The 110,545-nt window shown below is 42.4% G+C and overlaps 2 protein-coding genes and 1 pseudogene across 2 annotated transcripts; 1 reads left to right on the top strand and 2 right to left on the bottom strand.

Annotated features, from left to right (window-relative positions):
• Positions 1–19,467: 19,467 nt before the first annotated feature.
• On the bottom strand, positions 19,468–70,322 carry LOC147900027 (Phox (PX) domain-containing protein). The gene is made up of 6 exons (XM_087376834.1): positions 69,803–70,322; positions 62,973–65,214; positions 60,227–61,318; positions 44,804–45,029; positions 20,160–20,302; positions 19,468–19,920 (listed from the first exon to the last, which is right to left on the bottom strand). The coding sequence occupies exons 2-6, from the start codon at positions 65,016–65,018 to the stop codon at positions 19,594–19,596; spliced, it is 3,834 nt and encodes a 1,277-aa protein (XP_087232960.1). The 5' UTR covers positions 65,019–65,214; positions 69,803–70,322; the 3' UTR covers positions 19,468–19,593.
• Positions 70,323–86,944: 16,622 nt separating this feature from the next.
• Positions 86,945–88,121, top strand: LOC147900026 (histone H2B.11-like). Its single transcript, XM_087376718.1, has one exon. It carries the CDS (start codon positions 86,988–86,990, stop codon positions 87,411–87,413), a length of 426 nt encoding a protein of 141 aa, XP_087232844.1. The 5' UTR covers positions 86,945–86,987; the 3' UTR covers positions 87,414–88,121.
• An 18,732-nt stretch (positions 88,122–106,853) lies between these two features.
• Positions 106,854–110,545, bottom strand: part of LOC147900025 (putative pentatricopeptide repeat-containing protein At3g15130) — a 4,318-nt pseudogene continuing 626 nt past the window's right edge.

The raw sequence follows: 110,545 nt of genomic DNA, 5'->3' as shown, positions 1-110,545 counted from the left end.
TGACACCATCCGGTAGACACCTCCAACCCTGGTTGAGGTGGAATGGTAAAGATTTGCGAAAATTCATCTGGCTTGGCACCCTTGCCCAAACCTTTCTTGTTCCATATTCACATTGTTCTCCCCGTGGAGCATATTGATCCAATCAACTTTCCATTTAGTTTGATGCCGAAACAATTACTTACTCACTGTCCTCTTAGTTTTACATTGTTTCCTCTTTCTTTTCAATACCAACATCCATAGATAGTCACGCAAGATTGAGTTCGCATATCGACTTGATGCAGGTAACAAATTCTTAATTTTTCGTTGGACACAACTCAAGGAACAAGCCACTTAACAAACTCGCCAAAGAGAAAGCAAAGAAGTTATAGAAAGAGCACATTTACAAAGAGGCCACACAAGTCTCTCTCTCTCTCTCTCTCTCTCTCTTTGTAGAAGCCATCCTCACCCACCAAGTTTGTAAACCCCTGTGGTCACTTGTTAGTTGAGGCTCTAGTTCATGTTGTTGTTGTTGGTCTGTGTGTGTGTGTGTGTGTGTGTGGTAGACAAGACAACAACCACTTTTGCATAGTTAAAAGACAAAGGAGTCAGGGAAAAGGATAGAAAGAGAGCATTATAGAGTAAAGGAAGTGCTTGAGTGAGTAGGTAAAACACCTACGAAATTGTATTAAAATGTATGTAAGAGTTTAATTGATAAGGAGTGCCAATAATGTTTTAGGAAAAAATATTTGCAAAAAATTTTGAAGCTGGTGAAGTCCAGACAAGCATCTCTTTTATTGAAGAGGAGAATTTGCATACCTGCCACCATCCAACAAGAAACATAATAAGAACTAGCTTAAGCTTTAGTTGGGAAGACAGGTGTCATAAACACTCCTCCCTTGTTATCGGGGTCACAATAAATTAGAAGCTTAGCCACAAACTTTAACAACACGATGTAAAATATTGAGTGTACCGAGGATAGGTTAATTGAGTGTGGGTAGAAAGGAAAAGTTTTGAAATTAGATTGGGGGGGAAAGGGGTTTGGGGTGCTTTAAGAGTAATAGAAGTTGGGAAGTAATGAAACAAAATAACATAGAAGGTGGGAAGGGTAGATGAGTGCTAGAAGGGTAAAAATGTAAAGAATTAGAAAGGAGGAACAGGGTAGGGTGAGTAAAATAAAAAATTAAGAGAAAAAAGGAAAACCTAGGTGGAAAACATTATTGCTAAAAAAAATTAATTAAGATGCAAATTAGGACTAGGAGTACTAGGGTAAGGTAGAAATTTTAAAAATATCAATTAGGAAGGGATTAATTATCCGGGAGTAATGAGCGCAAATGCAAAGGATTTTTTTTTCTAATTTTTTGCTTAGAGGAGGGGAGATGATGTATATGCAGAGAAGAGGATGTAGTTATGAATAGGGAAGGATAGGGGTTAAAAGATGGTTTTATTAAAAAAATAAGAAATAGAGGATAATAAATAATGAAAAGAAAAAAGGAAGGGGGCGGAGAGGGGGGGGGGGGGGGGGGAGGCCTAAAAGAAGGCTTAAAGTTAAATGTGTTAGAAAAATAATGAAAGAAGGCTTAAAGTTAACTGTCAGAAAAATAATGAAAATTTTAAATAACCTCAAAGTAAATTAAGAATAGAGCAAAGAAGGCCTAATAAAAGGGAAGGGATTAAAATAAGGGAAGGAAAGAGAGTAACTAAAGGGGGACTATATATGGAGAGAGAAGGAAATCCTGGCACTAGAAAACAACTCAAACGCTGTCAAGGAATACCACACAATGCTTAGGGGAGCAACCGGTGGGGGTAGAAATGATTTGGAGTGACAAGGTTTTTGCGAATGTGGAGGCTCAGATGATATAAGAAGGAAGATGTTCAAATCACAACCTCGCAAAGATTTTGACGTGTAGAGGAGATCAATGAATTACATGAGGGTTGTCTACCAACCACTTGAACTTACATCAAACACGTCGTGATTGCAAGACGGCATCAAACCTTGCCTTCAGACCATCTACATTCCACAACCCTAAACCCTAAATCGTCTCCGCAACTCAAGTCCCACAACCATTCTTTTATGGACTCTCTCCAAGCTCTCTTGCATTGGAAGAATCGTGCTCCCTCGCCACCAGTTGGGAACTATCAAGCTAAGGTATTTCTCAAACTCCGGCTTTCATACCCTTTCAAAATGTTCCATTCGTTGATCTGCAGGGCACTTGAATATGGACATGAAAAAGATTGGTGTTCGCCTTGGCGCATGGCAGAAGCCACTGAAAAAGTGACATTTCAAGGCCCTTTGTCTACTGTGCCCTTTTTCCTATTGCATGTATTTGATGATGACCACTCAACGCTGTGATTGCCAGTTGAGAGCACACCCCATAGAAATCTCAAAAATGGATATTTTGGAGGCCCTATTTCATCTCCGTTAGTGTAAATGAAAAACAGCCCTCTGAAATGCCCACATAGAGACTAGACATGCTCCCATTTGAGTTGCCCTAATGACCCTTTCAGAATAGTAGGCATGATGCAATTCCGTTACTAATTTGAAGGTTGTCAAGGACATGGCAAAGTCCTGGAATGAGCACTTTTCAAGGCTTGTTTTCGTCTACGCTAGGGTAGATGAAAATGAGCCTTTAGAAGTACCTTCAAGAATGCCCTACTCACCCTTTCTTGTAGTTGGACATGATGCAATGCAGCTCTTGGTGAAGGTTGTTGGACATGGCAACATCCCGGAGTGAGCACACTCCAAGGCCCGTTTTCATCTGCGCTAGTGCAGACGAAAACAAGCCTCTGCAAATGCCTTCAAGAATGCCCTACTGACCCTTTATTGAATAGTTGGATATGATGCAATGCATCTCTGGGTGAAGGTTGTTGGACATGGCAAAGTCCCAGAATGAGCACTTTCCAAGGCCCGTTTTCATCTGTGTAGCATAGACAAAAACGAGCCTCTGGAAGTGCCTTCAAGAATGCCCCTAATGACCTAGTAATGTCTATCGATGTCATACTTAACCAAATATGTCCCCCCAACTTGAATATAGTGCTCAATTCATTAATTAGTTGAGACTAATAAAGTGTTGTGGGAAATGTCTCAATTTGATTTATGGCCCTTTAATGGGATGAATGTCTATCCACCAACTAGTATTTTTTGGCTCTAGCCATTAGTGTCATAGGCAATTTGCTTCTAATCAATGCAAACAAAAACCATCTACCATCATCTCTTTCCTACTTTTATCTCCTCATACCATCATTTGTATATGGGTTGTCTATCATTTTCTAGCTCCATAACTTCTGTCTCCATAGCTCGTCATCTATTTCATGCTTGGCTGAACTACCAATTTCAAAGGATCCTACAAATCACAAGGTTTTCCAGTAGCTTGCATTCTTTAATACATTGATTTTATTAAATTTTCTCGTTTTTCTACAATAGTTTCATATGCTGTCAAACAACTTTTATTATTAAACATGCTATTTCTTTGGAATTTATGTATCTATAGTGACAAATCACACTCCATTCTAGCTTCTTGACATTGAGTTATTGCACCTATTATTTCAATACACAAACTCTAATAGTAACATTAAACAAATAATGCAGAGTTCCTATATGGAAGAAGGAAAATCTCACCATTGTATTATGAGGGAAATGTTTGGGGATCCTTTTATCTGATAAGCGAGGGTTTTCTACAATGTGATCATCTGTTGCCATGATCATGTGGCTACATAAGACAATAACAATTCAAGTGCATGCGACTAGCAACTATTACTAGGAGTACTTTCACATCAATAAAATAGTGTGTATTCATTAACTTTAATATTTACTATCAGTATAATATTGTGTATAATGTCAAAAACGTTTTTAAAAAGTTATAAAACATTGAAAATAACATATTGACAATATGATATCCTTTATTGGTAGTATATCTTTATTAGTTGTATAAGGTCATTGATTGATGGTTCATATTTTTTTATTGCTAATGTAATGTTGCATACTAGTGCTATATGTTGAGTGATAATAAACATCCATATACCAACCGTAAATTTACCATTTACTATAGGTAACCTTTGATCATACAATGAATAGGTCATAAACATGTTCGCATAATAACTCCAGACATTATATAAGAGAAAATTGTGATTACATAAATTTGAGACTAGCATTATCATAAGCTTTTTGGTTCTTTAAAGAGGAGAATCTGAGCTCCAAGATTGTTTCCCTAGTGTTTTGATGAAATTTTTGACTTTTAATGTCCATGGTGCTGTATTGTTTATGCTAAGGTTCACTTGTGCTCTTCTTTTAGAAACTTCATGGAGGATGAGATGGGAACAATGGGCACATATGATATTAACTCTTCATACCCAAAGACACAAATTTGTGCATGTGCAAGTTGTTGGAGAGGTGATGCAGGACTTCAAGGGCATAGTAGTGCAAGGGAGATGCATGGACCTTAAGATGATGTAATGTAAGTCATGAAGCTCACACATCTATGTTTAAAAATTTCAAGTTTGCTATTATGGAAAGTATTAAAAATCTGTAGTGCCACTGCCAACACCTAGCATCCTTTTCATGCTTATAATTTGATTCAAGAAGGAAAATGCACACGATGCATTATACAAGATCAGAAGTTACTATTAAAGTTAGGGTACATGTGAAACTTAAGGAGGCAACTACTACACATGTGACTTTACATGATAATTGTATCACCATTATAATATTTATCTACAATTTGCTTCTAAAATTATGTTTCTTCATGTGTGGCATCATATTCTCTATGACATGGACCTATAAAGAAACATGAGAATCTATCCATTTGGTACAAGATGGCATGGAGAAGTCTCGGTATTGACCCAAGGCAACCTATGTGATCTATTCCAATGTGTTGTACATGAGATTGCATAAAATTACAAGTTTTATGTGAGATTCAACATAGCAAAGCCTTTGTGTAGTGGTGCTTTTAAGGACTTACTTTTAAGAATTCAAAGAGCCCTATTCTTGATGTATTGGAGTAGTGGTGTTTTAAAGGACTTACTTAAGAATTCAAAGAGCCCTATTCTTGATGTATTGGAGTTAGAACAAAGGAGAGACAGGCTATGAAGCCTCTTTGTAATACAATTTGAAATAAAAAGTCTACTTTTGATAGTGTTTCATCTATTTGTGGCCAAAATTTCTCATTTATCTATGGCTAAATGGTGCTAAACCTAGTGCAAATTTTGTCTATTTTAATTATTTATTATTGTTGATATTGCATCTATTGTTATATCATATTTCACACAAAATTTATGAAATTAATTATGGTTGGAAATGCATATACTATTTAAATTTCAACTTAGGGAGTTTTAATGTAAATTACAAGCTAATAAAATGTTTTCTTCTAAGTTTGGCCATTTCTAGCAAATCTAGAAGAAATTTGATTGTGACACAGAAGGCAAAGGTGATCGAGATAGCATGGAGTGTACAAAAACATGAAAACCCTCTATTGAATGAATTTGTCCCTTTGTAGGGTGTCCGAATGGCCAAATTCATCAAATGGATGGTTTGGGTGTTTTTGGACACCACATGCCATCCCCAGCAAATTTGCCTTTTTCGCCACGATGAAATTCCTTCTAGATTTGCTAAAAATGGTCATGAGAATGGCCAAAGTTGCTAAATTCCTTCATTTACCCCTTTAAAATCTATATTTCTTCATGGAAAATAATAAATTCATCAACATGGCCATGCCTTATTGTTGTGAGACTTGCTCCTCCCCGGTATGATCTTGACTTGCAGACATTTCCAATGTCCGAGTATGAGAGCTTGCCTCTATGCTCATGGTTCTGCCACCAATAATCCCAGATCGCAATGTGTAGCTCTTTGGAGTACCTATCCAAACAACCAATACAGAATAGAAACATGATGATTACAAGAAAATAGTCCATAGAGCTTTCGAATAAACAAGGTGTACACACCTTTAGAAGATCCACGGTTCTTTCCAGGTCTTCCCATCTCTTCTTAAATCGCTTGCAAAGAAAGCACCTACACAATGCACACACAGAGGGATATTTTATGCAAAGAACTTCAGGGTTCGCCTATAGGGCGCCATTGCATTTATATTCTGACTCCTTTTCGCACCGTCAGGGGGCTTCTGGACACATAGTACATGCAAAATTGCAGACTTCCAAACTAAACTAAGATCTTATTGCATGCAGAATATCCTTTGATACTAATCCCTCCTATTCCATGCATGCCATGCATCACATGGTTGGTTGTTGGCTCCCTCATGCATCAACCCAACTAACCTAGACCAAACCTAGAACACTAACTAGAGGCTGGCCAATCCCTCCTTGCCATCAGCATAAACACCTTCTTTTTCCTTCCATCCTGCTCCTCACTCTTTGTCATTTTTCCCCCATCCGAGTCCCTATTCCGCAAACTCTTGTCATCTTCCATCTCTCTTTCTTTATCATCTCCCCGTAATGGATGTATACAAAATCGTAGGAAATGTGGAGTCCGGAATTAGTAATATAAAGGAATGGATTGCTGACCAAGCAGCAAGGAGAGATGCAAGAATTCAAGAAGGCTCTCCATTGACACAGATGGAGAGAGAAGAGTTTGATTCACAGAGGTGCGTAGAAAGGGAGGAAGCTGCAAAGACAAGAGAGAGCGAAATAATTTTAAGGAAGATGATAAATGCACGGCATGATATGGTAAACTTCCTGAATAACCTTCATCATCACTCCAATCGGCATAGGCGATTTGGTGCGGATGCCAAAGAAAGAATAAGGTCCCAAAAAAAAGATTATCAAGAAACAATCTTCTAGTGCTTGGGTTTCTTCCATCAATGTAATTATATTGACGATTCAGAAGTAGAGTTGGTAGAATAGTGGGTTGCTGAGCAGATAATAGATACCAATGATGATATCTTCTAGTGATATGTTTTTGGTTTTTACTAATGTTGTAACCAAGGCAACAAGCCCAGTAGGGATGAGCCTTATTTTGTACTATCTGCAACAAGCCTGGTTGGGCTGAGCAAACCATATTAGAATGCAAAGATAGTTTTCTTTTGAGTCATTGTTGTTAGCTTGCATGTCTTCTCTTTCTCTTACACATCGTACACGCAGAGGGAGAATTATGGGAACAACTGAGGGGTCGCCTATGGTCCGCATTACATTCATAGAACTTGCAGGGTCATCCACAGTCTGCATTGCAGATGAGTAAGGGTCACCAAAACTATCCCTTTTGAGATTTTTCAAAGTCCTTAGATTCATTGCAAAGTTTCTAGATGGGCACTTTCCAAGTCCCATTTTCATCTACGCTAGCACAGACGAAAAGATGCCATGGAAATTGCCCACTTTGGGAGTTTGCTATGTCCAGTAACATTCGTTAGGAGCTAGGTTACATCATGCCTACTCTTCAAGAAGGGGCATTTTCCAAGGCCCATTTTCATATGCACTAGCACAAATGAAAATGGGTCTTGGAAAGTGCCCATCTCTAGACTTTGCCATGTCCAACAACTATCACTAGGAGTTGCATTGCAAGCCTGGTATTGAAGAAAGGGGCATTTTCCAAGGCCCATTTTTGATTGCGCTAGCATAGATGAAAATGGAACTTGGAAAGTTCCCATCTCTAGACTTTACCATGTCCAATAACATTCATTAGGAGCTAGGTTATGTCATGCCTGCTCTTTAAGAAAGGGGCATTTTCCAAGGCTCATTTTTGTGTGCACTAGTGCAGATGAAAATGTGCCTTGGAAAGTGCCCATCTCCAAACATGTCTAGCTATTCAAGAAAGCTACAAGTCACTAGAGATTGCAAGAAAATCTCGGGCACTGTACGAGATGAGCTATTGCTAGCGAGTGAAAAAGAGAGAGAGAGAGAGAGAGAGAGAGAGAGAGAGAGAGAGAGAGAGAGAGAGAGAGAGAGAGAGAGAGGGAGGGAGAGAGGGAGAGAGGGAGCAAGGGAAGGGAGGGAGGGAAGGAGGGAAGGAGGGAGGGAGGGAGGGAGGTAGGGAGGGAGGGAGGGAGAGAGAGAGAGAGAGAGAGAGAGAGAGAGAGAGAGAGAGAGAGGGAGAGAGAGAGAGAGAGAGCATTTCGACTTGCATTTGACAAATCTCCTTAAGGTTCTAACAACCTACACTACCAAATGCTCTATGAAACACCTTAATCAAACCGTTGATGGATCTATTATGAGTTTGTAGCCTATTCCATTCCATAGAATATCGCCGATGTACATCTATGTTTAGCTATCCACTCTTTGATAGCCATTTCGTAAATTGCCAAGGCTCCACAACCTTTTGGTGCATGGTTCATCTTTGCTCCTAGCATTTTCAATCCAAATTCTACATTGCATGCAAGATTCTTTCTCCCTTCACTAAAAACAAACCCTTTCAAGGGGCCTTTCCTTCTTTTGAGAAGAGAAAAATATTTTTGCATTATTTTTCCTGTAAATTAATCATTGGCCCATATGGTAGGCCAAAAAACCACAATGGTTGATTGTAAGTTCTGATTGGTGACTATTCTTGGTGAATAGCTATGATTTGGCTATGTTTAGGGCATATATCACCCCCATAAATGCATGCATTTTCACTAACCAAAAGTTGAAGAATAATCATCAGAGTTCTTGCTCCTGGAAAGTACGATGGGGGGGGAGATTTGGGGAGACATCCTCCCAGTAATAAATACAAGGAGTATTCAAATATCAATTCATTTTCATCTATTGAATACCAATACCTACATCTGAGTGCATCTATTGACTCATTGACAAAGGATTCCTTGGGAAAAGAGACTTTGTTGCTTGATACAGAGTTAATAGGCCCAATTTTTTGTTCCCCTTCCACTCATACAAAGTTTTTCTATACTCTTTTTGGTCCCATGGTATCTCTCCAAAGAGACCTAGCATTAGAATCTGAGTGGGGATCAAATGGCTGCACTTAATAAAAGCTAGCGAGTTCAAAAAGGAAAAGGGATGGATGCACCTTCTTCTTTACCTCTTGAAAGATCACTAACACTTATGTAAAGGGCTAGCTGAGCTCTGCAATCGAAGCATTTTAAGAAAGAGAATGTGACTCGTCCATTTTTTAAGCAATTAGATTCTTTAATTAGATACTTCTTACTAAGAGGAACACCTAGAATTCCTTGAACCATTTTTTAATAGAGAAAAACTCCATCAAGGGATTATCAAACAAGACATGAATGAAAGGATTATGGTTATCCCTATTACATTTCAGTGTCAATCTTCCACGTGGCACATATCAGTGAGAGAGAGCTACACTAGGTGTACAGTATCTAAATCTGAACAGAGGGAGTGACACAGCTTTATTTGCGTTCGCGATTTTGTTGAAAATTAAAACCTTGCACACACACTCGCACGCATGTGTGCGCGAATGCGTACACACATGCATGCACGCACATAGAGAGATGTTTTTTATGCTCAAGCATAAGGTTTGAATACTACCCACATCACCATATTCATGTGTAATGGTTAGAGCTTGTGTAGTTGGCAAGACTTGTATGCTACTCTCTCACACCAATAGCATAGTCCCAGCCTTCATCATCTCGCATACTGTGTTCTTAAGCCTTGGTTGGGAAGATAGGTGTCGTAAACACCCCTCCCTTGTTATGGAGGTCACCATAAGAATAGGTAATTAACCACAAACTTATCAAGCTTGAAGTAGTGATAAATTGGGATGATTTTATAGTAAGTATAGACACAAAATGTTTGTGAATTGAGAGAAGGAAAAAAATAATGAAAGGGTTTTAAGAGAGAATTAAGATCAGATAAAAGGAAGGAAAGGTACCAAAATAATAAAGAAAAGTAAAGAAAAATAATAAGAAATAGTTTTTAAAAAGTGGGAGGGAAATGGAGCGGGAAATTGTAGTAAAACTAAACCATTAAGGGATTAGTAAATAAAGAAGGGGGAGGGCTTTTTCAAGGTAGAAAAAGGAGGTAAAGATAGAAATAAAGGGAGTTAGGATTCATTAGTTAGATAACTTAGAAATAAAGATTTAGAATATAAAAAATGAGAGGGGGAAACATAGATTAAATCTAAAAGTGATAATAGATAATAGAATAAGGTAGTAGGAAAGGAGAGGGGGGTAATAAAGGTACAATACAAAAAGAAAAGAAAATTTTAAATGAAAATAACAGAGGGGTGGGAGAGTATTACATGTAATATCACATGCGAGTCAATGATGATGTGACTGGTGAGGAAGTGGTCGAAGAAGGCGAGAGAGCTATAGGCGAAGCAAGTCATGACAAAGGCCACAAAAACCAGCGAGGGTAGAAAAGGACAGTGTGGTCGAGAGGGCTATGATAAGAGAATTGAAGTTGAGTGAGGCAAAAAAAGATCATAGCAAATGGTTTGTAGTAGGAGGCACAATAGTAGAATGAGTCATGGAGTAGATGGAGTTCGAAGGTGTCATGAAGGAGGTTTTAAATAGGGACAAGGATGGTGAGTCACGAGGAAGAGATGAGCAGTCTCGCAACAAGAAAGAGGGGGTTAGTTAAGAACACTAATTAGCAGTGTAGTTAGGGTGTAAATAGGGAGTAATTAGAGAGCCGTTAGGGTGTAGTTAGGGGGGATATTATAGAGATCTGAGACTAGTAGGTTATACATATACATATACATATACATGCATGTGTGTGTGTGTGTGTAAACACACACACACACACACACACACACACACACACATACATACACACATACATACATCCATGCATGCATATATTTATTTATTTATATAAATATATATTTATATGCATGCATGCATGCATGCATGTGTGTATGTATGTAATTACATACATACACAATGCATGCATATAAATATATTAATATAAATAAATATATGCGTGCATGCATTTGTGTGTGTGTATGTGTGTGTGTGTGTGTGTGTGTGTGTGTGTGTGTGTGTCCTCTCTCTCTCTCTCTCTCTCACACACACACACACACACACACACACTATATTAGAGAATTTGGGAATTTCTCAAGTCCCACTTTTAATTAGGGTTTACGATTTGACCATGTGGCTAAATCTTAACACTTTTTTTGAAAGTGGGACTTGGGAGGGTTCCCTATTATAGTGTTTAGGGCAGATTTCACTTTCAAGTAAGGGGTTAAGATTTGACCATGCGGCCAAATCTTTACCATGTTGGGAATTCCCAAACTATCTGAAAATTCCCAATTTCCCTAATATGGTGTGAGTGAGAGAGAGAGGACACACACACACACACACACACACACACACACACACACACATATACATAGAGAGAGAGAGAGATAGAGAGGATACACACACACACATATACATGCATGCATATATATATATATATATATATATTTATATTAATATATTTATATGCATGCATGCATGCATGTGTGTATGTAATTATGTATGTATGTATGTGTGTGTGTGTGTGTTGATAAAGTGCGGATCGTACTAGCCTAATGCACACAAGATCAGTGGAAGAACTAAGGAGGCTCAAAACACACTAAATAAGACATGAAAGGGAGATAGCAAATTTATATCTCTTGTAATGTGTATGTTCTCAACAATACATGATAGGCCTCTTATATAGAGAGAGCCTTTAGAATAGTCAACACATGTGGGATCCTTTGATCCACATCTCTCCTTGTGGATATCCTCAATCCACATCTTCACATCACGAAGTCCACATCCTACGGTGGCTACTTTGATTCTTTCATATACCATACCTTAGCCTCTAATTATGTGCTCATGGCATCACAACTCTCAACACCTTCCCTTGGTGCCATGATCCTTTGGCTACTGCAAGGTGGTCAGATGTGAGTTACAAGATCAGATCCTCCCCTGGGTGCTTCCATAGCTACTCTCAGGTGGCCAAGCTTGATTTACAAATATATGGGCTGAAGGTGGGGGCTGAAGGTGGTCAGGATGGGCTTCTGAATGCTTCATGTTGATGGCGTTCACTTCTTTGCCTGATGTAGCTTGATGCATGATGCTTTGTTCTTCCATATGCCTTAATGCTTTATGTGTGGATACCATGTTCTGTGCTATGGTCATCTCATGCACTTGTGCTTTTGGCATGCTTTTTGTATTCATGCGTCGCTTTTTCATTTGTTGCAAAGGTCTTACCATGAGCTTCATTTTGCTTCAATGGCAGAGTCTAATTGCATATAATGATTCTAATCTGATTGGTGCATAGAACTCAAAAAGAGGATCACTTTTCCTTTTTGGAGCGTGTGCAAATTTCTCCTGGATTGCAGGTTACGGCTTGTCGAAGATTCTATGAAGAAGAGGCCTTTGATGATGATGAGGCATAGGGATTCACATGCAGAATTCAAACTGTGCTTAACAAGAGGCTGTGTGCTTAGAAGGCAGTGTGCATGCTGCTGTGGCATAACTAACCTTAACTATAACCATGGTGGGTTCAGTTAACTAGACCAGAGTCTAATCTGCCATGTGTCACATCCGTTAATTAACCCTATCCAAAAGGGCAACCTTACCCTGGTCAGTTTGACCCAACCTTATCTGCCATGTGGCAGAGGGAGGTTTAGAGAGAGAAGCTGGCTGGCTTCTTCATGGTGGAGGCGACGACTTGCAAAGGAGAAGGATGGCGCATGATCTACGATGGCATGGAAGAGTCGACAATCCGTCAATGGCTGTCTATTCATGCAGGTTGAGTCGCTGGAGAAGCTTGGCGTGGCTCACCATCCATTGGCAGTTTGTGGAGAGCTCCTACCTCTAGAGCGTGGTTCATCCATCTGTAGAGCCGTGAGCAGCGTCGCTTGTGGATCTGTAGGCTCAAAGATGAGAATGCGTACTACTTGCTGGAGACCATTGGAGAAGGCTTTAGAGCATGTGCCCATCGGTGTTGAGGAAGCTAGGGCTATGGAGCGCTGGGCATGGAGCGGTTGGCCAAGTGCTTTGAGAAGCTTTGCTTCAAGTCTATTGCTTGAGAGGTCGCTTGAATAGTACCTTGCTTGTGTTTACCATGAGGCTCATTAGAGCTTTGGAGGAGGTGACTATGGAGGAGTCCTAGAGGTCATTGCTATTGTTGGTAGAGAGCCGGTTATTGCAAGGTGTTGGCATTTCGTGAAGCAGCTTAGTTGTTGGATGTGCTTCAGCGCTGGGAGTTGTTTCCTTGGAATCTCGAGAGCGTGGAGGCAGATGTTTTGCAGCAAACTGGTTAATAGAGCAAGTAAACTAGTCGTAGCCTTAGTCCTATGAGGTCGTCTCTGTGCATTAGCTACCGGACTGTAGAAGGCATGCGAGTTTCTACTAGAATGAGTCATTGTAGATCAGAGTTGCCTCACTTGGAGCTTAGCTTGAGTAGTTGTTAGAGAATAGGCTGCCTTTGTTGAGTGCTTGTTGATGAAGCGGAAGGTCGGCTGTTCGAGGGTGGAGGCTGACAATTGACCAAGATGTTTGCAGTTCTAGATGCAAAGCTGCTGCCAAGAGCTGCTGCCAGGATCTAGAGCTTTAGAGCTTCTAGTTCATAGAAGTGTATGGAGGCTGGGTCGTTCCTAGCATAGAGGAGACTTGGAGCCTTGGTTGTCGGGTCCTTGGGTGCTGTACAAAAGCCTTGGAGGTCGTTGTCCTTGAGCTTTAAGGTGCGGATTCAAGAGTAGAGCTATGGAAGCCCGAGAAGTAATCTACTCTCACACAAATGAGGTCTAAAAGCCTACCTTTCTCTCAAAATTAGATTTTTGATCCTCTCTCCCTATCTTTTGAAGCAAGGAGCGCTCAAGCTCACAATGAGTTGAACTCTCTAAATGAAGAACTCTCGAGATCTAAAACTAATCTTACATTCTAAAACTAATCTAGGAATGGGAGCAATCCTAGTGAACTACTAATGAGCTAAACTAGGAGAGCTAAACCTATGCTCTGATACCATGACAAAGTGCGGATCGTACTATCAGAACGGGGTTTTTGGCCATAGAAAGGGCGAGAATTAGGTAGAAAGAAACTTAATAATAACCAAATAAAATGTTTGACACATCTAGCAAAAAGAACAAAAAACTGTAGAAAAGAGTGTTACTAAAAACATGTATACATTAAAAATGAAAGAACTTACTGGTAAAAAGTGTCTAAAAGAAACTAAAGACTATATATATATATATATATATTAGAAGGATAGATAAAAGTACTTAAAGATAGATGTAAAAATAATAATAATTACACGTGGACATAAAGTGAAAAAGTCTATCTTGAGATCTGTGTGAAAAACTTAACGTTACGTAACGCTTGAGAGGAGAATCCGTGTTCCCAGTAATCAAAAAGGGATGGGAAGTAAACAGTCGTTGAATCCTTCTTAGGCATTGAAAGAGGTTCAGATAAGAGTGTGTTGAGAGTTCATGCTCAACATCATGTGATCACATGCGCATAGCACCATCATGTGATCATAAGTGCATATCACTAACCTTATAGAGTGCTATAAAGGAAAGGGTTAGATCCCCTAACCCTAACCCTAAATGGGTTTGTATATATTCTATTTTTTCAACTAAATCTAGTGTACAGTTAGTCATTTGTGGTGTGCTCTCTAGCTGTGGCCTCTCTCCTCATCTCCACTCTTCTCCTCTCCCCTCTTCATATTTTGTCATGGTATCAGAGCTCCCTTGCTTTCCGTTGAGGCATTGTGATTCTTGAGAGTGTGAGAGAGATTGTGAGATTGAGAGTTCTTGAGTGTTCTCCGTTAGAGTCCACTTCCGGTGGTGAGAGATCTTCATCCATTCTTTGAAAGAAAATTTCCATCCATTCAACTCCATTTTGAGAGTTCTTCACTCAGAGAGATTCAATGATAGTACTAGTGGTAGTATGGCATAAATGGTGGTAATATCTCCTACTTTCTCGCCAGTTTTTGTTTACAAACAGGCTACCATTTTTTTCCTTACAAAAGGTTTGCAAGAGACAGAAGCACTCCTCATTCAACAAGATTGCAATCCATAGCTCTTGCACCTAGCACGTTGGGGTTGGATTACAATTGAGTGGTGAGGGAGAGAGTGTTCATTGTAGTTGTAGAAGTGGTCGACTATTCCAATATCTAAGTATTGAGGTTAGGATTTACCAAAATTGCAAGCTAGCAATTGAGGTAATGAAATTTTGAAGAGGTTATTTTGATCTTTTTTTTAAAACTAAATCCCGGTGCAACTTGCACATACCACACTTTGTATTCGTGTGAGACGCTAGTTGTCTTTGGAGAGATCGGACTAATACATGTATGTTTCTAGGATTTTGGCTTGGAAAGCTATAAGTATGGAGACAAGCAGTAGATGTGTAGGTACTAAAAGTATACCAAAGAACGATCTTCAACTAGGAGGCAAGTTACAAATGTAGTTGTAAACATAGAGGCCTCCCTCATTCATTCTAAGCACAAGGTAGTTGATGAGCCAAAAGTAACCTACCAAGTCGGCCTTTCCATGCAGCTTTCATTGCCTTAACCTTGTCCTCTAGGATTGGTAGAAACTACTTTGGAAGAGGATGACGGGCGAAAATTCATTCTCTATTTTTCTTAACAAAAAATGGTTCTTGGGAACATTTAGATCCAAACAACCTGCATCAAAAGTTTTAGAGTTTCTCAAGGCTTGTGATACATGATGTAGAAAAACTATGTCATGGGCCCGCCAAAGTTACAGCCAGTTGTCCCTATTTCAATATTTTTCCCAATACTTTACCATGTGATATATGAAGTTATCTCTCAGTAATTACATATGCCACATGGTGAATAATATTTCACCACTCGATAAATTCTAGCTATGCAAAAAGAGAAGAGAAATAGGTATGAAAAATAAGTAATATAGATACAAAATATGCTGTGAAGCAACACTTGCCGCTGCTCCCAAGATGAGAGGGTCCAATCTTTTGTCATTTCCACTCCCAAGGTGAGAAGGTGAGAGCTCCTCCTTTGCCAAGCACCAATCCTCCAAGCAAGTGGTCTAGTATCACATTGCTTGTTTTCCATGCTTTTGAGATTGGTGTATCATCCTGCTGCTATGATTATGATTTGTGAATGGTATGAATGATGCTCCATCCCAAACATATGCAAAGGGTGTAGCTCATAGTGACTGAAGTCCTTAGGATGAAAATTTTCCTCAGGTCTTTAAGGTCATGAATGGCAATCATACATCCCAACTCCTCTTCCTATCCTACATACTCAGCAATCCCTACCTCCAACAGATTCAATGCTATTGTCTTTTCTTTATCAAGAAGCCTAGTAATTCTTTCCTTCATCCAAGGCCTGGCCTAGAGAGTGGTTCATGGTCCCTGGGCTTGTGACACAAGGGGTTGGATGGGACTACTTCCGAGATGCAGGTGCCTAGACTCTCTCTAGAAAGAATTACCCTGCATCTTGATAAAGAAAAGTTGATATCCCTCAACATTTGGGGGGTAGGGATTGTTGAGTTATAGGACCCGAAGATAACTTGGTATGTATGATTGTAGTACATGACCTTAAAGACTTGAGGAGAAACTTTTCGGCTGAACACTTCAATCATTGTGAGCTACACCCTTTGCATATGTTTGGGACTGGAGGCGCATTTATACCAATTTTCAATCATTATCATAGCACTATGGTAATGAACCAATCTCAAAAGCATAAGAAACAAGCCATAGGACTTGCTTGGAAAGCAACATTCGATAAATTTGGCCAGAATTCATTCTACTCCCAAAAGCCTTTAGTAAGTATGAGGATTGCATGCTTACAATGCAACATGATGATGTAATATGATGTGATGCATGATGATGCAACATAATGTGATGCATGGTGATGCTACATGATAGGATGCATGACAATGCTAGATGACAATCTACATCAATTTCAAGCAAATTCTAGGAAAGTAGACTCAAGAGGCTCAAAAATGAGACTCAAATTTTGATTTTATTACATCATCCTAACAAAATGTATGTACAAGGAATTTATTTATGCCTACCATATGGACATGGAGGAGCTTCCTATGAACATGCTAAGGTGACATATTTAGCACTGAAGTTGACGACATTGAATGTTGATCGTGCTTTCTCATCCCAATCATTTTGCTATTTAGCAACTTCTTGAAGTTGATCTAGTGTCAGTTGTGTTGTAGAGGTTGTTGTAGAAACCTTATACCTTGCAAAAAGTTCATAAAATAACTCTCTTTGAAGAAGAGCAGATGAAGCTTCAAATGAACATAACTCAATCTCTTTCTACACCTTAGAATGATGAGTTTTTTGTAGCAAAATGAAGATGACAACCCAAACTACATGAACAACTTGAATATTGTGGAAGATGCCTCAGGGAGAGGAGCTAGCACCTTGACAGAAGCAAGGGCTTCACACTCATGAAGAGAGTGTCGGCTCTAATACCATGTTGAAGGATCGAGGGAGAGAGAGGGGGGGGTGCACAAGAGATGACTAACTCTACACTATACCTGAATGAAAGTAGTTAAACACTCATCAAAGATTTCTTAAACCATATGCTAAAAAATGGCAAGAGCAAATTCAATAACACGCGACATTTGAAACATATGCATCCCAATTGGTGACAGAGATATTCTTCTATTTATCAACAGGGGCATCTGCACATCGTAATAGCCACAAATACATCTAGAAAAGAATATATTTCATCTTGGGAAACAATGTCTAGTACAACATCCGCATCACCTAGTCTCACATCCACTGCAGCATTCTCTTTTACTTCATTTCTACTTCATGAGTAACCTCAACTATGATACTCTATCAATGTCCACTATCGTCAAACCGAAACAACTCTACACACATATTTCTCAAATGTAATCATCGAATTAGCAAATGAAGTTACAAAGGCATTGTGAATCTAATCGAGATATCATCATCATCATTGATCCCTCGAAGCCAATTAGTTTTTCTAGATATAGGGGCCATGCAACCCTATTAGTTTCCCCAATTGCCTCTTATGACAATTTGATTAGCCTCCAATTTAACATTTTCCACATTGCAATGCTTCAAACTTGAGAGCCAACATTCTTCCGAGTGCTCTTCAAGCTGCGAGGCTACCCAAAAGCCACCGCTGCAAACTCTTACTCTTCATCCAAACTCGAATCAGACTGCAAGTGTGCACCAGGAACCCCAACTTTGCTCGGTCCCGCATCACTTCGTTCACTCAACCCCGGTCGCAACTGCTTTGCAAGATCAACTCCACTCCAACTTGCATCAGTCATCTCTTGTTGCCTCTTCCATAACCATATCTTCAACCGCCAATCCTTTTTAATATCCATCAGCCACTATAATGGATGCGTTTTAGACTAATCCACTGGCTGATGCGCAGGCCAGTACTCAAGAGGAAGTACCTCTTCAATTCACGCACCCTATGGCACTTGTTGTTAGCGCTCTTCTTGTGTAGCTGGGCGCTCTATTACAATCAGTTCGTAAGGAGGGGGATCACGCAAACCAGGGAAACCACCTTGTCATCCACAACAAAACCTCTCTATAACACAATCGCTCTTTGCTAACAAGACCACCAAAGAAATGTTCAATATAAAACACCACCCAAATTCTAGTTCTAATAGTAAAAAACTACATGCACCTAGAATGTTGAAAGAACAAAGTGAAACATCTTTGTTGTGTTTGCAATTGAAATGGCTCCAAATTGCAAGATAAACAATTACTGAGCAATTGATTCCATGAAATACATCTTTATTAATCGGAACATAGAACTCTCAAAAAATAAACACTACTATGGCAACCTTTTCCACAAAGCACACTGAAAGTATCTCCTCTTATAGAAATGGATACCAAAATAGCCTCACAAGAACAATCTCTGACACAATCCACATGCATTGTGTACTGATCTAATACTCACATGGGTTTGATAGTTGGGAGGTTTTTTGAGGCACATCCCCATCCATTAAATTGCAATAAAGTCACTACAATTCTCCCTCCTAGATGGCATGTAATTGTGCTTCAAATCTGCAACTTCCACATCTCAATTGACCCTTATCGTCAATCGCATGGATCATTACCCATTGGCTCCTCCGAATTAAGAATTGTATTCTGAGAAACCTAAATGGAGATTATCTTGGTTTGTAAATCTTTTTTTCCTTTACCAATTAAAATTACCTTGGAATATTCAACATCTCACTTGTTTTCAACCACAAAATGAAAATCTTCAATGAATGTAAAGAGCATTGTACTGCTCAACAAGACGAGTGTAGAATTTAATGTTCTTAAGGTAACGGATTCTCCAAGCTTGCAACTATTAAACCTCTAATGTGTTCCCTTGGACGCAGTATGGTTTCATATGTTTTTCAATCAAAAATCTGTCAGAAATTTGTATATATATGTTTGATTTGAACTTGTGGTAAGGTCTCAAACAGCAACCTGTGCAGTTTCACACTTGATTTCAGCAAAACTGCATAGAGCACATGCATCCTTGCAAAGAGCCCACAAAGGTGGAAACGTTCTGAACATCTAAAAGGAATATAGCAGACTCACTTTTATGCTACTCCCAACTTCAGAAGCTCATTATATTGTAAATGATCATTTATGTAAGCTCGAAGCATATGGTATACTGTACAACACCAGCTAGCAGAATAAGTGTCAATGAATTGGGTTGTCATGGGATATGACAATGTATTTACAATCAATGCCATACATTACAAGTCTCAACAATGATGTGGCCCAAACATGCCATTCATCTGTGCACCCTCGGATTCTCGTTCACCTACCATAACCGCCTTTTGGACAAGAAGTTATGGAAATCCCAGCTTCTTTTATTGTGAGACTCTTTCTCCAGTTCAGAAGACGAACTTTGAAACTGAGGCTCCACTGATGAAGAGGACGCATTTTTGGCAATTGATTGACCATCTGTAACTGCTGTTAGATCTCCATGGTCACGAAGCTCTTCATCTTGACAAGCAACCAAACTTTTTCCAGCATCTAAGGATTTGTTGCTCCAATCCTTAGAGCATGAAAGGCAAGAGTTGCACTTTTGAAAGCATTTCTTGTGAAAAGATGCATGGCATATCTTACAGTTTGTTACATCATCTTCCTGTTTCATTTGACATCACAAATTAGTAGAAAATGACATGTAACTGGTCGTCTAGAAACTGATACAATGAGATCAAAGATGTGAATCCTAATCAATGAAACTCAAGTCAAGATTGCTAAGTACTGTGAGCTAAACTTATGCCATACATTCTCAGATTAAAAAAAGATCAGAATGGCAAAATTAAACATATCTCTAAAGAACAAACAGATATTCCAGCATCAGAGTCACACAAAACCAACCTGAAAAGGAAAGATCGGACTGAATGGATCTTCACATAAGATTCCAGCACCACACCATTCTCCTGTATCTTGGCAAACAGAACACTGTTTTGTAATGTGCGCTTTCAAGTTTTCTGATATAGCTGTAAGCAACCCTGGCAAGACTGCAAAACCAAAAACCAAGCCATATATGCCTTAGTTGGCCATCCTTGGTAACCAAAAGATTACTTGTAAGTGCCCATTTTATGATTAATTTGTGACAGAATCTGATTCGTTAATGAAGAAACTTGGGTTGAGGCTGGGACTTGATTTTCGTTACTGATCAGAGTCCTAACGCAGAAGTAAACCAAACAACTGTTGATGAGTTACCCATGGTAATGACGTTCAAATGCATGGAGGTGAAGAGTATTTTTATGTTTGACTGGAGAATTAACATTTAGCATGTGCAGAACCATTTATACAAACATTACATGTAGAGAATGCCCTGGGATTGCCAGATGAGTTTTAATGAAGAATTTCTAATTCCTCAGATGTTGCTTTCAAAGCCTTCTAGATGGTCATAAATACCACAAGCTTAGGGCAGTGATTGAGCAATATATATCCATCAAGCGTTCATTGACAGCCTACATCTCAAAGTTACAATGGAACGGGAAGGGAACGAGAAACTGAAACATTGGGAACAACAATGCCACATCATCCACTTCCATGGCAATAGGAATGAGGAATGGGAATATCAAGAAGACATGAGAATGGCAACACTATTATCGTAGATCTATATGATACCAAAAGTTAAAAGAATTCTGAAATAGAGAATCCTAGGTTTTGAAAGCAAATATCAACACAACCAATTTGATTCGGAGCTGCTACAAAAATAGATTTCCATGTTTTCAATTGTAACCAATTTTAACTAATAGATCAATTACCAATTATCAATTATAATGACCATATTACATACTACATGGACTTTACATCAAACTCAGGAGTCACTAATCCAACTACGTTACAGTCCCCATAAAAACAAAAACAGTAGAGTCAAAGATTAAAGGCCTTTCAATTTCCAGAATCAAGGACCCAATGCCCAAAGCGACCAAACACCAAGACACAAAACTATGACTATTAGAAATTTGGGAAAGCCCATGCAAACGTTCAGCAACACATTCCATATTTTTGGGGACGTTTGGTATGTGTCCCAATCGTCATAACTACGATGTTCTGGCGGTGTGTGCATGAGCGTGTATATCCAAGTATACATTCATACATATACCTACCTACCTACCTACCTCTCTCTCTCCCCCCCCTCTCTCTCTCTCTCTCTCTGGACAGCAAGGGGGTCATAGCGTCAGTGGCATGGCGACAGCCACGGCATGTGGCAGATGTGCGACTGGAGTACGGCTAGACTTTCTTTGGCCGGAAGAGTGCTGGTACTCAACCAGCTTCTACTAGCGACTATGTGGTACGTTGCATCATGTTGGTGCTTTCATGCTGACTCGATCCTCAGGTGAGGAGATTGCTCCGAAACTACTTGTGGAGTGGTGGCAACGGTTCTGAGGACACTAGGGCTAGGGTTTCATGGGATACTATCACTTTACCCTCCTTGCAGGGAGGACTTGGGGTTCTTGATCTTGAGATGCAGAGCAGAGCCCTTTTAGTCAAACTTCTTGTTAGAGATTTGACTCCAGGAGATCAGCTTTTGCTCCTTACTCCAAGGATATTCCCTGGGTGTGTGGTCTTCGTCTTGGATGTAGCTCACAACATACACTCAATAGAATCCTCCAAGATTTTGGAATTGGTCTTGTCCTAGTCGGAATAATCCTTGGCTGTGGTGTGTGTGGAGGGACCCCAGGGAGCAATAGTACATCTACCTCCCCATCCTTTATATTGTAATACTGACGGTACAGCTCCTCCAAGTATGCTATCATCTCTCTCTCCACACACACACACACACACACATAACTACCTACATGTATGCATACGTGTGAGTCTCTGTGCAAACGTGCATGTGAGACAAGCACACACATGCATAACATGTGTGTGTGTGTGTGTGTGTGTGTGTGGGGAGGGAGAGGGAGAGAGAGAGAGAGAGAGAGAGATGCTATGATAGCCCCGACAGGATTTATGGGACCGATCCAAAAATCCACAAGTATCTCTGCCACGTAAGAGACTTGTCAAGATGCCAAAATTGATTTCCATGCTCTTGAATCCATGGCTGTGGAAGCAATATATTGTAGGCTTTCTTGGTAGAAAGATCTGCAAATGAGAAAGAAGGATAACCTAGAGGTCCCCCAATCCTACAAAGGAAGAGTAGTAAACAGGCAGGAGCTGGGCTGAAAAGGCTGCAGCATTGTACTGAAAATGTGTCAAACAGGCCTGTGATCTCCCTCAGGAAATTGTGAAGCCATGGTCATCCAGCACATGTTTCACTGTAGAAATACCCAAACAATGCAGAAAATACGCCTTTATAGGCTGGAAGTGTGCTAAAGGAGAAGCCAACACACGGATCCATTGGATGCTCTGCAGATGGAGAGTGCTCTCAGGATCCGGAGGACGGTCTAGGAGCTGCTACCAATCCTAGTGGGAATCAGATGGCCAAAATCATCTGTATGAAGAGAGCCAATCAAACAAGGAAAGCATAACTGTCCATGGCTGGCGTTGCTCCAAAACGGTGAGTAAAAACGTGGGTCTTATGAGGTAACACATGATTCAAACCCCCACGCATCTTGGGTGAACATTCAACAAACATAATTGTATTTGAGGAGACACAATGCCTTACGATCAGTTTTAGTGCGCCAAAGACATTTCATAACCTTGAACACAAATTTCTCAATGTCCGAGGAATAAGTGGCAAATGGAACTGGATATATGCCAAGAGAATGGACTGCACTATTCGGAGATGAGCATGCAGTGTCCAATTAGACAGTTTCCAATAGTCTATCTTTTGAAAGAGCTTCTACAGTAACCCAAATTGTATTTGAGGAGACACAATGCCTTACGATCAGTTTTAGTGCGCCAAAGACATTTCATAACCTTGAACACAAATTTCTCAATGTCCGAGGAATAAGTGGCAAATGGAACTGCACATATGCCAAGAGAATGGACCGCACTATTCGGAGATGAGCATGCAGTGTCCAATTAGACAGTTTCCAATAGTCTATCTTTTGAAAGAGCTTCTACAGTAACCCAAATTCTCTCTAGTGGCAAAGAAACATGCCACCCAATGGGGTATCCCAAATGACACACTATCTGACAAGGAGGCAACAAGATGCCAGGCCACAAAGACAATCCAGCCACACTCACGCAAGGGCAGGAATTCAATTTCAGCCGAGCTGCAAGACCAAACAGATGAAGTGCCTGCATACGGTGCCGAACATCTGATTTTGAATTCCGTAGAAAGAAGAGTCATCTACATAGGCTTGGGTAACAAGAGGTACACCTACAAGAAAATCAATCCCATTCAACAGTGATACGAAACATGTGTGTGTTACATAAACATATACACACACGTACACAGATATTACATCTGTGTGTGCGCGCACGCGTTGGAATACTAGAAACTGGCAACTTGGCCATTATATGTCTGTTATCGCATTGCTCAATCCATACCGGTTGCCTATATCCAATTCTATTCGCCATTGATAATGTTTACCAAGCATGACATTGCTTCTCTTATGTCTAATATCATGGAGCTGCGACAAAAGTAAGAAATCACCGGACTTTGGTCAATGTTAGAACAAGTGGGGCATAGACTTCTGTAAGGACAAACATCGTTGAGAAGTGCCATGAGTCAAGGACAACAAGCCAAGATCTGTCCAAAAGGAAGAACCACAATCAAAACTTGCCACATGAATAACTTTTGCCAAAGAGGGAGTTTGGAAGCCCAAATGTGCTGCAATCTTTACAAGGGATAGGTCTCATAGACGAGATATGGTTGGCATGAAGGGAAACTCAAGGAGCAAGCATTAAGACCCTATACAAAGATGCAACCATGATGTCAGCTAGGGGTAGTTCATGGCAAACATGATCAACAAATTGGAGAACCCAATCTTTGAGACGATCAACAATCTCAAAATCAAACATGTGACAAGCTAATAGAAAGCCCTACTGTGTAGGGTGCCAGTGACCAAAAGTAGTGGAAGATAACTGCATAATCAAGTGTCGTATCATATAAATCCACGTGCGTGAATTATAGCATCACTTTCCCTTTGTATGCAAGAATATGCATGTAAATATTTAGGATATTCAGTCCCCCATGCATTTTAGGTGAGCAAAGATGATCCACTCAAAGCACCTAGAGGACTTTGCAGCGATGCTATAGGCCTTGAGAACCTTCATTGATCGAAGGTGTTCTCGCCTCCCTTGGCTTTGCAAGAACCTCGCTGCTCTTATTTTCTTCGGACCAAAGGAATTTCTTATGTGGATGATGTGATTGATGCGGCTGTAGTGGGATTAAGATCCCAATTTCCTAGTCAAGATTATCCATATTCTCATCGGCCATACTAGTGTGCTGGTCAACAACGCTCAACCATGCTAACATGCCTTTTACCTTCATGGCACTCCTTCTGAGAAAAACGGAGAGCAAGAATGAGCAAGAGAGAGTGAGCTGAACGTAGGTCACTCAAAAGGTAGACTGAATGAAGTGAAGTACAAACAAGAGATGAGGGGTTTTGTCTAAGTGACAAAACCCTATCTAATCACTAACCGTAGTTAGGGATTAGACTGTGGTTAGGGGGAAAAACCTCTAAAAGGGAAAAGTGCCCCTAACCCACTTATTACATTACATTGGCCACTACCTAGAATATAATAATAATTCTAACACCCCCCTACAGTGCCAATGTGGTGTACAAGGTAGTGATCAATCACCAAAAGGAGATAAGTTTAGGGCATTGCGAAATGCCTCAAACTTCTCACGTGAAAGTGCTTTGGTGAAGATGTCTGCAACATTGTCATGTGTTGACACATAGATCATACTGATCTCCCCTGCATGTAGCTTCTCTCTGACATAATGATAATGAACCTCAATGTGCAAACACAAGATTCTTAGCCACTGCTATAGCACTCTGACTATCAGTGAGAATTGGAGAAGGACCCTCCAATAAGAGACGAAGATCAGCGAACAAACATCGCAGCCAAACACATTCAACTGTCGCTCTGAAAGCTGCCATGTACTCAGCTTCACATGAGGAAGTAGCCACTGTAGATTGCTCGTGTTCAGCCAAGAAATGCAAGCTTTGCCCAGAAAGAAACAATTACCACTAGTGGACTGCCTGGTATCATAGTCTCCAGCCCAATCTAAATCACTGTAAGCATGCATCTACAAGTCACCCCCCCTAGGAAACATCAAGCCATAAGACTTTGTGCCTTGCAAATAACGGAAGATGAGCTTTACAGCCTGCCAATGTGTTGTCTTTGAGCTATGCATATATCTGCTCACCTGAGATACTACATACTGAATATCGAGCAGTGTATTGCACAAGTAGATGAGGCATCCAACAGCCTGGCTGTAAAGTGTGACATCCACTGATTCACCTTCAGCCCCGGCTCCATGGGAGTGGCTATAGGCTTACAATCATGCATGTTAAACCTATCTAAGAGTTTCTGCACATACTTGGATTGGGACATAACAATGCCATGCTTGTCTTTTATAAACTGGATCCCCAAATAAAAATTTAACATGCCCAAATCTGTCACGTCAACTTCAGCTTTGAAATCTGCAATTATATCCTCATTTGACCCTGTGAGCAACATATCATCTACATAAAGAATGATGACCAAAATATCCCTCCCATCATTCTTGATGTAGAGGGTGCTTTCCGTGGGACTATAGTATAACCCCTTACTTGCCAGGAATCTTGGCATACCAAGCACATGGGGCTTGTTTCAGCCCATATAATGCTTTGTTAAGCTTGCAAACCTGAAGTGCATTGCCAGAAAGTTCAAATCCAGGAGGTTGTTTGACATAAACCTCTTCTTGCAAGTCCCCATTAAGGAAAGCTGTTTTTATGTCTAACTGATGGACATTCCAAACAAAATTTGCAGCCATGGCAATAACTGACCGTATGGTGGTCATTTGGGATGTAGGAGCAAAAGTCTCCTCATAATCTATGTCTTTCTTTTGTGCATAACCTTTGGCAACCAGCCTTGCCTTGTGTACCTGTCTGGCTTCCTTTTCACCTTGAAAACCCACTTGGTACCAATGGCATGCTTACCTGGTGGCAAATCCACATCCCAAGTCTGATTTTTCTCTATGGACTGCAATTCATTGTGCATGGCATGCATCCAATGCACATTATCCTTTGCTTCTTCAAAAGAGTCAGGTTCCAAGAAGAGTCCCTGCATAAGCTGTCTCAACTGAAAGAGCCCCCCTTGCGTGCCTTACTGCACTACAAGTCCTACCAAGCAATGAGGCCTCAAGCCTACTCTCCCTGAGAGTCTATAGCAACCAATTCGGGACTGTTTTGGCTGCATGTATCTCTTGAATCTCTTGCCTGACAACTTCATCCACATCAGAGCAATTGTTGCAAGGAACGACGAAAAAAGACAAAAGTAGAAAATACTGGATCACCAAAGACTTTGTGATTCCTAGCTCTCCGGAGAGTCCAGAGTGCCCAGTAGCGAATCCAAGTAAAGAACAAATCAAAATCTGGCCATTTGGGATATATCCCAAACAACCAGAAATGCTTGCCAAAAACATCCCGAGAGAATCTCGATCTCAATCTATCACGAAGAATACCCAAGAAATTATGTGTCTCAGGGCCACACACACACACGCACACATATGTATATATACATACATATACCCACATATATATACATGTGCGTGCGTGCGTGCGTGTAGATATATGTATATGTGTGTGTAGATATATGTATATATCTATATATGTGTATATGTATAGATATCTGTGTACACACACTTGCCAAACATGATCAAAGATAGGTAAAATCGAATGTACGCCACCAAAATGGATTGAACTATCCTGTGGCGAACATGCAACGGCCAAGTTGCTAATTTCAGCTTTTTCTTCAATTTTGCAAGCACCCAATCAATTTGTTGGCGACGAGTAATCATCCAGCCCAAAGATAACTAAGATGGCGGACCAACTGAGTAGGCCGGACGATTTCCCCCCGCCATAAAAGATTATGCCAATATTTAGCATGCAATGGTAATAGCTTAGACTTTTGAAAATTCACATGTAGAGAACTAGTTGGGCCATATAATGATAGAGCTTGCATGAGGGATGAAAGATCCTTCTTGGGCCTAAGGGGTATACACTAAAATTTGGCATGGCATCTTGTGTGATTTTATGACTCCTATTTCTCCAAAAAGAAGAATCATCATTGAGCAACCATAGACTTCCATGAATTGGAATCCATGCAACATGTATGTATTCACAAGATCATCCATGTATTGAAGCATTGGATGCGTGGCTATCGCATACAACAGCACACTAAGTGGATATCCCTAGCGAACCGAACAACGGAAAGTCCAATTTTCAGAAATATCCCTAAACAATATACATGTACCAAATCCCAAAGCATGCATGGTATGCAAGATGAAATCCCATTGAACTGTGTCAAAGACCTTTGCAATGTCAACTTACAACAATGGCACATCCTACTCCATGTATTTTGCATATTCTATCCCAACATAGGCATTTGCAATATTATCAGTGATGTGCCTGCGAGGAATAAACCCATAGTGAGCAAGATGGAGGCCATCATGTAAGTATCCTTTGATGCAATCAACCACCATTTTGGTTATGATCTTATAAATAACTCGCATGAGAGTGATAGGTCTCCAATCAGCCAATGATTCACATATTTGCTTCTTTGGAAGAAGCTTGACAAGCCCTTTCTTCCATGAATCCAACATTTGTTGATTTTGCCATGCACTATTGATCATTTGCAGTAAAGTCAACTTGAGGATATCCTAATATACGAGGAAAAATTCAGGAGTGAGACCATCCCATCCTAGAGATTTCCAACTGCCACAGGATTTTATCGCATCAGATAACTCCCTTTCAGTAAAAGGTTCCTCCAGCTCCAAAGCCTGTGCATGAGAAACAATGGGAAATACATACTACAAAAATTGTCGTCTTGCAGATAGAACTTCTTGCGGAGGGAGAGCTGCATGCCCAAACTGTCGAGCAAAGTGAGCGACACAAGCTGTAGCAAGTTGTGATCGGGAGGCAGTCCAAACACCACCACGCATAAGGACTTAGCAAATACTTGCAGACTGCCTCTTGTAATGTAGACTATTGAAAAACTGTTTTGACGAACAACCTTTATCCAAAAAATTCCTGTGTCTTCCTTGCGATTTCTGATGGGACCCACCCTCAAATGCTAGACCTAGCCCCCATGAACTAACTGAATACTAGGAAACCATTCTCTTGCAAAACATTCTAGAATAAAATAAATAGAATTTGAAAGAAAAATTACCAAGCAAGTGGATATACTTTTAAGACGAGTGACATCCGTACTTATGTTTATGGACTCATCTCTTGGATGTCATCTTTATTATGTTACATTCAAGGTTACTTCACATGTTTTACTTGGATCTTTTCTCTTAAGCAAAAGTCCCAAGTTTGCAATGTGGTCAAACACTTTGTCGCCCTCAATCTGAATGCCAATTGTAGACCAAGGAATATCTATCTAATAGATTGCAACAATTTTTTGCTAAGAAGGGCAGCACACATCTTTTTATATTGAGATACATTCCTCAACAAAATGGGAAGGTGAAAGGGAAAATCAGTCACTTTCGGAGATGGGGAGATGTATGCTAAAAACAAAAGGGTTGACACACAGATTTTGGATGGAGCCACCATGTGCTCAATGTCCCACAAAGGCTCTTACGGTCATGATACCTTACCAAGCATGGTTTGGTCGTAAGCCCGATGTGGGCTACTTCCGTACATTTGGTTGTGTAGCATATGCACATATGCACATGGCAAACTTGATGTTGGCTACATTATTGAAAGCGAGGAGGGTAGACTTTATGACCAAGTAGGTGATCACTAGTGGAGATGTTATATTTGCTGAAAATGCAGATCTGCCCTTTGCTGGTCTTGACAACAATCAGGGTTCTTTCTGAACCATCCGACAGGCTGCTGCCCATTTCCCTTTGATGCTGCACCTGATTTGCCAGTGAAAAATCAGAATTTGCAGCAAGATACTCTAGTGGGTGGTGCCTCAATTCAGCCTAAGGCTGAGCCTCTTTCTCAAGAAGAAACTGATGATGCCATTGCACGAGAAAGTACAGCAGTGTAGGAAGCAAGACGGTACCTCGTTGGCTGCTCCGCACTCTTGAGGACAGCAAGCTTTTTGCACCACTTCCTAGCCATACACGGAATGGCACTAGAGACATTGGATGCCCATTTCTGTGAGTCTACTTGGGTCAGCAACATACTTGAAGGAAATGAGCCTAACAGTTTTGATGATGCACGAGACAATGTGCATCGGATGCAAAGTCATGCAAGCCAAGATTGACTCCATCAAGAAAAACACACTTGGGAGTTGGTGGGCTTGCCTGCCAGCAAGGAGGCAAATGGCATGACATGGGTGTACAAGCTCAAATCAAAATCAAATTGTTCCATAGACAGGTACAAAGCTCATCTCATGGCAAAGCGCTATGCATAGCTGAAAGGCATAGATTATGATCAAACATCTGCCCCCACTTCTAATATGACCACTGGTATGTGTGTGGTTGCATTGGCTGCATTCCATGGATGGAAGATGTTGAAATTCAATGTCCCCCACCTTTGAGCCCCCATATGAGGAGGACATGGGGGGGCATATGACTGTGAGGGGGAAAGATGCTGGGGGCAAACATGGGACTGCAGCAAGAAGCAAAATGGCTGCGCATCAGGGCTCCATGACAGGCTGTACGGGTGCAGCAGCAGCAAGAAATAGAGCCCCCTGTCAGCCCTATTTATAGACTGCCCAAAGGATCGACCAGTAACCGACCAGGCTAGTCAGCCAACAAGCCAAGGGCTGGTCGGTCCAGCCCTGGTAGAACCGACCCTAGGTCCAGCCCTGGGTTGGCCACCTCTAGGGACTACAAGCTCCCTATAAAATGCCCCCTTCCACCCTCACTTCATCATCAGCCACTAACGCCAACAAAAGCCAGTGCGGAGCTGAAGCGTACCCACAAGGGTTCTCAGTTTTCAGTCCAGCCCTTTGATGGTCCTTTTGTGCTCATCTCTGAGCTTATTTTGCCCACTGCTTGGTGGAGGAATAAGATATGAGTTCTCTCTCTCATGTACCTGTTTATACTCTATTGTCTGAGTAAGGTATTCAAGTGTGGTTTGCATCATCGAGTGTGCAACGGAGCTGTTCCTATTCCACATAGGTTATGAGGTTAGAGAGAGTCTTTCCTCCTCTCCAGCAGAAGATCCATCTGCTTGACATTAAAACTGCATTCTTTTACGAGGACCCTCAAGAGGAGCTCTATGTTTCTCAACCCATTGGATTTGTGGAATCTGGTAAGGAAGCCAAAGTATGCAAGCTGAGAAAGGACTTGTATGGTTTGAAGCAAGCTCCTCGAGCTTGGTATGCAAAGATAGATGCCTCTTTTACCAGCCACAGAATGCAGAATAGTCCACACGAGAGCACCCTCTATGTCAGGAAGGATGGGGGGCTTTTGCTCATCATTGTTCTCTATGTCGATGACATGCTGCTCACTGGTAGCCGTGAAAATTGGAGATTGTAAGGGTGAATTACATCAGATATTTGAGATGTAACATTTGGGATTGTACTACTATTTAGTTTATATAGGATGACAGACATATTGGACTGTTGCAGTCCAAGTATAGTGGTAAGCTCCTGGGACAGTTCAAATTTCAGAATTGCAAGCCCATCTCTACTCCTAATTGAGCCGGGGCTTAAGCTGTCTGTTCATGATGCCAGTGAACCTTTTGATGCCGTTGCTTACAGCAAGCCTGTGGGATGCCTTATTTATTTATGCAACACAGGTTCTAACATGCAGTATGCAGTCTCCCAACTGAGCAAGTTTATGCACCACCCAAAGACTTCACATTGGCAAGCTGTGAAGCGTGTGTTCCGTTAACTGCAAGGCACCCAATCTCTTGGTTTACTCTTTCCCGGTCATTTTTCACTACATGCTTACAGCAATTCAGATTGGGTTGGGTATTTTGATACTCCGTAGTCCACTAGTGGTAACTGTTTCTTTCTTGGACACTGGTGCATTTCTTGGTTAAGCAAGAAACAGGGATGGAAAAGCTTCAAAACAGCAAAACACTCCTGAAAAACACCTTGAAAAGCATGTCCATCCCTCAAGAAATAAGCATGTCCATCCCTCAAATAAAGAGCAGAGATGCCTACATTCTAGTGGATAGCAGAAGCTCTCATAGCTTCATAAACTCAAAGTTCCTTGAGGCTGCAAGTGGATGACTTATCTCACAGCCTAAAGGTAGAAGTGGCTAATGGCACCTCTACCACAAGTCAAAGGATCTGTCCTGATGTTACTATTAAGCTCTCCTCAGAATACTCATTTACTATTGATCTCTTTGCTTTGGATTTGGGGCCTATTGACGTAATACTTGGTTGTGATTGGCTCAGGACCCTAGCAAGGTTTAGAATAGATTTGCACGAGATGACTGTCATGTGCACGGATTGGTATCTGACGTGTACTAGGTACACAGAACTAGCTCAGGTTAGCCTGGGGAGGCTTAGAGCTAGGCAGGCTTGATTCTCGGGTTGAGTGGCAAGGGTACGAACTATTTATAGGTCTTCGCTATTTTTGGCGCCGGGGCCCGAGTCTATAAAAGAGGCCCAGGGGGTTCAGTTCTCAGTGTGCAGTTGGGAGCAAGTCTCGTTCCCAGGTGCCAGGTGTGATCCTGGACTGAGTCGCGGATGCGCGCCTGCATCTTAGCGTAGCCCAAGGCCCAATGGCAGATCCAGGGCTTCACAGTGCCACCTGGTGGTATGGGACACCAGGTTGGTTTGGATCTGATTGAGTTCGTGCCAGTAGCTCAGCTCGTGGCTCGGAGGGGACATCTTCTGATTCGGGATCACATCCCGTAGATGTCACGGTTGGGTGGTGAGCAGCCTGCTCAGTTCTGATGTTGTGTGTGGTTGTTTTGCAGTTCAGGGGTTTCAGGAGTGCTGGGATGTGTCAGTTGGTATCAGAGCCAATTCCTGAGGTAGGAACTTCTGATGCAAAAATTTTTGACGGATTTCTCTTCCAGGTATGCCCTAAATTTCGAAATCTGTTGCTGCGTTTTTGCTCGATACCTGGGATAGGAGGGGTGGAGAGATATCTGGAAAAGAAAGAAGAATAGGGGAGAGAAAAAATTGAGATTCCTGAAGGCCTGTGAGAGAAGTCTAGAGGAAGGGGAGAGAGAGCAGAAAAGCAGGAAAGAGAGGCGGAAAAGAGCAGCAAGGGAGGCGTGGAAGTGGCGCCTGTGATGGTACGGAGTAGGCAGGGGCAAAGAGAGGCTTGTCAGCCTGCGCAATAGGCTGCGAACAGCCTGCGCAACAGGCTGCGAACAGCCTGCGCATAGGGCTGCGTGCAGCCTGCGCATAGGGCTGCGTGCAGCCTGCGCAGGGGGTGCTTTTTTCGAAAAAGCACCCCTCCAAAGCTAGAGGGGCTTGGCCTTTTTTGGAAGCTCAGCTTCCAAATAAGGCTGCCCTGCACCCTATATAGGTGGGGGCAGGGTACTAGCCTACCCACAAGCAGCCTAGAGCTTCGAGCCATCATCTCGATTTCAGCGCCAGCCTGCCTCATCCGACCCTGCCTGCGCCAGCACTGCCCTGCATCGTGCAGTCTTCTGCATCCGTACCCTGCCTGCGTCAGCCTGCGCAGCCATCGAAGGCTCTGCATCAGCCCCGTACAGACTGTACGGAATATCTGCGCCAGTCCTGCACCTGCTGCTGCGAACCCCGATTGCGCAACTGTACCTGCACACTGTACGGACGCCGTACAGTTACGTCAGCACTGTACGGCCTCCGTCAGCATCTGTACGGCCTGCGTCAGCAGCCGTACAGCCACGTCAGCAGACCGTACGGCCTACGTCAGCAGACCGTACAGCTACTCCAGCAGCACGCGCATCTGGTTGCGGGTTCGGAGAGGTCTCGAGATTCGTGGGCTTTCGATTCGCCACGTCAGCATCATTCGGGACGGTTTTCTTCTGCTCCATCCTCCTCTGTGCTTCGTTTCAGTCAGTTATTTCTCTCAGTTCGTATTCAAATCAAATTTCAGCCATGTCTGATGCTCGAAATCCCGAGTTCACCATGGGAGAGCAGGACTTGGATTACACTCCTGTGGGAGAGGAGGATCAGGGTCTCTATGACGACCTGATAACTAAAAAAGCCTTCAGTGAATTTACGACTGCTCTTGATGGCAAATTCAAGCAGGTCAATGCTAATCAATCGGGGTTGACACAGCAACTCCAGGGGATACAAGCAACACTCACCCTTCTGGCTAGCACTGTATAGGCACTCACGCATGTGGATGCCATGGCTTCAGTGCTAGGCCCGAATATAACTCCAGATCCTTTTCCGGGTGACCAAAAGTCAAGAACAAAGGAGGTAGTTGACACTTGGTTACACAAGTGGCAGGTACACTTCCAATTCCACCCCTATCCAGATGAGAAAAAGATCCAACTTGTAGCAGGGTTTATGTCAGGTAAAGCCTTGCTATGGTGGAAAGAACTCCAGCCTAAGCCTGATACTTGGACAGATTTTGAGGGCATCTTCAGGAAGGAGTTCCTGAAGAAGGAGGATGACTACGATATCGTTGGCAAGCTCAAGGCCCTCGATATGTCAAAATTAAACTTGACCTTTGAAGATTATCTTCAAAGATTTAGGGATCTGCAAACCAGGGCCACTAAAATGGATCCAGTGACCTTGTTAGGTTTCTTCGTGGATGGTTTGCTAGACTCCTACAAGTTGCAGATAAAGAACAACAAGTGCACAACGTTGCAGGAGGCCATGACATATGCACGCATATATGATGATACCATGGCCGGTACCAAGGCAATGACAGTTACCGATACGAGTGGAAAGAACAAACGCAAGTTCTTTCAGCATACGACTGGTATTGCGGAGACGAAGCCTACGGACAACGCCTCCAAGAAAAGCTTAACTCCAGCAAAGAATGGTAAAGCCCGTTTCCTTCGCACTCTGAGGCTCAAGAAAGAAGGGCGATGCTTCTATTGCGAGGAGCGGGGCCACAAAGAATGAGTGTCCTAAGCGGAAGAACCAAAAGTTGGTGCTAGGACCGAAGCTCCAGGCGGGTCCCCGTACCGCAGCCAAGGGAGCAAGCCAAGTCGCGATAACACGTATTTCAGTCAATGTCATTACCTGCCCACTCTCTTGTAATTGTACTTTCAATACTTCGTTGTTTGGTTCCCATGATCTTTTCCGAGTTTATGGAGAAGTTAGGGACCAACAGGTTCACATTCTTTTTGATCCGGGCAGCTCTCACAATTTTGTTAATTACAAATTTGTGCAGAAGATGGGGCTGTCCACAGTACCTAGCGACCACACCTATGAGGTGCAGCTTCCGACTGGGAAGCAGTTTTGGGATCGCAAGGTTGAAGCGCTTCCTATCCGGATTCAGGCCTACACGGGAGCTCTCACATGTTATGTTATGCATCTAGAGCATGTAGACTTGTTGATCGGGATAGAGTGGTTTAAAACCCACAATATTCAGATCGGATGGACGGAGCATACGCTTTCTTTTATAGATAAGGACACCCAATTTTGTATTCAGTGTGATAAAATTCCCCCTTCTCAAGGGCCTATTGTATCTGCGATGCAGCTTCGGAATATATTAAACAATTCTCATTATGATGTCTATCAGTGTGTTTTGATTCCACTTTCTTCATTTGTTGTTTCAGTAATTAACAAGAATGAATTAAGTGTGTTTGAACACCGGGAATTGAGAATGTTGTTAGATAATTTTAAGGACGTATTCCCAGCTCAACTGCCGGAAGGTTTACCTCCAGAACCGGCAGTAGATCATCGCATAGACTTAGTCCCAGGGGCTCAACCTATCAGTGTACCACCTTATAGGATGAGCCAGGTAGAGGAGGATGAGTTAGCTATCCAGCTTCAGGATTACCTGAATATGGGCTATATCCGCCCAAGTAAATCACCTTGGGGTGCACCTGTCCTCTTAAGAAAGAAGAAAGATTCTTCCTGGAGAATGTGTATAGATTATAAACGATTAAATAAAGTCACAATTAAGAACCGCTATCCTTTACCTCGTTCTGATGATTTGATAGACCGTTTGGCCGGAGCGAAGTATTTCACTAAGATCGACTTGCGTACGGGTTATCACCAAATCCGTATCTATGCTAAACACATAGATAGGACCGCATTCCGGACTAGGTATGGTCATTACGAGTTCCTCGTATTACCTTTTGGTTTGACCAATGCTCCTGCTACTTTTCAGCAGATGATGAACGATTTGTTCAGGGATTTTCTGGGCAAATTTGTTGTAGTGTTCCTAGATGATATCTTGGTATATAGTAAAACGCTTGAGGATCATATAGGACACCTCCGGGTTGTCTTACTTGTTCTAAGACAGCATAAGCTTTATGCCAAGATGAGTAAATGTGACTTCCTTATGAAGGAGATCATTTACTTAGGACACAAGATTTCTTCTGAAGGTATTAGCATTGATCTGGATCGTATTCAGAAGGTCCTCAGACTGTGAAACAACTTCGTTCTTTCCTAGGATTTACGGTATTTCTTCGGAAGTCAGTGCGTGATTATTCACATATCACGGCACCCTTGACCAACATATTGAAAGGTCGTGGACGCAGGTCTACCCAGCCGATCTCTTGGAATGATGCAATGAACAAGGCTTTTGAAACCTTGAAGTTTTCTATCAAGGAAGCACCCGTTCTTGCATTACCCGATCCTACCAGGCCTTATGTTTTGGAGGCCGATGCGAGTGATTATGCGATTGGGGCAGCTCTATTCCAAGAGGGCAGACCTGTAGCTTTCGAGAGTAAGAAGCTAGATGACACTCAATATCGTTGGCCCACACTCGAGAAGGAACTTTATGCTGTAGTGTATGCTCTTAAGGTTTGAAGACACTACTTGTATGGTTCAAAGTTCCTTGTATTGACTGATCACCAGTCAATTAAGTATGTGTGTGATGGCTCAGAATTGAGAGGAAGGAAAGCTAGATGGGCAGAGCTAATGCAGGATTTTGATTTCGAAATACGTTATCGTAAGGGTTCGTTGAATAGTGTGGCGGATGCCTTAAGTAGAGTTAAGTTTGTAAATGCTTTGTCATTTACGGAAATATCCTCAGACCTATTTCAATCCTTGAGAGGGCTATACGCAACTGATAGTCATTTCAGTTCTTATTGGCAGAGAGTCCAGGATGGGAACTCCATGGTTGACCAGGACTCAGGGATTGTGCCACCTAGGTTACAGGCGGCGGGAGGTCACTGGATGATTAGGAATGGCTTGCTGTTCCGGAATGAAAAGATTTGTGTGCCTGATGTTCTGGACCTTAAATCCAAGATTCTCTGGGAGTGTCATGATGCTCCTAGTGTGGGACATCCGGGTATACATAGGACTTTGTCTCTTGTGAGGCATACCTTTTATTGAAGTCTTGGGTGCAGATGATCAACTTGTTTCTCCTCATGAGATTATAGAAGTTACAGATTTGACTTTTATTCCTCACGAACCTGAATCTATTCTTGAATTTCGTGAAAGACAGATTCGTAATCGTACTATCACGGAATACAAGATCAAGTGGAAGGATCGTGTTGAGGAGGATGCAACATGGGAGACATTACAAAACCTCCAAAGAACATTTCCAGATTTCTTAGCGAACTCAGGAGTGAGTTCTTAGAGGAGGGGGAGTATGTCATGTGCACGGATTGGTATCTGACGTGTTACTAGGTACACAGAACTAGCTCAGGTTAGCCTGGGGAGGCTTAGAGCTAGGCAGGCTTGATTCTCGGGTTGAGTGGCAAGGGTACGAACTATTTATAGGTCTTCGCTATTTTTGGCGCCGGGGCCCGAGTCTATAAAAGAGGCCCAGGGGGTTCAGTTCTCAGTGTGCAGTTGGGAGCAAGTCTCGTTCCCAGGTGCCAGGTCTGATCCTGGACTGAGTCGCGGACGCGCGCCTGCATCTTAGCGTAGCCCAAGGCCCAGTGGCAGATCCAGGGCTTCACAGCGCCACCTGGTGGTATGGGACACCAGGCTGGTTTGGATCTGATTGAGTTCGTGCCAGTAGCTCAGCTCGTGGCTCGGAGGAGACATCTTCTGATTCGGGATCACATCCCGTAGATGTCACGGTTGGGTGGTGAGCAGCCTGCTCAGTTCTGATGTTGTGTGTGGTTGTTTTGCAGTTCAGGGGTTTCAGGAGTGCTGGGATGTGTCAGTTGGTATCAGAGCCAATTCCTGAGGTAGGAACTTCTGATGCGAAAATTTTTGACGGATTTCTCTTCCAGGTATGCCCTAAATTTCGAAATCTGTTGCTGCCCAGTGGCAGATCCAGGGCTTCACAGCGCCACCTGGTGGTATGGGACACCAGGCTGGTTTGGATCTGATTGGGAGTTCGTGCCAGTAGCTCAGCTCGTGGCTCGGAGGGGACATCTTCTGATTCGGGATCACATCCCGTAGATGTCACGGTTGGGTGGTGAGCAGCCTGCTCAGTTCTGATGTTGTGTGTGGTTGTTTTGCAGTTCAGGGGTTTCAGGAGTGCTCGGATGTGTCAATGACCATGACCTTCCTAGACATAAGTAAGTTTGTCTAAATGGTATTCCATCTTAGAAATTACAGACGATATCAGGCTTTTCAAAAAGGAAGTTAGTATTTGCCCTGAAGCTCGAGGAGAGAACACTCAAAAATCTGGAAAGATGTTCAAGGTGGAGGATGAAGACATACTGGAATTGTTAATGCAATATCAGGGTATATTCAGAGACCCTCCACCAAGTCTTCTCCCAAAAAAAGATGAGGATCATGATATACATTTAGAAGAGGGATCTAGACCTTTCAAGAAGGCTCCATATAGGTTGTCCAAAGTGGAAAAAGAGGAGATGGCCAGGCAGATCCATGAGCTTGTGGATAAGGGATTCGTTACCCCTAGTCAATCACCTTTTGCATCTCCAGTTTTATTGGTCAAGAAGAAAGATGGTACTGTCAGGCTATGCATTGATTATAGGGAGTTCAACGAGATGACTGTCAGAAACAGATTTCCAATTCCAAGGGTGGATGACTTGCTTGATGAACTCAAAGGGTCTAAGTACTTTTTCAAGATTGACCTTAGGTCGGAGTACCACCAAATAAAGATCAAGGAAGGAGATGAGTTCAAGACTGCCTTCAGGACTGAGAGAGGGCAATATCAATTCAAGGTGATGTCCTTTGGACTCACTAATGCTCTTGCAACTTTTCAATACTTGATGAATCAGATTCTTGGCCCCTATCTTTTCAAGTTTGTTCTGGTGTTTTTTGATGACATGCTTATATACGGCAAGAGCAAGGAGAGCATCTCCAACATGTTGCTAAGGTGTTGGAAACTCTCAGGTTACATCAGTTATATGCCAAGTCCTCTAAATGTGCTTTCATGGTTAAAAGGTTTGAGTACCTTGGACATATGTCACTCCAAAATGTATCTCAGTTGATCCTTCTAAAGTTCAAGTGGTAAAGCTATGGCCTATACCTACTACACTCACTCAGCTTAGGGGATTTCTAGGATTGACATCTTCTTACAAGAGGTTTATTAGACACTATGCTAAGAGTGCTTTAGATGTGGGAAAGAGGGGCATATGGCTGCCCAATGCCTTGAGAAGCCTTCGGGTTCTAAGGATCCAAAAAAGCCACAAGTACCACCGAGACCAATGGTGGGAGCAGTCCCATATGTTTTGGGTAGTACCTCAGACCCAAAGGAAAAAGAGCTTTTGGTATCATGGGGAAAGGTAAGAGATCAGCAAGCATTAATCCTATTTGATCCAGGGTCTACAGACAATTTCATATCTAAAGACTTAGCCTTGAGATTAGGGATTAAAACTGAAGAGCCAATTATTAACAATCTCCTATGTAACAAGGAGATTATACAAACTGCAGGGTTAGCGTCGTCTAGTAGGCAAGCTCTTGATGCTGATCAGATGTTCCATGGGGATCCACTGCAAGTCACTCCTTTGATTGGAAAGCTTCGTGTCCATGTACAGAGTTATATAGATCAGGAGGACATCTTAATTTCTCCTCTCAAGTAGCATGATGTTGTACTTGGTACACCGTGGTTCCATCGAAAGGAAGTAAAGAGGGAAAAACCAGCGTTTAGTTGCTAGGAATAAAGGGGAAACTATTCCCATTGTATCTGATGTTACATGTGGTAAAGCAATAAAGTCTGCAATTTCCGTATCCATGGTTTTTGTAAAAGATAAATAAAATGATATGCATGCTGAAATGAATGATGCAAACAATGATAAATTTCAGTTTCTTGTGAACTTTAAAGATTGTTTTTTAGATGCTTTGCCAGGGGAGTTACCCCCAGAGTCACCAGAAGATCATCAGATAGAGTTAATGCCTGGTAGTGAGCCACCAAATGGACCACCTTATAGACTCAATGCAACTTAGAGAGAGGAGATTATGGCTCAAGTGCACGACTTGCTGTCCAAAGGCTTGCTGTCCAAAGGGTTGATTCAGCCCAGCTCATCTCCTTTTTTCTCATCCGTACTTTAGTACAAAAGAAAGATAATTCTTTTCGAATGTGTATTGATTACCACGCATTAAACAAGATGACCATCAAAAATAGATTTCTGATACCACGCATAGATGATGTGCTTAACCAGCTCATAGGAGCAACAGTTTTATACACTCAAGAAGGAGTTGACTACAGAGCCTATTCTTGTAGTTCCGGATCTTTATCAACCTTTTGATGTTGATTGCGATGCTTGTGGAGAGTGTGTTGGGACTGCATTACATCAAAATGAACATGTAGTAGCATACGAAAGCCGGAGATTGTGTATACTTGGGAATCTATGAAAGAGATATGTTGGCTGTAGTTCATGCTGTGAATACATGGAAGCATTATCTTTTGGGTGCAGATTTCACTGTCAAAACTGATCACCAAAGTCTAAGATATTTCTTATCACAGACTAAGCTCTCTGAAAAACATATGAAATGGGCAAACATGCTGTCAATGTATCATTTTCAGATTGTCCATACTCCAGGATCAAGAAATAGAGTGGCTGATGCTTTGTCCCGAAGATCTCAGGTACATAATTTGACAATTGCACATCACAGGGATCTTAAGGAAATGAGGGAGCAATATGCCAATGATGTTGATTTTGGTGAAATATTTCAGCAAATACAAGAGGGACAGTCATCCAGTCAATATTCAATGAAAGATGGGTACTTGATGAAAGATGACTATTTATGCATCACCCAAGAGATGAGGCAAAAGATTTTGGATGAATGCCATGCACCTCCAAATGCATGACACCGAGGGATTGCAGCCACAACCCAAGCTATTGAGAGGTATTTTTACTGGCCAGGTATGCGCAAGGACATACATCAGTTTGTCACAGAATGCCTTACTTGTCAGAAAGTCAAGTATGACAGACATAAGACACCTAGTTTATTGATGCCTCTTCCTGTGCCTCAAGCACCATGGGAAAGTATTGCAATGGATTTTATCTTTGACTTACCACGGTCAAAGTCTGGAAATGATGGAATATGGACTATTATTGATAGATTCAGTAAGCAAGCCCATTTTATTCCAATGCGCAAAACCATAAAGGCTGATCACATGGCCAAGCTCTTTTTAGCACAGATTTTCAAGCATCGTGATATGCCTAAATCCATTGTCACTGATCGAGACCCCAGGATGACTAGTTTATTACGGAGAGCTTTATTTGATAATATGGGGACAAAACTGAATTTTCCTCTCTTTTCGTCCCCAAACAGATGGTCAAAGTGAAGTGGCAAATTCAACAGTTTTGGATCTGCTGAAATGCTACGTTGCTGAGCAGAAATCAGAAAAGTATCTCCCACTAGTGGAGTTTGCTTATAATAATACAGTTCACAGCTCCACTGGAAAAGCTCCATTTGAGGTCATTTATGGGAAGGTGGTTCTTCCACCCTTACTCAGGACCAAAAATGAGATATTTGCAGCTGATGAGTATGTAAGAGACCTTGAAACAACTTTCAGCCAGGTTCAGACAGCCATTGAAAGATCTAAGGAAAAGCACAAGAAGGCTGCAAATAAGCACACAAGGTAGATGGATCTCAAAGAAGGAGACTGGGTACTCCTAAAGCTTGAGAAAGAAAGGCTCAAGAAGCTCAAGGGTAAAGAAAAAGTTTATGTTAAGCTATCTCCCAGATACTATGGACCTTTTCAGGTTACAAAAGAGATAAATGAGGTGGCTTTCAGATTGGACTTACCAGAGCATTGGAAAATTCACAATGCTTTTCATATAAGTCTTCTCAAGAAATTCCGAGCCTTCAGAACCAATAATGGAAGAGCTAGAGGAAATCCTTGTTTGGAAATGGTTCCAGGATCAGTCAACCCTCCAATTGAGTTCATTGGTCAACCTTGTGGTTAACTTTGAGGCCTAGACTTGCCACCACTTGTACTTTCTCATTATCCATTTACAAGTACTTCGAGTACTTTCAGTTGTTGTCCACCAGCACCACTACGACGCCCATGGAGGAGGCGATTACCTTTGTGACCACCACCATGGGGGTCCCCGACCATGGCATAGAGGGAGCATGGCGTGTTGGGAGAGATCCCAACCGAGAGCAGCCCCTAGTCATTTGCTTCAGAGATTCACATGCTCATCTAGCGACACTCCGACGCCGAGCCCCTCTACGAGAGCATCCCACCCTGTCCATGGACGAGGACTTGACACCACTACAGATTGAGGAGCGACGAGTTCTTCTACAGCAGCGGGATGTTGCCCGCAAGGAGGGAAAATGGGCCGTGGTCCGAGATGGTAGGTTGTTGACCGGCACTCGTCGGGCTCCCACCCGTACCCCCTAGGGGAACGGGGCCTATGAGACTCAGGTTTTCAAGACCCTAGACTGCACCATTTGGAACTGTAATGGCACCTTATGGTCAGACCCAGGAAACTTCTCGGAGTCTTATACACGACGAGACATAGTCTTTTACACGGAGACACCAGAGCCCAGAGCTTCCACTACCGATAGTCAGTGGCTACACATGGGAGTCAGCCTTCACAGATGAGACGAGGGATACAGGAGGAGTCCGAGGATCAAGCGGGGTCACAGTATTGTACAAGTCTTTCCTCGCTGGAGCTATCTCCATTGAGAGGAAGTACGCACACTCCTGATTCATGTGGATTCGGATCCGACGCACAGACACCCGTGACCTTTTCATAGCAATATGCTACTTCCCGCCAGACACATCCCACTTCGCCAGAGTGGTACGAGAAGAGGGTGAGACATCTCCATATGCACCCTTACATCAGGATATCCCAGACCTTTCAACCCGCGGGAAAGTTCTCCTTGTCGGGGACTTCAACGCCAGGACGAGTACGCGACAGGCACCACTCCTAGACTTCCGAGACGACTCTATCATGCTTCCAGACATGGACCTAGACGGAGCAGGTATGACTAGGACCTCATCGGACCGACACGGGCTTGTTACACCATATGGACACGCGCTCCTTGATTTGGGCAGGATGCATGATCTCATCATCTACAACGGGCTTGACCTATGGCCCTCCTCAGGTGGTTTTACTTGCTTTCCACACGGGGGGGGGCACTAGTGTAGTAGATTACATCATGGGATCCCCTACCTTCACTTCATGTATCACCGACTTCACCGTAGCACCACTCCCTCCAGGAGCTGATCACACATACCTATTCTTCACTATCGCCACCCCATGCTTAGCCACACCACACACACCACATAGCAAGCACGACACCTACCACGACATACACTTTGATCACAGCCTCTCACCGGCCTACTCTGGACGCCTAAACAGACTCCTAACCTACATCGATCACATATCACTCAAAGAGGACCGTGCTGCCCTGATTAGTCGCACACTCCACGAGGCTGCCCTCCAAATCTTTCCCCACACCACACGGTCCACTAGACCACCACCTCTTGGTTCTGTACCCTGCAACAATTGGTACGATGCGGAGTGCAAGGCTTATCGCCGGCAGCTCCGACTTGAAAGCAGATGTCACCTCCCGAACACACCAGACACGGTACGCAAGTACCGACGTCTCGTACGTCGGAAGAAGCAGGCTTTTCTTCGTCAAAATGAGGAGAAGCTGCTGCACATCTTGTACAGCAACAACTCTTAAGGATTTTTTGCGGAGATTCCTTGAGCGTAGGTCCCCATCACCCCTCACCGACACGAGAGTCTGGCACACGTATGCACACCATCTATATGATGTCCCACACCAGCCCACTCCAGACCTCATACACACACCTCGTCCCACCACTTATCCAGCTCTTCATTAGTAATAGAGAGAATATGAGACAAATAAGCACCGCCAAATGAAGGTCTTTCAAAGGGAGTTTTGAAGCATTCACCTTGTCCATTTACTAAAGAAACATGAGACATAAAAAGTATATGCAAAACCCAAGTCCTCCGAAGCACACCTTGAGACAATGATGTGAAAGTACACATGTGCATGTGCAAAACCAACGTCCTCGGAAGTATACCCTAAGACAGTGATGTGAAAGTACACATATGCAACGTTGAAAGTGCATGCATGTGCATCATGGCGCCTATCCACTCAATTTGCAATGTTGAAAGTAAGTACACGTGCATGTGCATCATGGCATCTATACACACGGCATGCCATGCTAGCTTACTTGGACAAACACCACAGAACACGCACAAACACAAAGAAGTATCTAGGCATAAAAGTGCAAAGTTGAAGGAGAAACATTGGAATGCAACTAGTTACTAGATAATCCCACATTGACCTCAACCTACCAACCCCAAACCAAAAAAAAGTAAAATAGCATGCACAAGCTCATCATGCCAAACAATATGATAGGTCAAAAGCCTGCATAGCTGTATTTTGTGACTCTCTCTACTCGTGGTCACAATGGCATCATGGCATCGGTACATAGAGCATGCTATGCTAGCTTACTTGGACAAACACAACAAAACACGCACAAACAAAAAGAAGTATGCAGGCATGCAAGTGCAAAGTTTAAGGAGAACATTGACATGCAACTAGTTAGAAGACAATCCCACATTGATCTCAGCCTTACACCAAACGAAAAAAAAAAGTAAGATTTGCATGCACAAACTATTCACGACACACAATATAATAGGGGTCAAAAGCTTGCATAGATATATCTTGTGACCCTTTCTACTCATGCACATGTGACCACGAGAATAATATTTTACACCTAGTATAAGTTTGGCTGTTGAGCGAGGATATAAAATTGAGTTGTTGTAACTTCCATCAAATTTATAACCAAGCTTTGAAGCATGAATTAGGTCAATTTCTTTATGTGTCAAATTGCGTCAACACATAAATTGTAAATACTTCCAACCAACGAATTCAAATTCCCAATATTATAAATGCTCGTCAATTACAAAAGGCTCATACCTTTTGCTCTCTTCACACGCAAGAGACATGGCAATGGCATCCCTTTTGTCAAATGATTCTTCACTACTAAACAACCATTCTTGAAAAGACCTATTGATTGATTATATCATTGAAGTAAGGACGAGAATTACCTGCAAAAGCACCTTTGGAAAGGTCTTCAAGATCGCGCAGGGCAAAAAAATCATTGTTTTCCAAAAGATACCTCCGCGAACCCAATGTCTGCTGTATCCGAGCACGCGAAGGGCAATGTATACATGACAGCAACCTGCTCAATCTCCTACGGGTTTCCTTGACGTGTGCAAGGATAGGTACTCTTGTATAAAGATAGGGGTTTACAGCACTGACACATAACATTGGCTGTTGAAAGCATCCTTTCGATTAGCATTCTTTTGATTGGTACAAGTTTGATAAGATGACCGAAAGAAATAAAGTTCACAACGTAAAACAGAAAAGATTATGCTTTGTGATACAAAGTATTATGTAAATTTGGATATATTTATATAACTAGAATAGAAATAGAAGATACCCTATAAACACTAAAAGGTAACAGACATAGCTTGTAAGACTCCTTTAAGAAAATTGCAGGATAGACTTAAGATTCACATCTCATCATGTTTCATAAGTACTCTTATTAAGGTCTTTGCAACTTTTACATTTCAGTACAATTGCTACACTAAAAAACTATGGAGTAAAGGTTTAAGAACTAAAGATAAACATTTAGGTTTACCGCTTTTGCACGTCTCAACAAGGAAGGGTATCGTAGAAGATGCTAGAGGAGGAGTGACACAATGTGCCGAAAAACCACTAACAAACAGCACTCACCACAAGTACTAAACCAAACAAAGCAAGAAAAGAACAAAGGAAAACCTCCAAAATTTGTAGACAAGGAGTGACCAGCTCTTCTCCAAAGATCAAAAAACTAAAAACCACAAGGAGTGTCAAAGAAATCTTTGAAAGTGAAGGAGAATCGAGGCGACTATACAAGAATGCAAGGAGCTGGAGTAGAAACTCGCCAAATTCAAAATGAAGAATACGAGAGAGTAGTACAAAAGGGTGTCAACAGAGCATCCTTTTTGCATTCGTTCAGAGCTCTTGGCAGCTGTTCTCTGCAGGCTGCTGCTGGTTGCGAGCCTGCTGCAGATTCGTTTGGTGTCCTGGTGGTGTTCTACAGCCTTCAAGTCACTTCGATTTGCTGGAGCAGTAGATTCGTTGCTGTCAGAGCTGTTATACTGCATCGAACAGGTCAAAACACCTGTAAAACAGGCGCATTTTCTTGCAGCTCCTTTTGGGTTGTCGTCCAGATTGGTCGACTGAGTCTAGCACTTGCGGGCTCAGTTCTGCTTCAGTTTTATGCCAGTAACCAGTAATAAACACGGCGCATTTCGACAGGCCAGCAGTTCATTGTTAGGGCTGTCCGTACAGTTCACATTCGCTGTACAGAATCTGTCAGGAGCACCTAACAGTGCCCTGCTGGAGATGTCTTCCTCAAAGCTCCTCTGTTGAATCTCCAAACTGACAAATGGCTGCAACAATCTGTACTGAAAAAGACTTGTACTTCAGACAGAAGTTACAGTTGATTTTATGCAGCAGAGAGTTTGCAATTATGGCACTTGTAGTGCAGTACATTTCTGCAGAGTTTTTGGGCCTGCCTTGCCCTTTATTTGACACAACTGCCTTCGTGCCTTGGGTTTTGTTTGCAGGTCATCTCATTTGCAGAATTGTGCAAGCATCACATTTTTTGGTCTCAGATTTTGTGCAGGCCATTGGCCTTGTGTGGTCAGAATCAAACATTGCATCTGCCTACTGCTATCATTTGATTCAGAAATTTGCATTTTCCGCCCTATCTGCAATGGCAGGCAATGATCTATTTGGTATGCTTGTTTGTGAAGACAGCTTATACCTAGATGAATCCAGGAACATGCCCAAAATCATCCTCTAAAAACACAACATAGTGCAATTCAATCTCATGATAGTCACTCATACGGTTGAAAACAATAAACTCCATCACGCATAGCCGGGACTAGCTACTATGAATCCCCACGGACGTTATCAGCACCCAACAGTGGGTGTAGACCATCGTATAAACATATGTTCTCACACATACAAATCCACACACTCACGCATACCTGAGCATCCATCTATACAAAGTCTTTGTACTGAGTTTCTATCGGCACTCCGAAGGTGAGAAGGGCAGACTCAACCAAACAAAGGCTAGCACTAAAGGAGAAGGCTAATAAAAAAGTAGTCCAAAATCTTGCTCCGATGGTGCCTTGGAGACTATCCTGCATGGCCTGTGGAGCTGTCGTAGTGCAGCGAGGATATGGATGGGAGCCCTCAGGATCATGCCATGCATGCAGAGTCTTCATAGAGACTACACCTGGGGGATGGTGGCTTGGTTGACAGAGGGGGGACACGCGTTTCAAATTGATGAGATCTCCCTAGCCTACCGGATACTGGGTCAAAGCATCCAGAGGATTGCACTCCATGAGGCAGTCCCCCCTAACAGTCTAGCTCCTCCTCCTCCTAAGGAGGATAGTGTCTGGGAGGTGGTAGCCAGCATCACGGCTTGGAACATTTGGGTGGCTCGCTGCAGTCTTGTGATGGGTGAGCACCCAGTTCCACCCGCGGCTATCCTAGTTGCCATATGGCAGGATATCATTTACACTCTACGGTCCACCTAGGAGCGCGGGACTTCAAACTCCAGGGTGACTATCGAGAGGCGTGCTCGTTTTTGCAAGGCTTGGCCTGCACGTGTTTTCTACATCTTGACTCCGCAAGGGATTCGCTGGCTGTATAGCCCCCCCACCTGGCTGTTAGCCCCAGTTCCTCCACAAGTTTTTGGCTACCAACACATGACGCATCATGTAGGACCACATGGGGTAGTTGGTACCATCAAGCTTGTCTTCACGAGCAGTCGTAGCTTGAATGAAGACAATGGCACTACCCATCCACTCGCATCTGCTCCAACCATGGTCCAATGGGCAAGCCTCTGTGAGCGGCCAGCCACAAGAAGTAAGAGATCTTCCTTGGCCGCAAGCTGGACCACAACCATGTCCAGAACCTGGATCGCACATCTCGGGGTACTCTCTGGGTCACCCAGTGTCCCTCCCTCGAGGGGGTCCACCTCGACGAGTCCATTTGAAGCCTCTTGCCAATCCGTGTGGTGTAGGAAAAGAAGGGCACCTCATCCACCTGCTCAGCTAGGCCGCCCTTGGAGGGCCAGAACCACTCTCCCGGATCCCACGGGACCTCCCTCAGGGGCCTACCCTCCCACAGCCAAAGGCGCCATCTAGAGGCCTCCTGCTCTGAAATACTGGGAGGGTCCATGTGCCACTCCTTCCCCAAACGGCCTACCACTCTGATCATCTACCAGTGTATCCCATCAAGACTCCCATCCATCTCGGGGTCACTCTTAGTGAGTGGCTGAAGTAAGCCTCTGGGTCCTACACGGAAGAAGCCGGGATGCGTGCTACCGCACTGCATCAACATCCTCAAGGGAACACCAGTACAGGAAAACTGCCCCAACCATCTGTTGTCTCTCCAAACGTGAAGTCCTTCCTACCAGGACTCCGGAATGGCTAAGTCAATCTCGCCCATCCACTGCCCTGCCCCTCGCAGATGCGCTAGGGCATCAAGCCTCGCCTTTGTCTCCATAGGTAGTCTGCTCCAACGGCCAAAGGACCCTGCTCGACCACTGTCCCACTGTGCCCAGCCAATGTGAGTCCGTTGTCCGAGCATACAGCCGTCCTGATCTCTGAACTCTAGGTGCCACAAGAGGGGTTGGCGCTCAAACTCCTCTCTGCATCTGGGCGGAGCACGAATGAGACCCCCTGCCAGTCTCTGCCATACCCTATGAAGACTCCTCATCACGCGGGAGCCCTTCCCCGTAAGGGGGGCCTCTGAGAAGATCCAACGATGTGAAGGCTGCCATTGTCCCCCAGTGCGTGGGGTATTCCTCAGAAGCCTCGCTGTAAGGGAAGCTTCCAAGGCTCTGCCCCTGGGATGAGGCCACGAACCACCAACTTGCCCAAAAGGGCCTTGCTCTGCATTTCCGGATCAATGACACCCAAGCCTCCCAGTGCCTGCGGCATGATCATTATCTGCCAAGCTACTCGAGCCCTAGTGTTCCTTGTGCCATCTGAACCTGCCCAAAGGAGTTCCGTACCAACCGTCGGAGCTGCCCGATGCAACCTCTGTGAAAACACCAACAAGAGGCGATATACCAGGCCGTGGTAACAAGGACCTGGTTTGCCACTAAGGCGCGGCTTGCTAAGGAGAGTTTGGCCGAGCTCCAATAGAGAAGCTTGCGCCGAACACTCTCAAGGATGGGGGCAATCTGTTGCTCTACTGTAATGTCAATACCCACTTGGCATTCGAGGCATCTCGTTGTCTGGCCCCACTGAATCCATCTGAAGTCCAAGTCATTCCCCCACTCCCGGATCTCCTGTGACTCCTCAAAACCTGTGAAGAAACCTATAGATTTTGTCCAGTTGATCCGTGCCCCTGAGGCCTCACAATAAATAGCCAGGACGCCCTCGACTCTCTCCAGACTCGTTGTGGTGCCCTCAACATACAAGGCCGTGTCATCTGCAAACTCCGAGTCAAGTAGCTCCTCCTCCTGTCTAATTAGGAGCTTCAACCCTGTGAGACCGCCACCTGTGATCTCAAATAGTAGCCCAAAGCCTCCGCCACAAACAAGAAGAGGAAGGGAGCAAGTGGGCAGCCCTGGCGGACTGAGCGAGAGAGACTCGCCTGTGTGTCCTTAGATAAGCATCTGGCTAGAGCTCCGTGCATATAGCGCTGAGACTCCTCTGATCCATCTGTCTGAGAAACCCAATCTCCTCATAGTGCCCTCCAAGAAAGACCACTCCACCCTATCGTAGGCCTTCTCAAAGTCCAAGAGAAGGACGGCCAACGGCTGTGAGGAGAGCCTTGAGAGCTTCCCATAGCTCCTCATCTGTGAAAGGCTCCTCAAGTCTATTGCATGAGTCCTGCGAGACTACTAGTGGAACGTGATCCCAAACTAGCTCTCGAGCCACAAGACCAGCTGGGGTCATCCTCTCCGTCTGAAAGAGCTAGCTGTAGAAACCCGTGGTCATGTCCAAAATCTCCTACGAGTCAGTGTGCATGATGCCATACAAGTCCCAGAAACGTTGTAGCTGTGTGCCTACCGCGATCGAGGCCTAGTGGTCTGAAAGAACTGCTTCGTCATCCTGTTCCCTTGCTGCACCCATCGGGCCCAAGAGGAATGATAGGAGAACTCAGCCCGCCGCACCTCCGTGTCTTGGAGCTCGAGACGAGCGCTCTTGAATCTGTCACTAAGCCACTAAGACACTGGGTCTTGCTCCCTGAGCCTCTCGATGGATGCGAGGTCTCTCCTCAAAGCCCGCTCTCGCTCCTGAAGGGTACTCTTCCGTCGAAGGGCGTGAGCCTGTAGCCTCTCACTGCTCCTTTGAATCGCATCGACCACCCACGTAGCCCAGTCCTCATAGGGTGCCGTCTCTGACTACTCCCAAATCTCTGCCATGACCTGCTAAATGTCCTCGTCCTGCAGGAGGTTCTCTGGAATGCGGACCCCCTTCTAGGGGAGACCTCGGCGGGACTGATCCAAAGTGCAGTACCACTGGAGAGTGGTCTGACATCGTGGTACATGCCAGAATCCCTGTAGATCCGCCTCTGTGTAGTGCCCAGTCCCCAACATAGAAACGGTCTAGTCTCTCTAGCAATCCATCATGTCTCCTTTGTCCAAAGGAGAAGAGAAGGCTCTAGGAGTCCTGCTGAAATCTAGCTCTCTCCACGGGTCTCTGTGACTGACCATGAAAATGAACTGCTCCTAGGTGCTACGCTCTGCTGCTGGCATCTCAGAAAAAGAGGCTCCGCCCTACTTGTCTTCCCCAAACTTCAGGTTGTTGAAGTCACCTCCAACAATCCAGGAGTCTACATCCGAAAGACACTCTGACAGCCTCCTCCAAAAGGCCGGGCGGTGCTGTCTGCACACTGCGGCATACACGTTCAAGATCTCGATCCTGGACTCTCCCATCTGAACTCCCATCCAAACTGCCCGTCCTAGAATGAGCTCGCCCTGGTCGTGGACCTCTCGGGCCAAAGTCTATGAAACTGAGATGCAAACCCCTCCACTCCGTCCTACCGCAAGAGACCACTTCTCTGGACCTCTCCCTGGAAGAAGGTGATGGCGTCGTCTGATGTCTAAAGCTGAAAACATGTGTTCCTGAATCATAAGGATGTCCACTGCCCGTCCTACCACTGCCCTCTACAACTCCTGCCAGAGTGTCAGGTGCTGCGGCTGGCTACGAACACGATCGTGGAGCCCGTGTACATTCCAACTCACTATGGTCCAACTCATGAGGACGGGGGAGTCGAGAACAAGGCTCTCCTGTGAGTGGGTGCATGTCCCATAAGGACTGCTTTCTGTGATTTTGCCGAGGATTTAGAGGGCGAGTAGTCACTATCTGTGCATCGCCGTACTAGTGTGGATACCGGCTCAATACCGATCTTCCGCGCCCACTTCATCATGAAGGAGGCTTCCATCCCGAACAGCTCCGCACACTTCTGGAGGGACCAGAGGTGTGCCTGCTCCACCTTTGCCTCCAGCGGCAATCTGATAACCCCTGTCGCCAAACCACACACCAGCTCCTCGCATGTGAAGCTCAACTGAAAGTTCACCCCTGCACCATGGACGTACCAGAGGTCTAGTCCATGTGGCCCCATCCACTCATTCATCATGAGTGTAATTTGATTCCCCAAAATGGCATCAAACACCTCCGGGGACCATTTCTCCACCCTTATGGAGGCAAACAGAAATCTCCAAACGGGGTGTGTCGGGGATCGCACTGCACTGATCAAACCCCCCTTTTGGGGCTGTGATCAAACCCCCCTTTCAGAACTGAAGGACCATGAGTGTTACCTCCAAAGGTAGAGCATAAGAGTTCGGAACCTCCAAGTAGTTCTAGGGTCCTAACCTCCAGAAGTCCCACGGTAAGGGACCCCAAGCTGGAGGTTAAGGGTCGCTGATTGGGAAGACGAGCCTCGTCCCTCAGGATCCCTCCTTGAACGGGCCTGCTGCTGCGATGAGAAGGCAGAAGGGGGCGTCATCGTTCCCTTGCCAGCTGGTAGGGGTGTCGAAGCGGAAGAACCTGCTGCTGAAGTGAAGAGGGGGATGGCAAGAGAGGGAGCGGTGGAGACGCGGGGGATAGAGAGAGGGGGGTGGGTGGTGAGGGTGACTAAGGGAGGAGGGACTGAGGGGGGGGGCAGGGGAAACCCTGGAGGAGAAGGGGGAAGTGAGGGAGAAGAGGGGGAAGGGTCTGGGGGGGAGGGGGAGGAGGAGGGATAAGGACCACAGGGCCCCCCTACTGGTCATGCTCGCTAGGGCTCTAGACCAGCTTCTCCACAACCCCCAACGGGCTAGCGTCTGCGGCTTCCGCCATCGCCGCATCTGGAGCTCCAAGGGCTCGCTGCTGCTACAAGGGTGGAATCAGAGGCTGAACCTCCGAAGCTGGAGGACCGTCTGGATAGGCGGTGGCCCCTGCCGTTGGAGGAGGTGACTCCTGCTGTTCCTCCTTTGGGGCCTCTCAAACAATCCTGTCCCTCTCTCTGCGATGGGCCCTCTGTCTGCGGCGCTTGCAGACCTGCTTGCTTGGGTTCTTTTTCTTTTTAACTTGGGTCCAGTCCCCTTCTGAGGGGGTAACCCAAGGGGTCTGAGACTCCTGCTGCTCCTGCCTGAGAGGACGCTGGGCCCGAGCTTGTTGACTCTGTGTACTCTACAGAGGGGGGGGGGAGGCGCACGAGGGAGCCCACGAGGGCAATCTTTGGCGAGGTGACCCATCTGTCTGCACCGAAGACACTGACCTAGTAACCCAGAAATCTCCACCCTCTAGCGAAGTGTGCTCCCTTTAAGGGTCTCGAGAAGGATCAACTCTAGGAGGGACTCTGGGCTCTCAACCACCACTCTGATCCTGGGGACTCCATCATCTACTAAAACTGAGGCGGCCGACTCTGGTGGGGACTCGAGCACTGTGCCAAATGCCCGACCAATGGAAGGGAGGATGGCTCGATACTCCTTAAGGAGCCCTGGAAAGCGAAGTGTAACCGGGAAACATGGAACATGGTGTGTCTTATCCATGTCCTCCACTGTAAACCCATGATACCAAGAAGGAGGTAGACAAGATGTGGGCCAAGGAGGATGGGGCTTTGCTCCACAAGTGTCGAGGCAGTATCGAGGGAGCTCAACTGGATGAGAAAAACACCTCGTCCATAGATGGTGACCTCCTGGATGTGGTCTCCTTCTAATGCCAAGCTCGCCTAGATCCACTCTCGCACCTGTCTCCATGTAGGCGTGAGGCCCACAATTCTACCTACAAGTGCCTCGTCCTGGAGAGACTGAACTGCATGTTGTGCCTGTTGCTTGTCAGCTGGGGAAAGAAGAACCTTAACGGCCGTGGGATTCGAGGGTGCTGCCATAGAGCCCCTCTGGCCAGACCAAGGGTCACCACCAAGGTTGTCTTTCGCCTTGACAAGCGCAAATGCTCCCATTGCAGGGAGGAAGAAGAAAAAAGGGGGAAAACGTCAGAGGGGGAGGTCGCGACGAGGCGGCGTAAGGGGAGATAAGGGTGGAAGAGGAAGGAAGGAGGCAAGGAGGGCGGAAGGCAGAGAGGGAGGGGGGGACGAGAAGGCGAGGAGGGAGAGAAGGAGAAGGCAAGAGACAAAGAGGAGGCGGAGGGGAGGTGCTAGAGGCGGGGAAGGCGGCGGGGGGGGAGGAAGTAGGGGCGGCAGGAGGTGGGGGGGAGGAGGTAGAGGCAGCAGGGGGAGGCGGGGAGGGGCAGCGGGGGAGGTGGAAGGAGGCGGCGGGGTAGAGGGGGGGAGGCTGGAGGGGAGGTGGTAGAGGCGGGGGGGCGGCAAGAGGCGGAGAAGGTGGCGGGGGGAGGAGGTAGAGGCGGCAGAAGGAGGCGAGGAGGGGCAGCAGGGGAGGCAGAAGAAGGGGAGGAGGAGGGGAGCGGGAAGCAGCGCGGGGAGGCAGGAGGGGGCAACGGGGGGAGACGAGGCGGGGGGAGGCGAGGGAGGTAGGCGAGGGAAGACGGGGAGGGGGGAGCAGAGAGGTAGCGGAGGAGGTAGAGGGCGAGGTGGGGAGGGGGAGCGGGAAGGAGGAGGAGGCGGAGGGGGGCAGCGGGAGCAGCAGCCAGGCCGGGCACTCACAAAGGGGTTTGCTACTGGCTGACATAGACTTGAAGTAGATCACCGTGAAGGAAAGTTGTGTGAAGTTGGTGAATTTTGCAATGCATGTGAGATGCAATGGCTATGACACATCGAATGGTCGTGGTACATGAAGTGGGAGACCTTGTAAAGCCATTTATTGTGGCACACTTGCCTGCTAGCAAGTCACCCAACTCCCATGTGCCATTTGCATCAATAGAATTAAGTTCACCTCTCATGGCATCCATCCATTCCCTGTTATCAAATGCATCCTTTTTTTAGGGGTGGGGGGGTGTTGGGAACCAAGAAATGATGTGGCTGCCACATGGGAAGCACTTTGGCTGCCATGTGGACAGCATACACGCAGCACTTTAGCTGCCACATGGGCAGCACTTTGGCTGCCATGTGGGCAGCATACACACAGCAAAACACAAAGACATGGGACTGCCACATGGGCTGCCATGTGGGCAGCAGGTTCAAGGGCTTACCTGGCAAAACAAGAGTACCTCGGAAGCCTGGAGCAGTACAAAAACTGCCACATCAGCACTACAGCACTGTCAGCAGTAAATCTGAAGGGCTGGTGTCTGGTATCAGCATCCTTGGTGCCTGCAACAGGTGTACGGAAGGCTAGCGCAGATGTATGGGCCTGTACGGATCAAAGGGACAGGCTGTAAGAAGCTGTTGGAGAGGTTCCAGAACTAGAACAAAGGAAATTGCAAGCAGAACATTAAGGCAAGGACAAGGATTGCACAAGGACTGGGGCAGGTTCTGGCTTGAAACAGGGCTTGGAACAGGTCGACTTCTGAGCAGGACTGCCTGGGCCCAGCTGAAACAGGCTGTTGGGTCTGCCAAAAGGACCCCTATCGGGTCAGTTGATTTGGGGGCTACCAGCACCTATAAAAGGGGAGCCAAACAGGCCCATTACCTATCTACCAGAGCAGCAAATAGTGAGCAGACTAGAGCAGGTGGCAAAGGACCTGTAGACATAGCTCACAGGAGGCTGGGCACCTAGGCTGATAGGTAGGGCAGCAACGTGTGGGGATCAAGCACGGACACTAAAGTCTACAGAAGCTCGACGAGGAGCACACAGGCTCAGGGATCTAGAAGTTTTAAAAAGATAGTAGGACAACTTTTGGTAAGGACAGAGGACCACGGTTTGGTGGGACTCTGGACTCTTTTGTATTGTATCCTTTTGCAGACAAAATATATCTTTTGTTGGTTCTATATCTCTCTTGGAGCATTGTCTATTTACTGGTTTGCACACATGCATCTTGAGTACACACAAGTAAAGAAGTTTTGGATTCCATAGTTAAACACTTCTGTGTGAATTCCTAGGCTATCTACCACTCTTCCGCTGCGTAAGGTACCCTTTATTTGGTTCATTTCTAACATAAGGGTTCTTCATTGTAAGCAGTGGCAATTAATACAACATCAAGCAAATCGCATGAAGCTGTTTCTGGCCACCTGGTGCGGGCAGCCAAAGCTAAGCTTGCTTGCTGTCCCTAAGAGTCTCCAAGAGCCACCTTGGGACTGTTTTCTGCTGTCTCACGACAGCCCTCTCCTCTGCGATTGCATATTCAACAGCATGATCATCAAGTAGCTGCAAATCAGGCTGAACAATGGCATCGTGAGGAGGTTGTGAACTGCTAGAAGCATTGGGATGTGTACCAAGAAAAAAAAAATCTGAATTTGTGTTTGACTAAAAGAGGGGTAGCAAGGAATCAAACACATCAGAGGGTTCTACTGATGGCTCTTTTTTACAGTCCAGCCAAGGTAAAGGTGCATTCTCAGCAAAAACCACGTTTGTACTAACGATAACCTTGCCTGTACTAGGCTGATACAACATGTATCCTTCTTTTTTTTCAAAGAAAGGAACCTTCTATTAATGCTTGAAAGACATCATACAAAACAGCAGCCCCGAAGGTGCCAAGTATGGAAAAACCGGAAAAAGGCTGAAAGGAAAACCGGCCTGCTCTAGAGAAACCCAGCTCACTGCCTAGGGGATCTCTGGTACTGGGGCTAACAGCCAGGTGGGGGTACTATACAACCAGCGAATCCCTCGCAGAGTGAAAATGTAAAAAACTCCTGCAGGCCAAGCCTTGCAGAATCGAGCACGCCTCGTGATAGTCGCCCTAGAGCCTGGGGTCCCACGCTCCTAGGTGGAGCGTAGGGTGTAGATGATATCTTGCCAAATGGCGACCAAGGTAGCCGAGGGTGGGAACCCAATGCTCACCCATCACCAGACTGTAGCGAGCAACCCAAATGTTCCACACAGTGATACTAGCTACTACCTCCCATACGCTGTCCTCCGGAGGAGGAGGAGCTAGGCTATCAGGAGAGGCCGCCTCATGGAGCTCTATCCTCTGAATGCTCAGACCCTGTATCCGGAAAGCTGGGAATATCTCATCAATCTGGAACCCGTGTCCTCCCTGACTCAACCAGGCCACCATCCCCCAAGTGTAGTCCCTCTAAAGACTCTGCATACAGGTCATAATGGGCTCCCATCCAAATCCTTGCTGTGCTACGACAGCTCCAGAGGCAATGCGGGATCGTCTCCAAAAAACCAGCAGAGCTACAATGGCACTGCCCCTCCACCCGCATCTGCTCCAACCACCATCCAATGGGCAAGCCTCTGTAGGCAGCCAGCCAGAAGAAGTAGGATATCTTCCTCGGTCGCAAACTAGACCATAACCGCGTCCAACACCTAGAACGGCGGACATCCCGGGGCACTCTCTAGGCCACTCAATGCCTCTCCCTCGAGGGGGTCCACATTGAAGAGTCCATCTGAAGCCTCCTGCCAATCCGTGTGGTGTAGGAAAAGAAAGGCACCTCGTCCACCTGCTCGGCAAGGCCGCCCTTGGAGGGCTAGAACCACTCTCTTGGATCCCACAGGACCTCCCTCAAGGGTCTACCCTCCCAAAACCAGAGGCGCCATCTGGGGGCATCCTGCTCGAAGATACTGAGAGGGTCAATGTGCCACTCCTTCCCCAAACGTCCCACCAATCTGATCATATGCCAATGAATCCCATGAAGACTCCCATCCATCTCTGGGTCTCTCTCAGTGAGTGCCTCGAGTAGGCCTCCAAGTCCTGCATGGAAAAAACTGGGCTGCATGCTGCCTCGCTGAATCATCATCCTCAAGGGAACACCGGTTCGAGAAAATTGGCCCAACCATCTGTTGTCCATCCATATGCAAAGTCCCTCCCACCAGGACTCAAGGATAGCTAGGTCAATCTCTCTCTCATCCTAAGCCCAGTCCCTCGCAGATGCGCTACGACGCCAAGCCTCGCCTCTGCCTCCATGGGTCCATCTACCAAAGGACCCAGCCGGTCCACTGTGCCCAACCAATGTGAGTCTGCTGTCCGAGCATACGCCCTCCTGATCTTGAATCTCTGGATGCCAAACAAGGGGCTCATGCTCGAACTCTTCTCTGCATCTAGGCTGAGCACAAATGAGGCCCCCTGCTAATCTTTGCTAGACCCTATAAAGGCTCCTCATCAAGAGGGAACCCTTCCCCGTAAGGGGAAGATCCATCTGTGTTAAAGCTCCCACTGCCCCCCAGTGCGTGGGGTGTTCTTGAGAAGCCCTTGCTGTAAGAGGCTGTCTGTGAGACTGAGAAGTCTGCTGCTGAGAACATATGCTCCTAAATCAAAAGGATGTCCACTGTCCACCCTACCACTGCCCTATGCAACTCTTGCTAGAGTATCAAGTACTGCGGTTGACTACGAGCACAGTAGTGGAGCCCGTGCACGTTCCAACTCACTATGGTCCAGCTCATGAGGACGGGGGTGCAGAGAACAAGGCTCTCTTGTGAGTGGGTGCCTATTCCAGAAAGATTGCCTTAAGTGACTTTGCCAGGGGTTTGGAGGGCGAATAGTCAATGTCTGTGCAACGACGTACTAGGCTGGATACAGGATCAATGCCGATCTTCCGTGCCCACCTCATCATGAAGACTTCCATACGGGCTCTTGTGAGTGGGTGCCTATTCCAGAAAGATTGCCTTATGTGACTTTGCCAGGGGTTTGGAGGGCGAATAGTCAATGTCTATGCGACGACGTACTAGGATGGATATGGGCTCAATGCCGATCTTCCGTGCCCACTTCATCATGAAGAAGACTTCCATCCTGAACAGCTCCGCACACTTCTGGAGGGGCCAGTAGTATGCCTAATCCACCTTTGCCTCAAGCAGCAATCTGATAACTCCTACCGCCAAACCACACGTAGGCTCCTCTCGCATGAAGCTCAGCTGAAAATTCACCTCCGCACCATGGGCATGCCAAAGGTCCAGTCCCCGTGCTCCCATCCACTCGTCCATTATGCTTCTACTATCACATTGGCAAATGCAGATACCTCAGAAGAAATGCCTATTCTGGGGGTCAGAATTGAGGAATTCCCCCCCAAGATGCTACAGCTCGGTGCACAACTGCAACCAATATATCTCCAACAACAGCAGCAGCCAAAGCCTGAGGCAAGATTGGCACCAAAGCCTGAGGCTACATCGGCACTAGCACTGCCCATCGATGCCATGCCAGTCCATGAGCTACAAGGAGAGCTAGTGCCAGATCAACAGTATGACTATTGTACCCAAGTGATTGAAATACCATCGGAACAACCACCAAGTACTACAGAATCATCAGGATGGCTACATGGGCACAATTGTATCAACAGTATCGCCAATCGGCACGGGTATCGAAGCAGGGGAGGGAAGGGAGGCTGAGAAACCTGCTACGGAGGTGGAGAGGGGGCGGGCGTGGAAGGGAGGAGGTGGGGGGACGGAGAGAAGGGGACGGGTGGCGAGAGTGGAACCCAGGCTGGAAAGGGGGAGGGATCTGGAGGGGGAGGGGAATAGGTACAACCACAAGCCCCCCTACTGCTCAGGCTCGCCGAGGCTCTGGATCCGCTCCTCCTCAACCGTTGCCTAGCTTACGTCCGCCACCGCCTCATCCGAAACTCCTGGGGCTCGCTGTTGATACAAGGGTGGATGCAGACGTTGAACCTCCATCACAAGAGAATCATCTGGCTGAGCGGTGGCCCCTTCCGTTGGGGGAGGTGGATCTCCATGTAAGGGCTCCTGCTGCTGCTGCTCCTCCTCAGATGCCTCGCAGACAACCCTGTTTCTCTCTATGGGTTTGGCCCTCTGCCTGCAGCACTTGCGAGCCTGTTTGCTTGGTTTCTTCTTCTTTTTAACCTGGGTCCAATCCCCTTCTGAGGGGGTCACCCAGGGGGTCTGAGACTCCTGCTGCTCCTATCTGAGGGGGTGCTGGACTCTAGTCTACTGACTTTGCCTACTCTACGGGGATGGGGGGAAAGGCGTTCGGCCATGGCCACGGGGGCAATCTCTAGCTAGGTGACCCATCTGTATGCACCGAAGACGCTAGCCTGGTAACCTAGAAATCTCCACTCGCTGACGAAGTGTGCCCCCTTCAAGGGTCTCTACGAGGATCAACTCTGGGCTCTCAACCACCAGTCCGAACTTGGGGACCCCAACATTTGCTACAACTGAGGCGGCCAACTCTGGTTGAGACTCGAGCACGGTGCCAAATGCCCGACCAATGGAGGGGAGGATGGCTCGATACTCCTTTGGGAGCCTTGGGAAGCGGAGCGTAACCGAAAAATAGGGAACATGGCTCCAAGATCTGATAAGAGAGCAACACATGGTGACATCTAGTGGAAAGTACGATTATCCAACCCAGTTCTTAAAGCAATTGTGGGATATGTGGATTTCGATTGGCATTTTCCTATAGGGAGTCATAAACAGAATACAAAGATACAATAATCAGCCAAGTAAGTTCTCATAGTGATCAAGAAACATATGCTGCCATCACCAAAGGCTTTTTACCTTCTCAGAGATTTATATCCTACTTGTTCACTATTTTATTCTCTTGTAAATCACATACTTAAGATTTTCCAAAGCAGTTAAGTTAAAATCTTGGTTGCCTTTTTTTCGTAGTGTGTGTTACTTGGAGATCTGATCCAGGGCCACGTCTAGTTTCTGTAATCTTTAAAGAGTGTTTTCATACTCTGATCTAATGACTTGGACTATCCTCATAGATGGTGAGCTTTCTGTTAAAGACTTTCCAGTGCAGCGATCCTATTTTCCCTTTGTTTCTACCTATTTTTATCATGCAGATGCTTGCATATGCATGGGATACAGGTATGTTTACAGATGTCTGCTCCTGAGACTATAGTTTTGTATTTGTAATTCAGCAAATTCAACAAGATCAACGTGATGTAAATGAGCCTTTCATTTACCATTCTGTGCTATATTATGCATGTAACTGGTTCTATAAGGAAGGGATTATAAGACCATTTGTGGAGGCAAAGTTCACTGGTTCTAGAATTATCACCTGGTCGTATATGGAATCTAAGTACGCCTTAGCAAGTTGGGAAACCCGCCTTGGTGAAAAATCCCAATGTCGTAAAACTTGAGCAGGAAGAACTGCAGTTTCATTCAGATGACAGGAGTTACAGAAAAGCTGCCCACTATATTCACACAATCTTGGCTTTCCCCATCCAAGAGTTTGTACAAAACCCTGCATGAGACCCTTCTCAATATCCAGATGCTTGTAACAACCAGAACACGAGTAGTGCTGAGCATATAGAAGTTGCTTCAACGATTTATTTGGGTGAATCTTTATAATAAGCTTTATGGTTTTGCCCAAGGTAAAGGGGCTTCTCTCTAAATCCTGATCTGTTCTGCTGCTTCCTGTATCCGATCGTGGTGATTCCAGCTGAGGTGAATCGAGAGCCCCCAGCTGAACATCTGAACCCCTTTGCGGAGATGACGATCGTATTGATATATTATCCTCATGATGGGACTCTCCAAAGACCTGTGGACGCAAGAACCAGAACAAGGGAGGAGGAGTACTATATGGCGACCCTGCTTGAAGAAGAGATTGAAGACATCTCTCGATACGGAAGCTTCTAACTTCTATGACATTGGGAGAAGTGTTGCCAAATACCTTGCGAGACTCACTTTCTACTTCCTCCCAAGCTGAAGGAAGAGTTTTTCCTGTTTGGGCATTGAATATCCGTTTCAATTGATGATAAAGATCAACAAAGTCTCGATATCTTCTAAAGACTTCCCATTCTTGTTTGCCACTTCGAACTTTAATACAATACACAGTATGGTCCTTTACGCCAACCATTCTCTCTCCGATTGAGGAACCACCCTTCCTTTGTCTTGCTCCAACTACTTCTACCCAATCCACTGTGAAGGGGATGCCTTTACCTGAAAGGGAATAGTTTGAATAGGAAAATTGCATTCCAGAAGTTGAGGAACTCAAACTCCCATCTCGAGAAGGCCGGGGTGAGTTGGTTGCCGCCTGCAAGAACCTTCCTCTGCTACTCTCATCAGAGTCAAGAAGGACATCCTCCATATCAAGAACCGTGTCAACATACACCTCATTCACGTCTAAAGCCTCCACATACCTGAAAAGCTGAAAACAGAATTATCATAATGTCAATATGGAGCTCCATAAATTTCCAAAACCTTATCCAGAATTTCTTGCCTTCAAGTTGGATATTAAGTTAATCAGTCACCAAATGTACATTAACGTAGTACAGAGGCAGATAAACTTAACAAAATCGGTAGATCTCTATACAAATGGGAAAAAAAAAGTGAGAAACAACTAGGAACCAAAGATGGCCACATGTTTGGCAAATTTCAACATTATGTGCAAGGTAAATATGTCCTCACACAGCTCGTCATGGAGTCAGCCAGATTGATAAAGCAAATTGAAGGATGTAGAGGATAAACTAGTTGGAAGAGGCATGCTATTATAGTAATCCCATTTCTTACCACAGTAAATTTGATAAGGCTGCAGGCAGACACAAAGATCCCAAAGTTTTAGCGCTAATCATTCAGATAGTCCTCCCTGATTGGCAGACAGAAAACTCATGTACCATTTTGCACACATCCATAGAGCTTTAGCGCTAATCATTTAGGTAACCAGCCCTGAAAGGAACTATGAGCTGCCATGCTGATACCTTATCCCTTGAAGCCAGGAGACTCTTTGATCTACAGTACAAACTGTAAACTAGGTAATTATCAGTATAGAGGCAGCCAACCCCCCATGCAATGTGTATTACAAGCCAGGAAGAATAAAGCATCGACATACGAATTGGATGCTTGGTTTTTCAATCATCACGCATACACAGGCCTACCATTAGGAAGCAATGTGTCTAGAATCCTAGCACATATTTATACAGACAGAGGAGGAAAGAGAGAGAAAAGTGTATTGCAATCAAATGGACTGCCATATAATTTTGTGAAGAAAATGCACAGCCACTCGAAAAAAACAAATCCACAATAACCCACATAAAATACAAAATGAACACACACGCACGCACTCTTTTTTTTTGGGTGAAATCCATGTAGCCATAAATTACAATAAGCAGTTCCCAGGAAAGAAACATGCACTTACCTCTCTCTCTCTCTCTCTCTCTCTCTCTCTCTCTCTCTCTCTCTCTCTCACGCATGCACACGCGCACGCGCGCTGCAACAAGTTAAAAAACACAGATAGCCAAAAACACACAGCAAACACACAGCCAGTCACATACAGGTAGGCAAGCGCGTACAGACACATGCCCAGAGCTCACACGCACGCACGCGAGAGAGAGAGAGAGAGTAAATGTGTGTGTGTGTGTGTGTGTGTGTGAGAGAGAGAGAGAGAGAGAGATGCACAGATGCTGAAAAACGTGGGGTCAGGGAAAAGAAAAAGGGAGGGGGGGGGGAGAAAAGAGTCCTAATAAACCTACATGGTCTCCCTCAAATGCCCCCTCACCTGGTATAGATGGTCCTTCACCAAGGTGCTTTCCAAAACAGGTAGGGATCACTAAAATTTCACAATCATTAAGAGAATTACCAATTAACCTGTAATCATTCTTGCCCTTGTTTCCCTTTGACATGCACAAGTAAGGCTTCACACATGAACACATGATACATAGAAAATATATTTAAAACGTGGTGGGCTGAAACAATAGACATGGACTTCAGGTTCACAGGAAAAACGCTCATCAATACAGGCAATAAATAAGCAATGATAACGCAGGAGAGGGGAGAATCAATACCCTAAAAGGGGGAATCCATACCTCATCTGGACCCAAATCTTCATCCTCCCAGCCTACAGGTTTGTTTTCTTTTATCTCAATGCTAGAACCCTTCCATTTTCCTTCGACTTGCACCTTTCCAAACAAGCCTTCCTCTGACACAGGCTGATGTTTGCTTTGTTTCCCATCCAAGGCACCTTCCCCCACTCCCTCACTCCAGTCCTCCACTGAAAATCCTGGTACATTCTCAAGTCTGTAAGGGTTTGCATCCAATGCCCGCTCAACTTTTATATTGGAAGCCAGCATGGGCCCCTCGTGCCAAACAGACTCTCTATCTCGATTTGCATTGTAGACTTCTTCTTCAGAATTCATTAAAGGGAAACCCACCATTTTCACCTTAATTGTGTTTGATTGAGACTCATCTGCTTTCCATGTGTCAGCGGACAAAGATGGACTCCGTGGAGGATATTGATTTTTACCTGCAAACTCATCCAAGTCAACCTGTTCATCGACTTCTTCAAGATCGGGTCTACCAGATCCACTGCTTAGAGTGCGGAGAGGATGAGGAAGAAAAAGATTTGGCTTGTGCAGCTCAAAAAATTTGATGGAATCCTCTAATTGTTGAAGGTCGTGGTCTGACTCAGATATTGTGAACATTCTTTCTTCGGTATTTGTGGTGGTGCCATGGTCTTCATTCACAAGATTTGCTCCCTCTACCAACTCCCCCACTGGACCTGTATTGTTCCCTAGACTAAATTGGTCAGTATTCTCATCTAGGCTCTCTTGCATAAATGCATCCCAATCACTTTGCCCAAAGACTATGTTTGAACCTGAAAGATATTGATCTTCATCTTCTGAATGCTGTTCATTCTCAGATTTAGAACGCACAACTTGTCCTTTGTCGTCTGTCTGTTCTTTAAACATTGATTCAGACTGTTCTTGAGTCTCTAGGTGCACATCCTTCGACGGTAACTGAAGCTGTGAGGGACCCAACCCCTTGAGATTTGCAGCTGAAGCACTAAATCTTCTTCTCATATCAACAGGCCTCTGACCATGTTCTGATTTGGCAAACGATTGGGATACACTGTCACCTAGGGAGGCATCAATTCTATAAGTATTCATCATATCCATGATGACTAACTTAGAATCACCCAATGGTGGATTGTCACAAAGACCTGCTGCATCTTTTGTGTCACTTCTCACTCCTAGTATTGCATTGGCATCGTTCCTTTTTGACTTGAGAAATTGTTGGATGTGCAAATCATCCAGGTCCACAGCAGAAGTACTTCCTGTATCCACATCTCTGAATGGTAAGGAAACCTCTGAACCACCAACCTTCATTGGCTGATGATACTTGATGTCCCTGGATATATGTTCACCATTGTATGAATTGCTTGCAATGTTACATTGAAGCGACTCCAGTCCCTTACTTAAATGCTCTTCACCATTGTCAAGACTTTCTAGGGCATAGTCTTTTGTCAGCTTTGATGTCACCAATCCGAAATCAATTGGGTTACTTTCAAGCTCTAGCAAACCAGGCACTTTGTCCTCTGCAGAGGTTAGATTTGATTCGCAACCGGGTTCAAGGAGGCTGGATGATTGCAGCTGAGCATATTTTTTAAGTGCCTCATCAGCCAAGACTTCAGATGTATTAACATCAATGGTAGACAGGCTGTTTGGATCATCCTTTACAAAATTGAGCACCTTTTTTTCAAGTGAAAATTCTTTGATGCCAGAATTCATCAGATCCACTGATTCCAAATTGGCAAACTGCCTCTTGGACCCCTCCATAACATAACCATCTTGCTTCACTGTCTGTGTTATCAGACCTGATCCTGCATTCTCTGAACTTTCTTGCAATATTTTCACCTGGCTGAAATCACAGTTCTCAGGATATAGAGAGACCTCCTCCTCTGTAGGGATTTCTTTGGTGCAAAAACCAGTTTCCTGCTGCTGTCCTGGTGGAGGAATCACTGAAGAAACAGAAACTTTCAGGGGAACATCCAAAGAACCAAGGAGATCAGAACAACTATCGAATGAGCTTGAGGAGCTTGAGCTGGAAGATCTGATGTGACTCTGACTCTCCATGTTTTAAAAGTCTTGACACTCAATTCGCTCAAGCACATCTGAAGCATCATAACGCCAGAGGCATCTCTAAAGTGGCTGCAGAAAGAGACAAAATTATGCAATCAAAACCAGGGGATGTCTCCACAGCTAGTCCTGTGTAGTTCGGTTTTCAGCATGGGCAAATAGTGTGCACTGCAGAACACTGAAGACCTTTGACCTGCAATGCAACAATGTATATTCAAACAAGTGCATACTTTACTGCAAAAAATTGACCAACTCATACATTATTAGCAAAACAAAATAGAATTGTCAATGCATTTGAAAGAGACATGAATTGACCGACAAGGAGTGCAACCTAGAAGACAGAAATACAAGGACTAAGTGGAAATAGTGATATAGAGACTTCATGTGCTTGACATGACAGTCAAACTTCAAAGAGTTCAACCTTCTCTTTGTCTATCTCTCAAACAAATTGTGGTCAGCTAGCTAAAAGCAGAGAAGTTTTGCAGAGGAACATATGAATGAGGTAGAAATGCAGATATATGACAGTGAGATGCACAGAGACATAATGCTTTGAAAAAACATCCAAAAAATAACACGGAAGAAGTGAAACAATGCATTTGTAGAAAGTTGAGTGGCAAATGCAGTACATAAGCTGCTGATAAAACAAAGTTCCAGTGCATATGTTAAGAAGCAAAACAGAAGGCAAATAGAGAATGAGAGGGGAATGCATTTAACAAGCACTTGGTAACATCTCTCTCTCTCTCTCTCTCAACAAAGACACACCAGAAGAGCATGTCAGGTAGTAAGAAGAGGGTCCAAAAAAAGGGGAATAGTGAGAGTGATGGGGTGGTAGATAGCCCACTAAAAGAAGCGAGAACAAGTCCAAAAGGAAGAATTGATGACATACAGGAGGCTACAGTCCGGACAGGCTGGCTCAACAGCCAGAAACGTACTTGTGGAACCTGTGGATAGCTTTTTAGCTAGGATGCTACTCTTGGAGGGACAATGAAAACATGTTATCCCAATCACTACTGCTTAACAACTGGCTGATGCTTATAAAGCTCAAGTAAAGCGTTGCAACCAACTGCCCAAAAGGAACACAAATTAGAAGAGGGAAAGGAAAAGACAGGCGCGGACATTGCAGACTCAGTTGAAATGTTAATTCCTCATAGGTGAAAGTGGTCGGAAGAGGGATGGGAAGCAAGAACACATCCATCTCCTACCACCTAGGAAAGTGAGATGCATGACCTCAACGAGAAAGAAGGGTAGAGCAAGCAATATCGTCATGCAAGGAGTGTCCAAAAAGGATGATCAGGCCACAGACCCCTGCACAATATTGGAGTCCCAGAGGAGGGCAGCCATTCTCGTAAACACCATTGTCCTCCTCAGAGGCAAAGCATTTTGTGGGGTAGAACCTCAACCCCAAGCAGCAAGGAGAGTCTAGGAACTGGCTAGAAACACATAAGAAACAGCAGCAACATTGTCCTCCGCTAATACGGCAGAAGCATATACCTAGATGAATCCAGGAACATTCCTAAACTCATCCTCTAAAAACACAACATAGTGTAGTTTCAATCTCACGATAGTCACTCATAAGATTGAAAACCATAAACTCCATCACGCATAGAAGGGACTAGCTACTATGACATCCCTACTGACATCATCAGCGCCCAACAGTGAAAGTAGACCATAGTATAAAATATGCTCTCACACATACGAATCCACACACCCACACATACTTGAGCATCCATTTATACAAAGTCTTCGTACTGAGTTTCTGTCGGCACTCTAGAGGTGAAGGGCAAACTCAGCCATGACGAAGGCTAGCACTAAAGGAGAAGGCTAATAAAAAATAGTCCAAATCTCTTCGTTCAAGCTACAACTGCTTGTGAAGTCTAAACGATTTCATTTTAGTCTCTCCCAAACAAGCACCTAAATCTAAATCAAGCTGATAGGGCAACGCACCATTTAAGATTATCGCAATACCAGCAGGCCACAACTTGGACGAAAACTTCACAAGGTGAAATTTGCATGTCCGCTAATACGGCAGAAGCATATACCTAGATGAATCCATGAACATTCCCAAACTCATCCTCTAAAAACACAACATAGTGTAGTTTCAATCTCACGATAGTCACTCATAAGATTGAAAGCCATAAACTCCATCACGCATAGCAGGGACTAGCTACTATGACATCCCCACTGACGTCATCAGCGCCCAACAGTGGGTGTAGACCATAGTATAAAAATATGCTCTCACACATATGAATCCACACACCCGCACACATACTTGAGCATCCATTTATACAAAGTCTTCGTACTGAGTTTCTGTCAGCACTCCGGAGGTGAAGGGCAAACTCAGCCATGATGAATGCTAGCACTAAAGGAGAAGGCTAATCAAAAAGTAGTCCAAATCTCTTCGTTCAAGCTACAACTGCTTGTGAAGTCTAAACGATTTCATTTTAGTCTCTCCCAAACGAGCATCTAAATCTAAATCTAGCTGATAGGGCAACGCACCATTTAAGATAGAAAGAATTATCACAGGGTAAAGAGCCTCAGATCTCTATGATCTCGTGTGGCAGCAAGCTCACGTCCTACCTGAATCTAGAATATGTGGGATGTAGCCATGAGCTGGCCCATGGTGATCTGTACTTGATGGGAAAGGTAAAGCTTTAGGTACCCTGGTGCCTAGATGAAGCCGTCCTCACTACGATGGAGGAAATGCCCTCTATTTAAGGCCATTTAAATTGCATGTGGCTGGAGGGGCAATACCATGTCCTACGGGTATATACATGCCATAGATCATCTCTAATGACCTAATGAACTTCATGCTGTATCAAGTGCAAGAAGGGAGCATCTGTGAATACTAATCTGGCAATACGAGGTGGTGATCTAGATAGGTAATGATCTAGTAAGAGGCATCTATGCAGAGGGGTCTCAAGGCAAACGCTGCTAGAATAATGTCATGTGGAGTACATCTCTTTCCCCGGATCATGTGGATAACACCATGTGCTGTAGTCTCTCAAAACCATTTCACTCGTCCTCTCTCAGGTCTGCCTCCAATGAAAACTTCAAATATTCTCATCGCCAAGACAACCTTGCTTTTCCAGAATAAGATTCAGAATGTGTAACATACACGTGCATGCAATGACATCTTTGTGGGATCTAAGATCAAGGCCAGGATGGAATGTCAATGTCCGTAGTGAGAATAGTCTTTTTATCTATTTCATCTGCTAGGACGCAAGCCACTAAAAGAGGAGAGTGTAGTACCCAAGGCCCTGAGTAAGGATATCTAACACTGGTTGATACACTTTACTTATGTACAATACGATTGAAGACAAGTGTAGAAAAACTAATAGGGTAACCTGGCATCAAGTTCTCACTCCCAAGCCGTGGAGTGAACCTGCAATTATGATGTCATTGTTCTGGAACCATTGTCCCTTACAAAATCCCTGGAAATCTCCTTTCAAGTTAGCTGTAAAATGGAAAGAGGGTACGCTTTAGCCTTACTCTAGTGGCACTGACAATAAATTTGATGATTTCCTTTCGAGGGCCAATGCAGCTGTAAAATGGGAAGAGCGTATGCTTTAGCCTAGAAGAATCAAGTCATTACAGATCATGTATTTTAATCCGCACCTGATATATGGATCAGCCAGCTGAACGTGCATGGCATACATGGATTCCACCAACTTAAAGAAATTAGATTTGGTATCCTTGATTGCATTGATCGGGCAGTTGCCATCTTGACGTCAATTAGTCTCAAAGAAAATGAACTTCAGAATTGTCACAACGAAGCCTTTACTTTGACATGTCTGTTGATTTCGAGTGTGCAAACGCCACAAGAACAAATGGCTGTTTGTTCCTCGCAACTCTGCTCCAATCAACCAGTCTGCAACACCAAAGAGTGTATGGAACGTCCCAATAGTTTTTGTTTACGTGGAGTGTTGCAGCTCTGCGACTTCATACTTCTCCACTCATGTACGATGAAATTACGCTCTTGCTAAATTAGCCGTCTGTGAGTCTATTGCTAAGGTCCCACGAAAGCTTCTCCCTTCTGAGTAAATCTCATTGGCTAGACTATCCAGCATGTTGCTAGATATTGTCGTTAAGCAAAGCAATTGCCAATGAAGGAACAAAGGTTATGTAGATTCTTTGATTTTTAATCAGAACACTCCCAACTTCTGGGACTATTGGCAGAGTTCACCACTGATGATTTAGCCTAGGCGTGGATCAACCATATCACATGTGATCAATGGTAGGCTAGTTCAGAATCGTTTCATAAAGGTTACCAATAGACCAGCTGATCTGAATATAGACCTGACCTTCTAGAAGGCATGAAAGGGTTTGAAATTCTTACGGAATGTCTGAAGCAGACTGATGAGATAGACAATTCTCTTCAATTAAAAGAGAGAGAGAGAGGGGAGGAGAGACAAAGACAGACGCCCATAAGCATAAGGCTGAACCGTGCCCGTGCACCATCGCAACAGGCACGGCGTCGTGAACTCACAATCATTGTCTTGTCAGATTCAAATATTACCGAACCAGGCCATGAAGGCCAAGGTCACGAGCGACGCTTTCAAAATCCTACAAGCATCCTAACTGATGCCAGCTGCTGCAGTTCAAGCAGAGTCCACCCGACGTCAAAGCCCTGAGAGTTACTTCAGCCAGATCATAGTCGCCTCAGAGCTCGTAATGACCAGGAGAAGAGGCGGTAGCAATTGAAAGCAAAGCCGAATAAGAATCTACAAGGAGACACAAAATCCCGGCAACGATATATATCCTAGCAGGAGAATGAGACGTACAAGCGTAATGGCAGAACTGCGCTGTGTGTGGTGCTCGAATGCTGTCAAGGATCCGAGAATCGATGAAAGGAGGGAGGTGCTGAATGAGGATAATTCCTGAGGTAGAAACAGCAAAATCAATCCGTCCTTCCTCCCTCCTGAGCATTCCTGACGGTAAAAATTGCAGCATCGATCCGTTCTTCCTCCCTCCTGAGGATTCCGGAGGTAGAAATTGCACCATTAATCCTTCCAGCTCCCGATTCCTGCTACAATAGCCGGCCCTGCTTCCATCCACCGTTCTCGCTTGCTGCCTGCTACAATCGCCGGGCCTTGCATTCATCCACCGATCTCGTTTGCTGATCCCTGAGGTAAAAACTGCAGCAACAATCCTTTCTCCCTCGCTCCAGTAGAAATTGCAGCATCAATCCTTCGTGCTACCGATTTCTGCTACAGTAGCCGGCCATGCTTCCATCCACCGTTCTCGCTTTGCTGATCCCTTGATTTCCAGCACTACGAAACAGGAGAGGCAAATTAGCAACAGGGACAGTTCATGGCTTCTGGTTTCAATTGTATATACAAACGTTCATGATATACATCTGTGACTGTTCTTACTTTAATCCGCCTCATTAAGTTCCTAATACGCTCTAATATACATTTCTTTAACTTAATGTGTCTCGTTAAGTCGCTAATCACCCTATAATCATGTCTTTCCCAAATGCACGTGATTCTTGTCTTCCCCCTTCTCTCCATTTATTGCTCCTCTTTCCCTTCCACGAGGTCCTTCCCCCCAGAGTCCCTCCCCTCAGTCCTGACCCCTCTGCTTCCACCACCCCTGGTCGAAGTCTCTTCACCTTATCCGATCTTTTCTCAGATTTTTGACATGTTGTTCATTGCCTCTCCGTTCCACCTAGCTCTAGCTCCCCACATACATTCTGCATTCTTGCACTTCGCAATCTGCTCTCTCGTCACCTTCACACAACATTCACCACATCGTGCCCCCCCTGTTTGCCTCTCATGCCGAATTTTCTTACCCTCCATCTTGACAGTCGGAAAAAATAGGGCCAAACCCCTCATAACTCATCGAAAAACAAACTCCCAACCTACCAATTAGTCGACAAGCTCCTCCCAAGAACCACCACTCCGCCACCATGCCCTACCTCCCTCCTCAACTTTCTTGTGCCAATGCACATCAACCCCCCAGCATTATAGCTACCACATGTCTTGAGGTCTCTCGTTACCTCACCCTTTCCATTCGGCAAATTGAAGCTACCCCTTCACATGGGCCCTTCGACAAGATGGACCAACTCAACTTCTAAAAGATAGTTTAATGCAATGATGTTTACCTATTAGTATGACAAGAGCACCATTTCCCCTTTTCATTCAAATTACTTGCAACAATAATAAACATTCCAAGCCTTTCGTGTATACCTTTTTCCAATTGAATTTTTAAAACCCCACATCTAAGTTCCACCATGCTTAGACATCATAATGTTCAAAGATCTTCAATAAAAAGCAAAATAAAACACTGGAGTATGTATAGTGTTTAGTTATTTTGAAATTTACAACCTCCCCCTTCTAAAAAATAGTAGAGCTTGTTACCATTCCATAATGAAAAATGTACCTATCCATGTTCTTTATTTGGTAGGGGCAAAACATCCAATGATTCTTAAAAGTTACCCTAGTGAACGTTGTAATAAATGCCTTTGTAGAATGTATGCTCTTTGCCAATGGCAACACAATGAGACTATTGTTTGTTTTTAACACAATGATTTTCCATTCATAACTTGAAACAAGCGTAGCTAGCCATGCTCTTGCATCCCATAACGTAATACCGGTGGAAGAGAATGCCATCCATGTAGTTATAGTATTATTTGGTCTGGTCATAATTTTTACACAAGTTAAGCCCAATTGCTATTTTCATAGAAAAATTTCCTATGTCACTACAATTATATATAGCGTAGTCGCACTCCGTCAATTCTTGAATAATACGCTACATCAAGCCATTGTTTTGATTGCCCCATGTGCATGCAATATATATTTCAAAAGCTAAATTCTTAAAAGTGGATCTATAATATGTATGTATTGATGTAAAAAAAAAAAAAGCCAATTTGAAATTACCTTGTAAACATCTTTTTGTGATGAATTCCCCCGTAAATCTAAAATAACAGAATTCTTGCATCATTTTTCAATACAATAGATTTATTGGGTAAAAGTCCTTAAAACAAAATTTCACATTAGCATTCACAAGTATATCCCAAAAATTGTGGGACAGTAAAGGATTCCTTATATTATATGATGAGATGTAAACACCTTTAAAAGGGATGCCATTTGTATGGTTCGCACTAATGAGGGATAATATGTAAATAGTACGAGAAGTTTTGATAGCTCTATCTCATCTAAAGTCTAAGGAATCTATTGTTTTGTATGCATGTTTTTGTTGTATGTGACGTCTTTTCCCAAAGTGGTACTCAATAGCCATTCAAAGAATCTTGAGCTTACCATTTCTATTTTAAAGATTTGCACTTTTAGAGAGAGAGACAGACAGACAGACTATAGGAAAAAGATGCATTCTCTTGATATGTATCTATTTTTCAAAATATATGTATAAATTCTTCACAAAGGTAACAATATTCTTAGTGAATTTTTGGCCATATATAATGCCTCCCAAAAAATTTACATATTTTTAACAATACATCTCAACTTAAAAAGAGAAGAAACAAAACATAAGAAAACAGTGCATTCTATTGATATGTATCTTTTTTTTTTAAGATTTGTATAAGTTCTTCAAGTATAAGAAAAGGATGCATTCTATTGATATGTATGTTATCATTGTTGAGAGCAAAGTACAAATTTAAGTGTCTCATCATATAGTAGTGAAATGATTCTATAATCCCAATATCTAAGTAATGAACCATAGCCAATATCTTATGCACTTGTTTTAGTCATAACAAGCTATAGAACACCAAGTTTTGCTGGGTATTCAATAGAGACATCTTAGATGCCCATAGAAGGCAATGGGACTTGTGCACAATATAAAGCCAGGTTTTTTCCAACCATTTTTCAAGACTTACATAACCACCTAAGCCGATAAACTTAATAAACACATAAAATAGTAGCTTTGTCAATGGAAGGGAACTTTTTAATTTGGGGAACTTACCAACCATTTATGAGGAATAAGAGTGGTTTTAAAAATACTTATCTAATATAATTATGGTATGTACATGTATGGAGGTAGATTAAGTACGAGCAAGAAACCAAAATCCTTCAACTTATATGATAAATGTGATATCAAATAGCTAGGTTAAAACATGAGAGCCTACTCATATTAACTCATTAGTGTCGGACCCCCCTAATGGCTCTCACCTAATTCCTCCATTAGTGTTCTCATCGATGCTTCCCATCCACCTATTTTAGAGGCCCTTAATATCAACAAATTATTCCATGCATATAACTTAGGCCAAGGAGAAAGACAATTGAAAAGGCCTTTATTTCTCAATAATTGATTTCTTAGGTGACAAGGTGGGGTATTCTAAGGTCAAGGAGATAGCTTCGAATTTTCATACAAAGGGGGACTTGAACTCTCTTTTTTTTTAATAAAATAAAAACCACCGGATATATTGAAGGGGTTAGTTAGGCCCGGCAAAAAAAAAGTACAAAATTTGGCTGAAATATGGGCTAACCGCCCTTAGCTAGCACTACCCGCAGCTAAAGAAAACGGGACTAAGGGTCCATCGTATTTTTGACAACGAAGAGAGATCTACTTATCAGGGGACTTGAACTCTTAACCTCTAATTGTATTAGGTGTGACCACTAGGCTACATAAAGATACTATCTAAGAAGTACAGTGTAAGGGTTATAAATTCTCACTTTCACAAATAAGAGAGGAAAGGGGAGGGGGGGTGGGGGGTGTTTGTGGGGGTGTGGGAAGTAACTAAGAGGGGATGGGGCTCTCTCCTCATAAGTAGAGGGATGCCCTAGTCACCCTAGCCTTGCCTTTCCACCCCTCCCTCCTACCCTTTTCACAAATTAATACAGTTTTGAATAATTTTCAATTCAAGGGACTATTGGAGATACTAGTACATTATATGAGCAAAATACATATTTGTTCAACCAACATGTCCAAAAACCCAATACCTTGCATCACAAACCAAAGATTAATCCAATGATCAATCTACCATCCGATTCATTTGGTGATTCGAAAACAAACTAAATTCTTATGGCTAATTGACATAGAATATCCCAAACTTATACGAAGCCCTAACATCATAAGCTCCATGCAACATCAAATCCCCACAAAAGGCTAAAGGTTGTTGAGAACTCAAGTAAGCACAATATGAATTTCCACAAGTAGGGTACGATGAATGGGAGAACGTGGTAGTGCAAGAATGGTCGTCATGATAGAGAACCATTGCTATAGCAGCTCCTTACTCAAGAACTACCCAAGACAAATAAGCAGCCAAATGTATAGAGCTTAACTTGTGTATACACACCTCTTAATGAAAGCCACAACTCTCTCTATCGACTGATATATGCATGATTCCTTATAAATTCTCTAGCACAATGCAAACCCATGTGCCCATGATACAATATCTAGTGGAATGATTTGTCCACCAAATGTGGATCCAAACTAGGGCCTATGTAATCAAGGCCCATGAGGGAAGGGAAGATTCCTCTTGAAACTTGTTTATTTTTCCAGCTCCATGAGGTTCCTCCATTATGTACACTTTTGTCCTTCAAAGTCAGCTTGCATGCCTATCCATCATTTCAATATGCACGAACCCTCCAAACCTAATATACCATCATGTGTGTACATGCACGAATGCATCGAGCTTTTGTTTGTGTATGCATGTGCGTTTGCATGAATGCAGGCATGTGTGTGTGTGTGTTGTGTGCATATGCGCATCTATGTGTACAAGTGAGCATGCATGTGTATGCATGTGCATGTGTGGGAGTACAAAGATATAAAAATATTTTACTTATAAGGGAATGAGTATGTGTGGGAGGAGAGCAGCACTAGATATAAAATTATTTATATCTCCGTGCACATACTTATACATGTGCATGTGTGGTATGTGTGTGTGTGTGTTTGTGTGCATGTAGATGTGTGAGTGTGTGCATGTGTTTTTACATGCATGAGGGGGGGGGATGGATGCTTTTAGATTATGAATAATGTGGCATGAACCTAGACTTGGGGCACTTTTTTTCTCTAGCTAGGGAGTTTTTCCCCTAGGAGTAATATTAGAAACAAATGTGTGGTATGTGTGTGTGTGTGTTTGTGTGCATGTAGATGTGTGAGTGTGTGCATGTGTTTTTACATGCATGAGGGGGGGGGGATGCATGCTTTTAGATTATGAATAATGTGGCATGAACCTAGACTTGGGGCACTTTTTTTCTCTAGCTAGGGAGTTTTTCCCCTAGGAGTAATGCTTTTGACTCAAACAAGAGCGTTGGTTCTTGATGGTTCCTAGTGGTTCCATGGTGGTTTTGTGGTTGTTTATTGTTGACCAGAATCCATGCAATGGTTTTTAAGTATGAAATGTCATGCTCAATTAATTGCAAATTGGGATACAAAACTTACAATAGTCTTTATGTTTGAATTTGGAGTCTTCTTTTGCTCTAATTCGACTCCATTGTAGGCCATCATGCCATGGGGTTGTCATTTACAAGTACAAGCAATCAAGAAGAGTTGTATTATGTTTGCCCTTGAAGGCAAAATTTGGGGCTCTGCTCTCCTTTTCCTAATGCCTATTTTGTTGGCCCTTGCACCAAGGGGATAGCTGTTTGCAAGTACATTTAGTTTGCACGTATTTAGCCAAGTATTGGCTTGTTGTGCATTTTCTTTGTATAATGGCTCAAGATAATAGCTTAATTGTTAGCCTATAGACGTTGGCTCTCAATGTACCAACCACATCCAGTAAAGTGGGAGAGTAGTGTGGCTAGACCTACACCTACAACAACTGTAGCTACTACAATTGAATGGAGAAGATAGGATGGTCATGATGCATAAGCTCTTGCCTTGATTTCTTTATCAACTTTTTTGCATGAATGGCATGTCTTGCAGACAATGTATTAAACAACAATAGGGTAAGGGTATCATTCCTCAAGGAGGAGATTGAGAACTTGAATAAGTGCAATAGAAGGTTCTACACTTGCACCAATGGTGTCCACATCTGCAGTAGATCCTACCATTGCCCAAGCACAGGCAAAATGGGACAAGAAAGGCAAATATGCATATCATTTGATCAAACATAACATGCAAGATGTCATGCTTGGATAACTCAACTCAGTGAAGACATAATAAGAAGCATGGAATATGATCGCAGCTCTTTACGAGTCTAAGAACACATCCATAATTCTTACATTGAGAGAAACTAGATTAACTACAGCTTTCGCAACATCAATGAAATTGATCATGCTTATGTATTCACAAGATTAAGAATTACAACAATCAATATGCAATTGTAGGAGAGACCATGAATCTTGTAGAAATGGTTCAAGTCATCCTAAATGGACTCGGAGAGAGATACGAGAATCTAGTCTAGAGTATTGCCATTCAACAGAAAATTCCAACACTGGAAGAATTACAGTTTGTGGTACTTGGTAAAGAACTCAGGACTCAAGCCATTCAAGCACGCAAAGGCCATTCTCATGATCAAGCATTCATGGCTTTAGACAGAGGTAAAGGCAAAGGCAAAGGCAAAGGTAGAGCATCTCAAAGGAGTGGTCATCAGCATCATCATCAGCATCCACAACAACATCAGCATGAACATCAAAGAGGAAATCATTCCAATTGAGGGAGATTTCAAGGATGAGGGAATGGATCCACCAATGTGTCAAACATTCTTTGCAACTATTGTCATAAGTTTGCACATTATGAAAGAGATTGAAGAAGCAATACAACCAAGGACTAAATCTAGTGTACAGTTTGTCATTTGTGGTTTGCTCTCTAGCTGTGCCTTCTCTCCTCTTCTCCACTCTTCTCCTCTCCTCTCTCCATATTTGTTCAACTTCTTATGTGTAAGGTCCAATGCTCTTCCAACAAGCTCCTTGTTTCTCTTATAACATGATAATGATTCATAGTATTACTAGAAAGAATTATTATTTCTATTATCATTTTTGTTTTCTTCCATCTCTGATTTGTAGGAGACCTTAGACCCCAATTGGACTTGTAACGTCTTGATTATTGTAATAAAAAAGGGACCATCACCTTGAAGTTGCAAGTTAAAGCTTGAAAAGCTTTCCAAGCTACATTTTTAAACATATTCTCACACATTTGCATGAACAAGCCATTTTTTACTTTATTGTAGAGATATTATGATTTGTCATGCTTTATGATGATGGTATTACCTAGCTCATTCGGTGTTGTGTTCTTATTCAAATTTGTATGGTTCCCTGTAAATGATAATCTAAGGTTTTAATAAATGTGTACCAATTCAAACTTTACTTTTTGAAGGGAAAGGCTACCAAATTGAGAGGAAAAAAATGAAAGGCTATCTCTAGGGGAAGGGGAGGACGTGCCAGGAAGGAAGAGCCCCCTCTCCACTTACACATGTTGAGGATCATTTGTTATAATCCAACATAAATGAAGAGATTTCTAAGGAGCTTGATGAGAGAAATAACTATTGTAAAGGAGATGGGAGATCATGAAATGGGTGATTTTCCAAGAGGACACAACAAAGCTATTTAAAATGTCCAAATGAGGAGACATTATTTCTCAATGCAATTTTTTGGGGTCATGTTTAAAGTTCCCCTTTGTAGATTGCTACTACCAACAATGAAAGTCAGACATCTTAGGAATGAAAGTTCCCTTTTGTAGACTACTACTACCAACAATGAAAGTTAGATGTCTTTTCCCACATTTGAATCCAACAAAAGACAAATTATTTAGCAAGCTTTGACCTAAGAAAATGGGAACCTGACCAAAGAATAAGCAACCAAGAAGTAATGATTACTTTGATAAAAACAAAAGACCACATCCTACAAAATTCAAGTTCAATTGTGGACCAATAAATATTGACAACTAAAATATCATCATGTTAAAAGCACCTATTACTTGAAGATATGTAATCAAATCAATTCGAGGGAGTTGTTAGCCCTATGTCGACAAGCAATGCATAGTCCAATACAATCCATGAGATTGATGTGTGTGTGCAATAGTAGCAAATATATATTTGTAATAACTTGAGCTTGAGGGCATATTTGATAGATATAATATGATAAATATAGCCAAAAAACTCTTTAGAAAAGTTATGGACATACTTGCAAAAATGGTATAGAAAGAAATTTCTTGCCACATTCTTTGCATAAAGAGAGAGACAAAATCCTTACCCCATACTTTGCATGCTTTACGTGGAGAGAGGAATTCCTTACCGCATCTTATGGCAAGAGCAAGGAATGAATAAATATCCCATAATTCCAAGCACGGTCACCCTTTGTGTAAACTGTTCACTCCACTCTTGTGTTCCTATGCACTCTTAGTGTCCATGCTTGCAAACACTTTGTTCTTGTGTCTTATGCACTCTCACACTTAGCATCATTCTCACTCATTACTATTAATGTGTGATAGCATGTTCTAACCCGACCACTTGTACAATATCCCCCCTACCCTTACACTTCTTCCTAAAATCTACCCTACTACTCCTACAATTGACCCTTAACCCTTGCACTACTTCCTAACTTGCTCTCCCCCCCTATCCCTCAACTCTTCAATTCTCATATCTACTCTTGCCATTATCTCTAAACCTCATTCTAATTTCATTTACTTCTAACCTACTCTCACCTACCCTTGCAACCTTCAAACTCCTAGATTAGATTTCTCAACCCTCATCTCGTTTGATTTGTGAAGGGGATCAGCTCTTCGATTTTTGCATGTATCCCTTATTTGAACCCTATAACCTTTTTCAGAACTTTACAACTCTTTCTTACCCTTAAAAACCCCAAGGAGGTGAAGACCAAACACATTTCTTAACCAAAGCTAATGCGACGACTAATTTTCACACTTGAACCTACATCTTTGCCTATAATGAGACTCAAGGCTCTATACTACAAATGTGATCACTTTATTATAGTGAATAACTAAAGGTATTTGTACGATCGAATGCTCAAAACTTAGAAATGACATTGCCTTTGAATAACTTTTATTGTCCATCACAACCATCAACACTCCCATCATCAATGTTGAAACCAAATCATGACAACATTGACTTTAAGACGTCTATTTGTGTCATCTAAGAAAAGACCACCACCACATAAAAGTGTTGCTCATTATTTATTAGATAAATTTTATGAGCCTCAAAAAAGCTTAATGATAACCCATACTTGGGAAAATTTTAAAGTGGCTCAAGGATGAAGTTTCCCCGAAAGGAAAAAGATGAAATGAAATTGCAAAGCCCAAGTATTCCAAAAGGTGTTGATGTCTTCTTCTTTCAAATATGTGGCAATGTGTTACTAGTATGATATCTAAATTGTAGAGATCTTTCTCCCCACTATTTGTGATATCCTCAAAAGGTATGGGGGGAGCACCAATGCCTTACTCACAACATAGTCTTCCTATGGTCTAATTTTGAATTGTCTTAGTTGTAAATGAACATTCTGTATTGAATTGCCAAAGGAAATGCTCCCCATCCCCCATAAATGAGTTGCTTACATAACCTTTTGAGGAGAAGGTCAACACTTTATTATGGGTCCCCTCTTACCCATATTTTTGAATAGAAATTGCATATACACTTATAAAATGGCAATGTTGTCATAATGATTAGAAATTTGGCCCATGGGTAGTAGATTTCTCCATTTACTACATGGATTTCCATCGTGTTATTTTTTGTGATGAAACACATTTAGCTACCTCACAATCCTTCAAGCATAATGCCACCCCAATGCCACATGCAAATCCATCACTCCATAAATACGTTCAATTGTGATGAGTAATGATAGACTTTCAATAGGATAGCCATTGTAGTGCCAAGGGTACCACGTAGTCTTCACACATTTGTGCTATCTATACACTATGAGCAACTATGAGCAAATAACATCTTAATTTGTACTATCAAACAAACACGTTTGTGGTATCAAATAGACACATTTATCCCATCTATACTATGATAAAATAACATCTTAATTGGATATTCGATTGAAAATTCGTGTTCATTTCTCTTGTTAATACAAGTGGAAGTACGTGTACAAATTGCACCTCAAATGAAACACGTGTTTGAGGGGGGGGAAATTTGAGGATGAGATTCCAGATTGATGACATTTGACATCCAACAAATTCCCTTCAACCCCACCATGGATGGATACCCCCCTCAATGTATAGATTAAGGGTGAAAGAAGAGGAAGGCCCTACCTACCTAGCCCTCTGCAACATGAATCAATTTCACTCCCATTTTCAAATGAAAATCCACATCCATTCCTTGTAAAATTTTCATACTAATCTCTTTGATACCTCTCTTTATTACCTACCTCTACAATACATGAGCTTTCATGGATATTGCAATCAAATGCCTTATTAGAATTTGAATCATGCCTAAAATAAGAAAGGGAATTATAATTCTGAATTTTGTAGCACTCTCAATGTGATGGAAGTTGTTAGATTGGAACAATAAGATTTTGGCATAAAACTTCTCAACTTTGGCAAAGAGGTAAGGCTTTCTACATCTCATTGTTGAAACATAGTCACTCTCATTCCTGTGCCAATAGTTGTGGGTGCTCCTATGGCAGAAGTATTTGTTGAAAAATCCCAAGCCCCTTGAACACATCTATGGAATTGGAAAACCTCCCGAATATAGGACATAAAATGTTGAATTGTGTTAGAAAATCCATCCAACCACACCCTAAACAATGTTGGCCTCATCTCTTAGCCTACATGTTGCAAATTGTAAATGACCTTCAACAAGGCCTTTAAATATCATTAAAGGCCAAGAAAATTAAAAATCATGTGTGCTAAGGACTTTGGTGGCAACGTAAATTGATAAACAACCAGCTATCGGTGATATAAACATCAATAACTATATTAATCTTCTAAATCAAAAGTGATGACAAAAGCCCCGCATTTCATTAAATGAGGTGTACTAAAGAGATAAAACTAATAGATTCGACCATTTTAAGACTCATAATTGATGCATTTAAAACAAAAAGGGAATGAAGTCAATACGCACATATCAAAATGAGAATATAAATTCCTCTTCTCTCTCACTTACAATGTCCCTCATTCCTTGGCCGCTTAGAGAGCAATCTCCCACCATTTTGGAAGAAACACTCATAGATCCTCTGCAATTGATTGATCTTTTTTTTTTCTTCTCAAAGGTTTTTTAAAATCCTCATTTGATTTAGGATTTTGCATACCTTGATCCATATCTACATAGAAATAGAGATAGAAGGTGTCCACATTTAATTGTAAGTCGATAAAGTCATCATATTTTGATACAATGTCCTTTTTCCACCTCCCCAAATTATCCTTGTTAAATTGAGGCATGCATGGATGTAGTTGCACTAGGAACACAATAACATAAAACATTCATTCTTATTGTACTCATCCTTCAACCATGCATCCACCAAGGCATGCATTATGCATTACAACCCTAAATAACTTCATTAAACATCCAAGGAAAAACATCATTCTATTGTGCATGTTCTTGATAATTGGATTACAAGTTCAGTTGGGGGTTTGTAAATTAAGGTGTCTCAATTTGGCATACTGCCTCAATGGCATGAATCCTCATTTCTAGAATTGTTACTTTTTAATATCCTTTTATTTTATGACAAGATTGGGTATGAACTCAAATTTTGGGGTAGCATTATGAAGGTCATAGAGATGTAAGCTCCTTGTAGGCCCCATACCTCTCAAAAGCACCCAACTTGCTAATAGCCTACTTGATTTTTTCCATCAAGCATATCGGCATCCATTGCAACCCAAATTATACTCTTTCACCATAATTTAAACAATATAATCAATACATCCCTTAATGTACAATTATAATATAAGATTTTACCTATATCATCTTTTGCCAATCATGTGATTTTACCCCACTAAACTTCTCTTCAATAGTCAAAGCACAATTAAAGAGTAGTTTTCATTCTACAATTATGTTCTTTATGTATTTCTTGTCAAACCCCATGCTTGCACCCATTCTCATTCATGGCCACATGTTCTTCTCTATCCCCTTCACTAGCAAATATCATTTCATTGTACCTTGCTCTCTTTGGTGTCAATATATTCTTCCAAACTCTTGTGCTAACATGCGTGAATATGTGCATTCAATCTAGTAGATGGGTTACTTTATGATGCTTCTAATAAGGGAGTGAGAAGAAGCTAGACAATATTTTCTTGCTTAGTGGGAGCATGGGCATCCCAACATCATTCAATGCTCATCATTGGATAGGGATTCTCCATAGGAGTGATATTTTTAAGGTGGTTTGTATTGTTTTTTTAAGATCTTACAATCATTAAGATTATATTTTGAGGGCGTACATGGGGCAAGCACGATATCCCATAACCATGAGCCTTGAGAAAGAGAGCATCACATGTCACAATCAAGCAATGGAAAAGAGCAAAAATTGCATGATATTAATGAAAATTATGAAATAGAAAGTAGAAAAGAGCTACCCATGTGTATGAAAGAGAAGGTGCAAAGATGATATAGGACTTGATCAATTGTGCAAGTTGGGGTAGTTGTGCATGGTCCACATTAAACTGCCCATCACATAAAACACCTCTTAACTAACTAGTGCAGGACTATTGTAGAACCATTTTTTCACTGGACAATATTGGTTCTAGGTTGTAGCAAGCCATATAACCATATTCTTCACCTCATGCTTGATTATTGCTAACACGAGGTGTCCCTTTTTTATTTTGAGCCACGGTGGGATGTTATAATTAACCACAACCAATAGCCATGTTGACCAAGAGGTGGACGACGGGATTTACATCAACCATTGCTGTCAATGCAAGGTGAAATGTCATGGCTACTCTCGGCCCCATAGGCTCTCCACATTCCTTCAAGACTTCTTATTTGTGGAATTTAAATGTGTCATCTATTGAGCAATTTCAAGCATGCTAATCCATAAGTTATGCCATTAAGGGATAACAAAATATGTATTTTATATTGGGTATAATGAGCATGTGTCATAGGTCCTTCCTTGGTATCTTATTTACTTACATGTCTTGCATAAAGGCCTTGGTATCTTATCGCCTTACATGTCTTGCATACAAGCCTTGGTATCTTGCCCCTTGCATGTCTTTCTTTTATTAGAATGCCTTGCATTTGTGCATTGTGTTGCCTTCTTGCACTTTCTTTTATAGAGAATGCAATTATTTAGACAAGAATGGATTGGTCTACAAAATGGATGCTAGTAATCAAGCCATTTCTTAAAATTTGAGCTCATTGTTGAACAATAGTTGAATGGCAATATTAAATGCAAGAATATTAATTGTATGACAATACTAAATGCAAGACTATTAATTGAATGACAATATCAAATGCAAGAATATTAATGATAGTAATCAAGACATTGCTTATTAAAATTGAGCTCATTGTTGAATGAGAGTTGAATGACAATATTAATTGTGCTTGAAATTTGAATAGCAATGTTGAAATTAGGACTACAAGGTGTTCTCTAGTGACTCTATAGTCAACACATTGCTTATAGTTATGTTTGACAATTGTATTTTAATGCTAAATGCAAACTTTAGACATTGCAATATTCATGTAATCATTGAAAGTGATGTATATATGTTTAATTAAATACACCAAACATTGGATTTCTACTTGGCATTTGAATACCAATGTTAAATGGCTATACATACTATTTTATATTGATGCTATGAGTTAAGAACTTGCCTAAAGTTATGTTTGGAATTTCAATTGCATCATTAAATCCAATAATCTAGAGATGCCAATTTTTATCCAATGATTAGGATGAATTTAAAACTCTTCCTCTCACCAAATAGTTTTGACCAAATCTATATTACCAAATTATGTCCCAGAAACCTTTCAAGGTGGCAAGTCCATGACACTATTAATTCCAATTCATGTGATTACCAAATTATGTCCTAGAAACCTTTCAAGGTGGCAAGTCCATGATTCTATCAATACCAATTCATGTGATTACCAAGGCACATATTGAAAAGAGGTTTAATACCCTTTCAAAGATTTACAAGCCAAAATCAACACCAAAGAAGACTTAGGTGCAAGAACAAAATCCAAGTGAGACTCAACATAGCACTTCCATAGCAAGCTTTGACTAACAAATTAGTGGAGACAATTATACAAATGCAAAAAATGGAGAAAACAAGGCCTTGAAAGTGTGTTCCTCTTAATTTAACAATACCAAGTGTGGATAATAAGTTTCTAGGGTCTTGGGGACAAAAAATAAAGAGGTAGAATTTTATAGACATGAACTATGCAGTTAATTTGCACTTCTTGTATAAGTACTTGGTTGGGTGGCAATCTCCCTTGTGTACTTGGGCTCACCATTTTAATTTGGGGATTTTGTAGATTAATGTGCAATAATAGAGTTTAGCCATTTTACATTTAGCACTAGAGTAGTTAGGCTAGGTTTGATGGGGTGTGTCTTGAATGATAGATTTGACAAAAGAAAGGTGAGGCAAGTTGGTAGATCATATAGCATCACTTACTTGCACAAAGAGGCAATCCACATTGGTGATATTTACACATTCATTCCAAACACAAGGCATGTTTTAAATGGATTGGATCGTAGGTTTGTGTGGTGAGAGGTGAAGTGGACAAAGGAAGATTTTGGAGTGCATAAGTATAAAGAATGGGAGATAGACTAAGGTCACAAGCTATCAATCGCCTAGAACTCCTAGTGCATGGAGAGATAATACTATCAAAAAAGCATTTTATTTTAGCTTGGGGTATTCTAATTGGTAGCTTGTAGTTGGTAAATAAATGAGCAACTAAAAGGGTGCATAGTAGGCTAAGCTGAAGCATTTAGTCTATGAAAATTGGGGACTACATGAGAGCATGCTTACTTGTAAAATGACAACAAACCCTTATTTTCTCTCTATATATGGAGCATGAGATCCCTAGATATGTTTCCATGTTTGTTGGTCTATCAAAAGGGAATTGGGTTCTAGTTTTTAAAGATGAAATCATGGTTGTTTTTAAATGTTGGGAAGTGTGATTATACATTTGTACATACTGGAACTTAATTTTCTTTATTAAAAAAAAACCCTATAAACATGGAAAGAAACTTTGAATGAGAAATGGAAAGTGAAGGCAAAACCTCTCATGTGGATCCTATAGGATTTAATTGATACAATAAGTATTCACACTCCATGGCATGCAGATTTTGATCATTGAATACTAGGAATAGAAATCTAGAGAATGTTTACAAGGACTATAGGCTTTGGAAGGCACTGCATGGGCTAAAATAGGACCTCCAAAATGGTACTAGTGAATCAACGATAACTTTAGAAGAATTGGATTGATTTGGAGTCATTTGATGCAAAACTATGCTTCCATTCAAGGGGGACAAGAAATCTATGTTTGCCCCTCCTATCTTCTTGTAGTTCTAAGCTCAAAAGCCTTGGAGCTTTCAAGCTTTGTGGAGGTGTTTTTCTGGGGCCTTCCCTCCTTCTTTTCACACCCTTGCACTTGTTGCAAGCGAAATCAAAGAGTGGTTAATTATAAAAAAGAAAGGTAACCTTATAGTATTTTTGTTCGATGGGGGGATATATTTTAATTAGTTGCTCATAAATCCTGTGTGGAATAGCTACTCATTAAAAATGTACTCATTAAAGGTCTATGTGGAAGACATCTTTATGTCCCCCCATTGGACAAAAAAATCAAGTGTAACATTTGATAATTTATATGCAAGGATAGAACAATAATAAGTAAGGGCCTTTTCCCACCTACTATTCTGTTCTGTTAGTAAACTTAACAAAATTATTTTAGTTATTTAAAGCTAACCATTGGTACTATGCATGAAACGGTCTTAGCTAGAAATTTCAGATCTTATTTATTGACATTGTGATGTCCATTGTTTGATCGTCTGATGATAATGGCTTCTTCTTTTCAAGGGCTTTCAAATGAATATGCTTGGTCTAAACCTTGAAAAAATACGTAACAAAAATCTTGATTGAAGTATTGTCCACCTTTACGTTAAACCCTTATTTTCTATTTTTCAACACGTTTCCTGAGATTTAACATAACTAGGGCACTTCAGTTAAAAGCCTGAACTAGTCCTTCTTAGGGGGTTTCAGATGGTCTAGATGGGTGGAGTGAGGGTGGTTTCACATCACCCGCTCGGCCATGGAGGAGAGTGCGGTGGTTCACACCACTTGCCCATCAAGTTTTGTAAAGGGGGGTGGCATTTAATTACATCAAAGCTTCATTGGTCTGGTTGATAGAGGGAAAAGTTTGTGTCAGGTGGTGCAGGTTTAACCACCACTGAGGGTAATCATATGGTGGAGATAATTTCATTTGTCAAGAGTCTGGGCTTGGCTTTCTTATCGGGCCAAGTAGATCGACGCAACATACCATTACTGTGTGTGAACCTGTCCACCATATTTCTCAGTGTTGGTGCAATGGGCAACTTGAAACCCTCAGGCGAGATTTGGTGGGGTGGACATTTACACACTTTGTCGTGAGACATGGGATCTTGCGAAGTGAGCAAGATGCCACTGTTAATGTGAATAGGCCAGAAGTCTCGAGTGTGAGTCACGAATTTGAAATTTGAATGTGGTGGAAGGAAGGAACGTGAGAGTGGAGGATCGACATTGGAGAGGCGATCGATCATCGGATTCGAATCGAGAGTTCGAGGCGCGATCGGAGGGTGGAGGTTGGGCTACGGCGATCCGGGAGGAATGCGAGTGATTGGAGGAAGGGAGAGACAGAGAGAGAGAGAGAGAGAGAGAGGATTTTGAACTGGGTGAATTTGAATTTGTGGAGGGAAGAGCGGAGCAGGAAGAGCGATGGCGATCCGGTCACTGCCTTCTGATTGGTGAGTGAATTTGAATTTGTGGAGGGAAGAAGAAGAAGAGGGAGCCACAGATGATTGATGAGAGGAGGAGCGATGGCGATCCGGTCACTGTCCTCTGATTGGTGAAAGAAAACAGAAGCACCAAAGCATTTCTCCTATAAATTCCCACAGCCCCCCATTCTTGTCACATTTATCGTCTTCGTCATCTCCGTTGCTGTCTTCTTAGCTCACTTATCTTCCCCAGCTTCTCCCCCAGCTTCCTCCCATGGCACCCAAGTCCAAAGAACCCGTCGAATCCGAGCAGAAAGCCCTCAAGACCAAGGCCGGCAAGAAGCCCATCAAGCCCAAAGCTGAGAAGAAGCCTGTCAAGGAAGGCGCCTCTGCCGACAAGAAGAAGAAGAAGGCTAAGAAGTCCGTTGAGACCTACAAGATCTACATCTTCAAGGTGCTCAAACAGGTGCACCCTGATACTGGGATCTCTTCCAAGGCTATGGGCATCATGAACTCTTTCATCAATGACATCTTCGAGAAACTTGCCCAGGAGGCTGCTCGCCTCGCTCGCTACAACAAGAAGCCCACCATCACCTCGCGGGAGATCCAGACTGCTGTCAGGCTCATCTTGCCTGGTGAGCTCGCCAAGCATGCTGTGTCCGAGGGAACCAAGGCCGTTACCAAGTTTACGAGCGCATAAATTGCGTCTACAGTCCGTTTTACCGGTGTTCTTCAACACCACCTTTCTTCAAGGTTGCGTACTCTTGCTGTGATGAGTTTGTGCAGCAGTTGGTTTGAGAGCTGCACTATCCATTTCGAAGGTGTTGTTCCAGGAGCTAGGCAAACGATCCGTCGTCCTCGATGAGAAGTCACACTACACTTATAGCTGCCTTCATAAAAGTAAGAATAAAAACGTGCGTTGTTTGGCATATCTTCTGCCCTGATTGGTTTTCGGTCGGTCTAGAGGAGGGACGGAACATCGCTTAGTGCTAGCTCTGATTATTTGATTCGTAATGGTACCAAATGTCGGAAGAGTGGTCAGAGGGCTTAAAGGCTAAGATGTTCACAAGCATTCAGGCAGAGTATTGCCGTTGATAGAGAAACGGTTGTGTATTCAAGTGCAATTGATCTCTGCGCTGGATCAGTTGGAAATGTTTGCCGGGGATATTACAAAGATGTTACTTAGCGTGCTGTTAGAATTAGAGTCTTACAGTGCTCGGAAACTATCCTTCGAAAGAGTACTGTTGACAACATTCTCACTTCACAAACAACTGCAGCGTTCGGAAGTTTAATGCTGAGAATCTGTCATTGAATTTCGTTGGACGTGAAACGAAGAGAGCTTGGAGTACGGTGAAGCAGGATTCCATCTAAAAACCATTCGTGAAAGAAAATCTCAAAGCTTACAAAAACCTTCTCTGTGGATTTGGGGCAGAAAATGTAGAACAAATTATTACTTTGAAACTTAATTTGATTGATTACAAGATCTAGAGTGGAGTACTTCTAGCTAATTTTATATAGTGTTTATTTATCCACTTACAGCTAGAACTTATAGGAGTATCTCTAGCTACTCTAGAACATGCAAAAATGCTTGAACTAATTTTAACACTTGAAGAAACAATTGTACATTGATTGAAGAATGCTTGAATCATTAATAGTGTTACTACCACTAGAGCTTGTTGGGTTTTCTAGAAAATTGCCAAACCTTGTTGAAAAATTTTGATGATTCTTTCATAGTTGCATCATCTACATAGGGATTAGCTAGTATAATCTTAGTACTTTAGTTGTACTTACCATAAGTTGAGTCACTCTTATGATTAGTGCATTAACTTCTCAATCTTGTTTAAAATGCCATAGACATTAAACCAAGGCACAATAATAGTTCACACTTGTATTGGGGTTGTACTTACATAAAAATCAAACAAACATAACACAAATTTTGAATAAGATAGAATCCAATAAAAAAACCAAAACAAATGATAGAAAGTATCAATAGTAGACACATGACTAATAATCTTTGATATCCCAATAGTAATGTCTTACTCAAGAAGTTCATTGTATTAGCCAAAGTCTTTGTAAGGTATAAGCTATGATCAACTTTGATACCTTGTAACAAAAAAATTGAACTATTTTGTTAACTTGACCCAACTTCAACTTGTCTATATGGATAGAATAATTTTGAGCATTTAGATATCTCCACACATTGAAATATCAATGACTCTAAGAGGGAGGGGAGGGGGGGGGTAGGAGTGGAAAAGGTAAGAGTGTAATGGAAGGGAGGAGGGGAGGGGTGGTAAAGGTAAAGGTAAGGGGGTTTTTGCTCAATGCCTAAACATTGAACCCCCTACCCTAAAAATTGGTTGGCTCTTTTTCTACCAATTGATTGGATCTCTTGCTACTACTAGCTGAATGGATAGGGAGGCCTATAAGTAGCTCTTCAAGGCTTATTTTTAGGCTTTGGTTAGCCCTACCTAGCCACATGGCAATTTGCCACCATTGGCCCAAGCACGCTTGCCCATGGATATTCTAGCTTGTTTTCTAGGCCCATAGGCCTTTTACATTGCCAACACATGTAGTGCCTCTATAGATTTTGTCTTTGTTTAGTATTGTTCTAGGTCTCGGATAACCTCTAAACAATTTGTATAGCTTCATACCTTGGTTGAGATCATCTTGCTTATCCACATAGACATCTCTTTTTGGTTTCCTTGCTCATGCTTATCCTTTCTAGCCATGGGCAGCGTTGTGGCACTCTTGTACTACTTCTTCCCACCATGGTGGCCTTGATCTACTAGATACTTCCACTCTCTCTTTGTTGCCCACATGGTAGCCCATGTGCTACCCATGTGGTGACTCATGACTACTCCTACCATTCTATGGTAGGAGTAGTCATCCTTGATGCAATCCTCATTTAGGGACTCATAGGTCAGGAGGTGACCAACCCACTACAACACAACCCTCTATTTATGAGGGAAGGGCCCCCCTCCCATCTTATTTATGAGGGAAATTATTTAAAAACATTTACCTTGATGCAATCCTCATTTAGGGGGCTCATAGGTCAGGAGGTGACCAACCCACTACAACACAACCCTCTATTTATGAGGGAGGGGCCCCTCTCCCATCTTATTTATGAGGGAAATTATTTAAAAACATTTAATAATACATGTAATAACAGTCATATTAGTTATGGTTTTTTGTAATTTGTATTGGTTTCAACTTTAGGAATTGCTTTTGTGAGAATTGGTAGAGGTCCTTAGAATCATCAAAGCATAAGATGTTCAAGCAGTGTAGATAGGGTATTGTTGTCATTGATAGAGACACGGTTGTGAACCTTAGCTTAATGTATTTTTGGGTTTGGATAAGTTTACAATGGACTAGTACTTTGTAAACATGTTTGTCGCGACCGATTATGTTTTTATTCCATACAAAGATGATACTTAAATGCCTTTAGTAATATTCCTCAATGCTAATGGATGTAGCTTTCATTCCACTCAAACATTCATGACTAACTCAAACAAGAAGAATCATACAGATTGGTTTTCACCAACTATTATACAACATTAAAATCCTTAATGTCACCTAAAAAATATTAGTAGCTATCAAATCCTTTTGTCGTAGAAGCTTCAAAGGAGTATTGTGACATTTTGTCATTGACAATAGTGTAGAACACTAGTAGACAAAACTTTGACAACATATAAGGAGATAGAAATACTCCTAGTTGCACTAAAACATGTAACAATGCTTAAAGCAATTGGAAAACTAGAAGAAACAGTAATTGCATTGATCAAATCAATGCTTGATCACGAATAGTATTACTACCACTAGAGCCTTCTATATTTTGTAGAAAACTACCAATCTTTTGTTGAAAACGTTTGATAATTCTTCAAATTCATGTTATCTTCGTAGGGATTTGCCTACATTGTTAGCGACATCCACCTTCAAAAATTTTCTTCAATCTTTCTTACCATAAGTCCAATGACTCTTATGACTAGTGGATTAATGTCTCAATCACTCTTATTACTGGTGGATTAATGTCTCAATCTCCTTTAGAAGACCATAGACAATAAATCGAGGCACAATAATAGTGCACACATGCTTATTGGGCTAGTTTGTATTCTCAAGAGTCTTCAAAGAAGACTCAAAACTTTCGAATTCACATGGTTTTGTTAAAATGGGTTTGATTTAAAGTAAAAACAATAATCACACAGACACACAACTAAAACCACCAAGCCAAGAATCACACACAAAAGAGTAATCATACTTCTAAGATCTTTAATAGTTTGCAAAAACATAAACAAAATTAGGTAAGTGGCAATTAACTTTTCATTTTTGATAGGTTGAAAAAACATCAACAAGATTAGGAAGGTGGTAATCAACAATTGTTGATGTGCAATACATTAGCTGATCATAGGTACTTAGACCTATAGATTCTTGCATATGAATAATGGGCCTCAAATTTCCATCCTTGCAACATGATAAATCCACATTGTAAATCTCGATTAATATTTCATTTATACCTGATTAAAAACACACAAATTTATACATGAATCATGAAATAAATGAATGAAGAATCCAATAAGAAGACCAAAATAAATGACACAACTAAAACCATACTTCACCCATCTTGTGTGAAGCCCTTAAGAAATCTACATGACCTTGTACAACTCCAAACCACCATGGATAGAAAACTTGACATATAGTAAAGCTAAACTACCTTTGAACTTCTCATGGATGGTAAATTGAAAAAGCAACATCTACATCTCACCTTGTATACTTAGAGTATATGTCTTCTTCCTTGGCCCGAAAACATGCCTAAGCATGAGTGAGGTTTTAGCACTACAAAGAATAGGGCTCATGAAAACGTCCAAAGTAACCTTTATTCCAATAGTAGATACATGAATCCCTTTCTCCATCTTGAGAACCTTACGAAAGCATTTCATTGTATTAGCCAAAGCCTTTGTAAGATGGAAGGTACGGTCAACCTTGATACGAGGCAACCGAAAATCTCCATGTTTCTATTAAACTAGCCCAACTTCAACTTCTCTATATGGGTAGAACAATCTCAACCATTTAAATGAATCTACATATCAAAATATCAACAAGTCTAGTTCATTTTTTTGCTCGCTCTTGTCTTGTTACCAGTCTTCAGAAGACAAGATCGCACAATCCCAAGACAAGCCTAGAAAAAGGAGCACCAAAATCACCTTCACAAGGTAAAAGAACTACAAATTCAGCACAGATAGCACCGGTTGGAGTACCAAGTACATGAGAATCTATAGAAAGAACACCAAAACCTATAGAAGTAGAACCCACCAAATGAGAACCACTATTGGGATCCACAGCAACACTTGTACCACCACTTGAAGCAAAAGTATTAGAAGAAAAACCTCCTAAAGATGAGCAATTAATGGAAACAGTGGTTCTACTGGTAGCAATTGGACCTTCAAACCCACAAACCTCACATTTGCTTGAATAAGCTCACTCATAGAACGTTCAACACCTTTAAGAAGACCCTATGACACAATAAGATCAAAAGAATGAGCATCAAGCTCCTCTGTAGCTGCAAGATTCCACATAAACTCTCATCCACAAGAACACGATTCTTAAACTCTCATCCAAAGATAAACACTTTAACTTATGAATCCAAAACCAAATACATCTTACATTCCCAACAAAAAAAGCAAAAGGAAACTACATGATTTTCCAAAAATTGAAAATCAAAACAAGAATGCAAACATCCAACCATCAATAAAAATAGTCTAACCAAGGCCATCTACAAGACTTTCATAGCATAGAAGAAGGGAATCATCTATAGATGGAACCCATGAAAGACACTTCTATAGTGCAACTAAATACACCCAAAAAAAAACTCTGAAATTTTACCCAAACCCACATGCAACAATGCACACCACACCACAAAAAATCATGGTCATGAACCACCACAAAATGATATGTATCCAACAAATGTACCCCAAAAAGAGCCTAAAGGTGCCCCTTCCAAAACCTCTTGGTAACCCTCTATGAATGAGAATGGTGCGGTGGCTACATTTTCAGATTGAAATCCTCTAAATAGATAGGAGCTGCATCTAGAGGATACCTCCTCAAAAAACACTCTCATTATACTCAATTCCGACCTTATCTCATCAAATTATGGAAAGCAAAGCCCCTTGTGGATGATGAGTAACAATGTAATGGATCCTGAGGTAGAAAATGTTTGGAGAACATAGTCCTTAGAGTACATTAGGTTGATCTTCAAATATTTACCTAGTTTCTTATAAGTAAAAAAAGATAGTCACAATAGATTTTAGGCCATAATTGATTTTGGACTTTGGTTTGGTAGGTTGTTTTGGGCAATGTTGTTGTATTAGTAGATGCATAATAAGGCAATTATATGAATGGATAATGCAAATATGCATACTAAGGCAATTATATCTCTGGACAATGCAAACATGTAGATTCATGTAGATTAGTTAAATGAGATTGGGATGTTTCCATCTATTCTATCAAATATGGTGATCCCCATCCATCCACCTTTTAACTATTGAATTTCTTTGGAACCCTAAAAAGGAAAATACATAACAAATTTAAATTATTTCACAAAATTGTCATCAAGCTTCTATATTGTGAGTTATCTTGCTAGTGTGATTACACCTAGGAAGGGCCCTCTCCACACAAGGTAATTATTGTGGCTCTTTCATCAATGGAAAGCGATAACCATAAAATCTTGCATAATGGAGCATGATATCTATGATCCCCTAGCCATTGAAAATATTAGTGCCTTTGCTTCATCATTGCAACATCATTCACTCTTGTGTCACAACTTGAAAATCATATTTGTATAGGCTTCATATCCATGCAATTCATTGAGATTAGCTAGATAAGGTAGCAGATTTGAATCTATTCTATCAAATCTTGTAACCACCAATTAGCCATGTTTTCATTCTTAACTTTCTTTAGGATGAAATAGATCAATCATAATTGTGACATTATTCAGTATTAAACCACAACTTGAAAATTTTCTTTGCATAGTCTTCTTTTATCTGCTATAGAGTTGGATAGATGAGTGGTCGATCAAGATACATTTGTGTATGTTTGTTTATACATGGACAAATAGAAATTTCGCTCCAAAATTTTGAAGTTGGCATCTCAAACAATATTGTGTTGTGTTTTCAACAGTCTTGAGTTATGGCCAAACCTCCTGTCAATGGTGCCCTTTCCTTTTTAAGGTCAATATTTGACTCTTGATGATAGATTCATAGCTTGAATAATTGCCTTTTGTAGCTTCTAATCGTGATTATAGAAGCAGTTTCCCATTGGAGAGCAATCCAGGCACTTTTTTTTTGCATTGAATTTATTTTACAAGAAAGGATAACGATAAACTCATGGGTCGTTAAAAGTACAAAAGGATATTCCAAAGTAAGATCTTGTTTGAAAAGTGGACTTTCTATGCAACTTCAAAAATATTCCATAATATCATCATAAATTTAAACAAATCTAATATCTTTTCCAAAAGACTTGAAGACATTCCTTTGCACTTAAACTTAAAAGCTTATTTAAGCCCTTGTATAGTGAGATCTTTTAGGGCTCAAGTGTCTTCTCGTCTTGAGGTGATGTGATGGCCCAAATGACTTGCTAAAACTCATTATAAGGAATAATATGCATACCGTCATTAGATTTAGGTTCCATTTTAATAGGGTCATTATTTAGCTTAAAAAGTGGCCATAGATGCATTTGGTTCTACATCAAATTGTTGTACACATTCATCAAAATTTTTTCCCTTAGTACTAATTCTAAGTGCATGAGATGATTGCATTAACAAATAGTGAGTCATCATCATCCATGAAAAATTGCACATGCTTTTGACATGATAAGTTTATTCCATTCAAGTGTTTGATGAGCTTACCCACTCATTATAAGGAATAATATACATACTGCCATTAAATTTAGGTTCCCTTTTCATAGGCCCATTATTGAGCTTAAAAAGTGGCAATAGATGCATTTGGTTCTACATCAAATTGTTGGACATGCTCATCAAATTTTTTTTCCTTAGCACTAAATCTAAGTGCATGAGAGGATTACATTAACAACAACTAGTGAGCCACCATCATCCATGAAAAATGGCACATGCTTTTGACATGATAAGTTTATTCCATTCAAGTGTTTGGCGAGCTTACCCATTAAGTTTATGCCTTCCTTTACACTTTGAAATTGCTATACAAGCATTCGTGTATACTTTTTAAGGTATGTAGAAGTACCTCCAAAATTTTCATTTTATTTAAATATAATCATATTAGTGTTTTCATTATATATGGAGGATATGAAAAATAGTTGCACTTTGTTAAAACTTCTTAAGTGTCATAACAATTTGTTAAATTTTTTTTCTTAAAGGACCCCTTACAACTTAAAGAAACTTTAAAAATCAACAAAGCTCCAATAAATAACTTCTTCAATTCAAGGTTATTCAAAACAATGTTTTCAAATTTTGTAAAAAAATGTTGGGATATTTGTTGAGTACTTTTAGTATGTCCTTATAAATTAAAAAGCATTCTCTAATGACCTTTTCATTATTTTTGTGCCATAAAGTAGAATCATATCACCACTTTAGCATTGTTTCATTATTTTAGTGACCTTATAATCTAGAAGTAATCCTAATGCCTTAAGGTTTCATTGATCTTTTTGTGAAATTATTATTTCTTTCTTAGGGTATTTATCATGGCTTAATCACTAAACCCAATTTTACGTAGGCTTCATCACCAACCCAAATTTTGCCTAGGATTAAGTTAAATATCTCAAAGTATGCAGCTTGTTGATTTAAACAAGAAATGCCTCCACTAATGATATTATAGATAGTTATCGCGCTAAAGATCAAGAATGTGGAAATTATTTCAAATTAGTGGTTTGAAAAAATGATGAGGCTCTTTTCAAATTTATTTGGCTCTTTGAAAAGTAATCATCCACTCAATTGTAGTTCAATACTTGCTTTGATTCCATGGCAGAATTTAAATAATCATTTTCTAAATATTTAATAAAGGTTGAATGATGATATTTGGCCATCAACTTTATTCTCTTTAGAATAAGGATAGTGAAATGGTCACAATATATCAATAAAATTTATGAAATTGGATACATTTGTTCATCTTTGGAAATACACTTCAAGGAGGGAAACCATCAGCCTAACAATTCACAAATTTTCTATCATATTGTGGATTTGTTATTTGTTTATGTAATGCAAAGATTTGACACTCTTACTTTAAGATTGGTAGAAACACGAAGAAAATGATGACAACGGTCTATACTAGAAGCAAAATGTAATAAAGTAAAATAAAGCACATTTGTAAAGATGGAAAAACAATGATACAATAAGTTGACTTTAGTGGAAAAACATAATAAATTTCTTTTGTGTGAAACTTTAAAAATATAGTAAAAAAAGTAAGCACATGAGAAATGCCAAATTTTGAGTGATTAAATAAACATTGTTTTGAAACTAATATTGTTGAAGGAAAGCCTTGTATTCCTCCCATATTTCAAGTCTTCATTTGGTATACCTATTCCATTCATTCCAAGATCTTTTTACTTTTGAAACTTATATTTGAAATGTTGAGAGTACATTGAAGGAACAATAGGAAAATTGGCTAGATGACTATACTCAAAATGTTTATATGAAAACAACCAAAAACAAATTAATCATGCATAAAGCCAAAAGAGTCCAAGATTCTTTCTGAGAAGATAGACCACCAATAGTAAGTGAACTAGTCACAAAAGTTAGTTTATGCAACTTGAGGGAAAGACATTTAATGAAAATTTGTAAATACCTTTTAAAAATAGCAGGTGAAACAAAAAGAAAGCACACATCATTTGAGGGGCTGTCTCTTTCTTCATCGATCAACATACTACCTTTTTCATTGAGCACCCAAATGTCTTAGAGACTCCTCCCTCACTCACTACTGCATCATTCAAGGGAGGGCCTCTTCTTGATTCCATGGACACTTCATTATCAGATCTAGAGGTGTTAGCTCCATTTTCCCCGCTTCCAAGCCTTGTATTCTTCCATTTATGCTCATTATCGGCCATTTTTAGGGCGTCAGTCCTTAGCATCTACATGCAGGATATAGCCATGTACCTCAGAGGTTTGTCTCATGCGACACCATCTTCATCGACATGTGCTTCATCGACACCACTTTCAGTGACCTCTTCAAGTTCTGCACCTTCACTTGCAAAGCCATTTGACTTCCCTATTTTCATTTGGGACCCAGATAGAGTAGTGTGTACTTTAGAGGTGGGGGAGTCTCCCTCATCTTAGTCATCATCGAATGGATTATGTACATCATCGACATATCCTCATTGGCGAGCATTTCCCCCTTGAGCCATATTTTTGCATCCCCTGTATTTTGCACTTGCATTGATCTACTTTTCACATTCACACTCTGAGGATGGAATGTACCTTAGAGGGGGGGCCATGTTAACCCATTTCTAGGGTTAACACATTGGCCATCCATGTCAGATTCTAGCTAGACATATGTGCACATTTTGCACTTTATTTGTATTACATTTAGGTGTGCATGTATCATATGGTTTGGACCATAGGGTAGGAGGATTAGATCCACATCCACATCCTATTGGTTTTGCAATCCACTTAGCCTCTCATTGTATGACACATGGAATAGGGGTTAGCCTCTTTTATCTATATATTGAGAGCATGGTGGGATGAGTCCTCATTCCTCTAGCCCTAGTTTGGAATCCACTCATGTGTGTTCTCCTTGAGTGCTTGTTTCCTTCTTATGAGTGATGTGTGTGTGAGAGACTTGAGGTTGCTTGCATCAAGAATTGGTTGAGGGTCCTCTCATGGTGTAATAAATTCTTATGTGTGGCCCGGGGGTTAGAGTAGAAGAGTGTCTTGTGATCACTAGAGTGGCATTCCTTTCTTCTTGTCTCAGAGGTTCTCCATGTGTGGCACCACACATGGATGGCATACCTCAATTTCCCCTTTCTTGGAGACTTGATTTACTCATCCCTCCGTACATACGTGTGTGGTTAGAATTTGTATGTTCAGTATGGGCACCCCATATGATGCCCATGTCTTGCGCATGGTTAGATGGGAGTATAGGTGTTGAGAGAGAAGGGTGAGAGCAAGAGAGTGAGTTGTACATTTCTTTTATTTTCTATTTGTTGTTTAGGCTAGATTTTAGGTTTTCTTCCATTGTAGGATAGGTTCTTTTTCATAGATTAGTTTGCTGGTTTTGAGTTACTGGTATTTCTCCTCTTATGTGGCTTTGATACGGATGCCCGATGTGTTGTGAGGCTTAACATGCATCTTGTGCTAGAGCTAGCACTTTTTTATCATTGAATGCCTCATAACTTCCGTCTCACAAAGAGATTCTTTATCTGGCATTTCCAGATGTTGAACTTATTGCCACCAAACACTGAAAGTGTTTGGCACTCCAAAATTTTCCATTGATGTTATCTTTGTGATGACTTAAGCACTCTACTATCCACCAAGTTACTGAAAGTTGCAAATTGAGCAATTTAAAATGAAAACAAGATATGTTCTCTGTTTTGGTTCAATTGCTCTATATTTGGTCTTGTAAGCAAAATGTTCTATTCCTCCAAAATTTGATGCCTTTTTGTGCCAAAGATGAGGCAAAATTTGCTCTTTGATCACCCAATTTTTTTGCCTTGGAGACTTTGGAGAATCCCTGTTTGAATTTTGGATCACCACCTTTTGGTTATTGCTGGCAATAATGAGATTTTGGTGATGGACCTTGGGAATTTGGAGCTTCACGTGAGGAAATTTGCACCCTTTGAGCTAAAAAATCTCACTCATACAAAATTTTCACCTCAAGTGCACTTATGGGGGTTTGTACGTAGGCTCAAACTCTTATCACTAAGGTAGAGTCTCTCATGTGGGGTTAGAAGGAAGAGTTTTAAAATAATGCTACATTTGAATTTAAATATTGAAGGAGTACCCATATGTTTTTCAATTTAAGTTTTTTTCTTTTTTGGTGCATAGAATCTTGATTTGCCCCAAGATTGACACATACACACCCAGATGTCAGCCACTCGGTCTAAACACTAGTGGCCAATTTAGATTAAAATTTTAAAATGGTCTCTAGTTCATGATACCACTCTTGCAAGCTTCTTGTCCACCACTCGAGCTCTATAACTCTCTTTCTCCCCTAAAGCTTCTTCTCCATAGCTTTTACTCACCCACCACCACTTGCGCTCTCTGCTTCTTTGCAAGTCCACTTGCAATCATGTGACCAATGGAGCACTCTCCATTTGCATGGATTTTCTTTTTGCCTTCCCTTGATCCTTTTTCGGTCTTGGGTCTTTGCAACTCGATCGTTTTCACAGAGCTTCTCCTCATAGCAATAATTCAAATTTGAGCTATTTGTGAAGGTTCCATTTGTGTGGCTATACACGACAATTTTTTTGCTCACTTACTATTCTTGAGCTCCTTTGCAAGCTTCCATTGTGCAATGTCTTCTACAAAACTTGGCCATTTCAAAACATCACTCCTTTGCGAGCAACTTCTCTCCTTACTGTAGTTTGTTGTAGCTTCTACCACCTCAGCTCCTCCTTTGAGCTCTTTAGGAAGATTTCCTCTAGCTCTTTTCTTCTTAATTGTCTGTTTGAGCTCTTTGGCTCCTTTTCTTGGTTTTGTTATGTGTAACTACTTCTGATGCCTCCAACACTACTAATGTCATGAGCTTTTTTACTTTCTTCTCTAAAACACATTTAAAGAGCTCGAAAATGGCCAAAGAGACACACCCTCCCTCAACTGCAAGCCTTACACTAGAGGACACATGCTCAATAACTCCAAAATGAAGAAACCTTCACTCAACAACCTAATAATGCTTGCATGCACTTTGAACAAACCTTAGATAGAGAAATATTACAACTTAAACATAGGGGACAAGAAAGGATTCCAAGGACACATAGTCCACCTCTCACACTCACAAATGTAAAAAATTTGAGACAGTTCTCTCCCACTTACTTAGCAACAAGGACACACAATCTTAAGGAGACTGAGATACGCACATAAGGAAACTAACACACAGTTTTAGAAAAGGGAGGAAACTAGCACATAGCTATTAAATTTGAGTGCTAACATAAAAAGTGAGATCGACATCTCTCACCTTGGCCTAACATAAGATCTTTTCTCAATCACTCATCTACTAGGCTAAACCATACAGCTCTAATACCATGATAAAGTGACACACAATTCATATACTTACTGGCACAATGGTGAGGATAATAGAAGACACCATCTTGTTGGCTATACAAAATAATGTACATTACTCTCCATGCCAAAAAGATGAACATGATACAATATATCAAATTTTAACCCATAGGTGCCATGTCTTGGTATGGGAGTTGCTAGTAGAAAAGGATGGGAGAAGATAGGTGAAAACATAACTTGGTGCCAAATGGGCTCAAGAGCTTTTGTAAAAAGAGGGAGAGAGAGGTTCAAGAGATAGGGTTAGCCCTCCCTTCAAAGGTGGACTGTATATAAGATGGAATTGTTGATTTTTGTCTTCATTGTGTAATGCAACCTTTTGCCAATACAAACTTTCTTTTTCCCTCCATTGTTGTTGAGTTGGGGTTTCTTGTTTCCCCACTGTATGTTGACTTGTGATTGCCACTTATTCCCATTTCACTCTCCCCCTCTCTTCCATACGCTCTCCCCTCCCTTCTCTTCGCTTCCTCTCTCCCTCTTTCTTCTTTTCTCTTGTGGAATCACATTGTCACAATTTGGTAGGTTCTTGCATAACACAGGTGATAGGTTCTTGCTTTACAAAGCTCTAACAAGGAGTTGTTTAGGAGAGGAGACTCCGTCAGCATCCCTTCAAGATCCTGGTGACACATGGAGTCACTAACAAGCTACACATCTTTGGCATCGCTACTGGGGAGTTCAAGGTAGGCTTTTGCATAGCATTTGCCTCCTTTCATAAAATACCCATTGCACAATTCCTTCTAGCATAAGTTCTAGAGGTGTTGTTAGTGGAGATTAGGATTGAAAATGGAGTGTGTTTCCAGTAGAAAAGCAAAAACTATCATTTGTGTCCATAGAGCGTGTTTGATGCATTGTAGCATGTTTTGGGTTGTCTTTTGTTGTTAGATCATAGGAGTAGTTAGTTTGTGATTGCTAAAATGTGTGCATGGTCAAATCACATAAAGAACAATAAGGAATGAAGGTTCAAGCAAGTTTCAAATTGGTTCTTGAGACGTGACAGTCTCATATTGAAAAAATATCTCATTTGCATCCAAAACTTGTTGCTTTTTGTGTTTTTTGCTTTGTAGAGGTAGTTTAGGTAGTGTAGAGCCCCCGCTAGAATAGAAACTCAAAAAACACTAGAAATAATCATCCAAACATTGGAAAACTCACATGAATAGAGACAGTTTGCTATCCCACCAACTCGGAGGGATAGCCCCATATCCCTCTGACCTCGAGGGATAGGTCCCTATCCCCTTGACTGACACACGTCAAAAACCTAACCCATCTACCCTAATTATGATTTGTCAGAATGTTGATCTCGTGGGTTAGACAACTATCCTCTCGACTTCTATCCCACCGACCTAGTGGCTTAGCATGGTATTATGCCAACCTGGTGGCTTGGTGAGCTATCATGCCGACCCTTCCATGAGCTACTACCTTGTCGAGACACCTATCCCGCTGACCCATAAAGGTACTTAGCTATCCCACCGACTACATGTTAGATCATTTTATCCCGTGGACTCAGTGTCTTAGAAGGCTAACCCGTTGACCCAGAGGTTTAGCTCTGGGAACACCAAAGAAGAGAGAAAATTCAAAACCTAAAAATAGGCAAGGTGTATTCTTAGCAAGAACAAGAAGCATGCATTTGAGGTCCGGTAGGATTCTATCTGACTAGCCCAAGCCTAAGGATAGGGCTTCTACTTACACTCTGTCCACCCTACATCTCAGCTTTAAATAAGTAAGAATAGGGACTTCCATCCTAGTTCCTATTCTGTGATCGAGACTAGACAAAATGAACCATCGGGCTCATACAAGTCAGTGAGCTTGGACGAGGAAATTGGTGAACCTTCAAACTTGAGAGCCTCAGAAGCACCCCACACCGGCTCAGTGCAAGCATCCCTATGCACCCTCCATTGCCTTTTGCCTAAGAGGCACTTTTGTCAACGTGTTTGGATGGTTGGGACGCACACAGTCTGCTGACCTAGAAAACCCTTTTGTGAACCAGGAAAGAGATAGGAAGGATAACCAACAACCATCGGTTTCTACTCCATTGATGGATGCTAAAGCCTTTTTTGTGGATTCAAGACCCCCAATATCCATTGGTAACCTAGACCCATATCCATTATATGATGACAACCACTAGTTCAGAGACTAGGACAACACTCAAGCCCCCTATGTCCCATAGATCCTAGGACTTGGAAATACATGAGCCTTTCAAGAGGGACCCCCTTTTTGGCCTCCGACCTTCAAAGCTCCCTCAAAACAATGAGTCATGAGTTGTTGTTTATTGTAACAGGCTATTATGATTTTTCATTAGTCTTAAATATTGATCAATTTAACAATCTTTTGGAGACATTAATGAGAACTGTTTTCATAACTTTTACAAAATAAGAATAGTTTAAGACTTCTTTTGAAAAATGTACATATTGCTTTTAATAAAACTTCTTTTGAAAAATGTACATATTGCTAATTAAAAGATGAAAAAGTTTCTACTTTTCATGTTAAATAACAAATTGAGAAAAACAAGATCAATGATACGATTTAATATTCTTTGAACCTCTACTAATAATTCATGCATGTAAAATTTAAGTATAATACATTATTTACTTAGAATTAATATTCTTTGAACCTACTAATAATTTAGGCATGTATAAGTAAAACTTAATATGTTATTTATTTAGAATTAAAAAAATGTGCTTTTTCTTCTATTAAAACTTCATCCCAATCATTGAATTAGAGAATATATGTGGTGTTAAGATAAGTAGGTATATGTCATCTGTAGCCAAAGAAGAGACTTGTTGAAAGAAAATATATCGATAAATGTAGAAAGAAAAATAAAATATTTTAATAATCATATTTTAGACTATTGTGAGCAAGACAATTCAGTGTTTTACTTTATTTTGATCTAAAAATAAATCATGAAGATAAAAAAATGTCCTTTTTTAAAAATAATGTAAATCTGGATTCTTGAATCTGCTTTGTTGATAAAGTCTAATTGATAGAAATTTTTGTCAATGAAACAAACAATTACTGCTGACCATGAGTTCTCCTCCAACTGGGGATCTTGGTTGAGCAAAGTTACAGCTCCCATGGGCTCCATAATAGCAACGAGGGAGCTACCTTCGGGTCTGAAACTCCCTAATTCCAAGAGACTCAAGAACCCCACAAGGGGTAAGGAAATGCTTCAAACCACGATGGAGGAGGAGGAAGACGATGATAAAGAAAACTTGATTCAAGTCCCTCCCCACTACAAGGCCTACACAATAGAGGACTGCAAGATCCTCTACAAGCAAGCCAAGACAATACAAGAGGAAGGTGACTTCCAAGGATATGATGGCCCTTACAAAGTGAAGGAATTCAACCTAGCACCAAAGGGGGTCTAATCACAACACGTTTACATAGCTAATGACCTCACCTCTAAAGAGGAGAGAACCCTTCCCTCCTCCTAGAGTATAAGGACTACTTTCCTTGGAAATACATTGCACACCATTCCCATGCTGAAAGATGCTAGGCCAATAAGACAATGCCCTTATCCTATGAATCCCAAATAGTTGATTATAGTAAGGGATGAAATACAAAGGCTCATACATGCGGAATTCATCTATGAGATTGAGCATAGACTAGGTGTCACCAATTGTGATAGTCCTGAAAAAGAACAACAAGATAAAAGTATGTGTAGACCTCAAGAAGGTCAATGCCACCACAAGGCAAGATTATTACCCGCTACCCTTTACAGAGCACATATGAGAGAGGGTAGTTGAGAAGGAAGCCTATAGCGTCCTAGATGGGTTCTCGGGTGACAGCCAGGTATCCATCACCCAGAAGACTAGCACAAAATGGCATTCCCCATAGAATGGTTACAGCCAGGTATCCATCACCCCAAAAGACTAGCACAAAATGGGGAGTCTTTGCTTCCAGAGTGATGATCTTCGGACTCACCAATGCTCCAACCTCATTCCAATGGTTGATGATCACCGCATTTATTTGAGAGACTTCCTAAAGGTCTTCTTAGATGACGTGTGCGTAAATTCTAGTTGGGATGATCATCTTAAATATCTAAGATTGGTCTTTGAGAGGTGTAGACTCTATCAAATCTTCCTAATCCCTCTCAAGTGTCATTTTGGGTAAAGCATAGAGTGATTCTTGGGCACACAGTGTCCAAGAATGGGATCTCCTCAAATAAGATCATCTTGGAGCTATGCAAAAGGAGTGCAGTGGCTCATGGGCCACATTGGATACTACTAGAGGTTCATCCTTTTCTATGCAAATATAGCCAAGCCGCTATACAAACTCCTAGTGGTGTTCTATTGGATCGAGGAGTGTCAGAAGGCCTTTGACACCCTCAAGTTAGCATTGGCGGCAACACCCCTGCTAATGGCACCGAACTGGGATTTGATATTCCATGTCCACATCGGCACATCCAATTATACCATAGGGTGTGTGTTAGCACAACTAGGGGAACACAATTTAGACTACCTTGTGTACTTTGCTAGCTAGCAACTAAATGATGCCAAGGTCAATTATACCCCCACTGATCAAGAAGGCCTTGCCATGGTGTATGCGATTAAAAAATTGACACTCCTTGCTGGCAAACAAGTTTGTGTTCTTTGTGTATTACCAGGCCCTATTCTATTTGGTTAAAAAGCCATGTATTACTGGGCACATAACTAGATGGATGCTAATGCCCCTCAAATTCAACTTTACTGTTGGGGTTTGTAAGGGGAAGACCCACATCTTGGCAAACCACCTCTCCAGAATACCTAATGGTGAACCCCCACCTAGAGGAAAGATGACCTCCCTGATGCCCCTTTGTTCCTAATTGATATAATTCTAGAATGGGTAGTGGAGATAGGCCAAGTCCTTGCTAATGAGGGTTCCTAACCGACAGGCCCATCAACAAAGAAAGGGCTCATAATCTCATCAAGGATGCCACACCCTACCAACTGATCGTCATAGGCCAAGTTTATCAAATGGGGAAGGATGTCATTATGCGTAGGTGTGTGAGGATGAGTAAGTAGATGTGTTGGAAGAGGCACATTCAAGCATAGTCAGTGGCCACTATGGCACAAAAGTCATAGCACAAAAAGTGCTACAAGCAGGTCTCTGGTGGCCTACACTCTTCAAAGATTTGGCCGAGTTCGTCAAACATTGTGATCCCTGCTAGAGAGCCAAATCCCCCACAAGGCAGACATGATGCTCCTCACCAGTATCTTGACAGACCAACCATTCAAAAAAAGGGACAAAGATTTCATTGGCTTGATAAGTGCAGCACAAATAAGGGAATGGGAGCCAGATATATCACCCTGGCCACTGACTATTTTACCAAATGGGTGGAGGACAAGGCCACAAAAAAGGCTGATGCAAGGTCCATGGCCAAGTTTTTGTACAAACATGTAATCGCAAGGTTCAGATGTCCCTTGGAGCTTGTAAGTGATAGAGGAACTCATTTCTTGGGAGTCTTGACCAGGGAGTTTATGATAATCCATAAAAAATGAACGCCTTACTACCCCATGAGTGAATGGCTTAGCAAAAAGCTCAAACAAAACTTGCAGCATAATAATCAAGCTGCCATGAAGGCAAAGATGGACAACCTGGGACTTGATTGATAGACCCTACAAGCGGAAGGCAATCTGTACCAAGTGGGTGTGCAAGCCAATGGGAGCTTGGACAAGTATAGAGGTGAAAGGCTATGCTCAGTCACAGGGACTTGACTTCGATGAGACCTTTGCCCCCACAGCCCGTATGGTCACTATTCGGACAGTAATCGCTCTGGTTGCCCATCATGGTTGGACCATATTTTAGATGAACATCAAGTCAACATTCTTGACATAACCCTGGAGGAGGATGTATATGTGGATCAACCATCTGTTCCAGGGTCAGCTTCAAAGGTATGCAAACTGAAGAAGGCATTATATGGGCTGAAACATGCCCCAAGAGTGTGGTACTAGTGCATCGATGAGTTCTTCTCGAAGATTGGGTTGAATTGAAGTCCATCGGATGCAAATCTCTCTCTCTTTTAAGAGGGGGAACAAAGGCTGGTTCTGATCATATAGGTGGACAATTTGGTCCTTACCTGTGACCACATCAGGAAAATCTCTCATGTCAAGAGGCTACTCATGAGGGAGTTCAAGATGACCGACTTGGGATCTCTCCACCATTTCCTTGGGATTGAGGTCAAGCAGTTAAAGGACAGCATCCTGCAAAAGAAGTACTTTTGGGAGATATCGAAGCGGTTCGAAATGGAGGACTGCAAGGAGGTTGTGACACCGATGGAGGCCGGTGGGCAGAAGTTGGCCATTCATGACTCTTAAAATTTGATGGATGCAAGCACTTATCGACGGTTGGTGGGCAGCTTGCTTTATCTAACCAACACCAGGCGCAGAAGTTGGCCATTCATGACTCTTCAAATTTGATGGATGCAAGCACTTATCGACGTTTGGTGGGCAGCTTGCTTTATCTAACCAACACCAGGCTGGACATCTCCTTGCCGTTGAGGTTTTCTGCAAAACCCAGGAAAATTTACTGAAGGCAGGTCTACAAGTGTTGAGGTATCTGAACGGTACTTGCACATATGGGATTACATACACCACAGAGAATGAGTTAGGTGGATTCGGTGACTCAGACTAGGTAGTTGATAGTGACACTAGGAAGTTGACTTTAGGGTATTGTTTTGTACTTGCATTAGGGGCCATCTCTTGGCTGAGCAAGAAACAACCCTCACTTGCCCTTTCTTCTATAGAAGCGGAGAACCGAGTTGCTTGCATTGCAGCATGTAAGACATTGTGGCTCAGGTGGATCCTTGAGGATATGGATGTGACTCAGAAGGCGGCGACGGTGGTTATGTGTGACAAAAGACGAGCCAACGGAGGTGGACAAGCAAATCAAAGCCAAATTAAACAGAGGCAAAGGCATTGTTGAAGGAGGAGAACCATTAACGTACAAAGAAGGCCCCAACAATGCATATGACCAAGGTGGTGATACTCCGGTTTGAGCTGATGGATTTGCACATCATGCACACACTTCTTTGAGCCTCTCACTTGCATAATCATGCGTGTACACTTCTTCGAGCCTCATCACTTGCAAAGCTCTCTTTCACACGCATCCTAAATCAAGTCAAATTCAATCAAGCTTTACCAATTGTCTTTCATCCTTGACTTCTTGCATTTAGTTGCATATGTATCTCTGCCCGGAAATGTTGACCCCTCTTATAGATGTACCAGCATTACCAACAGCGGCCACAGGTACTCTTGTCTTCTTTGAAGACATGAAAGCGGGTTGCATCTCTGACACTTTTAGTTCGCTGCTCTAACTTGATATAAGTGCAATAACAGCATGAGAATCTTCACAAACTCTGAGATTTTTGTCAACACATATGGGAATCCCCGTGGGCGTATTGATTAGTGCACACGCAATAGCCAGCTTCTCACTGTGGCCACATAACCCACCATTAGATACATCCCATGATGCACAATGCAAATCTGAGACATATCCTATCTCCCCCATTTTGAGGAAGAGATCTTCTGGCTTTGCGTATATATCTCTGCTTTGGGAATGACTTGCATCCTCCATCATATTATGCACAACTCCGCCAACCTCGGTCCAAGTCTGTCATAGCTTATCCTTTCACTCTCATTGCCTCAACCTTCTTCTCATCCTCCCACATGTGAGCACCCGCAAATATGTTGGACATCAATATATAAGCTGCAGCATCCTTTTCATCCACTTGCACTGCATGCTCAAAGGCCCATCTTCCAAGCTCTACATTACCCCACTTACAACAAGCACCCAAAACAGTAAGCCAAACCACAAGGTTAGGATGGAAAGGCATCTTCTCCACCATTGCTACTACCTCATCAAGTTGGCCTGCACGGCTGAGGAGATCAACCATGCATGTGTAATGCTCAATAGTGGGAGTAATGCCATAGTCTTTGCTCATAGCCTTGAAGTACCTATGGCCCTTATCCACTACACCAGTGTGACTACATACAGTAAGAACACCAATGAACGTCACACCGTTTGGCTTTATGCTTTCTCCTCTCATTCTCTCAAGCATAAGGAAAACTGTTTTACTTTCTCCCAGCTGGGCAAATCCTGCAATCAGTACAGTCCATGAGACCACATCCCGAACTGGCAACCTGTCAAACACTTCCTGTGCTCTTGTAAGAAAGCCACACTTGGCATACATGTCAATCAAGGCGTTTCCAACAAAAGGATCTCTAATAAATTCCTGTCTAGCGATCTCAGCATGTATTTCTTGGCCCTTGTCTATGGCTCCTATGCTGCTGCAAGCTTTCAAGCTGGAAATAATTGCAGTAGCATCTGGGGTTACACCCTCCAATTGCATCTTTTCAAGAGAGTCGAGTGCTTCCTCACCAAACCCATGTTCAGCATAACCTGCAATTAGTGCAGTCCATGAGACCACATCCCGAATTGGCAGCCTGTCAAACACTTCCTGTGCTCTTGCAAGAGAGCCACATTTGGCATACATGTCGACCAAGGTGTTGCCAACACAAAGATCACTTGCCAATCCTTCTCTGGCAATTGCAGCATGTGCCTGCCAGCCCTTGTCTATGGCCCCTATGCTGGCACAAGCTTTCAATATGCAAACAAATGTGGCAGCATTTGGAGAGGCACCCTCCAGTTGCATCTGTCCAAAACAATTAAGTGCATCCTCACCGAGTCCACGTTCGGTATACCCTGCAATTAGGGTGTTCCATGAAACTACATTTTGACTGGGCAGCTTATCAAACTCTTCCTGTGCTTTCGCAAGCAAGCCACATTTAGCATACATGTCGACTAAGCTGTTGCCAACAGTAGGATCTCTTATCAATTCCTGTCTGATAATCTCAGCATGTATGTCTCGACCCTTGTCTATTGCTCCTATGCTGCCACAAGCTTTCAAGCTGCAAATAAATGTCACAGCATTCGGAGAGATGCCCTCCAGTTGCATCTCTTCAAAACAGTTCAGTGCATCCTGACCAAGCCCAAGCTCAGCATATCCCGCAATCAGTGCATTCCACGAGACCACATTTCGATCTGCCAGCTTGTCAAACACTTCCCGCGCTTTTGCAAGCAAGCCACATTTGGCATACATGTCGACTAAGGTGTTGCCAACAAAAGGATCTCTAGCCAACTCCTGTTTGGCAATCTCAGCATGTATTTCTTGGCCTTTGTTTATGGCTCCTGTGCTGCCACAAGCTTTCAAGCTGCAAACAAATGTGACAGCATTCGGAGAAACGCCCTCCCGTTGCATCTGCTCAAACCAGTTCAATGCTTCCTCACCGAGACCACATTCTGTATATCCTGCAATTAGTGCAGTCCACGTGACTACATCGCGAACTGGCAATTTGTCGAACACTTCCTGTGCTTTTGAAAGTGAGCCACATTTGGCGTACATGTGGACCAAGGTATTGCCAACAAAAGAATCTCTTTCCAATTCCCGTCTTGCAACCTCAGCGTGTATTTCTTGGCCCTTGTCTGTGGCTCGTGAGCTGCCACAAGCCTTCAAACTGCAGGCATACGTGACAGCATTTGGCAAGACACCCTCCTGTTGCATCTTTTGGAAACAGTCAAGTGCTTCCACCTCGAACCCATGCTCAACATATCCTACAATTAATGCAGTCCATGAGACTACATTTTGTATTGGGAGCTTGTCAAATACCTCCTGTGCTTTTGCAAGCAAGCCACATTTGGCGTACATGTCAACCAATGCGTTACCAACAGAAGGATCTTGTGCCAATCCCTCTTTGGCAATCTTGGCATGTAGTTCTCTGCCCTTGTCTATGTCTCCTATGCTGCTAGAAGCTCTCAAGCTGCAAACAAACGTGACAGAATTCGGAGAGATGCCCTCCAGTTGCATGTGCTTGAAACAGTCCAGTGCTTTCTCACCAAGCCCATTTTCAGCATATCCTGCAATAAGTGTATTCCATGAGACTGCATCTCGAACTGGCAGCTTGTCAAAGACTTCCCGTGCTTTTGTAAGCGAGCCACATTTGGTATACATGTCGATCAAGGAGTTGCCAACAAAGGGATCTCTAACCAATTCATGTCTGGCAATCTCAGCGTGTACTTCTTGGCCCTTGTCTATGGCTCTTATACTGCCACAGGATTTCAAGATGCAAACAAATGTGACAGCATCTGGAGAGATTCCCTCCACTTGCATCTGTTCAAACCAGTTCAGTGTTTCAGCTCCAAGCCCGAGTTCAGCATTTCCTGCAATTAGTGCATTCCATGAGACGACATCTCGAACTGGCAGCTTGTCAAACACTTCCACTGCCTTTGCAAGCGAGCCAGATTTGGTATACATATCGACCAATGTATTTCCCACAAAAAGATCTTTTTCCAATTTCCATCTGGCAATCTCAATATGTATTCCTTGTCCTCTTTCTGCATCTTTCAGCCGAGCACAAGCCTTCAATAGGGCCACAAACGTATACTTGCTAGGATGTACAGAGTCATCTTGCATTTTCTCGTACACGTTGAGAGAATGCTGTGAGTCCCCGCATTCAATACAGCCCATGATTAGAGAGGTCCAAGAATGCTCGTTCCGATCAACCAGCCTGTTGAAAACATGCTGCGCATAGTGCATGCTCCCGCATTCTACCAACATTGGAACGAGGTAG

Source organism: Dipteris shenzhenensis, chromosome 7 (genome assembly GCF_047967505.1).
Source record: "Dipteris shenzhenensis isolate YYH24624 ecotype China chromosome 7, Dip_SZ_1.0, whole genome shotgun sequence".
Classification (NCBI taxonomy): Eukaryota; Viridiplantae; Streptophyta; class Polypodiopsida; order Gleicheniales; family Dipteridaceae; genus Dipteris; species Dipteris shenzhenensis.
This window is presented reverse-complemented; position numbering and strand designations above follow the sequence as displayed.

Coding starts and splice junctions, on each gene's coding strand:
- LOC147900027 (XM_087376834.1), bottom strand. CDS start 65,018: ATGGAGAGTCAGAGTCACATCAGATCTTCCAGCTCAAGCTCCTCAAGC. Junction 61,319..62,972: donor AAGATTTGGGTCCAGATGAG/GTATGGATTCCC, acceptor TTCTGTTTTCAG/CTTTTCAGGTATGTGGAGGC. Junction 19,921..20,159: donor GTCCGATCTTTCCTTTTCAG/GTTGGTTTTGTG, acceptor CAAATGAAACAG/GAAGATGATGTAACAAACTG.
- LOC147900026 (XM_087376718.1), top strand. CDS start 86,988: ATGGCACCCAAGTCCAAAGAACCCGTCGAATCCGAGCAGAAAGCCCTC.